The following is a 144,179-nucleotide window of genomic DNA, read 5'->3' as shown; positions in this document are numbered from 1 at the left end:
AATATTGATTTTTGTGTCTCTCAAGGGAAACTAGTCCCTCTTACAGTATACCATAAATACAATAGTCGTAAAGGCTGAAAAATAGAGAAGGAACATAGTGAAACAGTTCAGTTGTTCCTTCACTCCATACATCTCACTACAAGAATTAACAGATAGAGTTATATACATACCAACAAGTAAAGTAGTATTTTCCGATATAAATACATATTTTCACTGGGTGAGCTGTAAGTATTCCATTTCACACAAGTTAAATATAGCATTTGAAAATGCTACTCTATGATAACATGTATTAGTTCTTCACACTAAACCAAGTGGTGAAGCAGAGTGACAGAATACTTCTCTTGCAGGACTGAGTAGATTTGTCATATCCCTATTAGCAAAAAAGGAAAATATTTATACTTATTGAGAAACTAAGGTGACGAGCTATGGCCCATTGTAAAGTATCATTTGCGCTACACAAGTGCTAGACAATGACCATCTTCAACATGAGAGAATCAAAACGTCTCCTCTTGCCATGTAAATCCCCACCTTCAATATACGGGAAATCACCATTGGCCAGAAACTAACTGGATCAGGCACAGAAATACTGAGGCTACACTAGCAGGCTGAAGAGTAGGACAGAATGCCATGTCATGTCCGGAGAGCCGACCAGGGCAAGGAAGTGGACGGTGTAGTAGAAGGGTCTAGTATGTACAGGGTTAATGTGGGGCTGAGTACAGTACCACCCACACAATGATGGAAGAATGCACACAACCTAGACCAAGGGTCAGTGTGGTGTTGTCCAGAGATGCATTAAGACCTAGGATGGAGGTGGTTCCATGCCTGTACTCTATTGTATATTTGTATATAATTGCAAGTAGTTAACAAAGACTTGCTGTTAACATACAGAAGACTATAAAGACTTCTCTAACAGGCTCTGTAACCAATACCTTCCCAACAAAGGATGTACAGCAGCAGCTTCTCGGGCCTCCCTCTGCTTCAGAGGAGTGGTGCCTCCTCCTTTTCCTTGAGGGATGCGGAGGAAAGGAGACCTCTATTTTGGATGAGGCCTCCAGCTCTGCACCCTCCCTCACATCCTTGCTCCCATACCTGAGCCTGGTCACTGGATGTAAGGCTCCCACCAGTGCGGGAATGGCCTCAAGCTCGGGCGCAAGGAAGATACATGGGCTAATTTGCAGGCAAAGGATCACTCCTGGGCTCAGGGCCATGCGTGGTCTTGGTCGCAGGCATGGGGACACTCGCAGGCTCCCCCGCGGGCATGGAGTCATGTGCGGTTTTGCCCACAGGCTGGTTTTCCAGGGGGTTCATCTCGATGCTTTTGGACTTAAGGCACGCCTTCCTTCCGCACGAACATTTTCCCCCCACCTTTTCGGTAGCCATGGTGACTTTGGCCGTTGACATAGGCTTCCTTCACATGGTTTATGATTGGATGGTGGTGGGAGCTGCAGTGGTGCCAGCCTCGGCCGTTGCGGTGGTTCTAGTGGCCTGGGAGGCAGGGCAATTTTCCTCACATGCCTCACCTCCCCACAGGCATGACACCGAGTGGTGTCCAACATCCAGAAGACATGGTAGACAGCTAACCTGTGCTCTGTAGTGAATACCTGCCCCACTCCTCCCGTAACACGCGACAAACACCTGGCTACAGAAGGAGTACACACGTCTGAGGCTAGTCTCCCGGACGCCAAGTGATATTGGCAAAATCCCCAACATCATCTTCCCCCAACTGACAAAGGTGGTGGAGGAGGAGCTCACAGGGAACAAAGAGCAGGACATCAGATATTATAATTTGCTGCGCTGTGGCCTCAAGTGGATCCATCAGCAGAAATGTCCCCACCCATTGTGAGCCCCTTCAAGGGCCAGGTGCACTACCCATTCAGTCCTCAGGAGGAAAACTGCCCTCCCATACACTTTGGAGGCGGCAACAATGGCTGAAGTCCGACAACACCAGCCATGGTCTTAACACATGCCTCGATGGTCATGCTGGGGTTGGTGTAGCTCTTCACTCCATGTTTCCTAGCTATTAATTTGAATGGTGATGGGTCCACAGGAGCAAGAGGCAAGGCCACTCACGCATAGGTTTTTGGAGACCCCGTCCCTGGCTGACATGAAGTCACCATTAGGTTACTTAAGCTACAGCCACACCTGAGAGAGAGAGAAGGAGAGAGAGATGTCATTGAGACTCTTCCTCTCTTTCTCCCCTCGTCTAAGCAGTTGGAAATATTTGCTATCTCCTCCTCTGCGTCCTCTCCCCACTTCAGAGTAAGGGGAGCCAGCAGCTTAGGAAAGCAGTCCTTTGGGCAGGTAGACCCACGCTCTCTTTCCCACTATCTCCCTCCTCCAAGGCCCCTAGGCCCCAAGCAACTGCAGGCTCCAGGCATAATCCCAGCAGAGAGAAGGCCTCTTGGTGTTAGGCTCTCTCTCCCTCTCTCCACCAGGCCTCAGGCTCCAGGCACAGAGCAGCAGTCAGAAAGGTCTGTTTTTGTCCCGTTGGGTCCTGGTACCCAACAAAAGTCATTTTCTTCTTCTCCTCCAAAAACAGCAGTTTCTGAAAAGTCAACTTTTCACGATAGGCTGTTGAGTGGAGATATGTAGAGCAACCCTACAGCCTCCACCTCACCTCACTCAAACCAAGTGAAACAGTGCACACACAAGTGGAGAGCTCCTAATTATAGCCTGCCACCATTGTCAAAAAGGTGTCTTTTTATAGCTTTTTTCTGAGCCAGTCAACTCTCTCTTCAGATACAATGTCCTGAAAGGGCGTTGGCGACCATGGACTTCTATGTTGGTCCATGGTTATGTTTGGCAAGATACCACAGTGGTTTGCCTTCTGCAGATGGCTAACCAGGAAACTCTCTCACTCTTACAACCTGCATTACGATCCCACCTTCCATGGCCATCAAGTCTTGGGGTGGGACTCGAACCCGGAGCTCCTGGTTCAAGGGTAGGAATGCTATCCACAGCATCACAAGACCTACTAAGTATCTCTTTATTCGTGCTCAAGTAATTGTACAATGAATGCCCCATGTGTATTCACTTAATTTATACAATTTTGTGACAAGTAACTCAGCTCCTAACTCCCCAAAGCCTTTCCACCATTTACAAGGCACAAGTCAGAAGTGTGATGGAATACTTTCCACTTGTCTGATAAGCACAGTTCCAATAGCACTCAAGAAACTAAACAGTATGCAGGACAAAGCAGCCCATTTGATCGGCACCCCATCCATTCACTCCCTCTACCACCAGCACAACATGGCTGCAGAATGTGCCATCTACAAGATGCACTGCAGCAACTCAGCAAGGCTTCTTCGACAGCGCCTTCCAAAGCCATGACCTTCAACACCTAGAAGATGCATGGGAACATCAGCACCTAAAGTTACCTTTCAAGTCACGCACCTGGGAAATATACAGGAAGCCCTCGCTTACCGGCGTTAATTGGTTCCTGGAAAAAGCAATGCCGTGCGAGATGACATTATACAAAACAGTCTGTCTGAGGTTCATAACCCCTCCCAAGGTTGTCTGCTGCCCACCTTACCTGAGACCAAAGACCCAGCTCTCACAGGCTCAACATGGGAGTTATCCAGGAATTTCCAGGCATATGGCATATTAACACAAAACAGCAGCAGTGCAGTACGAATACAGAGTTTTAATTGGAGAGCAAGATTAATGCAAAACAACATTGTGCAAGACGATGATAAGCAAGACTTCCTGTATCGCCATTCCTCTATTGTCACTGGTCAAAATCCTGAAACTCCCTTCCTAACAGCACTATTAGTGGAAGTACACCATAAGGACTGCAGCAGTTCTAGAAGGTGGCTTTCCACCACTTTCACATTTAGTGATTGGCTGTAAGTCCTGGCCTTCCCAGCAATACTTACATCCCATGAATAAATAAAAAAATGGACATTGCCAAGAACAAAAGAGTGATAGAGTCATAGAGTCATGGAGTCATTTTCAGCAGGGAAGTATGCCATACGAACATACAAACATATGAATTGGGAGCAGGAGTAGGCCATGTGACCACTCAAACCTGCTCCACCATTCAATAAGATCATGGCTGATCTGATTACGGCCTTAACTCCACATTCCACCTACCCCTGCTAACCTTTGACTCTCTTGTTAGTCAAGAATCTATCTACCTCTATCTTAAAAATATTCAATGACCCTTCCTCCACTGCTGTCTGGGAAAGAGAGTTCCAAAGATTCATGACCCTCTGAGAGAAAAAAAAATCCTTTTCATCTCCATCTTAAGTGGGAGACCTCTTATTTTTAAATTGTATCCCCTAGTTTTAATCTCTCCCACGAGACGAAACAGCCTTTCACAATCCACCCTGTCAAGTCCCCTCAGGATCTTAAATGTTTCAATGAGATCACCTCTGATTCTTCTAAACTCCAATGGATACAGGCCCAGCCTGTCCAACAGAAGCCTTTCCTCATAAGAAAACCCCCCCATCCCAGGTATCAGTTGAGTGAACCTTCTCTGAACTGCATCTAAGAAGTTTATATATTTTCTTAAATAAGGAGGCCAATACTGTACATAGTACTCCAGGTGTGGTCTTACCAATGCCCTGTACAACTGCAGTAAAACATCCCTACTTTTGTATTTCATTCCCCTTGCAATAAACAATAATATTCCATTTGCATTCCTAATCATTTGCTGTACCTGCATGATAACTTTTTGTGATTCATGTACCAGGACACCCGGGTCCCTCTGTACCTCAGAGATCTGCAATCTCTCTCCATTTAAATGATATGCTGCTTGTCTGTTCTTCCTGCCAAACCTCATGCACAGGTGGTATTAGGTTTCCAACAGCAAATAAAAATAAAATAAAAATTTTAACATTTCATTAATAACATGTCCCTGCTCATGTGACAGAGTCACATGAGGGGACATATTTCATTTCATTTTTAAAATCTTTATTTTTAATGTTTTAAACTCTTAATCTCCCTGAGGCAGCTCTTGTACTCTTGCCCTCCTCCCCCACCCCCCACACAGACAGCGCTAAGCGCCGCTGCATGTGTTTCACGCTGGGCAGGCCTTAATTGGTCCGCCAGCATGAAATCGCGGTCCGGCCCCAATCGCAGGCGGCAGTCGGCTTCCCAACTGCCCCCGCTGAGCCTGCCCATTAAGGAAAAAATCCTCCCCCATGAACTCTTATTTTGCATAGTAAACTTTGAACTGGCACCTTGTCAAATGCTTCCTGAAAATCTAAGTACATCACAACCACAGTTTCCCCTTTATCCACGTTGCTTGTTACTTCCTCAAAGAATTCCAATAAATTAATCAAATATGATTTCCCTTTCACGAAACCATGTTGACTCAGCCTGATTGCATTGAAATTTTCTAAGTGCCCTGTTTTAGCCTCCTTAATAAAAGATTCCAGCAATTTCCCTATGACAGATGTTAAGCTAACGGACCTGTATTTTCCTCCTTTCTGTCTCCCTCCTTTCTTGATTAGAGGAGTCACATTTGCTATTTTCCAATTTGATAAGGCCTTTCCAGAATCTAGGGAATTTTGGAAAATTAAAACCAATGCATTTCCTTTCTCAGCCCAAAGCCTGTCCACCATCTACAAGGCACAAGTCAGGAGTGACATGGATACTCTCCACTTGCCTGGATGAGCGCAGCTCCAACAGCACTCAAGAAGCTTGACACCATCCAGGACAAAGCAGCCTGCTTGATTGCCACCCCATTCAAAAACATTGATTCCACCTACCACCAACGCGCAGTGGCAGCAGTGTGTACCATCCACAAGATGCACTGCAGGAACTCACCAAGGCTCCTTTGGCAGCACCTTCCAAACATATGGCTGCCACCACCTAGAAGGACAAGGGCAGCAGATGTAAGGGAACACCACCACCTGGAAGTTCTCCTCCAAGCTACAGACTATCCTGACTTGGAAATATATTGCTGTTCCTTCACTGTCGCTGGGTCAAAATCCTGGAACTCTCTCCCTAACAGCACTGTGGGTGTACCTACACAACATGGGCTACAGCGGTTCAAGAAGGCAGCTCACCACCACCTTCTCAAGGGCAATTAGGGATGAGCAATAAAATGCTGGCCTAGCCAGCAACACCCACATCCCATGAATGAATGAAAAAAAGTAGCCACTTCTTTTAAGACTCTAGGATGAAGTCCATCAGGATCTGGGGATTTATCAGCTTTTAGTTCTAATAATTTTCATTGTAACCTTTCCTTGGTGATTCCACCATCCCTTTCACCTCCTGATTCATAATTATTTCTGGGATGTTATTTGTATCCTCAACAGTGAAGACAGACCAAAAATATCTGTTCAATTCATCCATCATTTACTTATTTTCCATTATTAATTCCCTATTCTCAACATCTAGAGCACCAACGTTCACTTTACTTATTTTTTTCCTTTTTAAATACATGTAGAAACTCTTCCTATCTGTTTTTATATTTCTAGCTAGCTTTCTCTCAACCACTAATTTCTGCCTCCTTATTAATCTTTTAGTCAATCTTTGCTGTTCTTTATATTCTGTCCAATCTTCTGACCTGCCACCTCATCTTTGCAGAATCATATATTTTTTCTTTCAATTTAATACTATCTTTAACTTGCTTAGATAGCCAGGGATGGTACGTCCTTCCCTTAGAATCTTTCTTTTTCACTGGAATGTATCGATTCTGAGTATGCTGAAATATCTCCTTAAATGTCTGCCACATCTCTATTGGCCTATCCCTTAACCTAATTTCCCAGTTCACTTTAGCTACCTGTCTTCATACCCTCATAATTGCCCTTGTTTAAGTTTAAAACACTATTCTTAGATCCATTCCTCTCTCCCTCAAACTGAATATGAAATTCAGTCATATTATGATCACTGCAACCAAAAGGCGCCTTCACAAAGAGGCCATTAATTAATCTGTCTCGTTGCACATTACCAAATCTAGTATAGCATGCTCTCTGGTTGGAGCTAGAACATGCTGCTCTAAGAAACTGTCCCAAAAACACTCTATGAATTTATCATCCAGGTTACTTTTGCAATCTGATTTATCCAATCTATATGTGGATTAAAATCACCCACAACTATCACTGTACCTTTCTCACAAGCCCCCAATATTTCTTCCTGTATACCTCATTCCACAGTGTGGTCACTGTTAGAGGGCCTATAAACCACCCCCACAAGTGGCTTCTTACTTTTATTATTTCCTAACCAAACTGATTCTACATCATGATCTCCAGAACTAAGGTCATTTCTCTCTACTGTACCAATGTTATTCTTAATTAACAGAGCTACCCCTCCACCTTTTCCTAGCTTCCTGTTCTTCCTAAATGTTATGTACCCTTGAATATTCAGGACCCAGTCTTTGTCATCCTATGGCCGTGCCTTCGTAATGGCTATTAGATCATATATATTTACTTATATTTGTGCTGTCAATTCACCTGTTTTGTTATGAATGTTTCATGCATTCAGATACAGAGCCTTCAGTCCTGTCTTTTTACTATTTTTGTAACCTCCAGCCTTATCTGCTGTTGCACTCTCAGGTTTGTATACTTTGTCTCTTCCTGCCATGCTCTGAGCATCATTACCCTTATTTCTGCCTTGCTCTCTTGCCTTGTCTTCTCTATTTAATTATCACATCTTCCCAAGCTTGATCCCTCGCCCCCACTCTTTAGCTTAAAAGCTCTCTCTAACACTTTAGTTATACAATTTGCCAGAACACTCATCCCAGTGGCATTCAGGTGAAGACTGTCCCAACAGTACAGTTCCCATTTTCCCCAGTGCTGGTGCCAGTGCCCCATGAATCAAAACCCATTTCTCCGACACATAAGCCATGCATCTATATCTCCAATCTGATTTACCTTACACCAATTTACTTGGGGCTCAGGAAGCAATCCAGAGATTATTATCCATGAGGTTCTGCTTTTTAATTTAGCCCCTAGCTGCTCATACTCCCTCAGCAGAATCTCTTTCCTGTTTATATCTATGCCATTGGTACCTACATGGACCATGATCATTTGATCCTCATCCCACTATAAGTTCCTCTCCAGCCCACAGCAGGTGTCCCAAACTCTGGTACCAGATAGGCAACACAGCCATCTGGACTCCCCCTCTCGGCTGCAAAGAACAGTGTCTACCCCCCTGATTATACTGTCCCCAACTATTGTTACATTCCTATTAACTCCCCCACTTGAATGGCTCCCTGTTCCAAGGTTCAGCATAACTTCCCTGCTTTTGTACTCAATACATCTATTTATGAAGCCCAAAATCCCATATGCCTTGCTAACCATTCTCTCAATATACTTACAATTATGAGATTAAGATAAATTATGTTTTGGGTCTATGTCCTTAAAGTGAAATGAAGGGCTTCATGTGACCTGTTCTGAAGACAGCAAATCTGGGTGGTTTGATCGGTAGAGATTAAAGGGAGCCCAGATTATTTTACTGGGAAGAAAGTGCAGGGTGTTTATACTTGAAGATAATGGCAGCAGCCTGCATGCTAACAGTGGATAGACTGTGAGTCTCCAAAGTCCCAGAAAAGTATTCAGAATGTCTGGTTGTAAACATTTCTGTTTTAAACTGTCCATTTATTTACAAGATAAGAGAGAGCTGGGGGTCTCAGGGATAGCTAATTTGCATTTCTACCTGGAACAAGGCCCATGTGATTCACATTGCCATGAAGATGGGCTTTGAAAGGGTTTCTAAGATATCCCTGAAAACATACAGGCTAAATAGTCTACCAGGATCTGGGAGAAGCAGAGCAACTACAGGCAGCTAGATGCTATGGTTCACCATGCAGGAATGTGAGTGAGAACTCACATTTGAATTGAAAATACCGAGTTCATGAGGAGTTAAAATGGGGCTGGAAGATATGTCTCATTTGTGCTAGAGAAAGAATCTCTCGGGGGGGAAAAACCTCACTGTGAAAGTCAGTTCTAAGATTAAAAGTTCCCAGACTGAGAAAAGAGAAGGACAGAAGTAAACCATGGGGGGGTTAGGAACCACTTTGGAGTGGTTCTGGGAGAACTGAATGTCATAAAGGGCAGTGTAAAGCATATCTATAAAGTGTGTTTTGGCTGCGCAAAAAGAAAAATGGTAATGTTCTGTTTTGTGGTTTAAAGCATAAATTGCCTAAGTTGTTAAGGATAGGAGGGGGTCAGATCAAGCAGTTGTTTCCCTCTTACCACCAGTCCGTAAACAGAAGGTGTTTTGAATTATTTTGTTTTAAAGAATAAGTGGTGGGACATTTTTTAAACCCCTTAGTTTTTGTGTGATCCAATTTGACTAATAATCCACAGCAAACTCGAGTTAGGATTAATTTAGAAGGTTAATTGATTTCACAAATTCAAACTCCGCGAAAGGAATGTCTACAACGTCCCGTTCTGCATTCACACAGTAAATGGTGGGGGGAAATAGGGAAAAGGAGGTTTACAGTACAAGGACCACAGGAAAACTGAATATTGGTTCAGTTCTAGAGTGAGTTCTAGAGCCTAAAAGTCAGGGTGCAATGAGTATTTCTTTCATGCAGGCATTTCGAGTTCGATTGGTTGGAGACCAGAGTTGTCAGATTCGCTTTTCAGATGGTGTTGATGTTGCAAGATGAAGTAGGCACGCAGAGATTGAGTCAGTTCTGTAGGTGATGGTACAAAATCTTCCAGCAGAGTCAGGTTAGATGGACCAGTTGTCCTGTCTGGGCAGAGCCTGCTTCTTTGTGGCTTGCCGGTCGGATGGTAAAACAGCAAAACTGGGAGTGCAGCTCAGAAAGGTAATATCAAACTGTGCAAAAGGCCAGAGTGTTGGGTCATGTGACCTTCCTTCTCCAGAATGACTTCAAAAAGGGATGTTTATCCAATGTCTAGAATTGTCTTTGCTTCCAGGACTGATTATGTCTCAGCCATTATGAGTTGAAAGGGGTGCCATTTACGTTGAGGGTCTGGTGTTTGGGAAGCCATTGTCTCAGTAGACCCACTGACTCTGCTAGCAAGGTTGGCTTATCAAATGTAAATGGCATCCCTGTAGCGCTCTTTGAAATTGGTCGGAACAGTTCCAGCTTCTCTGTTAGTAGCTCCCTAGGCATAACAAGGTGTGTAATTCCAGAAACTAAGAGAATTCTTTTGTTCTGGAGAAAAAGTCATTTAAAAATAAAAAATAGCAAAAAGGATAAAGATTGTAAAATTTACAGTTTCTTTTCCATGTTGGAGGAACCAAACAAAAGATAGTGGATGGAATCATCTCAGATTTGCACTAAGTGCAGTAGCGGGTGGGTAAAATGACGTTTTACCCGCTGGCCACAATGGCGGCTTCTCACGCCATATTGTCCCAAGCCCACCATATTAATTGTGCATTCCCGGGAAACATGCCACTTTGATGGTGGGCAGGTTCTCAATTGCCCACTGTGCCATCATCTCATCGCTTCATCATGCCAGGCACCTTATTTAAAGTGCGGCTGCACACACACCTCTCAGTGCTCCCAGCCCAGGACTGCTGCATGGAAGACATGGCCATGAAAGGTAAAAGGACTGCAGCCCCCAGGTTCAATGATGCATCCCTCGAGCACCACTTGTATGTAGTGGAGGCTCGCCGTGATGTCCTCCACCCCATCTCTGGCTGTAGGATGGGCAACAACATCATTAATCCAGCTTAGGAGGCGGTAGCAGTGATGGTCAGCGCCAACCCCCTGCAAAAGAGTAAAGCCACCCAGTGCCACAAGAGAATGAATATTTTGTTCCGCCAGGATAAGTCACTCTTCTCATCCCTCTCAACTCACACAATCACAAACCCACCACACATCCACAGGGCCCTCACTCACTGCCAGTTCAAGGGACATCACCATTCACTCTCTCACACACACCTTCATTATCCTCATCCTGTCCATGGGAACGCTCACCACCCACACATGCCAGTCATACATATCATCTAGCCTGGCAGGCATCCTGCTTACACTCTCGCCATCTCTCTTCATGCAGGACAAGCTGGCACACAACAAGAGAGAGAGGCCACAGACTGGTGGAGGAATGCCTGAAAGCAAGGTCCTCACAGACTTTGAAAACAAAGCCATCCAGCTGGCCGGCGAGGATCTGGACAGTTCTTGTGCAGCCAGTGAGGTCAGCGGTGCTCTACCAAATGAGGATCCAGCAGTGCAACTTCCATCAGGCAACCATGCTGTGAGTGATGTGTCCTTTTTCACAGGCTACTGCCATGCACTGATTATTTCTCCTTGCTTTCGCAAGCACACTTTGGAAACAGCCATCTGAGTCCACAACCTAGGGCCAATCAAGCCATGGAGAAGCCTCTGAAGAGGAATCTGAAGGCACTTTCCTCGAAGTTCATCACAGCACTCGCCCACATCCTCCCCCAGTGCAGAGACACACACCTCCGTCACTCTCTTCTCCGTCGCCTTCGCTCTCTGTATTCCACGAGGCATACAGCTAATAACCAGAGTCCATGCTCCTGATGTACTCCTTCAGGATGAAATAGAGAGACGCGTAGGTTAGCTTGGGTGTTCTAAGAACCTCTAAGTCTGAAGGCCCCTTAACGCATCCCAGAGAGTGCTGACCACCACTTGGATGGCCAGTATTTAGTGTGCTGCATGGTTGCCCAAAATACCACCCACCTCCGCCCCACTCCACCTGACCGATTGACAGCAGCTTTATCCATTGGACTGCATGCTGTGCTTTCAGTTCAGGTGCAGGCATTCTCCTAACCCACACTGCAAGGCTGCACTGTTAGCTATGAGGAGACTGGTCCAAATCGAGATGATGACATTACAAGGGGCTGTGAACGCCTCCACCAGTGACTGCTCCACGGCCAGCTTTAGCAAGGAGAGTGTACAAAGTGCCCAGTCGTTCAACTGTTCTGCAATCCACTAAAACGCTCATTAGTTTACAGTCTTTTTCTGAGGGGTTGAAAGGCTCTGGAGCACTTGATGGCACTTTCATGCCTCTGCATTGCTTGAGTGGGCAGATAAACTAGAGGCCCAACTCCACGCATATCAATGTGGCTGCAACTGAACTGTCTCAGCTGCAGAGGAATGGTCACTTTATACAAGGTTTCCCTAATGTGTGGTCGCTTACCTCCCCACCACCCCGCACATGCTTATTCACTACCTTCAGCCGCAGGGCAGCCCTTGTCCCACCACCAGCCCCCCTTCCTCCAATGCACCTCAACTGCAGGGCAGCCCTTTTCCCTCCCCAAGTTGCCTCAACCGTAGGGCAGTCCTTGCCCCTGCCTCCTGCCTCCCCCCCAAATTGCCTCAACATTGCAGTCCAACAGGCGACCCTCATGAGCGCTGCACAATGTTACTGTGCACTCACCTCTGAATCCCCCTCAAAGTGCAGCCCACCAAGTACACGCTTTATATATGTTGCGAAACACATTAGCATGCAACCACGCCGACATGCTCGCATGATCCAGCATGGGGATTGATTCCGGTAGGCTGGCTTTATAATGATATGTAGATGTATTACAATTAGGTTCCCGACATCCGATGACGGGAAACGCGGTCCGCCATCAACGGGCTGAGCAGACGATCGCAAACTGGTTTCACGATGTCGTGAAACCGATTTTTAGCCTTCTCACCATATTGTCTGCTCACATCACCGAACATGCCCGACAGCAGCGGGCACAGAAAATTCTGCCCAGTGTTTAGTCAATGGTGCTTTTAGTCTTTTATCACAGTAAAAATCTTTAAATGTGAAATCTTGTTGTGTCATTGTTTCAGCTTTAACCGGAATTTTGAATTTCTCTACAGAGATTGTAACAATATTTCCTGCCACCTTCAAAGATCTATGCACATGCATCCCAGATCCCTCCTTCTGGCACACTCTTTAGAACTGTCTACATTGCTTTTCCTTATCCCTTCTGCCAAAATGCATCACCTCACATTTCTCTGTGTTAAATCCCATCTGTCTCTTGCCTGACCATTCTGCTAACCTATCTATGTCCTATTCCAGTCGATCGCCATCCTTCCAGGTTTGGTATCACTAGCAAATTTTGAAATCTTACTCTGTATTCCAATATCCAGGTCATTTACATATATCAAAAAAGCACTGGCCCCGAGAGAGCACCAGTCTACCATCCTCGCGTCTGAAAAGCAACCACCTACCACAACTCGGTGTTTTCTGTCATTAAGCCAATTTTTCATCCAAGCTGTTATGGCCCAGCGGATGGTAAATGCCAAGCTATTCAAATCCCAGAGGGAACCTTGAAACAGCTGGCACACTGTTTTGCAATTGTATTTTATTTTGAGATGTGTGCCTTGAATTCAGTGGTAATAAGTCCACTGACACTTAAAGGTATTTTAACAAAACTAAATTAAACATTTATTAATAGAAGAAAAGATTTTAAGCACATACATAGGTCTACAAATTGCTACTATAATAACCCCTAACTACCCTAATTAATCTGGCTCCCAGTTACACCTCCGTTAAGGCAACAGTAAAACAAAATAGATTTCAACAGACCCAGGCAAAGCACACAATACCCTGGATAGTGTATTAACCTTAACTTCAGTTCCTATGGACAGCAACTTGATGCATACAGGCTGGAGGCTTTTCACACTTGTGTTAGATCTTAGAATGTCTTCCTCCTTACACATAACCTCATTTCCTTTATACATGTTTCTCCCTTTTTAATGTAAATTTCATTGTTCCAATATGTCTTTGCAACTTTACTTCTCTCATAATATATATCTTTCATAGTACTAATTTTATCAGTAACCTTTGGGAAAAAATAAACACACTGTTTTGCTTAGCTTCTTATGGCTAAGCATAACATCCTACCATCTCTTCGAAATTCAAACTACTCTAGTTTATCTAAAAATGTAAATTTTCCTCACACCTCACATTCTAAAACTTCAGTCATGTTTACATATTTAGCATTTCAAACCTAGCTTCCCTTTTGATAACTCAAAAGCTTCAGACCTGTTTCTCAATTCAATTAAATCACACACACACACACACACACACCCACACAGAGAAACTAATCCAAACCCCACTATTAACCTACCTTTACAACAAATCACAATAATATTATGAAAATTATTATATTTTCATGACACAATCTGACACCGACCCTCCTATATTCCATGAGCTTCAATTTTGTTAACCAGCCTTTTATGTGGTACTTTGTCAAATGCTTTCTTAACATCCATATAGACAACATCCATTGCATTCCCCTCATCAACCTTCTTTGTTACTTCATCAAAAAATTCAATTAATCAAGCATAATCCGCCTTTTACAAATCCATGCCAGCCATTCTTCATTAAATCAAAGTTCTCCGAGTATCATTTGTTGTTTTTTCCTGATTATCGTTTCAAAAACCTTACCCACCACTGATGTTAAACTAACTGGCTGGTAGTTACTTGGACTGTTCTTATTCCCTTTCTTGAATAAGGGGGTCACGTTTACCACTCTCCAATCCTCTGCCATTTCCCTGTTTCTAGGGAAGTTCGGAAGCCCTTCTGCTGTTTCCATTCTCACGTTCTTTAGCAAACTGGGATGTGAGCCATCTGGACCATGCGACTTATCCACTCTAAGCACAAGCAGCCTTTTCAGTGCCTCTGCCTATCAATTTTCATCTCATGCATTACTTCTGCCATGTTGACTTCTATTAATATTTTGCCAGCTTTTCTCTTCCTTGGTAAATACCGATACAAAGTACTCATTAAGTATTCTAGCCTTGCCTATGCTCCTAAACATATATCATTCTCTTTATCCCTAATAGGACCCCCTTCAATCTTACTACACATTTACTATTTACATGCTGATAGAATACTTTTTGAATTCTCTTTTATATCAACTATTATTTTCTATTCTTATATTCTCTCTTTGGTAATCTTATTTTCCCTTTCAATTCCCCTCTCAACATATTGTATTTGACCTGGTTCTCGCTTGAAAAATTCACCTGACATTCACCATACACCCTCTTTTTTTTTGATTCATCATGTTCTCTAGCTCCCTTGCCATCCAAGGAGCCCTGGCTTTATTCCCCTACTTTTCAGCCTTGTTGGAATGCAGCTAGCCTGTCCCTGAAGCATCTCCTCTTTAAAGATCATCCATTGTTCATAGTTTTTCCTGTCAGTTTTTGGTTCTAAAAGTGAAATGAATGTTGAAATAATAGAGGTGCAGTGGAAATCTTGGGTTTAAAACTTATTTGCTGTAAGAAAAAAAGATAGACTGCAAGAAGTAAGGAGTTTTGATGGGTTTGAGGGAAGGATTAAACTGTAGTGGGATACAATAGGTAGATTCTCTTCCACAATCTGCCAACACCCCACCCGCTCAAAAGTCACAGCCAAGAATTTTGGAAAATGCAAGAAGTAAGGCAAACCGAAGACATTGGTCTTCTCCCAGGCCTTTAAGTGAGTCTTATTTTCAGAGCATTCAGGTGTTTTTGCACTTTTAAGTAGCACCCCACAGTGGCACCACTAGCTTTTCTGCCTTTACACTGCTGGGCTCACTTTTGATAGCGGCAATCATGCCAGGAGCCTGCTCTATGTATATAATGAGCCCTGACCCAGGACCTGGATGGGGAAGTCCCACATACATTTCCAATAGAACAAACTTATGTCTGTAGGAGAAAGGGGACGAGGCTTGATTCACACAGGATGAAAACCCGAACTGAACAGGGCCATTTGAACTTAGTGCTGAGTTCAAACCCATTTTGGTTGTTGCAAGGGCCTTTACCCACAGTCTGGAAGTCACAAATTTATGGGGAAGGATTTTTCCCTTATCGGACGCACTCAGCAACTCAGCATGGACAGGCGGGGCAGTCAGGAAGCCGACCACCGCCCGCAAAGGGCCCGGACCGTGATTTCACACTGGTGGGCCAATTAAGGCACGCCCAGCGTAAAACGGAAGTGGCAGCGCTTTGCGCTGCCTGTGTGTGGTTGGGGGGGGGGGGGGGGGGAGAAGGAGGGGGGGGGGGAGGAGGGCGAGCACAAACTTCGTGCATGCGCGGAGGTGTGCTCTTGAAAATCTCCCTGAGGCACAGAGCTGCCTCAGGGAGATGAATATTTTTCAAAATAAAAAATAAAGCTTTCTAAAATGTTATGAAACATGTCCCCTCATGTGACTCTGTTAGTAATTACATTTTAAAATTTTAAAAGGTGGATGGGCAGCGAAAAATTTCTTCCAAATACCTTTTTAATGGCCTTAATAAGCCTTTTAATTGTCGGCGGGAGTGCTGCTGTCTCCGGGGTTCTCCTAGTTTATGCTGCTTATGCCATCGTTCTAGGGGAGATTGAAAGAACATGCATGGAATTTTAGGCTAGCGTAACTATTCACTAATATAAAAAAATAAGCAGCAGCTAAAACAATGCCACATGCAGCCATATCCACAAGGTGGCACTGTATATATAATTAAATACTGACAAGCTTTCAGGGTGCTTTTTCATGCCCATAATTTTATGTATTTATTCTTCTGTTTATTATCTTTAGTTAAGTATCGTGTTACACAAATTTCACTCAAAAATGCACATTTGTACCATATCCTTTGGCCCCAACCTCCTTCTTATCCCCCATCCCTTCTATTTCAGCATTGTCAGCCATTTCTTCAGCGATTATGTCCCCAAGCTCTCCCTTTCAGCATTTCTATCCTATTACTATTTCCTGTTTCTAAAGTCTTCCATTCACAGCTCTCTTCAATTGTGTTTTCAGATCCTAACCTCTCTTCCCTTTCATCTTCCTGCCTCGCAAGCATTTGCTGCATTGTCTTATAAAGTGGTCTGAGATATCTCTCTGTAAGTCAATGGTATGATATAAGTATATATTATTATTGATACCTAAGAGTTAAATATTCTTTCTACAATAACAAGAAGGGAATAGGTTCACAGGGATAGTTACTTCTGTCACAGGACTACCAGCAGTAAGGTTACTGTTCATGCATTGGGTGGCATACTGGACTATATAGGGCTGGATTTAGCCATCCCAATGCAGGGCAAGCTAGCATTGGGCAGACACAAATGGAGGCGGTGGGAACATGAAATCTGAAATTGCAAACTCATTCCCACTGGCCACCATATTAACCGGTGAGGGAAATGTGGCAGGTTACAACCCGACGCACACACAAACTGACATCAGGACATCCTGCCTATTGCTGCCTACCTCAATTTTGTATTTCATTAAGCTTGAGATTTTCAGTGAGGTGCGTGGGATTCTGAAGTTTGGGTGAACCACAGCAGGTCAGAGGAGTCATGAGCGATGGGGAAACCTGTTCTGGAGTCGGGAACCTTTTGATGGGCAAGCTTAAAAGTTGTTGCCTCCTGCACAAGTCATAATTAGATGCTGTATGATAATTCAAGTATGCTTTTAATACAATGGTCAATGATGTTCTTTGTTCTTAAAGGGTAAATGAGCATTAAATTGACCAGCATCATGCAAATGTTCAGTTGCAATAGAGTACTTTAAACAGTTGACAAAGTGCTCTTCCATATTCAACAGTATTTAGATTTCAGATTTTAACATGTCAGTTGAACCTGTGCTTTGATCTTCACATTTATTGACAGCCCAGACATCTGTTCAGCCTTTGAAATAGCTGACCAGATAGCTAACCTCTTTGATTAACAGCACAGCAATATGTTCAGCCTTTGAAGCATCTTTTCCACCACTTCAAGGGTTTTAATGTATTCAGCTCTGGAGGCTTTGGTGACAATTCTATGTGCAATAGAATCTCATTATGAGTGCTTGGCTGAACTCCAAAACCCATTAATGGTTCACCTCAGCAGGGGTTGTAGATACAGCTTTCTAGGGGACCTTGAGCTTTTTTACAACTGGCAGTTTTATGACCACTTAAAAGGATAAAGGTTTTTTTGAAGAGGGTTTTTAATGGTTTTTGTTTATTCTGAGAGTTTTATGTTTATCTCAAAGACTTCCCAATATTATAATAGGACTCATGAGTTCTGTCCACACTGGATACTGGGTGAGTGGGAATGGTGGGATATTGAGGGGCATGGAAGAGGCATGAGGGCATGGAGGAGCATTGGGGTTATGTAGAAGGCATGGGGTGTGGCAGGCATGGGGTATGGAGAAGCATGAGGAGGCATAGAGGTATGGATGAGGCGTGGTGGATATGGAGGGGGAATGGGTATATGGGGACCTGGGGATATGGAGGGTGAATGGGATATGGAGGGAGAATGTGGGGATATAGGGGCATGGGGGCATGGAGGAGGTGTGAGGGGTGGGGGTTAGTGTGCCCAACACCAATGAAATGAACTGGGTCAATGTACCAGGGAGCCGAGGTGGGTCTTTTAACCTGCCTGCCTTGGCATCTGCCTGCCTCTGTTTCTACCTCAGGCTTGCTGCAGGAGGAGGCGGCCGTGACTGCAGCCCGTCCATGCCACTCACCATAAAAATAACATGGGTGGGCACTGCCAGGCAGAAGGTGAGATTACGACATTGGGAAATCTTTCGACTCGCGATTCCCACCTCAAAGGGGAAAGTTGGGCCAATAACGTTCTTTTGCCATTTGATACTGGGTTTAAATCCAATTCAGACTGATGAGAATAAAGGCTAAGAAACTGGTTTTGTGATAGAAACTGGCACAAAGTTGACAGCATGCCTGGAACATCCAGAAACATCGGCTTGAGGCTCACCACAAATTGGGTCTTTGCCTTAATTTCCACAAAACGGGCAGAATTTTCCCAAATTTACACTAAGTGTGGAAGCGGGCAGATAAAACAACATTTTACCTGCTGGCCGGGATGGTGGGTTTTCACGCCATATTGTCCCGAACCCCCCATTTTATTTATGCACTCCCGGAAAACATGCCGTTTCCATGGAGGGCGGGCTCTCATTCACCCACCCACCATCACCCTGCCACGCCATCATGGCAGGCGCCATGTTTAAAGTGCAGCCGCAAGCACACATTTCAGTGCTCCCAGCTCACCACTGTTGCACCGAAGACATGGTCCTGAAAGTGAAGAAGGCTGCAGTCCCCAGGTTCAGTGACACGTCTGTCAAGCAACCTTTGAATGCCGTGGAGGCCCATGGGGATGTCCTCTACCCCCGCTCTGGCATCAGGATGGGCGGCAACACCACTAGCATGGCTTGGGAGGCAGTGGCAGTGGTGGTCAGCGCCAACGCCCTGCAACAGAGGGCAGCCACCCAGTGTCGCAAGAGGGTGAATGATCTCTTCCATTCCGCCACGGTAAGTCACTCATCTCATCACTCGACTCACACACTCACAAACCCATCACACATCCACAGGGCCTGCACTCATTGCTGGTTCAAGGGACATCACCATTCACTCTCTCACACTCACTGTCATTGTCCTCATCCCGTCACCCAGGATCACTCAAAACCCACACAGGGCAGGCAAAATTATCATCTGGCCTGTCAGGTGTCCTGCTTACACTTTCTCCATCTCTAACCATGCAGGACAAGCTGGCACACAACAAGAGAGAGAGGTTGCAGACCAGTAGCAGAATGCCTGGAATCAAGGTCCTCATCAACTTTGAAAACAGAGCCATCCAGCTGGCCGTTGAGGATCTGGACTGTACCTGTGCTGACGGTGAGGTCGGCATTGCTCTATCAAGTGAGGATCCAGCAATGCAACATCCATCAGACAACCATGCCGTGAGTGATATGTCCTCTTTCACGGACCACTGCCATGCACTAATTATCTCTCCTTGCTTTCACAAACACATCTGGCAAACAGCCGACAGAGTCCATGACCCAGGGCCTCCAATCAAGCCCTGAAGAAACCACTGAAGAGGAATCTGGAGGCACCCTCCCTGAAGTCCCATCACAGCGCTCACCCACACCCTCAAAGGTTGCCTCAGAGGCAGGGCTGCACTTGCCCCTGATTCCCCTTCCTCACCACCAGTCGGGCAGGGCAGCACTTAATCCCGATTCCACCTGTGGCCTGAAGCCTGCAAAGCAACAGGCGACCCTGGCGATCTCTGCAGGATGTTGGTGTGCACTCACCTCCAGTTCACCCAAAGTGCAGGCTGCCGAGTGCACGCCGCCTCTGTGGCGTTGTGAAACACGTCGGCATGCTTCCCCACCAACGTGGATGGACCATTCAGCAATGGTCCAAGAGCCTGGCGGGATGGCCTGATAATGATATGCTGATGTATTACAACAAGGTTCCTGATGGCAGGAAACTCGGCCTGCCATCGGCGGGCTGAGCGGACAATCGCGGCCTGCCTTCCCACCGCCGTGAAACTGATCACGCCATATTGTCTGCTCACGCCACCTATCATGCCCACTGCCAGCAGGCACAGAAAATTCCGCCCAACCTCTGAGTGTGGAAACCAATCAGGTTCTTGTTGCAGCTCACCGATCAGAGCTATCTCTAAATCAGCTGGCTCACTGGGAATGGGAAGGGCAGAAGCAGCCTTTTGAAGCTCCTTCCTGGCTCCTCATTAAGGAAAGGTTTGCTTATCTTTTCATCAGCAACTTCCACATGGGCTGCAGTAAACATGAAAAACCTGGGCGGAGTGTGCATGGTGTATGATCTCCTCATTTTTTTTGACAAATTTGAGAATGTTGTCCTAAAACAGGTGCTAGGTCATTGACTTGCATAGTCAAGAGGCCAAATGTCTGTCTCAGGCAAGAGCCCAGTCAATGGCTTTCAATTTGGCAGCTGGGAGGGGGTAGGGGGTAGTGGTGGGGAGGGATTGATTAAGGGATACTGTTGCTCAAGGTTCACCCCTAAATATCTGTTTAGGGCTGAGAAATCAGATACAATGCAAATCAATTTCTCCAATATAAGCTTGCCTTCATTTTCAATATCAACATAAGTGGAGAAAAGAAGGACAACACAAATGGACTATTGTCTTTGCACAGCAATATAATACTTATTTCAAATTCCTCTCTCCATTAGTGATAAAGTTTGGGCAGTCTCAGTCCAATTCCTAATACGTATCTTTGCACATTCTATGTGCAGATGTCTTCCTGAGCAACCCCGCAGAGCTAATGATCAACATGTATGTGAATGCAATTGAGAACTGACAGATCGAAGGAGAGTAAATGCAGAATAAAACATGAAACATAATGAATAAAACAGGGTTGTTGACATTTTCTTTCCTGTACCAAACTCTGCCATGTTTTTCTTATAAGTGCAGAAACCCCAGTAGACGTTGAAGTATTTTTGAAACAATGTTGAGCACTAATCTGGGCTGACTCATTTGTCATAAATAGTTTACCCTCCAAATTGGATTAATGCCATTTTACATATTGAAGTGTTTATTAATTTTTAGGTACTAAAATAAAAAGAAGTGTGGATGAATGAAACTATTTAAGCATCAAGTCTCATTTTAAAATTTGTATAAATTGGATTCAAATGGGGGCCATCAACTAAAAAAAAATGAATGTATCACATATTAGAACGCTCCATTAAATCCCTGTTGCTGAGTAGGAAATGCAATTTATTTTTACTCAAAGTTGTTTTTCTCTGCCCCAAAGGTATTATTATAAGCATTCTAGTTTAGAATGTGCAAGCTTGTCAGAACTAAATAAACACTATTTTGCTTTTGCTAGAGAATTGTTGATGTGTATGATGCTCAAAATGATCATTCTGCCTTTGATTGCTTCAAGTGTCATTATAGGTAATTGCAAACCATGCTTGTTTTTTAGCACATCAGAAGCAATGAGATTTTCTTTGCGGGGGCTGGCGGGTAGCAACCCATAAAATTCTGCTTTTATAAGGTTTTAATTTAGATGTTGATCAGTCTCTCCAAGCTGACATAGAACTAGAATGCATTTTTTACCTCCACTACTGCCATTATATCTATACACACATATGTTTGCGTGCCAATATGCATTGATACAAGAATTGATAGGAAAAACAGACAGGTACTCCATTGATAGGCCATCAGAGATCAGCTACTGCTCATTCATCTAACCAGAGAAAATAGATTCCCTGGGGTAGGCTGCTCAAAGTGGGGTGGTTGCACCTGATTGGTTTCTGAGCCCTGACATTCTGGCTTCAAAGCTCAGGCAACATGGTCCTATTTCCATTTATACCTCTGACTTACTAGTTTGTTCTATTTGAATTTTATGGGCATGGAGGTTTGGAAAGAACTTCTCTTACCGGTGAACCTGCATTTATTGGAATCAAAGCATACTGTATGCAAATTAACAAAAAAGTCGTTTTGAACTAAACAAGTGGCCCCTGGCCTTCCATGGCAACAGCGCACAAAGTCAAAAAGCTTGGACTTCCCTTTTCTAGGAAAAATGAAGTCTGAGTGCAGTTTACAGCAATTTCCATGCTATGGCTTCTTAGGCATACTAGTAGTAGTGCTATTGGCCCAGAACTTCCATTTCCCAGGGAATCGTAGCCCAGAATTACCCCAGAAGATGCACCCCCCCCCCCGCCCGCCCCCTCCCACCGAGAAATCCCGATGCAAGGACTGCACAGGAATTACCCGGGCAGTTTAAACTTCCACTGGGCAATTACCCTACATCTGGAACCATCCAATACGCCAATTTAAATCGGAGGCTTCGGATGGTCTCTACTGACTTAGCAGAATAGTTACCCAGGAAAGTTTAGAAGGATTAAAAGCACATCTAACTCCTGGGTAACTATGGTACTACACCCCCAACCAGCACCCACCCCACCCTCCGACCAGACGACACACCCCCAACCAGCCCCACCCCAACTACCCTCCCAACCCCCGACTACCCACTGACCCCAGTCGAATACCTTCCCAAACCCCCAATGACCCACCAACCCCCGACTACTCCCCACCCCAACAAACCCCCGATCATGACCACCTGACCAGCTGACCCCGCTGACCACCCCCCGGATTATCTGAACACCCCCGAACAACTCCCGACCACCCCCCACCTCTCAACCACCCCCGACTACCCCCCACCCCGACCACCTGACCAAGCCCCCACCACCCAATTCTCCCTGATTACCTAAACCCCCGACTACCCCCATGATAGCCCAGCCTCCTGACCCACCTGACCCTTGACCACCCATCACTCCCTCAGCCATCCGACCTACCCCGACCACTCGACACCCCCGACCACTTGACCCCACCCCCCCCAACCACCCAACCCCATGTCCACTCGACTCCCCCTCACCAGTCGACTCCCTCCCCCACCCCCACCACCAACCACCCTAACCCCCACCCACTTACCTTACACAATTACCTGCTCCCTAAAGTGTCAGGGCCCTTTAAACTTACCCGCTTTACGGCAGCTAGTGCTGTAAAAAGAGGATGTGGTTTCACTTCCCCTGATGCTGCTGCCCTGCACTGGAGGGGTCCGGAATTCATGCACTGCACATTTCTCACCGGGCCAGTGTCAGCAGATCAGGCGAGAAACGTGCAGCTCCCAACCTGAGTAAGTAAAGAGGAACAGAGTGGTAATCTGACTGTGATTGCCACCACATGGACACTTGGGCAATTATGTCATATAATTTGACCACTGATATGAGGTGGTCTTTCATAGTCAGGGATAAGATTCAATATCCTGTGGATCATTTTAGTTACATCTTCTTTGAGAGATACAATGCAAACCAGCCCAAATATCCTGAGGGATATGAGGATTGCAGGAGGGACGTCTCAATCACACTGCTTGGAAAGCACCTTCATTTTGAAAGATCTTCCTTTTAATCTGAAAATAAATTTCCTTTGTAGATTGCTAAACTTCTGTAGAAGTTGGTAAGGTGCATACTGCAGCTATTTTCACCAAGTTATTGAAAATTATGCAAACTAGATTTTGAAACTGTAACTGCCTAAACAGAAGGGCCTACTTGAGACAATTATAAGGTATGACTAATGTACAAGAACAAGCCATTAAAATATGAGTATCAGCCTCCCTTTTTCAGACCCATGACTCTCAATATACTGGAACTCGCTGCTGTAAATGTTAATGGGCCTTAACTTCTGAGCTCCCCAGCGTCGGATTGGAGGGGTACCCCAAAAGATGAGCTGGGGAAACCTCTCCAGAAGTTCACAGGTAATTTGCACAGCAATTACCCTACACTGGGAACCATCCAAAATGCGAGTTAAATCGCAAACTTTGGATGGTTCTGTCTGGGTTACATCAACAGTAACCCAGAAAAAGTTAGAAGGATTAAAACCATTTCTAACTTCTGGACAACTATTGTACAGACCCAGGCCGATCACCCATGGGAGTCCCCTGACACCAGTGTCCACTGGCCCCTCAGGGAACTCCCCCCACAGCACTCCCCCTCCAGTCTATTGCTTCCACAGTTTCTCCCAAAGCCCAACCCCCAAGGGGTCTCCCCTCACATCCCCTGCCCACCGCCCCCTATGAGAATTCCCCTCCCCCTCCCCACCCAGGGTCTCCCATTACCCACCCACTCGCGGGATTCCCCCCACCCGCACAGGGCACCTCATCCCCCATCCCTGGCATGCCTGACTCTCGCCTCCACCACTCCCTTCAGGCCGGGACTGGACCTGGCCCGAGAACCAACCCCCGATCCCCACTCACACAAGGCCCAACACCTCCCCCCACTCCCCACCACACCCCCTTCAAGCCCAACCCAATGCCCGGCCCCCACCCCCGAGGCCCGACACTGCCCCCCAAGAGGTCCAACCACCCCCTCCAAGGCCTGACCCCACCCCCCCCTCCCCCAAGGCCCAATCCGACCCGAGGCCTGGCCCCCTCCCCTTACGCCACCCTCACCCTGAAGCCCGAGTCCTGCTCCCCTACTGGCATGACACGACACGAGGCCTGACCCTCGACCTCCAACCCCCCGCCCACCTCCGACTCCCCTAACCTCTGACTCCCCTGATCTCCAACTCCCCGACCTCCAACTCCTCTGACATCTGATCCCTGACCTCTAACCCCCTAACCTCTAAAACCCCCTGACATCCGACCCCTCCCTACCCGACCTCTGATTCCCATACCGCCCAAATACTTACTTATATCAACTTACTTTAGACACTTAGTTTCTCCCTGGCCTGTCAAGGACCTTAATTTCACTGGTCCTTTAAACTTACCTCGTTTACGGCAGTTAGTGCCATGAAAAAGGGGGCACAGCTTCCTTCATTTCGATGCTGGGCCCGGGGAACATGCTCCACTGCCTGGATCCCGCCTGGCCTGAGTCGGAAGGTTGGGCAAGATAGGATCAATGAAAAACTGAGGTAAGTAATTGGGCACAGAGTGGCAATCTGCCACTGATAGCCACTCTGAAAAAGTTCAGGCCCATTGTTTTACAAGTTACAAGCCATTAAAACATGGCCTCCCATTTTCAATACCCATGAGATCCAATGGAGTTGCTGTGTTGTGAATCCCTGCCAATTTCTCAGCTTCAAACACCTCAACACCAAACATCTCACCAAGTTCATTCCAAATATGAAAAGGATCTACAACAATACCTTACAAGGGGCTGATTTATTATCCATAATCAAGGGCATTTCCAACCTTTACCCAACAGGGGGCAGGCACCTCAGCCACTCTACTCATGCCTAAGGCCTGCCTGACGAAATTTTCAAACAGGTTTGTAAATGGGCAAGCAGCCACCCACCTAAAACAACAAGAGGGAATAGCCTACCAGACCTTGTGCTCACCAACAATATGAGTTTGTTCACAAGGGTGTCTGTAATACCAGGGATCAGTGATCACTCAGTCATCGTATCTGACCTGCATCACTATGTTAATATAACAAAAAGGCCAAAAGGAAAATCATCATTCAGACAAGAGCCAACAAGGAAAACATCTTCAGAATGTTAGTAACTGTTACTTTATTAATTTAACTTAAATCTCAGCGCAAGAAAAATGGGGCAAACAGTAAAATGCCTTGACAGAAGCAATGGATAAATATGTACCATCCAAGTTTTCATCCAACAAGAGAAACCTCCCATGGTTCTGTAGATAACATTATGGACTGTGCAGAAAGAAACAGCATCTTTACAAGGCTAAGAAGTCCAGGGATGAGGAGAACTGGAAGTAATTCAAAAGCTGGCGGAGCAAAGTAAAGAAAGCTCTCAACAAAGCGAGAAAAGATATGTTTTGGCGTACCTTACAACCTCTATTGAAGAGAATCCTAAGAGCTTCTGGCCATTCATTAAGAAAATCAAAAAGGAAGAAGTGGGCATTTCAGATATCAAAACAGACAATAGAGTTAATATGTAATCCTAAGGGTAAAGCAGAAGCACTAAGTGATCAATTTTCCAGTGTATTTACGAGAGAAGATTTAACTCGCTTACCCAGCTTAGACAATGACCACTTACCAGATATATTAAAACTCATCATAAGTAAAGAGGGTGTTTTGTAATTATTGCAAGAAATAAATCCAAATAAAGCTCTGAGTCCAGATGAAATACCTCCCTGGATTTTAAAGTTAGCAGCTGATAAACTGGCTCCAAAAATTGACCAATCCCTTTCAAGAGTCACTCAACACCGGCTACTTCCCAAACCAGTGGAGACATCTAACATCAGTGACATTTTCTAAAAAAACGGGATAAAAATCATCCAGAAAACTACAGACCGGTATCTCTCACTAGCATTGTTTGCAAATTGCTTGAACACATTGTTCTTTCTCATGTCATGAAGCACCTTGAAGCTCACAATATCCTGGTAGATAGTCAGCATGGTTTTCAGTCGAAAATATCTATCAAAACACAGTTTTTCCAGACTGTCAATGACCTAGCTTCAAGTTTCAAAAGAGATGAAACCACTCACATGGCGATACTAGAATTTTCAAAAGCTTTTGACAAAGTTCCTCATGAAAAGCTCTTGTCCAAACGTCACGAATATGGAATCAGGGGGATATTAGTAAATTGGATCCAGCACTTCCTAACCAATAGAAGACAAAGAGTGATGTGTGATGAGGAATCATCCTTTCCGAGAGATGTCCTCTCCAGAGTGCCCCAAGGAACTGTGTTGGGACCTTTTCTTGACACAAAGGACCTTCCCAACAAATTAAAAAGCAGGGTGCTACTATTTGCAGATGACTGCGTGGTTTACACATCAGGGGAAATTCAAGATCATATCAATGCACTGCAAGGTGATCTTCTGGAATTGCAAAAATGGCAGGACCAATGGGAAATGGCATTCAATGCCAACAAATGGTATGCAATGTATAATATCAACAAAAAGAATATGGATATTAGTCTGTGATGCCAGCACAACTAAAACAGAAGCAGAAGGATGTTATTTAAATATACAAATATGAGTCCTACTGTAGTTCTAGGACCCCAATTGCAATTTTCAAGTGCAAAACAGCCTAGGAAACTTCATTTATTTTTGATGGGCCCAGAAAGAGCAGAACTGGCACCCCGGGTCCACAAAAAAGTCTGACCAGCTGCTAGATCAATTGAGGCTCGCCCAAGATCACCTCCCCTCATAGATGTGACCAGTTGGCCATCTCTGCAAGGGAACAGGCTGATTTCCTGCTTTGCCACTACTGGTGATCTGCAGCCCACATGGCGCCAAAGCATAGATTGCCATGTCATCTAAATGCGGTCTTGACCTCAAAATGGTTTAGGCTTCCCATCCGCAATTAAAGGCAAGTGGCATGGTTGCTTCAAGCCCATTATCCTCAGTGTCATGGCTAATATTTATTGTTCAATCAACATCACTTAAAAAAATACTATCTGATCATTGTCACATTGCTGTTTGTAGGAACTTGCTGTTTGTGCAGACTGGCCGTTGAGTTTTCTACATTACAATAGTGACTATACCTCAAAATTATTTAATCGGCTGTAAAGTTTTGAGTGCATGAAAAGTGCTATTTAAATGCAAGATATTTTTTTGTTTCTTTTCAGATGGAAATCATAGAACACACTAAATCAACTTTTTTGGTTCTTAAAAAATCTTGTTATTATGATTTTCTTATGTCAAGTCTGGTAGAAGTTCTGGTAGTTATGATTCGTCAGCAGTGCTTATGAAGTTAAAAATAACAGTTGAAAGAAATGAAAAATAGAATACTGCAGATGCCAGACATCTGAAATAAAAACAGACAATGCTGGAAAAAAAAACTCAGCAGTTAGGTAGCATCCGTGTAAAGAGAGGAAGAGTTAACATTTCAGGTCTGTGACCTCTCAACAGAACTGGGAAAAGTTAAGAAATGTAGTAGGTTTTGAGTAGGTGGGTGGGACAAGGACCAAAGGAATGTCTGTGATAAGTATAAGCATTCTTCTCCATAGAAAAGGACAATGAGGCAGAAATATGGAGACCAACTTTCCACATTCCTCAATATAAGTTGAGCCAATCTACCCCCACTCATTCTTTGATATAATTATTTTTTTCCTTTTTGGCTTAGTGTAAGACTTGAAACTGATCTTTGATCTTGACTGAGAATATGTAAGGATATGCAATTCTAGATATGTAATTAGGCCACGTATAAATTGGTGTGATATAGGTATTATTTGCAGTGTAACACATTTTATATATTTTGGGAAAAAGCACATTTCAACAACAATTACTTATATTTATATAACATCTTTAATATAATGAAATGTCTCAATGCACTTCACAGGAGCATTTAAAACAAAGTATGACACTGAGTCACATAAGGAGATGTTAGATAAGATGACTAAAAGCTTGATCAAAGTGGTAGGTCTTAAGGAGTATCTTCAAGGAGGAAAGTGAGGTAGAAAGACAGAGAGGTCTAAGGAGGCTATTGCAGAGCTTAGGGCTGTCATGAGAGTATAATAATTTTCATAATTTTTTTATGGTTTATTGTAAAGTAGGTTTATGGGGGTAACCATTTAGGTCTGTCTGTGTGTGTGTTATCTAATTACATTTGAAGTCAGGTAGACTGCAGGCTTTGACTCACCAAAAGAAGCTAGGTGCTTGGTGTGCTAATGAATAAGCATGGACGCTGGCTTAGCATGTAAGGTGTGAAAGGAATTTGCATTTTTAGAAAAGATGAAGGGAGGTTTGAATTTCAAGGAAGTTAATGAGAATATTGGCAACATGAAAAGATTTATATTATGAGAAAGGTAAAGTCCCAAAGACATATGGAAACAATGGAATTTACATATTAAAAAGAGAGAAACCTATATAAAGGAGAATGAGGCTATGTGTCAGGAGAAGGCATTGTGGGAGCTAACAGAAGTGTGTGAAATAGCCTTAATGAAGCCTCCAGCATTTGTGCATAAGTCTGCTGTCCAGAAACCGAAGCTAGAAAAAGCCATTTTGAATTCCACTGTCTAGGGTATTATATTAATTTGCTGGATCTGTTTAAAATCTAAAATCTATTTTTGGACTGTTGCCTTAAAGGGAGTATAACTAGGAGTCGGTTAATTAAGGACTTTAGGAATTATTATAGTTGTAATTTCTAGTCCTATGTATGTGCTTGAAATCTTTTCTTTTGTTAATAAATATTTTAATTTAAGTTTTTTAGAACATCTCTAAAAGTCTTGGTGGATGTATTACTCCTGAATTCAGTGCACGAATCTCAAAATAAAAACAAATTGCAAAACCATTGTGATAGTGCGATCAAGTTTCTCTCGTGGGTTTGATCCACCTGGCACACATCATCTGCCACGTCATAACAGGGGCCTATAGGCAACTGAAGGCAAGGCCACCAATGGTGGAGCGATTAAAATCAGGATGCACTAAAGGCCAGAATTAGAGGAGCACTGATATAAGGGGCTGGAGGAGATTACAGAAAAAGTGGGGAGGGGGGGTGCGGTGAGGTCATCAAAGAGTTTGAAAACAAGGATGAGAATTTTAAAATTGAGGCCTTGCTAGACCAAGAGTCAATGTAGGTCAATGAGCACAGGGGTGATGGATAAACAGGACTTGATGTGGTTTCAGATAAAGACAGCAGCGATTTGGATGAGCTTAAGTTTACGGAATATGGAAGATGAGGGACTGGCCAGGAGAGTATTGGAATAGTCAAGTCTAGAGGTAACAAAGGTGTGGATGAGGATTTCAGCAGCAAGGGTCAAATGTGACACTAAGGTTGCGAACAGACTGGTTTAATCTCACACTGTTGCCAGGGAGGCGGGTTGGAGTCAGTAGCTAGGGAACAGAATTTAGAGCAGAGACCAAAATTAATGGCTTCAGTCTTTCCAATATTTAATTGAAGGAAAAATTCCTCCTCCTCATGTCTGTATTTGGATCATCTGTTTATGTTCCGATCACAGACTGGTTTTGCACCAACTAAACCTGAGAGAATGTCTACGTCAAGCTCAAAACCAAAGTGCAAGGCACATACGCACTTTTCCAGTTGCATAAGGGCCAGCAGTAGCAGGACTGTACCAGAATATATAAAGGTCATCAAGTTAAAGCAGAAACTATAAGAAACTATAACTATAAGCAGAACATAGAGAACAAAACTCATCAGCGTGTGTGAATTCCAGCTGTTAACTTAATGTGAAAGAGCTTCAGAACTTGTTCAGATCTGCAGAGCTGATGAATTATGAGTCTTTCACTCTTATGAACAACAGTAGTTACATGGCATACTTGGGGTGATAATTAGTAATGACCTCCACCATCTGTTTTGCTTTGTTGTTATCTTGTTGATAGTTTGGCCAAAATCATATACGATAGAGTGTTGGATAATTTGGAAAACTGAATTTGTTCCTGGAATTATCTGGAGCTCTGTGCTGACAAAATAAAGATATACATGGTCAATACTAAACAAATTATCTATCAGCAGAGTATACTGATGTATTTCAAGTCTAATTTGACCTGTTCTCTGAAGAACGATTTTTTTAAGGAATATATGATTAAAACATTGAAAATACATATGTTAGAGACATTTGTATATAAAATTTTTCAGATAATACCCATAAGGAAAGAATTTCCACCACAAAGCACATACATGTTTCCACTCAATCCAGATATTTTTGCAGAAGTCTTCAGTAAATTACCGTACAAGCTATCTGAGGATGGGGAAATTAAACAAGAAATATTATGCTTAGCTAGTTCTCTCCCTAGCAGCTGTCTGAACTAGATCATTTACAACCTTGATGTCATATTTAACCCCAAGAAGAGTTTCTGACTACATATCTGCTCCATCACCAAGACCGCCAACTTCCATCAATGTCACCAGGCTCTGCCCCTGTCTCGGCCCATCTGCTGTTGAAATCCTCATCCATGTCTTTGTTATCTCTACACTTGACTATTCCAATACTCTCCTAGCCAGTCTCTCATCTTCCACCCTCCATAAACTTAAGCTCTGCTGTCTGTGTTCGAACCCACATCAAATTCTCTTCATCCATCATGCCTATGCTCATTGACCTACATTGGCTTTCGGTCTGGCAAGGCTTCAGTTTTAAAATCCCCATCCTTGTTTTCACATCCTTCCATACCTTCATCCCTCCTTATTTCTGTACCTTTCTCCAGCCTCACAACTATCTGAGATATCTGCCTCTTCCAATTCTGAATCATTGCACATCTCCCATTTTAATTTCTCCATCTTTGGTGACTGTGCCTTCAGCTGCCTAAGCCTGAAGTTCTGGAATTCTCTTCCTAAACCTTCTTTACCTCTACCATCTCTACCTCTCTTTGCCGCTTAAAACCTACCTCTTTGACCAAGATTTTGGTCAAATCTCCTAATATCATCTTATGTGGCTCAGTGTCAAATCTTGTTTGATAATGCTCCTGTGAAGCTCTTTGGACTATTTTAATACTTTAAAGGCACTATTTAAATGTAAATTGTTATTTTCAAATGTAATTTTTATATTTTTTAAATATGTGCTGTTGTGTAATAAAAGCTTTTTTTTCATTTATTTTAATTGATGTCTATGTGTGCAATTCATGAAACTTGCAACCCAGGCCAGGATTTTCCATGCCTGCTGGTGTCGGGCATGATCAGTGGTGTGAGTGGACAATATGGCAATCGGTTTCACGGCAGTGTGAATTTTGCGATAGTCTGCTCAGCCCACCAATGGCAGGCCGTGTTTTCCGCCATCAGACATCGGAAACCTCATTGTAATACAGCAGCATCTCATTATAAGGCCAGCCCGCTGGAATCATCCCCCGCCCATGCTGGATCATCCATCCACGTCGGCAGGAAAACACGCCGACATGTTTCACAACAGCACATAAGCGACCTGCACTTGGCAGACTGCACTTCACTCGGGGCTTCAAGGTTTGTTTGTCTGCCTTGCTTCGGTCAGCACTCACAGTCACCAGCTCCAGGCTTCACAGACAGCACCACATCACTTTTAGGGTGGTTTTCGGGTAGGTCTTTACCTACCAGATATTTGGGCGGCTTTTCAATGGCTGCAGGGCTAGGGCTTGCTTCGCGAAGGGGGAGAAGTGGCCTCAGGCAAGAGAAGAGGCTGCAGGGCGAGGGCTATACTGGGGAAGGAAGGTATCCTAGGGTGTGTGTGGGGGGCACATGTTGATCTGTGCAAGTGGTCTCAAGATGGTGATGCCTGAGTTGGTAATCTCCAGAGAAGATAAGGCCAGATGGACATGGGAGGGTATGTGTGAGAGAGAATGGGTGTTGATGTCCCTTGAGCTGGCAGTGAGTGAAATGGCAGTGAATGTGTGATGGTTGTGAGTGTGTGAGATGATTGCCATACCCTGGCTGCATGGATGAGATCATTCATCCTTTTTCTGAACTGGATGGCCAGCCTCTTCTGTGTAGTATTGGCACTGATCGCCACTGCCATTGCCTACCAAGCCATAGTGGTAATGTTGCTGCCCTTCCTGCAGCCAGAGTGGGGGTAGAGGACATCACAGCGGGCCTCCACGGCATCCAAAGGGCTCTCAAGGGCTGCAGGCTTCTTGCCTTTCAGGACCATGTCTTCTTTGCTGCAGTCCTGGGCTGGAAGTACTGAGCGCAGCTGTACTTTAACTGTGGCGCCTAGTGTGATGAAGCGGCGAGGTGACAGCATGGCAAGCAAATCGGAGCCTGCCCGCCATGGAAATGGCATGTTTGGCTTGGGACGATACATTGTGAAAACCCGCCATCCCGGCCGGCAGGCCACACTTAGAGCAAATCTAGGACAATTCCGTCCCCAGTATTAATCTGTAACAACTAAAACCATATATTCATCAGTTAAAGGAATAGGCTACGAAAACAAAAATAGCTGGAAAAACTCAACAGGTCTGACAGCATCTGCGGAGAGGAATGTCATTTCTACTTTTCCTTATTTCTGATGAAGAGTCATACGGACTCGAAACGTAAACTGTATTCCTCTCCGCAGATGCTGTCAGACCTGCTGAGTTTTTCCAGCTATTTCTGTTTTTGTTTCAGATTTCCAGCATCCGCAGTATTTTGCTTTTTTCTTAAAGGAATAGGCTAGGCTCTTGAAATCTGTATTGTGCTGTGGCACATCTAAGCTGTATTTCAAAAACATTGCCACTCAGCTTTTTGTGGAAAATACCTTATTATATATGCAAGCTTTGTTGAAGGACAAGATGGTTTAACATTTTGGATGTGAATTCTTGGCAGAACTGAAGGGTCAGTAATACCTAAAATGTTAACCTCTCCCTCTCTCAGAAACGAACATTGTGCATTTCCTATGTCTATTTGAGATTACAAATGTTTGGATTTTTTTTCTTTTTCTCATTATCAAATGGTTCTATTAGTGAGGCACCTGTCTACATGAATTCTGTCAGTAATACATATGAATATCTACATTAATACATTTAGATCCTCAGTGAACCTAATTTACTTGAAAGAAGAGTGAGCAAAGGTATTGTTGAGAAAAGGTGCTATTGACCTTTCTACAGCAAAGCAGGTTAAGTTTTGACATATGAGGTTGCAACTAAGTCATTCACTTTAATGGTTGGGAAGTACTAAGCATGCACTACAATGGCTTCCTTTGGCACATGTGTGAAGATTCAGGACCAATCTGAGTTTGGCTGAAGCAAAAACGAAAGGCTCCAAGAGTCTTTTTGCCAAAGCCTCTAACAAAAAAGCTGAACCCACCCATCGCTGAACAGGTTAGGTAAGAATGGAGGCCTAAATACCTGTTGCATAGATGTTGAGAAAATTTGAGGCTTGGATTGTGAGCAGCTGAAAAATAGAGGGCAAGTATGAGAACATGGCTCACCATGATTGGGTCGCAGAGAAGCAAGGTCTTCACTTACAACTGGTGGAAAAAACATTCAATGATGTGCAAATTTTCACACTGGTGAGAAAAAAAATGGTTGAAGTTCACTCATTTTTGGTGAATTCCTAGTATTGTGGTCCACCAAATAAAGGCTCAACCTCACGCTTGTCCATTAACTAACTAATGCTTTATGCTTCTTGTGGGGGGCTATGAAGGGATTCTTGACTGCCTCAAAAAAATATACTTAATGATGGAAGGTTGGAAATTAACCTTTTATGACAAGTTTGTTAATCAGATCCTCAAACCAGATGGTTCCACAGTGCTCTAGGGCACGCTTGATAATTAGAACCTAGAGGGGTATATCTGTCATTGGCAGCTGGGATTTTTTTCCTGCTCTACTAATGTTCCCATCAATATGATGTCCTTGGTGAGCAACAATCTGAGGGTTACAATGTGAATCTATATATATAACCCTTTTATATGAATTCTTGTGATCCTTCTATGTGTCCTAAGTATACTTCTCCAATCTTCCAAAGGATAGATTGATTGTAGCCTTAGGAGTACAAGAGTGCAGTGATTATGTCTTTTTTTAATTGATTCATGATGTGGGCGACGCTGTCAAGACCAGCAATTACTGTCCATCACTAATCTGAAAAGTTACTAGACCAGTAACCCAGAGGTTTGGGTTAATGATCCTGAGACATGAGTTAAAATCCCACCATGGCAGCTAGGGAATTTAAATTCAATCAATTAAATAATTCGGGAATAAAGAGCTAGTATCAGTAATGGTGACCAGGAAATTTCTGGTTTATATTAAAACCCCACCCATCAGGTTTATTGATCCCCATTATGGACAGAAATCTACAGTCCTTATCAGTCTGGCCTATACAAGACTCCAGACCCACAACAATGTGGTTGACTATTAACTGCCCTCTGGAATGGCCATGCAGTTGTATTCAAGAATCAAGCTCACCACCATATTCTCAAGGGCAATTATGAATGGGCAATAAATATTGGCCTTGCCAACGACACCCACATGCCATGAATAAATAAAGAGATGCAGCCCAGCCAGCAAAGCCCACATCCCGTAAATGAATTTTTAAAAAGCCAGATACAAATCATTAATTTCATTTATTTTATTTACTTTATTCAGTAAGTGAGCTATAGCAGCTATAGAAAATCTCACCTTATAACTCAGCTTCAACCCCTCTTTATGTAAATAAGAAAAAAACTGCACCATTAGCTGTCTAAGTAACACTTTCTTTCAATCGTTCATATCACTAAATTAAGCTTGTTGTCAATTCCCTTAAGGCAGACTGGCCTAGGCTTACCTGCCCCTCTCAGTAAACCTTACCAACTGACCTGGAACATGTACATCTTGCCTTTTTTTGTGGCCTTCTTGGTGAAGAAAATGTTGATGATTTGAAGTACAGTGTTTTCCCTGTCCAGGGGTCGCTCAGCAGAGCTGTCAATTAAATCAACTACCACCACCCTCTGAATTTCCTGAAACTTAGCTCCTCCAGAGCTGAAATGGACATGACATTCAACATGCGACTGTTTCTTAGGTTGTCCACATCCCCCCTCCGTATTGTGCAAGACCACCTGGATAGTCACTAGATTTCTGATTCATATCCCCAGCATGTGGCTGTCCTGTGATCTGAACCTTTGCATGGCAAACTTCAATTTGGAAACAAATTTTCATATAAGTTACACCAAGCCCCTCTTTCTGTGGTAACATAGTTAAAAATCCCAAAACACAACAGTAACCTTGGATCAAATTAGTTCTTTCTAACACTCATTCCCATAGAGTGTATTTCCAACTAAAAACATTTCAATACTTGAAGAATCATGAGAAGAAAAAACTGAATAAATTGATGTGTTGAGGTGATCAGATTTCAGCATTTCTTATTTACTTTCACCTCAGGGTTTAGAGTAACATCATGAGGAAATGAAAAATCGCCTCAAGCCTCTGGAGCAGGGACAGTCAAAAATTCTAAATATTTTTGGTCCGTGCACCCTGATTTTTTTTTTGTTCATGGGATGGGGGCATCGCTGGCTAGGCCAGCATTTATTGTCCATCCCTAATTGCCCTTGAGAACCGAGTGGCTTGCTGAGCCATTTCAGAGTCAACCACATTGCTATAGATCTGAAGTCACATGTAGGCTACACCTGGCAAGGAAAGCAGATTTCCTTCCCTGAAGCGCATTCATGAACCAGATGGGTTTTTACGACGATCGTTTCATGGTCATCGTTAGACTTTTAATTTCAGATTTTTTATTGAATTCAAGTTTCACCATCTGTCGTGGTGGAATTCCTATCCTGGGTCCTTGTTCACAAGTCACTGAAAGCTAGCATGCAGGTGCAACAAACAACTAGAAATGCAAATGGTGTGTTGCCCTTTATTGCAAGAGGATTTGAGTACAGGAGTAGTGTTGCTGCAGTTGCATTGGTGAGACAGTACCTGGAGTATTGTGTGTGGTTTTTGTCTCTTTACCCAAGGAAGGAAAACTTGCCACAGAGGGAGTGCAACAAAGGCTCACCAGGCTGATTCCTGGGGTGGCAGGACTGTTTTATGAAGTGAGGTTGAGGATACTGGGCCTATATTCAATAGAGTTTAGAAGAATGAGAGGTGACCTCATTGAGACATCTAAAATTCTGACAGTGCTCAACATGGTAGATGCAGGAAGGACGTTTCCCCTGGCTGGGTCATCTAGAACCAGGGAAAACACTCTCAGAATAAGAGGGAGGCCTTTCAGGACCTAGATGAGGAGGAATTTCCTCAGAGAGTGGTGAATCTTTGCATTTCTGTACCCAAAGGGCTGTGGGAGCTCAGTCATTGAGTATGTTCAAGATAGAGATGGATCGATCTAGTTATTAATAGATATCAAGGGACATAGGGATAGTGCAGGAAAATGGCGTTGAGGTAGAAGATCAGCCATGATTTGGTTGAATGGTGGAGCAGGCTCGAGGGGCCGAATGACCTACTCGTGCTCCTATTTTCTATGTACATGCATGTTAAACAATGGAAGCAGCTTGCAATTGAAAGAGCTAAGCAACCCAAAAGCAACAGATCAGATCAAAGCTCTGCAGTCCTGCCACATCCATTTGTGAATGGTGGTGGACAATTAAACAACTGAGCAGAGGAGGAGGCACCTCAATAAAGTTGGAGCCTAGTGCTTAAGGGAAATATGAAGCATCTGCATCCATCTTCATCCAGAAGTTCAGAGTTGATCATCAATCCTCTTGAGGTCCCCAGCATCACTGATGCCAGTCTTCAAACAATGTGGAAAATTGCCCAGGAGATCCTGTCCAAAAAAAGGCTGGATAAAGCTAATCCAGGCATGCAGTTACCACCCCATCGGTCTAGTCTCAATCATCAGAAAAGTGATGAAAGATGTCACTAACAATGCTATCAAACAGTAATTACTCAACAATAGCCTGATCACTGATGCTTAGATTGTGTTCCGCAGGGGCCACTTGGCTGCAGACCTCATTACAGCCTTGGTCCAAACATGGACAAAAGAGCTGAAGTTCAGTGGTGAGGTGAGAGTGACTGACCTTAACATCAAGGCAGCATTTGACAAAGTGAGGAATCAAGGAACGCTTGTAAAATTGAAGTCAATGGGAATTAGGGGAAAACTTCAATAGTTGGAGTCATACCTTGCACAAAGGAAGATGGTGCTTGTTGTTGCAAGCCAATCATCTCAGCTCCAGGACATCACTGCAGGAATTCCTTAGGGTAGTGACCCAGGCCTAGCCATCTTCAACTGCTTCATCAAAGATCTTCCTTCCATCATAAGGTCAGAATTGAGGATGTTCACTAATGATTGAACAATGTTCAGTACCATTTACAATTCCTCAGGTACTAAAGCTGTGCTCACATGCAGCAGGACCTAGACAACATTCAGGCTTGGGTTGATAAATTGGGTTTGCAAGTTAACATTCACGCCACACAAGTGCCAGGCAATGATTATCTCCAACAAAAGAGAGTCTAACCACCTCAACTTGACATTCAACGGCATTACCTTCACTGAATCCCCAACCATCAACATGGGATCACCACTTAACAGAAACTTAACTAGACCAGCCACATAAACATTTTGACTACAAGAGGAGGTGAGGCTCAGAATTCTGTGGTAACTCACCTCCTAACTCATCAAAGCCTTTCCACCATCTACAAGGCACAAACCAGGAGTGTGATGAAATATGCCCCACGTGCCTGGATGAATACACTCGATAACATACCACATAAAGGCTATGACACATATGAAGATAAGAGCTTATGCTGTTGCAGGTAATATATATTAGCAGGGAAGAGGATTTGCTAACTAACAGTAAACAGACAGTCAGGATAAATGGGTCATTTTCAGTGTCACGGACAGAATGTATTTGTTCTTACTTCCTGTAATCAGTATGTCTGTATGGAAAGACATGTGTCTTTTCTTACCCTTAGAGTCTGTGTTCCAATTACATAATTCAGCAGCAAGCTTTCATAAGTTTGAAATAAAGACGGTTATTTATTTTCACACACTCAGTCTCACACACGTATACACCAACACACAAAAAGATTGGATGCAGATACAGATGATTTGCTTTTACAGATTAGTTACTTCAGTCGCTGATTTACAATTTATAGTCTCCCATGTGGCAGACCTATGGTTTCTTGAATGGATTTGATGATTTAAAGTTGAAGTGAGGGTCTTGCAAAATGAAGGGTTCACAGCAGGTTGTGAGGTTTCTTCTAGTAAAATATCTAGGAGGTTGGTTCTCGGGTGAATTTTTAACTGGAGCAGGTTAAGTACTTTGGCTGCTTGATGACTTGAAGCTAGTTTCAGAGTCTGGTTCCCAGTCTGGCCGACAGCTGATAGTTCTGGTGGATCTGCTTGGTCCTGGGGTATTAAAGGTGGAGTCTCTGAAACCAGTTTCAATTACATGACCACTGGGTTAACACTTCTGAGGCCCACCCAGTCTAGTTTGGATAGGGGAGGCCATTGTGATACAATGGGAAGTTGATAGTGGCCATTGAGTTTCAATCTTCCCTTGTGTCCAGTATGAAACATGGAGACAGGCAGTTTGGAAACTCCATAGTCTTTAGGTATTGGTCTATGCTTAAACAACAAGGTGTGAATTCCACAAATGGCTGTAAGGTACCCTCCCCTATGTCCAAATTCAATTAGGTATTCACTTCCTAGTTTCTGTAGTCCAAGGTCCAAAAGTCATTTGATTTCCAGCAGCCACCTTGACAGCTTGTGTGTGTCCAATTTTTAAAAGTATGACTGAAAGTTTATACTGGGCTTGACATCAGGTTTGCAAACTGTAACTAGTGGAGTACCACAGGGATCATTTCTGGAGGTGAAGGTGTTGGGTCCAACACAGGCCTGAGGGGGCGGGGGTTGGGGAGAGCGGATTCTGAATAGGTCTGTCCACAGAGGGGAGTTGGGTAGAGGTGGAGTATGTGTGTGTCTTTGTGTGTTCATCAGCAGTGAGAAACGTCTGGGACCAGCTTGGCTCTTTGTGGCCCCAGAATTGTCTCTCCAATTGACAGGTCCTTCCAAACCCCCAGAAGAGTAAAGGCAGCATGGGAAAACCACCACCTGGAAGTTCCCCTCTAAACTGCACACCATCCTGACTTGGAAATATATCGCCATTCATTCACTCTTGTTGGATCAAAATCTTGGAACTTCCTCCAGCACTGAGGTTGTATCAGTTGAGAAGATGGCTCATCAATGGGCAAGTAGGGTGGGCAATACATGGCCTTAACCAACAGTGCCCACATCTCATGAAAAGTATATTTTTAAAAAAGCTGTTGGTGCAAAATCACTAGCAAAGATTTTCAATTAAGGACCTGGCCTTTATAAAATCAATGTAAGAACATTTATTGACATCATACGGGTAGATTTTGTAGCCAGAACGTTACATGGTGAATCCTCCAGGAATACCTTCAGCCTGAGTTGGCAACGAATGAAAGCTGAAATGCAATCCGATTTTCGTGACAGATATTTCACATATATAATACATTTCAAATATGAAAATAAGTAATAAATTGATGACATCTATTATTAAAATAAGCCTGAGTTGATTAGATTGTTTCCTCACATTATCTCTGGGAAAGACACCCATTTGTAGAACTATATAATTCACTCACTGCGTGTTTAGAAAATTTCAGATCGGTAGACATGAGCAAGATTCAAGGCTACACAGCAGCAGCAGCGGTCAGCGAGGGCGCTCACCAACAGGGAGCGGGCCCGGGTCGGGCCGGGCCGAGCCGGCTGGGCCAATAGGGCGGAACCACTCTTCGGTGCCGCTGTTGCGCTGCGAACTCGGTTGGTGCGCCGAACACTTCCGGGTCCCTGGAAATGGCGTTAGGCTGGAGCGCGCGGCTCTGGCGGTTTGTGCCGTGAGTATGGGCGCGAGATTGATTGGAACCGTTAAATATCGGAGACATCTCAGTTCGAGATGATCTGTCGGAGGCCAGGGAAAGCTTTCTGTATCCAAGCTGAGATCTGTCTGCTAGTCAGGGCGCTGGCCAAATTATTCATGTCACTGAATTGGGAGGGCAGTCCGAGGAAAACTTTATAAAAGTGCTTTACAGCTGATGCCGAATTCGATGCACTATTAACTCAGTCAGAGGGCGTCAGTGTCTCTGACCCTCTATACCCCTATTGTATTTGCTTTGATTTGATTTAACCTACGAAATGACGTATGAGAAATAAAGCTGTCCAATTAAGAATGATCAACGTATCTAAAGTTGAAGTTCTGATTTCTGACATAGATTTTCCAACTTGGAGCAATTGAAATCATGCAAGCTACTTGATGTGGGACAATAGTATTTGTGCACAAATATCTGCTACAATCCAACAATACTTTTGTTTGCACTCTTATTTCACTTGAAAAATGTGGTCTGACAATGGCTATGCCATTAGGAAAATAAGTGGATTCATATCTTTTAAAGTGGCTTTCAATAACTTGGGATTCAGAATTGATATGACATTTTTTTTGCTCACCATTTTCCAAAGTTTGTGAACTATTATTGTATCCTTGTACAGCTATCTAAGGCTGAACTAGACTATTCACACCCTTGGTGCCATGTTTGAACCCAGGATGAGCTTCTGACCACATATCCAAAACTGCCTGTTCCCACCTCGAATGTTTCCTAACCAGCACCCTTGACTCAGCTCGTCTGCTGCTGAAATCCTCATCCATGTCTTCGTTACCTCTAGACTTGACTATTCCAATGCACTCCTGGCTGGCCTTCCATATTCTACTGTCAGTAAACTTGAGGTGATCCAAAACGCTGCTGTCTATGTGCATGCTTGCGGGAGGCATTGGTATAGTGGTATTGTTGCTGGACTAGTAACCTAGAGACCCAGGGTAATGCTTTGGGTTCGAATCTCACCACAGCAGATGGTGGAATTTGAATTCAATAAAGTCCAATGATGACCATGAAACAATTGTCGATTGTTGTAAAAACCCAAACTGATGTCCTTACCTGGTTTGGCCTACATGTGACTCCAGATCCACAATAATGTGGTTGACTCTTAAATGCCCTCTGAAATGGCATAGCAAGCCACTCAGTTGTAACAAACCGCTACAAAGACACAAAAAAGGAATGAAACAGGACGGACCACCTGGCATTGACCTTGGCACCAGAAACGGCAATTGCCACATATCCACGTACTGCCCTCAGTTCTCCTCCATGTTGAACATCACTTGGAGGAAGCACTGAGAGTAGCAAGGGCGCAGAATGTTCTCTGGGTGGGAACTTCAATGTCCATCACCAAGAGTGGCTCGTTAGCACCACTACTGACCAAGCTGGCCAAGTCCTAAATGACATAGCTGCAAGACTGGGTCCGCGGCAGGCAGTGAGAGAACCAACGAGGGAAAAACATACTTGACCTCATCCTCACCAACCTGCCTGCCATAGATGCATCTGTCCATGACGGTATCAGTAGGAATGACCATTGCACAGTCATTGTGGAGACGAAGTCCTGCCTTCACATTGAGGATACCCTCCATCGTATTGTGTGGTACCACCACTGCTAAATGGGATAGATTTCGAACAGATCTAGTAACTCAAGACTGGGCATCCATGAGGCGCTGTGGGCCATCAGCAGCAGCAGAATTGTACTCGGACACAATCTGTAACCTCATGGTTGATATGCCTGGCATAACCCCCATTCTATCATTACCATCAAGCCAGGGGATCAACCCTGGTTCAATGAAGAGTGCAGAAGGGCATGCCAGGAGCAGTACCAGGCATACTTAAAAATGAGGTGTCAACCTAGTGAAGCTATAACACAGGACTACTTGCGTGCAAAACAGCATAAGCAGCAAATGATAGACAGACCTAAGCAATCCCACATTCAACGGATCAAATCTAAGCTTGACAGTCCTGCCACATCCAGTCATGAATGGTGGTGGACAATTAAACAACTCATTGGAGGAGGAGACTCCACAAATATCCCCATCCTCAATGATGGAAGAGCCCAGCACAGCAGTGGAAAAAATAAGGCTGAAGCATTTGCAACAATCTTCAGCCAGAAGTACCGAATAGGTGATCCACCTCGGCCTCCTCCAGAGGTCCCCAGCATCATGGATGCCAGTCTTCAGCCAATTCGATCCATGTGATATCAAGAAACGGCTGAAGGCACTGGATATTGCAAAGGCTGTGGCCTCTGACAACATTCCGGCAACAGTACTGAAGACTTGTGCTCCGGAACTTGCTGCGCCCCTATCCAAGCTGTTCCAGTACAGCTGCAACATTGGCATCTACTCAGCTATGTGGAAAATTGCCCAGGTGTGTCCTGTGCACAAAAAGCAGGACGAATCCAACCCGGCCAGTTACCGCCCCATCAGTCTACTCTCGATCATCAGTAAAGTTATGGAAGGGGTCATCAATAGTGCTATCAAGGGGCACTTGCTTAGCAATAACCTGCTCACTGATGCCCAGTTTGGGTTCTGCCAGGGCTGCTCAGCTCCTGACCTCATTACAGCCTTTAACAAGGACAAAAGAGCTGAACTCCTGAGGTGAGGTGAGAATGACTGCCCTTGACATCAAGGCAGCATTTGACCGAGTGTGGCATCAAGGAGCCCTAGCAAAACTGGAGTCAATGGGAATCAGGGGAAAACTCTCTGTTGGTTGGAGTCATACCAAGCACAAAGGAAGATTGTTGTGGTTGTTGGAGGTCAGTCGTCTCAGCTCCAGGACGTCACTGCAGGAGTTCCTCAGGGTAGTGTCCTAGGCCCAGCCATCTTCAGCTGCTTCATCAATGATCTTCCTTCCATCATAAGGCCAGAAATGGGGATGTTCGCTGATTACGCATGATTGCACAATGTTCAGCACATTTGTGACTCCTCAGAAATTGAAGCAGCCCATGTCCAAATGCAGCAAGACCTGGACAATATCCAGGCTTGGGCTGACTAGTGGCAAGTAACACTCACGCCACACAAGTGTCAGGCAATGACCATCTGCAACAAGAGAGAATCCAACCATTGCCCGTTGATGTTCAATGGCATTACCATCGTTGAATCCTCCACTATCAACATCCTGGGGGTTACCATTGACCAGAAACTGAACTGGACTAGCCATATAAATACTGTGGCTACAAGAGCAGGTCAGAGGCTAGGAATCGTGCGACGCGTAACTCGCCTCCTGACTCCCCAAAGCCTGTCTGCCATCTATAAGGCACAAGTCAGGAATGCAATGGAATACTCCCCACTTGCCTGGATGAATACAGCTTCTCCAACACTGAAGAAGCTTGACACCGTCCAGGACAAAGCAGTCCGCTTGATTGGCACATCCACAAACATTCACTCCCTCCACCACCAGCGCACAGTAGCAGCAGTGTGTATCATCTACAAGATGCACTGCAGGAATTCACCAAGGCTGCTTAGGCAGCACCTTCCAAACCCATGACCACTACCACCTAGAAGGACAAGGGCAACAGATAGATGGGAACACCATCACCTGGAAGTTCCCCTCCAAGTCACTCACCATCCTGACTTGGAAATGTATCGCCGTTCCTTCACTGTCGCTGGGTCAAAACCCTGGAACTCCCTTCCTAACAGCACTGTGGGTGTACCTACACCACATGGACTGCAGCAGTTCAAGAAAGCAGCTCACCACCACCTTCTCAAGGGCAACTAGGGATGGGCAATAGATGCTGGCCCAGCCAGCGAAGCCCACACCCTGTGAATGAATAAAAAAAAATGCTTGCATCAGATCCCTTTCATCCATCACCCCTTTGCTCACTGGCATAGATTAGCTCCCCATTAAGCAGCACCTTGATTTTAAAACGCTCATCCATGTTTTCAAATCACTGCATGGCCTCATTCCTCTCTACCTTTGTAATCTCCTCCAGCTTCTCAATCCACAGATATCTGTGCTGCTTTAATTCTGGCCTCTTGAACATCCCCAATTTTAATTGTTTTGCTGTTGGTTGCCATGCCTTCAGCTGCCAAGGCCCTAAGCTCTGGAATTTCCACCCTAAATCTCTCCTCTGTTAAGGCACTCCTTAAAACTTATCTCTTTAACCAAGCTGCCTGAATATCATCTTGGAGCTCAATTTCAAATGCTGCTTTATAATTCTCTTGTGAAGAGCCATAGGGTATTTTATTACATTAAAGGTGCTATATAAATATAACCTTACAACATCTTTCAAACTGAGATCCCCAGACTTTGTGGAGATATGCAAGATTACCAGATTTTTGCATTTCAGGTTTCTGATTCTGTATTAGTTAATTTTTTAGCTCTTTATTTGTGTTGCTGGGTTAAAGAAAAATAGTGTTTTTAAAATAGCATTTCTGCTTTTAGTGACTTACACTGATTTTTGGACCTCCAGAATAAGATGCCTCACACAAAAAGTTTAAAAAAACCACCATATTATACTAATCTGAAATAATAGCATTTTTATGCCCTAAGGTATGTAGCTCTTTGATAATTGTAGAAACAAAGGTTTGAGGTGATGAAGCAAAAGCTGCATATTGATATAAGAATTTTTAGTAAAACGTAAAGAGCCACTAGGTATAACAATCCCTTTGTTACCTAAGCAGCTTCCTGCTATATCCTTTAAATCATTCTCCCTCCAAAAAGGCATCAAACAACCTTTTGAACTTATGCTGTCTCTTTCAGTGTTGTTTTCTGGTAACTTATTCTATAACTTCATTATCCTTTGGATGAAAAATGTTCTCCTTGATTTCCCTTTTTATTCTTAAGTCAACTCACTTAAGACAGTTTATGAAAATATAAGGTGTGCATATTTATGTTTCATTTCTACTGTCAGCCATCAGCATTGCGTGTATGTCTTCACTGAGCTTAGTGTTAATTGGATCAGTGGTTGACTGTCAAAGAAATGCCCATATGCGGAATAAGAAAAATAGGAAGATTCTAAAAGAAGTATTAAATGGGAATTTATCTACCCTGGATCACGTTTTCCCTATAGTGAGCCATAGATCAGTTATTAGTACTCTCTCCTCTGAGTAAGAAGATTGTGGGTTCAAATCCCACTCTAGAAACTTGAGCACAAAGCCTAGGCTGTCATTTCACTGAAGTGTTGGAGGAGTGCTGCACTGTCAGAGGTGTCATCTTTCTGATGAGGTATTAAATCAAGGCCATGTCTCAGGTGGACACAAAAGATCCCATGACTGTATTTTGAAGAACAGCCAAGTTACCCCTGATAACCTGACCAATATTTGACCTTAAGCCAACTTTTTTTTAAAAACTGATTATCTGGTCATTAACACATTGTGGTGGGGGATTGTTGTACACAAACCGGCTGCCACGTCTCCACATTACAAGTGCTAGTGCACTTCAAATGTGCTTTAGTTTGGTGGTAAAGCCCTTTAGGACATCTTTTGGTTGTGAAAGGCACTATATAGATGCAAGACTTTGTTTTCCCAGAAAGGTAAAATATATCTAGAAAAACATGATTATTTGACCTCCCTATATTCTGTAGCATATTAACCTAACTCAAGGGAACCAAAAGTCTGAACTTTAGTAAATTAAATATTCTTGGAGGTAATTTTGCCAATTTAATTATACATTCAAATCTAGCTTCTCCCATCATGACTGAAGTTCACACACAAGATTAATATGTTGTTATTGATTATGCATGTGCTTTAACTGTTTGAATAATCATTGCTTTAAATTTATTAGCAAATATTTTTACTTTTAATAGTTCTTTGCAGCTAAATGTTTCTGAAAGATTGCTTCCTGGTGTGTATCCTGTGTCCAGCATGCCCAGGCGGAACAATTCTAATAGAACATCAATAGTTCGCTGTGGAAGGCAGGTCTATGCAAGGCTGTATCCTGTTTTGCTGGTTCGACCTGATGGATCCACGATCAATATCCGATACAAGGAGCCTAAAAAAATGATTACTGTAAGGATTAAACAATTATTGTTTGGACGGGGAAGAGAGCAATTTTGTTGAAAAAATTACATTGTTTAAATGCTTTAATGTTTCCAAGAGACATAATAAGCTATCATATAAATGCAATTTTGTTTCTTCATAATCTTCCATTACATTTTAACTCAACATTTTACAAGTTTTTTAAATGAATATTTTCATAGGAAAATAATTTAACCCACATTCATGGGTTTCCCACAGCAAACATTATCTTGAAAAGACTGAATAGCTGGCTTACAATATAATACTGAAACTTGTACCTCTCTTTATCTATCTACCTACCTATGTATAGCTCTTTATTGAGATAGTCTCTAGGATTATAGGAAACATAAATATTTGAACTAGTAACTCAGCCTTTGATCACTTAACCCAGGACACAGCACAGATTATTTAAGAAATACCTTTTGCAATTTGTTCAATGCAATGCTTGTTTCAGCAGGAGTGAACTTTTATCATCGCAACTGTTAGCTTTAACAAAAAACATTTTACTTGCTAACTTTGTGTAAACTGCTGTTTCAGTTATGAATGAAGATGTACAAAGAACACAATGTTCATACTGCATAAGATGCAAACATAGAATACAGTTATATTTTCTGCTTTGTGGTTGAGGTGTTAAAAGTCTCTGCAGCAGAAGTTGTATTCATGGAATACAAAAACCCAGATATACTTGTTACAGAAGATTTATTCAAGGAAAGGAATATATAAGAGGAAATAGACTCCTACTCATATTTGCACAGAATACAAACTAAATGGAATATACGGTATATTCCTATTTTCCTATTAATTTTGACAAAGAAGTCAGCATGATTATAAAGATGGGGCTTCTCTATTTTTTTACTATATTGGTCAGCAGGGGAATATGTAATCTAGTGTAGAGTCAGGAGAACACTTCAGCCTGGAGTTTGTTTCTGTTGATCTGAGGTTTCTCTTAACTCCACATGCACCCTTGCAGATACTTTGTATGAGTGAAAGGGCTTACATTAACTAAAACGTAGGTTTCACTCTAGATCAGACTTCCACTTCTCTTTTTCTGATACGTGGGATAGCAGGGCACTTAACATATGCTGTGGATAAAGGGGAACCAGTTCTGTTCTTAGATTTCCAGAAGGCATTTGATAAGGTGCCACATCAAAGGTTATAGCAGAAAATAAAAGCTCATGGTGTAGCGGGTAACGTATTGGCATGGATAGAAAATTAGCTAGCTGAAACAGAGAGTAGGCATAAATGGGTCATTTTCTGGTTGGCAAGAGGTAACGAGAGGTGTGCTACAGGGCCTCAACTTTTTAGAATTTATATAAATGACTTGGGTGAAGGTTCCAAAGGCATAGTTGCTAAATTTGCTGATGACACAAAATTAGGTAGGAAAGTAAGTTGTGAAGAGGACACAAGGAGGCTACAAAGGAACATAGATTGCCAAATGGAGTATAATGTGGGAAAATGTGAAATTATCCATTTGACTGGAAGAACAAAAGAGAAACATATTATCTAAATGGTAGGAGATTGCAGAGCTTTGAGATGCAGAAGGAATTGAGTGTCCTAGTGCATGAATTGCAAGAGGTTAGTATGCAGGTACAGCAAGTAATTAGGAAAACTAATAGAATATTATTGTTTATGGTGAGGGGAGTTGAATATAAAAGTAGGGAGGTTAAGCTTCACTAATACAGGGCATTGGTGAGACCACATCTGGAGTATTGTGTACAGTATTGGTCTCCTTATTTAAGGAAGGTTCTAAATGTGTTGGAAACAGTTCAGGGAAGATTTACTAGACTAATACCTGGAATGGGCGGGTTGTCTTATGAGGAAAGCCTGGACAGACTAGGCTTGTATCAGCTGGAGTTCAGAAGAGTAAGAAGCAACTTGATTGAAATATATAACATCCTGAGGGATTTTGACAGGGTGGATGTGGAAAGGATGTTTCCTCTCGAGGGAGAGTCTAGAACCGGGGTCACTTTAAAAATATGAGTTGCCCATTTAAGACAGAGATGAGGAGAAATTATTTCTGAGGGTCATGAGTCTTTGGAACTCTCTTCCTTTTCTTTGAAAATTTTTAAGGGCAGAAGTAGATAGATTTTTGATAAGCAAGGGGATGAAATGGTATCAGGGATAGACGGGAATGTGGAGTTGAGCTTATAATCTGATCAGCCATGGTGGAGCAGGCTCAAGGGGCCGAGCGGCCTACTCCTCTTAATTTGTATGTTCATATGTACTTAGTCGAAGTGCAATCTAAAAAATCATTTTCTTTTTTTTAGTTGATTTATTAATTATGCTTCACATCCCAGACTCGATTCATTTTAAATACTCCACTGCATTAACGAGAGCACGAGGGAACATGGGAACAAAAGTAGGCCATTCAACTTCTCAAGCCATTCCATTAGATCGTAATGGATCTGTATCTCAGTATCCTTGTCAAATAAAAATCTTAGTTTTGAAATTTTCAGCTGACTTAGCCTAAAGGTTTTTGAGGAGAGGGTTCCAGATATCCACTACCTTTTGCATGAAGATGCTTATTGACTCACCCCTGAATGGCCCAGCTTTAATTTTAAGGTTATGTCCCCGTGTTCTGGATTTCACCACCTGAAGAAATAGTTTCCATTACCCTTTTAAAATTATCTTAAAGCACACTTAATCTTCTATAATCAGATTTTGTTTCAAGGTAAAAGTGAAGCCTATTGTAAATAACTTTCAGCAACAAAGGAGCTACTTGGCATTCTTGAACTAATTTTACATAGTAGTCATTTCACCCACTTGTGAATGATTCTTCATATTGTGCCTATACTTTAAAAACCAAAGCATCTTTGTTGTATGTTTTTGTGTTGTAACTTGTGTGTATTTCAGTGCATTTACACAGGATAATCGGAACAACCAGGTTGCTGGAAAATAATTTATTGAATACTGATTAAATGATTTGTTACAGATGCCAGTCGATGTTTCCCTTCTGCCGGAAGCTGAACGGAAAGCAAGAATGCGCAAACGTGACCCCAAGAGAACTAGAATGAAAGAGGAGCAATTCAAAGATGAATTTAAAGTTGACAGTTATAGCAAATTCTGGAAAAAAAAGTAGTCTTCAGAATTTTGGAATTTAGAAACACAACCATCACTGGACTGCTTGGCTAGTGTTGACATCAGTGGAACTTTGACCAGTGAGGTCACAATAGTAATACGTACACTGAGGTGGTTTTTATTTATTTGATCTAATCCATCTATATTATTAAAATCAAGTTTGCGTTTCTACAGGAAAGTCACAGGGAATAAAGCAACCAATTACTGTATTTATTTTTAGTATTGGCTTAAATGCTAGGTGAAAATGCTTTGAATGTTAACTGGACTTCCCCCATTATAACCATTCACATGCATTCTGTATCTCCTATTCCTGACTATATTTGTGTGGGTTTGACTTGCATATATTTTGTTATATTGTGCAAATTATCATGAAACTTGGCCACAGTAAACTGGATTTGAGTATTATGTTAGCTATTTATTATTATTCATGGAATGTTTATTTGGAGGATTAAAAGTGCTTTCACTTAATTATAACTATCCTAGAAATACAGTGATATTTACAACAATCTGAAATGATTGAGTAGTGGGGATGGTATTAAAAGTAAAATACTTACATTTTGAAATTGGGTCAGTAATATTTGAACATAAAACCTTTGGATACAACATTCCTATCAGAGCAAAGTTTCACCATACTAATCTTAAGTCATGCTACACTTAAGATACTGAGGTGTGATTTTAATCCTATCTACATGACAGTAAGCAGGTTGGTGAGCACTTTAAATTGCATACATTAGTTACCCATCCAAGAACTAACCCGTTACGAATTAAGCACAAGCAAGGATGCTTTCCGAAAATCTGCCAGGGTCCATTTTCAGATAAGCATGTCTGGTCTGGGTGATGTAATTAGGATCCAACTGAGCAGAATGCTATGATTTGTCAATCAGGCCAACATGGAGAGCATGGCTTGGGTCGAGAAGAGGAATGTTTTAGAATATTTTGCTTTCCTTGAGCCAATTCAGCCACTTACCTACTCACAGCAAATGGTTTTGCAATTTTCCACTCCTTCACCTCTAGCAGGGAATGGAAGTCAGTTATTGGGATGTCTATAAGGCCCAGGAGCTAAAATTTCCCAGGGCTTCACTTCTGCTGTAGTGGGTGAATTTCTAACCTACCCAAAACGGGTTTTGAGTTGAAATCTGATGTTAGTATGAATACCCACACTTATTATCACATTGCTTTTCTGGTCATTTGAAAGGGTCATCATCTCTTGTGCAACGTTGCAGCCTCCAAACCTACAGAAGAAAATACACTGCTGTCTCCAACTTTATCTTGGCACACCAGCCCATCTCATCTTTTTCGACCTATCTACAGCTTTTGTCACAGTTGACCACACCATCCTTTTCCAGCGCCTTCTCTGTTGCCCAGCTGAGTAAAAGTGCCCTGTTCTATTCTTATCTAATCGTAGCCAGAGAATTAACTGCAATGATTTCTCTTCCCGTACTTGGTCTTTTATTTCTGGAGTTCCCCGAGGGTCTGTCCTTGGTCCCCTTCTATTTTTCATCTACATGCAACCCTGTGACATCATTTGAAACATGAGGTTCCATAAGTATGTCAATGACACTTTGCTGTATCTCTCCACCACCTCCTTGGATGCCTTAACATTCTCTGATTTGTCACACTCTTGTCGTGGCATCCAATATTGAATGAACAGAAATTTCCTCCAACTAACTATTGGGAAGATTGAAGCCATTGTCTTTGGAATGTGCCACAAGCTCCGATCCTGGTAACTGACTGAAGTGTCTTTTCACAATCTTGGTTCCGTGTTTGATCCTGAGCTTAGATTCTACCACACATCCGCACCACCTCCAAAACATTGCTTAATTTTGACCCTGATGCAGCTCACGTACTGCTGAAACGCCCAACCATGCTTTTTTAACCTCTGGACTTCACTGTTCCAATGTTCTCGTGGCTAATCACACTATATAAACCTGTGCTCATTTCAAAACCCTGCTGCTCATATGTTAACTCATTCCAAAACTCAAATTCACCTATCACCCTGTACATGTTGATCTTCACTAGTTCCCCACCCAACAATGACTCTCTTCAAATCCCTCCATGGACTCATCCCTCCGTATATGCATAGCCTCCTTCAAGCCTTCGAGATTTCTGTACTTCCCTAATTTTAATCACTCCAATATTGGTGGCTGTGTCTTCATCTGCCGGGGCCCTAAGTTCTTGAATTACCTCCCTACCCTCTCCATATTGCTTTGCTCTTTTAAGGTGCTTGTTAAAACCTACTTCTTAGCCCTGGATCAGTTTTTAGCACTCTCGCCTCTGACTCTCAAGATTCTGGGTTAGAGAGAACAAGGCCCAGGAGCAGAGGCAGTGAGGTCTGGGAGCATAGCTGCCAGAGGCAGCGATGCCTAGGAATGGAGCCAACAGAGATAATGAAGCCCAACAGCAGATCCGCCAGAGGCAGTGATGAGCAGAGGCAACGAGGCCTAGGAGCACAGTTACCAGACATCGAGGCCTGGAAGCAGAGTTGCCAGAGGCAGTGAGGCTTGGGAGTGGAGCTGCCAGAGGGATCCATGCCCAGGAGCAGAGCTGCTAGAGAATAAGGCCCGGGAGCCGAGCCATCAGTGAGCACGAGGCCTGGGTTTTGAAGCTTCAGTAGCAGCTATGTCACTGTGGTGCATCTACGAGGTTTAGAGTTTTGTGGATAGCATGTTTCCAGATGTTACCCCCACCATATGCTTATGCAGGCATATAGGCAATCGGTGACCACCAGGCAGTCACTGCAGGGGTCCTCTTGAGTGCATTTCGCTTTCCTATCAGTGTTCAATTCTGAATACTGGTGAGAGTGATGGTCCTGGGGAGTGCAGGTAAAGCCAAGACCATGGCACCACAGCTGGCTCAGCTGTACAGTTGGGGTGGCGGGGGAGTGGGGGTAGTAGGAAGATTGGGAAAGCAATAATGATAGGGGATTCTTTAGTAAGGGGGACAGGCATTTCTGCAGCCGCAGACATGAATCTAAGATAGTATGTTGTCTCCCTTGTGACAGAGTCACGGATGTGTCTGAGCGGCAGCAGAGCACCCATGGGAGAGTGAACAGCCAGAGGTTGTGGTCCACATCGGTTTCAACAACATGGGTTGAAAATTGATGAGGTCCTGCAACCAGCTTCCAGGGAGTTAGGAAAGAAGCTAGTAAGCAGGATTTCAAAGGAATCTCTGGATTACTCCCAGTGCCACACAGTGATGAGTATAGAAGTAGGAGGATAGAGAGCTGAATGAATGGCTGGAGGGTTTTGGTGCATGAGGGAGAGCTTTAGATTTCTGAGACCCATTCTGGGGAAGATGTGACCTGTACAGGCTGGATAGGTTGCACCTGAACAGAACCAGGACATGTGGGATAGTTTGCATGTGCTGTTGGGGAGGGTTTAAACTAACATGGCAGGGAGATGGGCACCAGGTGATAACATTAGAGAGCAAAAGAATTAGGAGAGATAGATAGCACTAGAATTAGATATAGTAAGGCATCAAGTGGAGTCAGGGTAAGAGGGAATGCAATAAAATCAAAAATAGGTTTTCTGTACACATATGTGAATGCATGGAGGGTGGTAAATAAAGTTGTTGATTTGAAGGCACAGATAAGACAAATGGGAATATGTCATGGCGGTAATGGGGACCTGGCTCAAAAAAGCACAGTATTGAGTACCAAATATTCCTGGATATATGGTAGGAAGGAAAGGAGGAGCTATGACAGTACAAAACAAAGCAATATAAAGGGGTAACCACTCTGAAAAGAACAACATGAACAAGTGACATATGGCCCTTGTGAGGGGAGGGGGTCGTGGTGGGGAAAAAAAGGTCGAAAATGGGATTAAAAGGGGGATAAAAAAGAGATAAAACCATGAATAAAAATAAGTGGATTAAAAAAATAATTTTGAAAAAAGGGATGAAGATGGAGGAAAGAGTTCATGGTCTGAAGTTATTAAACACAATGTTAAGTCCGGAAGGCTGAAAAATGCCTAATCGGAAGGTAAGGTACTGTTCCTCCAGTTTGCGTTGGGCTTCACTGGAACATTGCAGCAGGCCAAGGACGGACATGTGGGCATGAGAATAGGATAGGCTGTTGAAATGGCAAGCGACAGCAAGATCTGGGTCATGCTTGCAGACAGACCGAAGGTGTTCATCACATTTCTACTTCTCTGTCTCTCTGAAGAAGGGTCATACTGACTCGAAACATCAACTCTGTTTCTCTCCACAGGTGCTGTCAGACCTGCTGAGATTTTCCAGCGTTTTCTGTTTGTCTTTTAGGTTTCTAGCATCTACAGTATTTTGTTTTCATAAAATAAAGGGTACAGGGGACAATTCTAATGGAGTTGTAGCAGCAGAGGGACCCAGGGGTATACACTCACAAATCACTGAAAGTGGCAGGGCAGGTTAAAAAACTGGTTAATAAGGCATAGGGGTTTCTGGGATTTATAAATAGAGGCATAATGTACGAAAGTGCTGAGGGTTTCGTGAACCTTTGTTAAAAAAAATTGTTCAACCTGAACTGGAGTAATGTGTCCAATTTGGCACGACACCTTAGGAAGAATGTGAAGGCATGAGAGAGGATGCAGGAAAGATTTACAACAATGCTTCCAGGGATGAGGAACTTCAATATCGTGGAAAGATTAGAGAAGCTGGGGCTGTTCTCCTTAGAGAAGAGAAAGTTGAGAGGAAATTTGATCAAAATCATGAGGAATCTAGTCAGAGTAGATAAAGAGAAACTGTTCCCATTGACAGAAAGATCGAGAATCAAAGGACACTGATTTAAGGTGATTGGAAAAAAAATACCAAAGGAAACATGAGGAAAATCCTTTTCACACAATGAGTGGTTAGGATCTGAATGCAATGCCTGAGAGTGTGGTGGATGCAAGTTTAATCATCGCTTTCAAAAGGATACTGGATAATTGAAGAGAAAAGAATTGCAGGGTAATGGGGAAAAAGGTGGGGGAATGGGACTAGCTGAGTTACTCTTGCAGAAGAGCTGGCACAGCCACAACAGGTTAAACGGCCTCCTTCCGAGCTTTAACCATTCTATGATTCTAAGTTCCACATCCCACTTGAGCACAAAAATCTAGACTAACACTCCAATTCTGAGGGACTGTTGCATTGTTGGCCGTGCTACCTTTTGGATAAAACAATTAAATAAAGGCCCCATTCTGCCCCCTCAAGTGGACGTTAAGGATTCCATGGCACAATTTGAAGAAGAGCAGAGGAGTTATTCCTGGTGTCCAGGTCAATATTTGTCCCTCAATCCACACCACAAAAAAAGATTATTGGTCATTATCACGTTGTTGATTGTGAAAGTTTGCTGTGCGCAAATTGACTGCTGTATCTCCTACATTATAACAGTGATTACGCTACAAAAGAATTAATTCACTGACTGTAAAGTACTTTGAGACATTTGTTGGTTGCGAAAAACACTATATAAATGAAAGTCTTTCTTTTCTCTTTGGTTAAGTTTTTGGTCATCTGTCCTGATGTGTCCTTTTGTGGCTCATTGTCAAAAATGTCCATTGATTTTCTTGGGATGCTTATTGATTTACCATGTTAAATGTGCCATATAAATGCAAGTTTTTAAAACATTAATAAGTTTTTTAGCACTGTTTTAAAACTACAAATTTGGAATGGTCCACATTATAAATCATTAAGGCATTTGAATTGTCTTAAATCATGAGCTAGACAAACTAAACTGCCTACATAAATAAAAACAAAAAACTACTGCGGATGCTGGAAATCCAAAACAAAAACAGAATTACCTGGAAAAACTCAGCAGGTCTGGCAGCATCGGCAGAGAAGAAAAGAGTCGACGTTTCGAGTCCTCATGACCCTTCAGCAGAACTGACGGGTCATGAGGACTCGAAACGTCGACTCTTTTCTTCTCCGCCGATGCTGCCAGACCTGCTGAGTTTTTCCAGGTAATTCTGTTTTTGTTTTAAACTGCCTACATATCCTTTCCTGTGTAAATCTCAATCCACTACACAATAAAAGATCCTACATCTACCATAAATAAACAATGCCATATAATTTGTAGATTCTGCATGTATTCAACATTACTGGAAACTTTAAATATGGGGATTGTAGTAATTATAAGTTAAACCTTTCATATTGTTATGGGGTTCATATTACTATATAGACGAATCAGCCCTAAGTATGGGTAATCTTAGGGGAGGGGTTTTCTAGCCTTGGTCTTGGTACAAGCATGTATCTTCATCAGGAGTTCAGCAAAAAGAAAGTTTACTGTTTCTTACAAGAAACCTGCCCTGCACTCCAAGTTTATTACAATTGGCGACGAGGATAAATAGCTCCAACATTGCACCTCACCTCTTGAATGTGAGTATTTCAATTTTAAGGGAAGGAAAAAAGAAGTATATGCACTAGCAATGCCTCTCTTTGGCAGAATTGACCTGTACAACTAATCCATTGAGGACTGCAGTCAGTACATAAAGTGCCTAAGTTTCTACTTTGTGGGTGAATGAAATAACGGCAAAGGAGAAACAGAAGTTAATTCTCCTAAGTGTCTGCGGGAGCAAAATGTATAACCTAATCCGTGGTCTAACAGCTCGGAATGTGCCAAATTCCAGACCCTTCACCAAGCTAGTAGACCTCGTGAAGGTATATTTTCAGCATAAACCATTGGTGATCATATAAAGATTCAAGTTCAATTCTAGAGTAAGGGCCCTTAGTGCGTCAATCACAATGTACATCGCAAAGTTATAACAGTTAATAGAGCACTGTGACTTTGGTGATACTCTAAATGACAAGTTGCAATGCTGTTAGGTTTGCGGCATGCATGTTGACACCATTCTGCACTGTTTACTTGCAGAAGTTGATATGGACCTGAAGTGTGCCATGGAGATAGCGCAAGCAATGGAGAGGGACTTGCAGGCTTTGCAGAGTGTGCAACGTGGCCATGTTCTGCAGTTAGGGCAGGAACCTGCCACCAGGTGTAGTGTGAAGACCAGGGAGGCAACCACGGAGTGGGACACAGTCCCTACCTCTAGAAAAATGAAAAGAAATATTGGAAGCAGCTCACTAGTAATTCAGAAATTAAAGTGTTACCGATGTGGGGGTAATCATGTACCTGAAACCTGCAGGTTTAAAGATGCAGAATGCCATTACTGTCACAAAAAAGGGCATGTTGTAAAATAGTGCAGGGCAAGATCAAGACAGCCATTATGGCAGCAGGTCAAGTGAATGAAGTGCACAATATAAATGAACCAGAAGCTGCTGATACTGACATCTATTCCCTACACAATATGAAGGCCAGGAAAACTGAACCAATCACTATTACCCTTCAAGTAAATGGAAAACTTCCAGTCATGGATGTTGACACAGGACCATCGACCACAGTGGTGGGAGAACACATCTTTAAATGCCTCAGAGAAGGTACCCAGCCATTGGGTTTGGAGCAAACCACAGTTCAGCTAAAAACGCATACTGGAGAGGCAATACAGGTGAAAGGCATTGCCTCTGTACCTGTATCCTACATACAACAGACAGCCCAGCTTTCAGTAATTGTTGTAACAGGAGGAGGGCCTAGCTTTGTGGGCCATGACTGGTTGAAAGAAATTAAACTCAACTGGTCAGAAATTTTTCAAGTCAGAGCAGGAGGAATTCCTGAGTTGGTAAAGAAGTATGACAGGTATGGTCTGCAAGCTAAAATATATGTGGACTCTGAAGCCACACCCCAGTTTTTTTAAGGCAAGACCTGTGCCTTACGCCCTACAGGAGAAAATGGATGTGGAATTGTGCTGTTTGGAGAGCTAGGAATAATCTAGCCAGTCCAATCTTCAGAATGGGCAGCACCCATAGTCCCTGTGGTGAAACCAGATCAAACCATTTGCATCTGCGGAGATTATAAATTAACTGTGAACAAGGCTGCGAAATTAGACAAATACCCAATACCAAGGAGTGAAGATCTGTGCACTAAACTTGCAGCAGAAAGATTCTACACTAAACTGGACAAGAGCCATGCACACCAACACTTAGAGCTGGAAACAGGTCAAGAGGCTATGTCACCATAAACACGCACGCCTACCCTTTGGTGAGTCATCTGCCTGTGTGCTTTTCCAAAGAACCATGGAAAGCCTACTACAAGGACTTCCCCAAGTTATAGTGTATCTGCTTGATGTCCTGACCACAGGATCAATAGAAGCATGTAAGGAACATATCTTTTTTCAGGACATAATCAACAGTTTGGGTATCAGACAACTAAAGTCTACCACCTTTCACCCACAGACACAGGGAACTTTAGAGAGATACCATCAGACTCTCAAAACCATGATTAAGACCTATTGCCATGAATACCCAATGGATTGGGACAAAAGAGATTCTATCTAAGAGAATGAACCTATAGGATTTAATCTATTCAAATTGATCAATTGCCATGAAATAAAAGGTAAGTGATTAAGGAAAAGTTCCTAAAGCAGAAAGACAAATCCTCCATGTTGGATTACGTGTCCAAGTTTCTAGAAAAACTCACAGGGGCATGTAAAGTAGCATGAAAGCACTTAAAAATTTCCCAAGCCAAAATGAAAGAATGGGCAGACAAACATGCTATAACTAGAACGTTCCAAGCAGGAGATGAGGTATTGGTATTATTACCTTTGCGGGGTGAACCCTTGAAAGCAAAATTCAGTGGCCCCTACAAGGTTGTTAGGAGAGTTAGTAAAGTGACTTACCTGATAGATACTCCTGAGTATAGGAAGAAAAAATGGTTATGTCACATAAACATGCTGGAGCAAGATCATCACAGAGAAGATGATAAGACAGAGCAAGGATGCCAGGCAGCAGGAGTAGTGGAGGATGACAGGGACAGTAAGGGCAAGGTAGAAGGAGTAGACAGTGCCCAAAGCGAACCTCCTACAATTTGACTAGCCAATATGACAAGACTGGGACAGTTAGACACTGTTCTCATATTTAGAGAAAGGACCAAGGAAAGATCTAATAAGGTTACTTAGGAAGTATAAGGGGAATTTGTCGGGATACACCTGGATGTACTACGTTAGTTAAACATGACGTGGATGTAGGAGACCCAGTGCCGATAAAACAACATCATTATCGGTTGAGCCCAGAAAAACAAGCTCAGTTAGAACAGAGATCCAAGATATGCTGGACAATCAATTAAATGAGCCTAGCCAAAGTGGCTGGAGTTCACCGGTAGTATTGGTTCATAAGCCAGATGGATCCACTAGATTTGTATAGGCTGCAGGAAAGTGAATGTAGTAATGAGGACAGATTCATACCCAATTCCTCAGTTAGAAGATTGCATCAATAGGGTTGGCATTGTCTCATTTCTTTTTAAAATTGATCTATTGAAGGGGTACTGGCAAGTGTCATTAACATCACGGGCTAAATAAATATCCACCTTTGTTACACCAAGTGGGTTGTATGTATCTAGTCATGCCGTTTGGGTTTAAAAACACCCCAGCTACATTTCAGAGACTTATGAATCAAGTCGTAGCTGAAGTACCTAACTGTGTGGTTTATGTATATGATGTTGTAATATATAGTAACACATGGGAAGAACATGTAAAACAATTAGACGACGTATTTAAGCAATTGAGTTGGCTGGCTTAGTCAAATCTGGTCAAAAGTGAACTTGCAAAAGCAAGGGTAACTTACCTAGGTCACATTGTAGGACAAGGGCAAGTGTTGCCAAGAACAGCTGAAGTGAACACTCTAATAGAATTCCCCATTCCTAAAACTAAACAAGAAATCATGAGGCTTTGGGGAATGCATGGGTTTTATAGGAAGTTTGTGCTTAACTTCAGCACAATAGCTGCACCTCTGACCAATTTGTTAAGAAAACAGGCAAATGCGTTATGATCAGCAGAATGCAAAGCAGCCTTTGAAAAGCTGAAGGCAATCTTAATAAATGAACCAGTTTACCAGTATTGGCTGCCCCTGTCTTTACCAAACACTTTGAAATGGCTATTGATGTTAGTGACTTGGGTGTAGGTGCAATCCTATTACAAGGTGATCAATTAGGGATAGAGAAGCCGGTGGGGCACTTTTCCAAGAAACTAAATCAATATCAGAGGAAGTACTCAACAATAGAAAAAGAAACTCTAGCATTGTTGTTGTCGCTTCAACACTTTGAAGTTTATGTCCGACACAATAGCAAAGAAACACTAATCTACACTGAGCATTATCCGCTGGCATTCATTGAAAAGTTTAAAACTTGAAATGCAAAACTGTTTAGATGGAGTCTATTGTTTCACCCATTCAATGTAAAGATTGTTCATATTGCTGGCAAAGATAATGTGATCACGAATGCGTTATCCCGGGTGTAAAATACTAAAATAAGTTAAATGGGTAAGAAATGCTAAAGATTGTATAAGGGGGAGGAAGGATGAATGGAAGTAAGTGTCGGTGTGTTGTCCATGTGTCACATATCTTGAGATGAAATGCATTTTTGAAATGGTGTTTCATCTCTTTTAAGGGTAGAAGCATGTAAGGAACATATCTTTTTACTATCTGCTGGATTGTGGATTAAAATTACAATGGCTGCAGTTTGAAAGACATGTCCACTGGAACAGGATGAGAGATATATGCAATGTTGCAGTCCTGGAACAGAGTGTGCCATGAAAGACAGGATTGTGCTGGAAAGGAGTCCTGGACCAAGGGACCTGCCTGACACCAGCATTTAATTGGCTCCTGACCAAGTGACCAGGGTTTGTGTGAAGAGCAGGGCAGCAGAATAACTCCTAGTCTGAAAGGAACAAGACCTAAAACCGTTCTCTCCTGTGTGTGGAAGATTCCAGTAATTTCATAATAATAGCTAGCTGGCTTTTCCTTCTCATATCTCTATAATCTGCTCTCTCCCTGGAAACCCTTGTCAAGAGGTAAAGGAAAAATCACCGTTAGAGGCATTGAAAGGCAAGTGCTCAACCAGTAAACTAAATACTGAAAGTGCTGGAAGACCACCTCGTGTCATCAAAAAGAACTGAAAGGAATTTGGAAGCCATCGATCAAAATCAACCCATCAAATCCTGTACTCCAGAATTGGTGCTAATGAACTGTTTTATCCCACCCTTAAAATCCATGTTTTTGTGTGTCTTATGTGTCTTGTATGTGTGTGTATAGGGATTTAAGAAGGGGTAGAGTTTATGTTAGAGTTAGAAATTAGCAGTTCATATTTCTTTCTTTTGCCACTGGTTAACGACAGTTTGTTCAATAAACAGTTATTTACTTATTAAGTTTACAAACCTGGTGCTTGTATTCTGTTAACCTAAATCAACAGATAGAATTGGGGAAACATGGCAGTTTGATCAAACTTCTTCACATTTGTCACAGCTCAGAGAACAGTGGGGTTTAATATTACAGTGCACGATCCCCAGTGAGTTGTAACAAGCAGAACATCTGGCCAATCTAGAAGAGATTCTGAAGAGATTTTTGGAGGCTGGCATACATTTGAAAAAAGAGAAGTGCACTTTCCAAGCAACTGAAGTCACGGATTTGGGTCATCAAGTGGAAGCCCAAGGGTTGCACCCTTAGAGGAAAAAGTCAGGGCAATCAAGGAAGTGCCCTCTCCTACCAATGTCACTGAGCTCAAGGGGAGAATTTTTCCTATGGCAGGCAGGCTGCGCGGGCTGGGCAGGAGTAGGTGGGGGTGGGCACAGGGCCGATCACTGCCCGCGATCGACTGCGGGCCGCCATTTTACGTGGTCAAACCAATTAAGGCCCGCCCAGCGTAACATAGAAACATAGAAACTAGGAGCAGGAGTAGGCCATTCGGCCCTTCGAGCCTGCTCCGCCATGGCTGATCATCCAACTCAATAGCCTGCTCCCGCTTTCTCCCCATACCCTTTGATCCCTTTTGCCCCAAGAGCTATGTCTAACTCTTTCTTGAAAGCATACAATGTTTTGGTCTCAACTACTTTCTGTGGTAATGAATTCCACAAGCTCACCACTCTCTGGGTAAAGAAATTTCTCCTCATCTCAGTCCTAAATGGTCTACCCCATATCCTCAGACTGTGACCCCTGGTTCTGGACTCCCCCATCATCGGGAACATCCTTCCTGCATCTACCTGTCTAGTCCTGTTAGAATTTTATAGGTTTCTATGAGATCCCCGCTCAAACACCAGCGAATATAATCCTAATCGACTCAATCTCTCCTCATATGTCAGTCCCACCATCCCAGGAATCAGTCTGGTAAACCTTCGCTGCACTACCTCTACAGCAAGTACATCCTTCCTCAGATAAGCAGACCAAAACTGCACACAATATTCCAGGTGTGGTCTCACCAAAGCCCTGTACAATTGCAGCAAGACATCCCTGTTCCTGTACTCGAATCCTCTGGCTATGAAGGCCAACATACCATTTGCCTTCTTTATCGCCTGCTGCACCTGCATGCTTACCTTCAGCGACTGGTGTACAAGGACACCCAGGTCTCATTGCACATTCCCCTCTCTCAATTTTTAGCCATTCAGATAATAATCTGCCTTCCTGTTTTTGTTACCAAAATGGATAACCTCACATTTATCCACATTATACTGCATCTGCCATGCATTTGCCCACCCACTCAGCTTGTCCAAATCACACTGAAGCATCTCTGCATCCTCCTCACAGCTCACCCTCCCACCCAGCTTTGTGTCATCTGCAAATTTGGAGATATTACATTTAATTCCCTCATCTAAATCATTAATATATATTGTAATAACTGAGGTCCCAGCACCGATCCCTGCGGTACCCCACTAGTCACTGCCTGCCATTCGGAAAAAGACCCATTTATTCCTACTCTTTGTTTCCTGTCTGCCAACCAGTTATCTATCCATTTCAATACACTACCCACCATGCGCTTTAATTTTACACGCCAATCTCTTATGTGGGACTTTGTCGAAAGCCTCCTGAAAGTCCAAATAAACCACATCCACTGGCTCCCCCTCATCTACCCTACTAGTTACATCCTCAAAAAATTCCAGTAGATTTGTCAAGCATGATTTCCCTTTCATAAATCCATGCTGACTCTGTCCGTTTCTGCCACTGTTTTCCAAGTGCTCAGCTATTAAATCTTTTATAATGGACTCTAGAATTTTCCCCACTACCGATGTCAGGCTGACTGGTCTATAATTCCCTGTTTTCTCTCTGCCTCCCTTTTTAAATAGCTTTTAAATTAGCTACCCTCCAATCTGTAGGAACTGTTCCAGAGCCTATGGAATCTCAGAAGATGACCACCAATGCATCCACTATTTCTAGGGCCACTTCCTTAAGTATTCTGGGATGTAGATTATCAAGCCCCAGGGATTTATTGGCCTTCAATCCCATCAATTTCCTCAACACCATTTCCCTACTAATACTGATTTCTTTCAGTTCCTCCCTCTCACTAAACCCTGTGTTCCCCAACATTTCTGGTATGTTATTAGAGTCCTCCTTTGTGAAGACAGAACCAAAGTATGTATTTAGTTGGTCAGCCATTTCTTTGTTCCCCATTATAAATTCCCCTGTCTCTGACTGAAAGGGACCTACATTTGTCTTCACCAATCTTTTTCTCTTCACATACCTATAGAAACTTCTACAGTCAGTTTTTATGTTCCCTGCAAGCTTACTCTCGTACTCTATTTTCCCCTTCTTAATCAATCCCTTGGTCCTCCGCATGAGTGCTACCTGTTTGGGCGGGGGGAGGAGGGAGAGTCGGGACCTGCGCTCTTTCACGCATGCGCATGAAAGAGCGCAGCAATCTCCCTGAGGCAAGGAGCTGCCTTAGGGAGATTAAATGGATTATAAAAGTTTTTAATAAAGTAAAAATTTATTTTAACATGTCCCCTCATGTGACAGTGTCACATGAGCTGGAACATGTTTATGAAGTTTGGAAAATTTATTTAAGTATTTTATAAAGCCTTCAGGAAACCTCATCCAAGGCCACTTGGGCTCTTCGCCTGCCTGCCAACCTTAAGGTTGGACGGGCAGCATTCTTGACTAGGTTAATTACTTTTTTAATGGCCTTAATAGGCCGTTAATATCTCAGCTGGTGCGCAGCCGCCTCCGGCGTGCGCCCGCTGAACGAAATATCGAAATGATGCGCGATGACGTTGCGACGCACACCCTACATCATCGTCCATCATTTTATGTGTTGGCGTGTTGGGCTCGCCCTCCGCACACCGGCAGGAAGATTCAGCCCCAAGTCTTTTTTGGGCAAGGTAAGTTATTATGGTCGTTTCTTGTCTAATCTATCTACATTGTTAGCCCCTTTACCCTTATCATTAAAGAAGAACCACAGATGTTCCTGGAAGGCACAGCAAGAGGAAGGCTTCATATAAGTCAAGAAGCTTTTACACTCATTGTGTCTGCTAGTGCACTATGACATGCCTAAGGAATTAATACTCACTTGCGATGCATCTCCCTATGGGGTGGGAGCAGTATTGTCACACAAGATGGAAGATGGATCTGAAAGACCAAAAGGATCCAGAACCCCTTCTGCAGCTGAGAAAGTTTAATCTCAAATTGAAAAAGAAGGCATATCTATCGTAGTTGAAGTAAAGAAGTTCCATTAATATTTGCATGGTCGACACTTCACTATAGTGTCAAATCACAAGCCACTGTTGGGTTTGCTTAGTGAAGATAAAGCAGTCTCACTGATAGCATCTGCTAGAATTCAAAGATGAGCTTTGATTTTGTCGGCACACGAGTACACTTTTATGGTCTGTCTGAGTGTGCATATAGCAAATGCAGACACCCTCAGTCATCACCCTTTGCCAGATAGCATTACACATGCTCCAGTACCTCAAGAGGTAATGCTTGTGTTGAATTTCCTGGACTCCTCACCAGTTGGCGTGAAACAGATAAAGAATTGGACAAACTGGGATAGTCCGTGAACAGGTATGGAAATGCACAAGTCAAATGCACAAGTCTCTGAAGAATTAAAACAATCCTATGCCCTTAAATCTGAACTGAGTTGTCAAGATGGTATCTTATTATGGGGAGCAAGAGTCGTCATCCCTTTGCAAGGAAGAAAACCACTATTGACAGACTTTCATAGTGCGCATCCTGGTATTTCGAAAATGAAGCTGCTCACACAAAGTTATATCTGGTGACCAGGTATAGATAGTGATATAGAAAAAATGGTTAAACACTGTCCCCAGTGTCAGCAACAGCAGAAGTTGCCCGTTTCCGCTCCGCTGCATCCGCGGGAGTGACCTGGTCAACCCTGGGTTAGACTACATATAAACCATGTAGGTTCATTTTTTGGTACCATGTTTCTCGAGACCATCAATGCACATTCAACCTGGATGGATGTGTATGAAGTGAGATCACCTACATTGTGTGCAACTACTGAAAAGCTGCGCCAGTGTTTTAGTGTATGTGGCCCTACCAGAAGTTATTGTGTCGGATAATGATACTGCTTTCACCAGTACTGAATTCCAAAGATTCGTGAACCTAAATGGGATTAAACATGTCAAAACAGCACTATATCATCCCTCTTCCAATGGGTTAGTAGAAAAAGCAGTACAAACCTTTAAAACAGGCATGAAGAAACTATCTGAGGGAACATTAGAAACACAAATTTCAAGATTTCTTTTCAACCATTGCATGACTCCTCATGCAACTACGGGTTCGACACCATCGGAATTGCTAATAAAATGCCGACTTCATGCAAGATTGAGTCTAGTATTCCCTAACTTATAGGGGAAGGTGGAGAAAAACCAGAATAATCAGAAAGTGAATTATAGTATTCACAATAAAGTTTGAGAATTTACTGTGGGAGAGACAGTTTTTGTATGAAATTTTGCAACTGAGCCGAGATGGATCCTGGTACAATCGTCTCTGGAACAGGACCTTTATCATATCAAGTGGAAGTGTAAAACAGGATTGTTTGGAAACACGTCGATCATCTCAGAAGTCGAGACACACTGCCAACAACCAGTTACTCCACCTGAAATTGAAGTCGAACCTTTGATCCCTGTGGTGCCAGATTTTCAAAGAATAGACATACCTGATGTCTCTGTTGAAGTAAATAATTCTGAACTGCCATTGCCGAAAGATGTCCCTGATGCTGCAGCTTCTGGTTAAGTCGATCCAATGGAAGAATCTCAAGTTGTAGAGTTGCGTCACTCTACCCGAATCAGAAAGCTACCTCAAAGACTAAATCCATAATTGCATGAACTGTATATATTTGTATACGATGTGGGTTAAGATATTTTTGTAAGTAAGAGTGGTAAAACAAAATTAAAAATGGAGGAATGTAGTAATTGTAAATTAAATCTTTCATACTGTTATGGGAAATTACGTGACTGTATAGAAGAACCAGCCCAAGTGCACGTAATCTTAGGGGTGGAGCTTTCCAGCCTTGGTCTTGGTAAACGCATGTAGCTTCATCAGGAGCCCTGTAAATAAAGTTTGCTATTTCTTACCAGAAACCTGCCCTGCACGCCAAGTTTATTAAAGGGCGTTTTTTAATCTTTATATTGGGTTCTAGCAAGAAAGTAATCAAGAACACTATTTAACTACACTTGAAATCTTAAATAGTTCTGGAACCTGACATTATTTTACAATTCATCAAGCTTTGTGAGTTCAAAGGTAAAGGTTTTACCTAGTCTTCTCCAATACCCAGTTTCCTGCAAGAGAAAAAAGTGGCTATTGTACATTGTTGTTCATACTGCCAGTTATGTATAACCCTACTGTTTTTGTGCTCAGGGAAGGACTTACATGTAATTCCAATTTTGAACTTTGAATTGGCATTTACCTGAGTGGAGCTATTTGCTACAATAAGAGGAGCTATTTTCCACAATAATTTAGTTAAACATTGTTGGCAGTTCTCAAAATAATGAAAGTTAGTTGACTTCACTTCCCAAGATTTATTAGAGGAAATTATCTTTCAGAATGAAACCAATTTGTTTACCCATGATATGGATGCACAATGTATTAAGAAGCCATTTATTTGACGTGAGGCCAGTTTTTGTCGTCCTGCCTTTCATATATATTCAAATATTAAACCCAAGAAACAAATATACTAACTGTCCATAGCCATTGTAGTAATTATAGCTTTGGTAAACATAGGACTGTAGCTTTAAGAATAATCCTGTGTTGTAAGATCACATGATCTGTGTAAACCAATGAGTTAGCAGCATGGGGAACCTCCAGGAGAGAGTTCTTCTTTAGTTACAGAGTTAGATGCACGCATGTAGTTGCTGCTGCCTTGTAAATAAAGTTAAATGTGCCCACCAAGAAAAGTTGTCTGGAAAATCAACTCTATAACAAACTGGCAACGAGAATAAATCAGATCTGGTACTGTCCCTTGCCCAGCGATTGTGAGTATCTAAGATAATCAAAAAGAAAGGAAGTTATACTCATCTGAGATACCACAGTTTGGTAGAATTGAACCCTTTGAACCAGCCACAGATGACTGGTCTCAATATATAGAATGTCTTGCACTCTTCTTTCAAGCCAATAAAATCATGGGGGAGGAAAAGAGGAGAGTGATTCTCCTGAGTATTTGTGGGAGCGAAACCTACAGTTTACTTCGAAGCTTGATGGCCCCCAGTGCCCAGATTCAAAGACTTTCAGTGAATTAGTAGATCTCGTTAAGGGACATTTTCAACCCAACCCCTCAGTTACAATGCAGAGGGTCAGCTTCAATTCATGGATTGGTGCCCCGGGGGAGACGATTGCTACCTACGTGGCAAAATTAAAACAACTAATGGAGTATTGTGATTTCAGTGAAACCCTGAATGACATGCTCAGGGATTGTTTGGTATGTGGTGTGCAGGAGGAGGCTTTTCGGCGAAGATTACTGGCTGAAGTAGATCTTGATCTTAAGAAAGTGTTAGAAATAGCACTTGTGATGGAAGGCGCTCTGAGGGATTCACAAGTGATTCAAAAGGCACAAAATGGCACCGTTATCCTGGTTGGGTGGGAACAGTCGGCCAAAAGTGGGGCGAAATGCCGTGACTCCACCGTGAAAAAGGAAACATCCCCCGCTAACCGAAAATTGAGAGGAAACAGCTTAGCAGCAAAGTCGAAAACTAATTTTTATCGATGGGGAAACAATAATTCTCTTACCGATTACCAATTTAAAAAAGTAGAGTGCGATTTTTGTCACAGAAGTGGATACATATTGAAACATTGCAAAGTGAGATTTAAACAAGCTTCCAGGTAGCAATCAAAGCCCAATGAAGTCTATAGTGTAGAAGAGCTGGAAACAACCAATTCTGACACTTATTCATTATTCAACATGAAAATCGGGAAGACAGAGCCAATTATAGTCATAGTGCAAATGAACAGTAAACCATCAAAAATGGAAGTAGACACGGGTGCTTTTATCACTGCAATGGGAGAACACACTTTCAGATATTTAAGTAAAAGTGCTCAACAATTAAGATAAAGGCAAAATACTGCTGATGCTGGAAATCTAAAACAAAAGCAAAAAAATGCTGGAAAAACTCAGCAGGTCTGACAGCATCTGTGGAGAGAAAGACAGAGTTAACATTTCAAGTCCGTATGACTCTTCTTCAGAGCTAATGGGGAGTAGAAATGTGGTGAAATATATGCTGTTTAAGGAGGGTGGAACAGGTGTCGCTAGATAGAACGCCAGCGATAGGTGGAGGCAAAGGGGAGATTGCAAAAGATGTCATTAACACAAGGTCAAAGGGTTGTTAATAGTGGTACTGGCTAAAGAGGTGCGAATGGTGATGTTAAGAGTAGAAAGCAGAATGTGATAATAGCTGGACCAGGGTAAGCACTCTGGAAAGAACAACATGAGCAAGTGACAGATGGTCCTAGTGGGGGTGGGGTGGGGGGGACGGGACGGTGGTGGGAAAAAGATCGAAAATAGGGTAAAAGCAGGGGATAAAACAATGAATAAAAATGGAAATAAATTTTAAAAATAGTAATAATAAGGAAAACCAGTGGGAAAAAAATTTAAAAATAGAAATGAATATTGAAAAAAGAGGATCAAAAAGGAGTGAGGATGGAGGAGAGAGTTCATGGTCTGAAGTTGTTGAACTCAATGTTGTTGAACTCAATGTTAAGTCCAGAAAGTGCCTCATCGGAAGATGAGGTGCTGTTCCTCCAGTTTGCATTGAGCTTCACTGGAACATTGCAGCAGGCCAAGGACGGACATGTGGGCATGAGAGCAGGATGGTGTGTTGAAATAGCAAGTGACAGGAAGGTCTGGGTCATGCTTGCGGACAGACCGAAGGTGTTCCACAAAGTGGTCACCCAGTCTGTGTTTGGTCTCTCCAATGTAGAGGAGACCGCATTGGGAACAGCGAATGCAGTAGGCCAAATTGAGGGGAGTGCAAGTGAAGCGCTGCTTCACCTGAAAGGAGTGTTTGGGCCCTTGCATGGTGGGGATGGGGGAAGTAAAGGAGCAAATGTTGCGCTTCTGTGATTGCATGGGAAGGTGCCATGGGAGGGGGTTGAGGTGTTGAGGGTGATGGAGGAGTGGATCAGGGTGTCACGGAGGGAACGGTCCCTACAGAATGCCGACAGGGTGGGTTGAAGGGAAGACGTGTTTGGTGGTGGCATCATGCTGGAGTTGGCGGAAATTGCAGAGGCTGATCCCTTGAATGTGGAGGATTGTGGGGAGAAAAGTGAGGACACGGGGGACCCTATCATGACTCTGGGAGGGAGAGGAAGATGTGAGGGCAGAGGCGCGTGAGATGGCTCGGACACAGTTGATGGCCCTGTCAACCACCGTGGGTGGGAAACCTCGGTTAAGGAAGAAGGAAGACATGTCAGAAGCACTGTTTTGGAAAGTGGCATCATTGGAACAGATGCGACAGAGGCGAAGGAACTGAGAAAATTGGATGGAGTCCTTACAGGAAGCAGGGTGTGAGGAGCTGTAGTTGAGGTAGCTATGGGAATCAGTGGGCTTGTAATGAATATTGGTGGACAGTCTATCACCAGAAATTGAGACAGAGAGGTCAAGGAATGGAAGGGAAGTGTTGGAGATGGTCCATGTGAAAGTGATGGAGGGGTAGAAATTAGAAATAAAATTGATAAAATTTTTCCAGGTCTCGACAAGAGCATGAAGCGGCACCGAAACAGCCATCGATGTACCGAAGAAAGAGTTGTGGGAGGGGCCTGAGTAGGATTGGAACAAGGAATGTTCCACATACCCCATAAAGAGACAGGCATAACTGGGGCCCATTTGGGTACCCTAGTCACTCCTTTTATTTGGAGGAAGTGAGACAAGTTTAAGGAGAAATTGTTCAGTGAGAGAACAAGTTCAGCCAGACAGAGGAGAGTGGTGGTGGCTGGTGATTGTTGGGGCCTCTGTTCAAGGAAGAAGCGGAGAGCCCTCAGACCACCCTGGTGGAGGATGGAGGTGTACAGGGATTGGACATCCATGGTGAAGAGGAGGCGGTTAGGGCCAGAGAACTGTAAATTGTTGATATGATGTAGGGCATCAGAGAAATCACGGATGTAGGTGGGAAGAGACTGGACAAGTGGAGGGAGAACGGAGTCAAGATTGGAAGAAATGAATTCTGTGCGGCAGGAACAGGCTGACATGATCGGTCTACCGGGACAGTCCTGTTTGTGGATTTTGGGGAGGAGGTAGAAATGGGCTGTCTGAGGTTGGGAGACTATGAGGTTGGAAGCTTTGGAGGGAAGATCTCCAGAGGAGATGAGGTCAGGGACAGTCCTGGAAACAATGGTTTGATGTTTGGTGGTGGGGCCATGGTCCAGGGGGAGGTAGGACGAAGTGTCTGAGAGGTGGCGCTCAGCCTCTGTGAGGTAGAGGTCAGTCCGCTAGGCAACAACAGTACCACCCTTGTCAGCGGGTTAGATAACAAAGTCAGGGTTGGACCAGAGAGAACGGAGTGCGGCAAGTTCAGAAGGAGACAGGCTGGAGTGGGTGAGAGGAGCAGAGAAATTGAGATGGCCGATGTCACGTCGACAGTTCTTAATGAAAAGATCAAGGGCAGGTAAGCGGCCAGAGGGAGGGGTCCAGGTGGAGGGAGAATACTGGAGGTGGGTGAAAGAATCCTTTGAATGGGGGGAGGATTCCTGCCCAAAGAAGTGAGTACATAGACAAAGATGGCGGAAAAAGACTTCAGCATTGTACTGAGCCCGGAATTCATTGAGATGAGGGCATGAGGGTACGAAACTGAACCCTTTGCTGAGTACTGAACGTTCAGCGTCGGAGAGGGGAAGGTCAGGGGGTATGGTGAATACACGGCCGGGGCTGCGATTAGAAGACGGGATGGGGTCAGAGGGACAGGAAGGGGTACAGGGTCCTGAATGGGCGTTGGTATCAATGAGTTGTTGGAGCTTTCGTTCCTTAGCTACTGAAAGAAAGACAAAGTTTCTTGTTAAGGCATCGGATGAGATGAAGAATAAAATGAAACTGGGGGCAATGACAGCTTTGAGATAAGACGAGTCAGTGCTGCTCTAGGGAGAGGTCGAGTATGTTCATGAGGCGGCACGTGGCACTGAGTGTGGATCTCAGGATGTGGCGAGAACAGCAGTCCAAGGAGCGTTGTATGTCCCGGAGATACCTGTAATCCTGGGTGGATTCAAAACATGAGGGATGGAATTTCAGTTGGAATCCACGTGGGGTAAGTCAGTGATGGAGACAGTCACTGAGGAAGGAAATATGGCTGTGAAAGTGAGTTTTAGTAAACACTTTGTCAAACACCAGGAGGGAAATGGAAAGCAATGAAGGTGAACCGGGCAAAAGAGACAAATGGAAATCCTGTCGGAGAGAAGGGCAGTACTTCTTCAAGGTAGGCAATCCTGGGAGAGAAGTGGCAGTGAATTAAACACTAAGGTAAAGGCAAAATACTGTGGATGCTGGAAATCTGAAACAAAAACAAAAGCCATTCTTCCCAGAGCTGTCACTGACCTCATCTCCTCTGGAGATCTTCCCTCCACATTTTCCAACCTCATAGTCTCCCAACATCGGACAGCCCGCTTCTACCTCCTCCCCAAAATCCACAAACTGGACTGTCCCGGTAGACCGATCATGTCAGCCTGATCCTGCCGCACAGAACTCATTTCTTCCTATCTTGACTCTATTCTCTCTCCCCTACATCCGTGCTCCACACCATATAAACAATTTCCAGTTCCCTGGCCCTAACCACCTCCTCTTCACCACGGACGTCCAATTCCTCTACAGCTCCATCCTCCACCAGGATGGTCTGAGGGCTCCCTGCTTCTTCCTTGAACAGAGGCCCAAATAATCCCCATCCACCGCCACTCTCCTCCGTCTGGCTGAACTTGTTCTCTCACTGAACAATTTCTCCTTAAACTTGTCTCACTTCCTCCAAATAAAAGATGTGGCTATGGGTACCCGCATGGGCCCCAGTTATACCTGTCTCTTTATGGGGTATGTGGAACATTCCTTGTTCCAGTCCTACTCAGGCCCCTTCCCACAACTTTTTTTGCGGTACATCGATGGCTGTTTCAGTGCCGCTTCATGCTCTCACCTGGACCTGGAAAATTTTATCAATTTTGCATCTAATTTCCACACCTCCATCATTTCACATGGTCCATCTCCGACACTTCCCTTTCCTTCCTTGCCCTCTCTGTCTCAATTTCTGGTGATAGACTGTCGACCGATATTCATTACAAGCCCACTGACTCCCACAACTACCTCGACTACAGCTCCTCACACCCCGCATCTTGTAAGGACTCCATCCCATTCTCTTAGTTCCATCGCCTACGTCACATCTGTCCCGATGATGCCACTTTCCAAAACAGTGCTTCTGCCATGTCTCCCTTCTTCCTTAACCGAGGTTTCCCACCCACGGTGGTTGTCAGGGCCCTCAACTCTGTCTGAGCCATCTCACACGCCTCTGCCCTCGCACCTTCCTCTCCCTCCCAGAACGATGATAGGGTCCCCCGTGTCCATACTTTTCACCCCACCAGCCTCCGCATTCAAAGGATCATCCTCCGCTATTTCTGCCAACTCCAGCATGATGCCACCACCAAACACATCTTCCCTTCACCTCCCCTGTCAGCATTCTGTTCCCTCAGGGACACCCTGGTCCACTCCTCCATTACCCCCAACACCTCAACCCCACACCTTCCCATGCAATCGTAGTAGGTGCAACATTTGCCCCTTTACTTCCCTCCTTCTCACCAACCAAGGGCCCAAACACTCCTTTCTAGCAAAGCAGCGCTTCACTTGCACTCCCCTTAATTTGGCCTACTGCATTCGCTGTTCCCAATGCGGTCTCCTCTACATTGGAGAGACCAAACACAGACTGGGTGACTGCTTTGCGGAACACCTTTGGTCTATCCGCAAGCATGACCCAGGCCTTCCTGTCGCTTGCCATTTCAACACACCACCCTGCTCTCATGCACACATGTCCATCCTTGGCCTGCTGCAATGTTCCAGTGAAGCTCAACGCAAACTGGAGGAACAGCACCTCATCTTCCGATTAGGCATTTTACAGCCTTCTGGACTCAACCATGAGTTCAACAAATTTACACCATGAACTCTCTCCTCCATCCTCCCCCCTTTTTGATCCCCTTTTTTCAATATTCATTTCTATTTTTTAATTTTTATTTATTTTTCCCACTCGGACTTATTTTTATTATTATTATTTTTTAAATTTATTTCCATTTTTATTCATTGTTTTATCCCCTGCTTTTAGCCTACTTTTGATCTTTTTTCCCACCACTGTACCCTCCTCCACCCCACCCCCACTAGGGCCATCTGTCTCTTGCTCATGTTGTTCTTTCCAGAGTGCTTACCCTGGTCCTGCCATTATCACATTCTGTTTTCTACTCTTAATGTCAGCATTAGCACTTCCTTTAGCCAGTACCACCATTAACAACCCTTTGACAATTTGGTTATGACATCTTTTGCAATCTCTCCATTGCCTCCACCTATTGCTGGCCTTCTATCCAGCATCAACTGTTCCACCCCCCCCCCCCACTTAAACAGCATATATTTCACCATATTTTTACTTTCATTTAGCCCTGAAGAAGTCATATGGACTCGAAACATTAACTGTGTCTTTCTCTCCACAGATGCTGTCAGACCTGCTGAGTTTTTCCAGCATTTTTTGTTTTTGCTCAACAATTAAATTTGGAACAAACATCTGCCAAGTTGAAAACGTACACAGGCGAAGAAATCCACCTAAAAGGTATCATCAGAGCAACTGTTCACTATAGACACCAATCGGCACAACTACCAGTGATGGTATTAGAAGGCATAGGACCAAGCCTTCCAGGTCGAAATTGGTTGAGGGAAATTAACCTTGATTGACCAATGAGATTTCAAAAGGAAGCAGGAAGAGTTCATGAATTGGAAAAGGAACAAGGCAAGGTACTTCAGAAAGAGCCTGGAGAGTCCGAGGGCTGCAGCTGGATGAAAAAGGAGTATGTAGCCATTCAGCAGCCTGAAGAAGTGAAGACTGTCTTAAATAACGACATGGAAGAACAACAGAAGAAACCCAGGGAGACTTTGCTGAATTACAGAATTCAAGATGAAGCGAGTGAGCTTCACAAAGAAAAGGAAAACCTGTTGAAAGACCTTCACACACTACAAGGATCAAAGGTCAAAGTTTGTGCCTCTGAAAAATTACGAAGAGAAACAGGAAGAATTTAACGTCACTCTGAACAAACTGAAGACCCAGCTGGCAGAGAAGATGCAGCAATGTTCAAAGTTCCAGGAGGAAGCCAACAGATACAAGGAGACAGAAGAGATGAAGAATCAGCTGAATGAAGCTAAACAGGCTTTGAAAGCGAAAAGTCGTAGAACTTTCCAAGATGCGAGAAGATAATGAAGCCATGGGTATCTCAGCTACTAAACCAAGACAAGTTGAAATTGCATCTGAGAGAAGTCTGGCTGACAGTGAAGTCAAAAAGAAGACAGGACTAAACTCTGTGACAGAAAGAAGAAGACATGTAGAAAAAGGATGCAGAATTACTGATGAGGAACCGTCTTCGAACAAGCCTAAGCCTGATACTTCCCAATTTGGAGGGGAAGGAGGAGAAAAGTCAAGGGAACCAAAAAGCAACTCATGATTTGCAGAGTCGTGAGCGACAATTTGCTGTCGGAGAAGCAGTATATGTAAGGAATTTCAGTGGAGGACCAAAGTGGTTACCTGGTAAAGTAAGCTCCTAGGCCAGACCATTATTGTACCACATGGAAGTGGAAGGCCAGATCACCTGTAAGCATGTGGATCATTTAAGAAGAAGGGAGATATCCCAACAAAATGATGTTCCACCTGTAACCATTGCTGAACCTGTGGTTCCTGCTAAAGTTGCTCAACCAAGGACAGACATGCCTGATGTCTCTGTCGGAGTGGAAGACACCGAACTGCCTGTGCCTAATGAGGTACCTGATGTTAATGCGGTTCCAGAGAATGTGGTTCCTGCAAAAGAATCAGAAGTCGTGGAGCTGCGACGTTCCACACAGATCAGGAAACCACCTGAAAGTTTGAACTTGTAATTTCAAGACCTGTGTAAATATTGTGATATCATGAGATAAATATCCTTGTAAGTACAAAATGTACAGAAAAATTAAAGGGAGAGGAATGTAGTAATTATAGTTTTGTTAAACATAGGACTGTAGCTTTAAGAATGATCCTATGTTGTTAGATCACATGGTCTTTGTAAACCGATGAGTTAGCAGCATGGGGAACCTCTAGGAGGGAGTTCTTTAGTTATAGAGTTGGATGCATGCATGTAGTAGCTGCTGCCTTGTAAATAAACTTAAATGTGTCCACCAAGAAAAGGTGCCTAGAAAATCAATTCTATAACAGCCATAAAAAGATATAACTTCATGGAGCTGCAAAACTATCACATCCCATCCCCAACGAGTGGTGAGACTGGTGGTGAACTCCCATAGATTGATGGTGGCTTCGGAAAGGCAATAGTTTCTGAATGATTCAGACTTTTATTCTCAGCTCCCCTTTTCAGTTATGGAATTGCCCTGTAATAATCTTTCTTTTGTCCACTTATGCTCTGAACTTCTATTAATTAATCAATAATTATTCAAAAGGAATAACTTAAATCGTCATTGACTGAAGCTGCGATGCAGCAAATCCACTCCATGCACAGTGAAAATTAACATTTATCATACTTAGCAGGGAATTGCCTTGCTTGACTGCCACAAATAATTAAAATAGGGCAGCCTTAAACAATAGGCTTTTGAGAAAAAAGCAAAATGCTGCAGATGCTGGAAATCTGAAACAAAAACAAAAATAGCTGGAAAAACTCAGCAGGTCTGACAGCATCTGCGGAGAGGAACACAGTTAACATTCTGATGAAGAGTCATACGGACTCGAAACATTAACTGTGTTCCTCTCCGCAGATGCTGTCAGACCTGCTGAGTTTTTCCAGGCCTTTGAGAAAGCCTGAATTTTGGTGTGGCTGTGCTGCATGAAGTTTATTACTGGGAAAAAAGATCAATTATCACATCTTATCAGCTAATTGCATTACTTTACTTCAATATGTTAATAATTAACAATGTCCAAAGTTCAGTTTAAAAGAGTTGCAACTTACAAAATTTATGGAACCAACAATCAAAGTTTCGAGAATGTTTAGAATCAAAACAGAAAATGCTGGAAATATTCAGCAGGTTATGGCAGCATCTGTGAAGGGAAGCAGAGCTAACCTTTTAGGCTGATGATCTTTCATCAGAACTGGGAAAAGTTAGAGATGTCATAGGTTTTGAGCAAGGAGAGGGCAGGACAAGGACAAAAGGAAGGCCTGTGATAGGGTGAAAACCAGGAGAGGTTGAATGACAGAAGAGTTAGTTTCCCAGGGCCAAAGGGAATGGTGATGGGGCAAGAACAGAAACAAAGAAACAAAAGATGTTCTGACTGAAAGAGAAAAAAACAAGAAAAGAAAACAAAATGGAGCAGAGTTTATGGTCTGCAATTATTAAACTCAATGTTCAGTCTGGAAGGCTGCAAAGTGACTAATCGAAACATGAGATGCTGTTCCTCAAGTTCACATTGAACTTCACTGGAACGGCTGGCCGAGGACAGGAATGTCAGCATGAGGACAAGGTATAGAATTGAAACGACAGACCATCGGAAGCTCGGGATTATGCTTATGAACAGAATGGAGGTGTCCTGCAAAGCGGTCACCCAATCTGTGTTTGGTGCTCTCAGTGTAGAGGAGACCACATTGTGAACAGCGGATAGAGTAGACTAGATTGAAAGAAGCACACGTAAATCATTGTTTCATCTGGAAAGAGTGTTTGGGACCTTGGATGGTGGGGAGAGAGGAGGTAAAATGGCAGGCGTTTCTCACTCGTTTACATGGAAAGATGCCGTGGGAAGGGGATGGGGTGTTGGGGGTGACTGAGGAGTGGACCAGGGTATCATAATCTCTGCTCCATTTTGTTTCCTTTTTTTTCACTTGTTTCATTTTTTTTCAACAGCAGCACACCTGCTTCAGGCACATATTTTGTTTCTTTGTTTCTGTTCTTGCTACATCATCATTCCCTTTGGCTCTGGAAATAACTCTTCTGTTATTCAATCTCTTCTGACTTCCACCCTATCACAGACCTTTCTTTTGTCCTTGTCCCGCCCACTCCTTGCACACTACCTATTACATCTCTAACTACTCTCAGTTCTGATGAAAGGTCACAGACCTGAAACTATCTTTCTCTCCACAGATGCTGCTGTAACCTGCTGAGTATTTCCAGCATTTTCTGTTTGTTTTCAGACTTCCACCATCCACAGTATTCTTCTTTTTGAGAATGTTTACCTTGGAGACCCCAGACTTCATTGTGATTGTCATTTACTTTATATTTGTTATGGGTATTGGAATATGGGTGAGTTAAGAATCCCCTGGATTAAACAGTCTGTTTATTTTTCAGTTTACAATTAGTGAAGGTTGCAGACTTGAACTCTGATGTTTACGAATGCAGATTTGTACTATTGGATTAAAACTAATGATTGTCTATCTTCTGCTTTTTGTTGTTTCATTTGTCGATGGGAACCCTCCTCATAGTTAAAACCTTCTTTGGCTTATATTGGAAGCCGATGTAGCACAATAAACTAGCTGTCAACAGAGGTATCACTCTTTCTGACCCAATGCATTTAGAAAATTAAATCAACTTTCTAATATAAGAAGATTTTTAGACAAAAAATAGTGCAGTTCAGACATGTTTAGCATTCTTTCACTATCGGTGGCTTGTATCTACATAATTGTTTGAGACTTGCATATGCATAAAACATCAGTTACTGATAATTAATTTTTAAATTATGCTCTTAACACTTTTTATACTTCTAGTGGTTATATACAGATTGCATTTCAAAACCAAAAATAAACACATATTACATGTTTATAATCCAATGAAATTTAAGCTGTTAAGAATTTCATTTAACGATCCACTTTATGTTGGAAACACTGCAAAATATGAGCAACTGTTTGATTATGGTATATTTACAATATGTTTTTTATGTGAAAATTACTCTCGGGGCTTATTTGCTTAAACAGAAGTTTATAGAAATGTAATTGTTTTAACAAAGAGCTTCACAAGCTAAAGAAATACCATGGTAACTATTTGTTTTTCAAACAGTTCCTGGTTCCTCTGTGCCAAGTCCTAACTGGGTCCCAATGACCTTGCTAATACTGTATACAGTTTATTTTTTAACCTTGCTCGCTATTCCATTTCATTTGGACTTTGATTAAGAAAACTGATGTCTAAATCTTTCTGCGTTACAGTCATCTGTGAAAGCCAACCAAAGTACAGTGGGAGGATATTTTCTTGCTGGAAAAGTCATGACCTGGTGGCCTGTAAGTCTATTATTGTAGTTATTTTTTGAAGTGTGTTAATAATTGATATGGATTAGTGCAGCGTTCAAAAAATAACTAATAATCTCTTTTTGTTAATAATTATTATTGCTTGATATTGTAAGGGTTTGTTCAGTGTCTCATGAAGAGGTTCAGAGGCTTGTAAAGTTGAACAGTGGTGCTTATTGGTAACACATGTGTACAAAGTACAGCCCGAAGTAGGAGCTAACTTCATATTGACTTCTGCTCGAGTCTCTCCATGCTACTCTGTCTCCTGTCTACTACCATGTGTCTCCCTATATCATACTGTGGGCGGTATTGTTCTGCAGTCCAATATTAACCCTTGCTATGCCAAACACCCTTATACTACACCACCCCCAAGCCTTTTTCCAATATATTTACAGTACAATCTTTCTTTACATGCTACCCTTACTCCCCATCACCACCCCTCAAGTCTCTGACTTTATAAATTCAGATGGTCTGGAGGCTTGACAATTCTTCCAGATCTCATTCTGGTCACACTTGGAGGAGTGGTAGTCTCAGTTGCTCTGGACAAGCTTTGTTGGCTTGGTGTTGAAGTTATAGTATTCTGTGTTTCCGGCACTTGGTTGTCTGTCATCCATCTGGTTCACTTTTTTTACTCTGTGGAGTTGAACTTTCCCTTATCAACAATTCATCTGTTTTGTTTGCACACCCTTTCCTTCTGGAGGGAGCGTCCACTCCATTCCTTCATAGTATGAACACGGGTTTTCTTCTTCCGTGGGGTCCGCCGAGATCTTTCTGGGAGTTGAAGGTGTATCTGCATTCCATTTGAATGTCCCTCATCCACGAGCTCAACCTGAACTTTGGATTTCATCGCCACACTGTATACTTTCCCGTACCCTTGTACCTCACTGAGGTGTGCTCTGGTGAGTTGATAGTTGCTACTCTCCTGCTCCAGCATCTCCTTGCTGCTGTGCGCTTCTTCTGGAAATGGCAGTTTTGTTTCCACAGTGCTCCCAGGTTGTGTGACAGCAGCCGTTGGAGCCTGAGGTTGGGGCCTAATGTTCTGTTGCTGGTCATTCTCATGTGTGTCTCCCACTTGAAGTATGATGGTACATATCTGAAGGTTTGGCTGGTCTGACCAAAGAGAAGCTTCTTCCACCTGCAAGGAATTTGGACAAACCGGTTCTGCAAAGAGTGAAGACAATTCAGAGCTGAAGTCCCAGTTGAGAGTCTGTTCACTGGTGGACCTCTTGGGAAATTGCAGTTCCATGTAGTTGACAACAGAGGTTGTTTTGACGTCTTCTGCAATTTTGAGGAGGTTAAGGCAAAACAGGATTGGTTTCGGATGACGTACAAAATTTTGAATATTTGCTTATTGCCATACCAGATTGGATCTAGGATCACGCCCATGACTACGAGTCAGATTCCTCCAGGGTCATGGAGTGGTGTGTCTGTCATTTGTAGCCAAAGCTCTTTCAACCACGGTTCTGCGAGGACCATAACACTGGCTCCTGTGTTTAATTTGAAATTGGCGGGGTGACCATTGAGCATTCCAAAGGAGAATCTAAGATCCTTGATCTCACCCAAGAAGCATGGTTGAACTTCTTCTTGGTGTGGTACCTCAATCTTGGGGACAGCTTTGGGATCCTTCGCACATCTCCATGCCTTAGACTTGCACAGCTTTCCAAAGTGTCCCAGCCAGTCACAGTTGAAACACCGCGCATAGATTGCTGGACATTGCTCTCACCTGTGAGGTCTTTTGGCTTCACAGTGCTGACATAGTCTCCTACCATCGTGTGGTCTGTTTGGGTATTGTCTTCCTTGACCTGAAGTCTTCCTGGCCTTTTGTTGCTTTATGAGCTGCATAGTTGGGTTTGATCTATACCATGGCTTAACCTCACCTTGTAAAATGGACTGGTGTTGTTGGTGAATTTCAGATAGTGTGACTATTTGGATTGCCTTTTCTGGAGTCAGATCTTCTTTTGCTTGTAGTATGTCCAAAAGGGCATCATTTTTCTTATCCATTGTTGTTTTTCAGCTCAGGGGACTACAGCTTTAATTGTTGTTTCACTTTTAAAGATGACACTGCAGTAACTATTATTTCAATGCTTCTTCCCACACTTAGTGGGTTTCAGTGGCTCCCACGGCAATCGCGGACCCAACCTCAAAGGTATCGATTTCTCGCAGCAATTTTTTTAGTCAAAGATTTGGGCCCTTTAGAACATTTTAGGGTGATTAAAAGGCAATTTCTGACTTTGGCTGAGTTTTTAAAACTTTGTTTTTTTTCAACGGAACTCAGCCACCGTGTGGTATGGCGCCAACTCTGAACCCGGGCTAGCTGCAGTGATTAACTAAATAGACTGCTCTGGCTAATTAATGGCCTGAAGACTTTTTAAGCCGAGTTCAGCCTTAGAACTGAATTTTTTCTCACCCTTGCTAGGTTCTTTGACTATGCAATCAATGGGGATTCACAATGGCTCTCCACATGCTCTGGTGGAGTCACAGTGGATTTTTCTTCTGCCCTTCAGCCATTATGCCTGCAGTGGAGACTCTTTTTATGTGATTTCCAGCTGTGTCTTCAGTTGAGGTGCACTTCAGTCAGGTCAGGGTGCTGTTTCTTTAGTTTTTCAGACCTTGGGGTCCTTCATCAGCTGTCACCATGTTTTAAGGGTTTGTTTAGTAGGTCTCATGAAGAGGTTCAGAGGCTGTAAGGCTGAACAGTAGCATTTATTGGTAACACATAACTATTTACACATATACAAAATATAACCCAAAGTAGGAGCGAACTTCATATTGACTTCTGCTCAAGTCATTCAAGACATGTCTACTGTCATGTGTCTCTCTATATCATACTGTGAGTGGTACTGTTCTACAGTCTTACATTAACCCGTGCTATACCAACCACCCTTATACTACACTTGACCTCTCTTAAATACCTCTCTTTATCCATTTTTAACTCATCCAATATGGCTATTACCTCCTCCTTACTGCTGCATTGACAGCTTCCTCTTCTGTAGTGAAGCAAGATGTAAAGTATCATTTAGTACCTCAGCCATGTCCTCTGCCTCTACAATATCATCTCCTTTTTGTCCCTAATCAGCCTGATACTTCCTTTATGTTCACTGCTAATCTATTCTCTTACTCTCTCTTTGCGCCTCTTATTCATTTTTTAGATCTCCTCTGTTCTCTATATTCAGTTTGGTTCTCTATTGTATTATGAATGTGACATGAGCCTTTTTCTCTGTTTCAGTTTAGTCTCCTTTTCTTTAGTCATTCAGGGAATTCTCAATTTGAACGCCATTCCTTTCGCCCATGTGTGAAAATGTATCCACTATGTACCCAACCATTTCCTCCTTGAAGGCTTCCCATTGTTCTACTTGTGTGTATCAATTTTTGACTCCAGACTAACTGGGACAGATACATGTTCAGCTCACTGAAGCTAACATTCCTCCTGTTAAATACTTTTACACTTGATTGTGCTCTTCCATAACAGTTCTAAACTTGATGACATCCTGATCACCGTTCCCCAAATGCTCACTGACTGAAACATGCTCCACATTCCCATTTCCTTACCCAGAACCAGCTTCAGCAGTGCTTCCTTCCTCGTTGGGCTGGAAAGTTTTCTTGTACACATTGGAGGAATTCCTCCCTTTGTTTTTTGCATGGTTACTATGCAAGTATACCGTAGGATCATTGAAGCACCTCTCCCGCAACCCTCCACCGCCTCCCCACCTCACCTCATTATCACACTCTATAGCTCTTGCATCTTTCTGTAATTTGCATGTAAGTTTTCTCCTCTATCTCTTTCTCACAACTTGGTGGCCTATAGCATAGACTCAACAACATAATAGCTTCTTTGTTGTTCCTTAATTCTAATGAAGTAGGCTCTGTTTGTGACCACTTAATTACATCATCCCCTTTCAGTGCTATAATAGTTTGCATGATCAATATGGCCAGTCATCACGTTTTTCTTCCTTATCTTTCCTGAATACCTTGTCATCAGGAATATTAAGTTCCCAACCTTCTCCTTGTTTGAGCCAGGTCTTTTTATTGCCACAATAACATAGTCCCATATGGTGACTTGTGCTTGCAACTCATCAACCTTATTTACCATGCTATCTTATGTGTATTTGTGCATTTTCACTCCAAACACATTTTAGACTGCTTCACTTTTGCTCCCTGTCAGATCCCTCCTTATTCTGAACTATTCTTTATTTTATTATATTCCTTAAACTCAATACACCTTGTTTTTCCTCTCTAATGTTTCATCCTAGTGCCTATCCTCCTGGAATATTAGTTAAAACACTCCCCAAAGCACTAGTTAACCTCCTGGAAAGGACATTACTTCCAACTCTGCTGAAGTGCAACATATTCATCTTCCTGTCCAGAATCTGTCCCAGTGCCTCAGGAATTGGAAGTCCTCCCTCCTGTCCATCTCTGCAGATACAAATGAACCTCTCTTATCCTAGTGCACATGGTGTCGGGAGTAATTCAAAGATTGCTATCTTTGAGGTCCTGCTTTTTAACTATCTCCCCAACTCCTGAAACTCTGTCTGCAGGTCAACCAACCACCCCCATCTACCCCCACTCCAGCCCTCTCCAAGCAACAAGAACAACTTGTATTGATATCATGCCTTCAACATAATAAAAATACCAAGGCATTTCATAGGAGCAGTGGAAAGCAAAATTGGACACATTATTTTATCATTTATTTAAGTTTAAATACGCTTGAACATAGAATTAGAGAAGCACAGAATGGTTATGGTACAGAAGGAGACCATTTAGCCCGTGACCATGTCTCCTCTCTGTAAGAGCTAATCAACCAGTCCCACTCCCCAACCTTTTCTCCACAGCACTGCAGTTTTTTTTTCTCCTCAAATAATTATCCAATTCCCTTTTGAAAGCCACAGTTGAATCTGCCTCCACCACACTCTCAAACAGTGAATTCCAGTTCCTAACCACTCACTGGGTAAATAAAGTTTTGACTCATGTATGTCTACAGGCTCCCCTTTATCCACAGCAAATGTTAATCCTTCAAAGGACTCCAATAAATTGGTTAAACACTATTTCCCTTTCACAAAACCATGCTGACTCTTCCCAATTATCTTGAGCTCTTCTAAGTGCCCAGCTATAACCTCCTTAATGATCAATTCTAACACCTTTCCCACAACAGACGTCAAGCTAACTGGCCTATAGTTTCCTGTTTTCTTCCTCCCTCCCTTCTTGAATAGAGGAGCTACACTTGCTACTTTCTGGCCTGATGGAACCTTTCCAGAATCTAGCGAATTTTGGAAAATTAACACTACTGCATCTACTACCTTAAAGGAGGTGGCTAAAGACCCTAGGATGAAGTCTGTCAGGACCTGGTGACTTGTCAGCCTGCAGCTCCATCAGTTTGCTCAGTACCTCTTCCCTCAGTACGGCTTCCCTGGTTGCCACCCACTGTGACAAAGACTGGAGACCAAAAGGAGCACCATCGGAAACCCTGTGCTTAAACTGGGTTAGATGACCTAGCTCTGCAATGCCTACATGTGATTCCAGATCCACAGAAATATGGTTGACCCTTTACTGCCCTCTGAAATGTCAAGCCACTCAGTTCAAGGGAAATTATGGATGGGCAACAAATGCTGAGTAGTCAGTGAAGCCCACATCCCATGAAAGAGTAATAAAAAGAGCATTAGCCAACAGGCTGAATGGCACAAATTGAACCAAATAGGTATACCCATTCCAAAGATGGGGAGATGAAAGATGCCCATGACCAGGATGTGGGTAACAAATTACCCAACCTGAACATTGGACAGAAAGATCGAGTACAACACCCAACTGATGACAAAGGGAATCCAGCAGAAATCATCAGCATATGCCCAGACCCAAGATCATATCAAGTACGAATGCCAAATGGTATGACAGTGCAATGAAACAGATGCCAAATCAAAACAATACCACAACCAGAAACATCAAGTAACACTATTGCGACTAGAACACGGTCTAAGACACAACCTAAGCAAAATAACCCTAACCAGCATTCTGAAAATGTAGAGCAGCCTCCAGCAAAGATCATATAACTAAAGCTGGATGGATAAGCAACTGATAAATTTAAGAAATTTGTAAATTTGTTGCTCTGTATTAAAGTACGTTCAGACAGCACATTATTTTCTTTTGCTGTCATGCAAATAGTTTGATTCTTTAAGGGTAAACCTTTAGTTAGAAAAAAGTGGGATATTTTGATATGAGGTGCATGCACCTTTAATGGAGAGTATCTTAAACTACGGCCGGAATTTACCGGCCCCACCATGGTGGCACCTGCTGTGTGGGATTTTGGCTGGACCAGAAGATCCCAGCAGTGGTGGGGCCAGGAAATCCCACTCTACGTCAATCAATACTAGCTCAACAGAATATGATGTATTGGTCCCTTGACTTGGATTCAGTTTGCAAGCAGCAGGGTAGAGATCAGGCAGACTACATTCAGCCTCCCAGTAAATCTATTTATATATAGTCTTATCTCCAAATAAAGAAAACACATTATTGTTTCACCAATCCTTGTGTATAATTGTATAATCAAAGAAAAAGAAGAATGTAACAGTTCAAATACCGAGCCCTGGGAACCCCCATTATGTATCTTCCTACAGTCCGATAAACAACTGTTCACCACTACCCTCTATTTCTTGTCACTCAACAATTTCTTATCCATGCTGCCACTTTCCTTTTAATCCCATTGGCTTCAACTTTGCTGACTAGCCTGTTATGTCGCAATTCATTAAACACCTTTTGGAAGTCTATGTAAACAAAATCAACCACATATCAACCTTTTCTGTTACCTCATCAACAAATGCAATCAAATTAGTCACTTGGTATTTGAGTATTGCTGAAAAAGGAGACATGCTGTCAAAGCTTTTTGTCTTTCATTCATCAAGACAGACGCAAGAATACCAGATTTCAAAGGGAACAACAATTTATACTGCATGCGAAAAATGATGCTAGTTGGTTGGCAAGTAGGCTCTTGATTGGTCGAGGCATTGCCATGGAGAAGGCACCAGGGGACAGTTATCGCTAATGCTTTTGTTTAATTGAAAGAGGTGCAATGCCTGCACATGTTCTTTCTGTTTGCAGAGGACAGGGCCCTGCATATGAATATATGTAGCTTCTAATAGGTATAAATGAGCCACATTGTGAGCCAGAACAAAAGCTTGGGGGAACAGTTGTTCCCTGGTGGACTACTAATGTGATTGTAGCATGTTGTGGCTAAAAACAGGGGTCGTTTTATATGCCGAATATATACAGAAACGTGATTTTTGGGGCTGAAAAAATTGAGTTGTCTTATATGCCGGATCGACTTGTAATCCACGATATACGGTATAACATTTGCAATTCTCCAGTCCTCTGGCACCATCCCTGTATCTAAGGAGGATTGGAAGATTATGGCCAGTGCTGCCACAATGTCCACCCTTATATCCCTCAGTATCCTTGGATGCATCTCAGCTGGTCCTGGTGACTTGTTAACTTTAAATGCAACCAATCTTTCTAATGCCTCCTATTTCTCAATTTTTATCCCATCCAGTGCCTCAACTGCCTTCTATTTGTTTATACTAGGACATTGTCACCATTTTCTTCCTTGGCAAAGGACCTCTTCAGAACCTCTTGCTGTTCTTGCAGTGCTCTCTCTCTCTGCAGCTGCTTTATCCCTGCTGTGCTCTCAAACTTCCTGTTGTTCTCGCAATGCTCTGCATAAGCAGTTTTAGGAAGGATGAGCAAAAGCTTGGTCAAAGAAGTAGCTATTAAGGAGCATTTTAAAGAAAACAACAGTGGCGGAGAGGCAGAGGGTTTTAGGGAGGCAATTCCAGAGCTTAAGGCCAACATAGCTGAAGGGACAGCTACTAACGGTGGAGCAATTAAGATCAGGAATGCTCATGAGGTCTGAATTAGAGGAGCACAGATATCTCAGAGGAATGGGAGGTTGGTGGAGATTATAGAGATAAGGAGGGGTGAGGCCATGGATAGACTGCAAACAAGGAGGAGAATTTTTAAATTGTGTCCTTGATCAGGAGCCAGTGTAGGGCACCAAGCACAATGGTGGTGGGTGAACGGGAATTGGGACAGAATCTTTTGCCCTCATTCTGTTGCAAGTTTGGTGGCAGGAGGAGCATTTAATCAGGCAGGAGGGTGATGGATGGAGCCCCCACCTCCCTCCCACCCCCCCCACCCGCCTTTCGTGTCTCCACCCCAATTAATTCCATGTCGGGAAGCCTGTGGATGTTCTTCCCACCCACTGCCAATTGCAGCTATTAAGTGGGAAATTAAATAAACTTTAACTGTGGATAAGCAAAACTTGGAAAGTAGTCAAGCTGAAGGAAAAAATTAGATAAACTGACAATTACTTAAGGTGAAGTAAACAGGTATAGAGGGCCAGATTTTTGTGTCCCAAAAAAATCAGGAATGGGTGCACGTCCACACACTGAGTGAAAAACCCTGCCCTTGAAGATTAATAGACATCAGAATTGATTTCCTTTTATCTGAATATTACTCAGAATAAAAGGCTGTATTTACAACAGTATGTATTGCAAGGACATTACAACATCATGAGGATTACAACATCACGGGGATTACAAAAACATTGTTCAATCCAGGAGTTGGGAGTAAATTCAATCTGCAAGAGTTTAGATTGCTCTGCAAAGAAGGAATGGGATTTCATTTTCCTTCCTATGTCACTGTTTCCACCATGAGCTAAGACTTGTGGCTGTTCCCCTTCCCCCCTCAAAATGTTCCACACCCTCTTAGTAATGTTCTGATTCAAATGTATTACCCCATCTACTAGGAAAAAAAGATATGCAAGATTAAAAAAAAAACTAATAAAAGCAAGCTGGAAGAGACAGATCGAGAGACATACACTCTGTAATCCCAAAGTCCTTCATAAAATCAGTTTTCCCATTTCCTCTTTGCCCCTTGCAACAACTATCTGGCTGTTCACAAAGGGACCTTGTTTCCTAGACTACAATATTTAGGCATTTAGGAATGAGTAGTGCTCAATCAAACCTATGAGGGGAAAAAATTGCATTTGGAATCCATTTCTTGGCTTCACATTCGAGAGAAAAGATCTGAACTTATAATAAAAGATAAGATTTTATTTTCTGAATAGGTATGCTTAAAGTTGTAACTTAATGGCAGAATTAACACTGATGCATTTCATAGATGTTGAATTTCTCAGGAAAATGAAATGTATGTACGTTATAAAAGGCACGTAACAGTGAAACCAGTATAACCTCTTTGTTTTATCTCTTATTCACAATATATTAACAGATTGGGGCATCACTTATGTCAAGTAATGTGGGCAGTGGCCTGTTTATCGGTATGGCAGGAACAGGAGCTGCAGGAGGCATTGCTGTTGGAGGTTTCGAATGGAATGTAGGTTCAGCTGTTATAGTTTCTAACTTATGCCATATCTTAATCTAATAAACTGCTTGTTTTTTTTAAAATCTAGTCAGGATACATGGCCTGTTCTTCCACCCACAGTTTTGATTCTTGCTCAAAAGCTGCCTATTACATACATTTCTCAGCTATTGCACGGTTCAGTCTGTATTGAGCTGCAGTCAAGCACTGTTTCTAAATATTAGAAGCCACGGAACAAAATTAACTAATTATAATCAATTTTTAAAATTTTTTTTTCTTGCATTTGTCTTAATTTCATGATGTGCATTGGGATTCTGAAGTAATTATGTTGGAGGTAACATCATTTTACAACAGTACTGAGTTACCTGGGAGGCAAATTGAAGACTGTAGACTCAGATCAAATTGGGATTTGAGGCTTTTTATTATGATTATGAAGGTCAAAGTGTAAAGCAGTGAAATCCCATCAAATGAGCAATAAAACAAAAAAGATGTTAATTATTTCAATACACCATTCAGTGGTCCAATCTTATAAAGCCATTGCAGGGGTGTCCAAGCTTCTGTGAAAAAAGAGGTATGTATGATTGAGCCTTGGATTCCACAAATAAAGTTTAAACACATGTTCCTACTGATATTCTGATAACAAATAGACCTTAGTGTTCTGTTTAGAATTACCCCATTACTGAGACAACAGGGCTTAAAACCACCTTTTTTAAACATGCTTAAATCATGAACGAATTCTATGGGATAGATATGGAGAGCCTATTTTCATTTGTATTTTACCCCATACTCATGAAGACTTGTCCTATATTCTGTGTTACACTTGGAAAGCATTCTAATTCAAAACAATTACCAGGCTCAAATTTGAGATTTGCACCATGGGCTTACCAACAGATATCCCACTTTATAGGGTCTTTATAGGCAGGAGGAGGGGGTGCAATAGGGGAGAATAAGGGAAGCCAGATTAATCAGGCAAGATCAAGCCAACCCAGCACAGTTCATATAGCACAATTGACAGACCCCGGTGCCTTTTCCAAAACCTTTCCCAGGAGCTATATCTCAGGAGGCTGCACTTCACTTATAAAGCTGTGGTGGAGCTCTGTTCATTGCTGCAGCAAATGTGAAATCAAGGTCCACAGCACGGACAGCATCTTACTGTGGCATGGAGGTGACCACAGTTCTCTACTTGATGACAGGAGCTCAGGTAGCCAGAGAGACTTTGTCAGACCAGCCAATTTGTTCTGCACTCCTCTCTCCCTCTGTAAGGCAAGTCAGCTCTTTGTTGAATCACTTACCATCAGTCCTTTCCTTATTGCAAAGTTGTAAAGCACACAACAGGGTACCACAATATATAAAAAAACATTGTCAGCACAAACTGCAAGGTACATCTGGATGTATACCAAGGAATCTTCCTTTCAACATCCCAATGGTTTACTCAATTCTTAGGCTTGTCTTCAAGTGTGCTTCATTGTAGCACTCCAGTGAAGCACAGGTGGTCCTGTGAAGATATGTCAAGAGCCCGGAGTAGCAGGCCATCGCCCAGCAACCATACTGCCTCTTGCTTCAGCTGCTGACTGACCTGCTGTGCATTTTCAGCATTTTTAGTTTTTATTTTAGATTTCCAGGATCTGCAATATTTTGCTTTTGTGTTAAAGGTTGATAATGACACTGCTGATGCTAAACGTTTAGAAGAGGCAGCAAGTGCAGTGACATTGGCTGCAAGACAACTGGGGAATAGACTCATCCAGCACACCTTATGAGATGAATTTCACACTATTCTATAGTAGCCTCAGTAAATTAAAAAAATCTTTATCCTCTCATCAAACTCTCTAGGGGCTATTTAAAATTGTTACTCCCCTTGGCTAGCCATCACTTCCTAATGCTGAACCCAATGTCCATTGTCATAAAATAGAAACAAACAAGCTTTCCTTTCTTTACATGTTCCAGGGATTTACTCCACTGGATTTTAATACAATTATTTACAAAAAAAAGTGTAATTGGGTTCTGTCACTGTGCCCATGTGAGTTTTTTTTTTGCACCATACCCTAACACATTTTCTATAGACATGGAATACACCACACCGACTATCTTGGACCCAAGCCTCCTCGTCCTGTAAATCTGAAGGCTTCTGCAGAGGGTTGATGGAGTAATCCTCTTTGCTGCACCTGAAATGTCAGCTTGTTTATCCCCTCCACAAATGCTGCCTGACCCTGCTTGGTGTTTTCAGCATTCTTTCATTTGTCAACATCAGCAATATTTGGTTTTGCTTTAGATTGAAAGAGGCTTAGCTGATCTATCAGCTTTACTAACAACTGAACTAAACTTGATACATAGGTAACAAAGTTGGGCCAAGTTTCTCTCTGCAGCTAGTTTTTTTTTTGCAATAACAAATTAATTTAGAGGGACAGCCCCAAGGCTAAAATGAGACAAACAAAAGTATCTCATTTTTGTCACAATTGTTTGAATTGTCTCCATGCCTCACATTGACACAAGATGAAACTAAGAGTTGAAATGACAGAAACATTGTTTAAAATATAACATAGAACCAATACAGATATGTCTTTGTGTTCCTTGTGGGCTGAATGCATATTTTTAATAATCATTAGTGAGGGGTTAATACAATTTATCAAAATAATGTTACTCTGAACACAAGGAGAGACTTGACTTCTAATCTCTGTTCTTGTTTTAGGCTACTTGGCTTCTGGTGGTACTTGGCTGGATTTTTGTTCCAGTGTACATTGCTGCTGGTGTGGTCACTATGCCCGAGTATTTGAAGAAGAGGTTTGGAGGACAGAGAATCAGAATCTACATGTCCATACTATCTCTGATCCTGTACATGTTCACTAAGATATCAGTAAGTAGGAGAGATGTTGCTTTACTCAATCATACCCGGAGCAGCACGTGTACCCAAGTTAGATTTCTACATTTCATGTCACAAACACAAGAACTGCTTCAGCTACGTCATGGCATTCAACATCATATCGAGTACCAGCAGTGAAGCCTTCTGCATTACTCCTGTCTACACAACATTCCCCTAACGCAAATTTGCCTTTTGCTGTTTTGCAATCTTACTGCATGTAATCAAAAATCCAAAACATTGCAGCAAATCTGGGACAAAACAGAAAATGCTGCAAACTGCCCGGATTTCAGGCACCATCTCTGGGGAGAGGAGAGGAGAATTCCAAAGACTCCTGACCCTCTGAGTGAAAAAAATTTCACCTCATCTCTGTTTTATATGGGCAACCCCTTATTTTTAAACAGTGACCCCCTAGTTCTAGTTAGTGATTTTGTATCGCAGATGAAGAATTTAAAATTAAAACACATGCATACACTTGCACAAATATGTGGGCAAACCCACTCAAAAGCCCATGAAAGAATAAATAGAAATGGAAAAAGATGGTCAAATGACAAAAATGAAATTAGTATGAGATAATGTAACGTATAATGAGCAAAACTAAAGACTGCAGAGAACATGTTAGAATATCAAGAGGTGGTGGGTGAGGCAGATAGAAAAATAGAAAAAGAAACAGGAAAATCTGGTAAAACAAGAAGGGTCCAGTGATCCAGGAGCCTGGGGGAAAAAATAGCAGGTTGACATCAAGGGGAGAAGTTTTAGCTTGTCGGGTGGGCGTGCGCCTGACCTGACTGAGTGTCAAATAATGCACGATGACATCAGGCGAGTGTCCCGATGTCATCGTGCACTTGCGCAATATTTCAGCTGGCGGGCGCACGCCAGAGTCGGCAACGCGCCTACCGACACGTTAAAGGCCTATTAAGGCCATTCAAAAGGTAATTGAAACAAATTTTTCGCTGGCCGTCCAACCTCATGATTGGCGGGCAGGCGAAAAGGCCAAGCAGCCTTTGCAATTTTTAGGAAACCCCATCCATGTGCAGGATGAGGTTTCCAACAGCAAATAAAAATAAAATAAACATTTTTAAATTTAATTAATAACATGTCCCTGCTCATGTGACAGAGTCACATGAAGGGACATGTTTTATAACATTTTAGAAATCTTTACTTTTAATTTTCAAAAGTGTTCGCCTCCCTGAGGTAGCTCCGTGCCTCAGGGAGCTTTTCCAGCGCACACCCACGCGCATTCGTGAAGTTTGCGCTCACCCTCCCCCCCCCTACACAGGCAGCGCTGAGCACTGTAGTGCGCGTTTCACGCTGGGCGGGCCTTAATTGGCGTGAAATCTCTGTCCGGCTCCAATCGCGGCCGATGCTCAGCTTCCCAACCGCCCCCACCGAGCCCACCTGACGAGAGAAAAATCTTCCCCTAAGAGTGCAGACGATCCCACCAGCACAGTTTTCTGATGGAGGGTCTCTATCTAAAGCAACAATGTATTCCCTTCTGCCCAACCTTGGGGATGATTTGTTTAATCCAATCCCCCTCCTGATCTGATTTTTATTCTTATCTTTAATGCTTTCTACAGTTTTCTTTTTACTTGCCTTTCTAGTTCTCTTTTCATCCATGTTCCTGCTATATAAATTAAAACCCACAGTCCTAGCTATGTGGCCCCAGCTCTGTTTACTTTTGGGACACAAATGACTGATTGTAAGCAACTCTTGTACAAACAGCTCAAATAAAAGTAATCTATCAATTGCTGAGAGTTACTGAGTGTGCATTAAGCTATGGAAAAATTCTGTTCCACTGACAACCTAGTATACATCCAGCAGGTCTTTCTGTATTTTTACCAACAACCAGGGTCAGTTTGCCCTTCTCCACATCTCTTGGTGTGATTGATTTTTTTGAAACCTGAAGAGGTGCTATTAGTTACAGTAAAAGTGAGCTGCATGTCATTTGTTCATGAGCATGACTCACATTTATGGAAAGAAATGTCAAATCCATAAATCTTATAAATGGACATTATGGCGCAGAAAGCACTAAACTAGAACACCCAGCAGGCCAAGTTACTTCAAACTTAGCCATTTATTCATGGCTAATGGAACTATATGCTTTATCTATATATTCTTACATATAAGTCACCCCACTATTTTCTTTCCAGGTATTTTTACTCACTGTAGGGGAATAGGCAGGTGACCTCGTCCTAACCTTCTCCTTTCGACAATTTGTAACCAGCAGTTAGAAGGTGCCCCAGACTGGTTTAGGTAACGACTGATCAGCTGCTGATTCTGCCAGTCTCTTTCTCTCAGAGAAGTGTGAAATTGACAAAACCCACTACCCCACCAACAGGGAAAGTCACCCTGGACAAAGCTTTAGTATCTTCAAAAAGACATGAAGGGCTCGATTTTCATGTCGGAGGCGGATAGCGGGAGTCAGGAAATTTCTTCCCAACTCAGTGCACCTGCCTCAGGGGAAAGCGACTTGAGAGACGCAATTTTCATTTCAGTGGGGGTCGGGGTGGGGGGGGGGGGGGGGGGGGGGGAGGGGGGGTGGCTGTGGTTTGAGTGGGTAGCAAGTGCATGCTGGAGTTGGTCCTACCACCCCTAGAAACAGTCTGGAGATAGCCACAGGGCTGCCGAGTGCCAAGGCAGGCAGGTTATAGTGCCTGCCTTGGTTCTCTGGGGCTTTGTCCCAGTTGTTTTGATCAGTAATAGGCCCTCCAACCTTCACCCCTCCCATTCCCTCAGCCCCATCAACTCCCCATGCCTCATCCATGCCGACCCATGCTAACTCAGTCCAGCCACTCACCCTCAATCGTCTCTCATACCCTCCTTGCCAGCCCATGCCCCTCCATCCACCTCAATGTTTCTTCATATTCTCCATGCCCCTCTGCCTCTCACATCCTCCATGCCAACTCATATCGCTTTCATTCCTATTCAACAAGCATACACTCCATACAGGAACAATGAACCTTACAGTAACAATGACATGCATAGAAAAGCTTAAAAAATGCTGTTCATAACTTTCTTAAAACAACTTCTGTTACTACAATCCTATAAAAGTGTTAATCAGCTAGCCTTTAAAGTATCAAAAGCAGAAAATATAAGCACTTAGCACCAATTTATCTCATGTAAATAAACATTGAGTCATTGACAAAATAGGTCTAAAAAAAAAAGTTATCAATCAAGAAATGTTTTCCAAAAAGAATTAACCACCCTTTGGGCAACATTTTCCCCCCCATCGGGGGGGGGATGTGCGGGAGCGGGTGCGGGCGGGCGAGTTCCCAATCGGCGCCCCTGGCCATTTTATGTGGGCGGCCAATTAAGACCCGCCTAGCGTGACATGCGCCAAGAAGCGCTATGCGCTCCCTGTGCTGGTGGGGTGGGTGGGGGGGATTCCCTCAGCTGGGAGTGCGCTCTTTCCCGCATGCGCGCAGAAGAGCGCACAGATCTCCCTGAGGCAAAGTGCTGCCTCAGGGAGATCGGCTCGGACTTGAAACTTTAAATAAAGATGAAGAAAAAATTTCGCTGCCACGTCCCCTCATGTGACACTGTCACATGAGTTGGGACATATCCATAACTTTTATTTTAACACACTCTGAAATTTTAAAGTCCCTCATGAAACCTCATCCCGCCCGTGCATGAGGTTTCATGCTTCTTCAGAAGCCTGCCAGGACTCCCGGCCTGCCCGCCAACCTTAAAGTTTCAATTAGTTTTTTAATGGCCTTAATAGGCCGACCTGAGAATGTAAATGATGCGGGGGATGTGGGGACACACGCCCAACATCACCCTGCGTCACTTTACGTGTCGGCGAGTGGATCCTGTCCCCACTTGCTGAACAGAAGATTCTGCCCTCACATCACCCGGCATCATTTACAATCTCTGGTCAGCGGGTGCGCAGCCAAGTTGGCTGCACGCCTGCTGACCTGTCAACGGCCTATTAAGGCCATTAAATAACTAATTGAAATCATTAATGGACCTGCCCGTCCAACCTTAAGGTTGGCGGGCAGGTTGGGAGCCTTGGCGGGCTTCTGAAGAAGCATGAAACCTCATCCACGGGCGGGATGAGGTTTCTTGAGGGATTTTAAAATTTCAGAGTGTTAAAATAAAAGTTATGGACGTCCCAACTCATGTGACAGTGTCACATGAGGGAACATGGCAGCAAAATTTTTTCTTCATCTTTATTTAAAGTTTCAAGTCTGAGCCGATCTCCCTGAGGCAGCACTTAGCCTCAGGGAGATCTGTGCGCTCTTTTGTGCGCATGCGGGAAAGAGCGCACTCCCAGCTCAGGGAATCCCCCCCCCCGCCCGCACAGGGAGCGCTTAGCGCTTCCTGGCGGACGTCATGCTGGGCAGGCATTAATTGGCCAGCCCATGTAAAATGGCGGCGCATCCCTGACTGGGGGCGCCGATTAGGAACCTGCCCACTCCCGCACATCTCCCCGGACGGGGGGAAAATGTTGACCATTGTGAACAGTAACAAATCATTTGTTGGGTTTAATGAACAATTACAAATTATTTAAATTTTTTATGACATTGTTTAAAACTCTGGCCAGAATTTTCCCGTCGTCGATTTGGGGGCGGGGCCCGCTCGCCGACGGGAAAATGACACGGGATGATGTCGGGAGGAACCCCCGACGCCATCCCAGTCCATTCAAATATTGAGGAAGGCGGGCGGACAGCGAAATCAGCTGTCCGCCCACCGACCTGTCAATGGCCAATTGAGGCCATTGACAGGATAATTAAGATCATTAAAGACCCTGCCCGTCCAACCTTAAGGCTGGCGGGCAGGCCTAGCGGGCTCCCGATAATACATGAAACCTCATCCACTGGCGGGATGAGGTTTCATGTCCATTTTTAAAAAGTTTAATAAAGTTTATGTCCTTTTTATTAACATGTCCCATCTCGTGTGACATTGTCACATGATGGGGACATGTTAATAATTTTTATATTTTTAATGTTTTTACACTGTCAGTGATCTCCCTGAGATGCCACTTAGTCTCAGGGAGCAGTGCGCACTTTGACAGATGAGGAATCCCTCCACCCCCCACACAGGAAGAGCATAGCGCTTCCTGTCGGGCAGGCCCCTGGGCGGGACTTAATTGGCCCGCCCACTCAAAATGGCGGCGGGCACCATTTCGGCGGCGGAGTTCGGCTTCTGGCCCGTTAATTAGATTTTCTCCTGTAATCTGTGCTCAGCAGTTTAAAAACTTTGGTGCAGGTGGAAATGATCACCAGTATTTTTTTTAAGAGGATTCTTAACAAGTCCCAAAGCTTTTGTTGTTCTACTTTTACCTTTAATATAGGTTACAGGTTGTCATTTAAAAGTAACAGCTGCATTCCTGTTTCAGACTGATATTTTCTCTGGGGCGCTTTTTATCCAAGTTGCACTGGGTTGGAACCTCTATGTTTCTACTGTAATCCTGCTGGTGGTGACTGCCGTTTACACAATAGCTGGTAATTATTTTTATAAGAAAAATTCTGCTGTCTGTATGAGAAATCCTCCACGTGTCACTTTTCGTAACAGTTTTTGCCCATTTGATAGGAATTGTTCCAAAGCCAAGAAAGCATACAGATGACCTTCTCTCCCATCTTATACCAGTATTGGTCTGTAACCACATTGATAGTTTATGGGGAATTGTTTTGTATGTGTTTTACTGGTTCCCTGAGTGACCAGGGTAACATCAGGAACTCTCCATGGGGGAAAGTGCTCTTTCCTGATGGATAGAATACAATAACAGCTTGTATTTACATAGAGCCTTTACCGTCAAAATCCCAAGGTGCTTCACCAGAGCATAATCAAACAAAAATTAACACATCAAAGAAGGAAACATTAGGTCAGGTGACCAAAAGCTTGGTCAAAGAAGTAGGTTTTAAGGAGCATCTTAAAGGAGGCAAGGCACAGAAGTTTAGGGAGGAAATTATAGAACTTATGGCCGAGGCAGTTAAAGGCAAAGCTCCAACTGTGGGGGATAAACAAAAGGCCAGATTTGGACACTGTACTGGCTTCTGCAATAGCACTTTAAGGTCTGAATGATATGTCTCTGATATCATTGATTTGCTCCTCAATGGCAATAATAATATTATCTCAAAAAAATCATTAAAGCTGAGAAGTCTGTTGAGAAATAACAAAAATGAGTGTTCCAGACAGTTATTGCCTATGAACTCAAACCACTGATCCAGATAATAGATGGCTACCTGAAGAATGGTAAACAAATCCTTCTTTAGATGGAAACAGTCAATTGTTGCAAGAGGTCTTCCAAGTGTCACTTCGTCAAACTAGTATTCACATCAAATTTCTATTTACATTTCTTTAAACAAGTTAATCGTGGAGGATTGGTAGTTTATTTCAACTTTTACAATGTGTTCCTAGAAAAATAGCAACAACTGGGGATAATAGAGATAGATGTTCAGCAACGTGGCTTCTGTTCTCTCTCCATTGTAATGTTCTTTAAATTGCTACTATATACTTGTAGTGCTTACTCTTCATCAGTTGACAGAAAGCACACTCATGCACTTGGAAGGTTTCTAAGGATCCTGTTAGCTGCTGAAAGCCAAACCAGTCAATTTGTAGAACTAGTTCAAAAGGATTCTTCTTGATAAAAGAAAACACATCTTAACAGTGTGTAAGTTTCCATGTGATAGATGTCTTCCATGTGTCTTCTTCTTGCTGTCCTGAAATATATCATGCACTCAAAAGACTAATGCAGGAAAAGTGACTAATGCATTACTATATGGTTAAGTTCTCTTTTTTGATTTTAGTGTGATTAAAGGGAAGCTGGTGCTTGAACTTTATTTGAACCTAGTTGTGCAAAGTAATACAATTCAATACAAAGAGGGCATTTCTTCTCATCTCATAGTTAGCAATAGTGTGGTTTCAGATAATATATCAATAAAAACCTGCATTTATGTAATTCTTTTAACACTGTAAAATGTACCTTGCTAACTTTTAATTAAGCACAGATGCTAAGCACCTGCAGAGATAAAGCAGTTGGACAACAGATGGTGTGCTATTTTAATTGGAAATTTATCATTAATCTGTTACTCTAAAGAGATACCACTAGCAAATGATAAAGCCAGGCACAGGGTCTTTTGTTGTCTATTGTTAGTGATGACTGGTAGTTCCCAATTGAATGACTTTAAGCATAATAGATATTTCATTAACTTTAAATACTGATACATTTGTACAGTTTTAATTGGATTACTAATCTTGATGAGTGATTAATTAATTAATCTTCTGATACACTTTAATTTTGACAACAAAATATTTAAATGGAAAGCTTTTACTTGAGAATTTAAAGAAGATGAGCAGAAAGAAAACTCTAGATAAGTTTGGAGATGATTTTAGAACATTTTTAGAATGTTTGGGAAGAATGAAGAATCTTAAGAAGTATAAATTATTTGAATCATAAGAAATAAACAGCAGAAATTTCCTTGAGATTGTTAGTGCAGTAGAGAATGAAAACGGATGAAATGTAAAACATGCTGCAATTGTCTGTTTTGATTTATTGCCAAAGACCAATTTCACCCCGATAAGGATGTGATAATATAACAACACTCAGTTTGGAATTGTAGTAAGTTGAACTCACCTAATTTTGACATCAAATTATTGTACTATTTATGATATTCACTTAGACAAATGGATTATCATTGCCTATGTAGAAGTCAGAAAATAAATAAATCTGGTTGCAACATGTCAAGTTGTGTTCTATTCAATTCTTGAAATCCCTCAAATAGCCATGAGTTAGACGGTACTTCAACTAATATTATTTCCGTTTCTTCCCCCTCCCTTTTGTTTTTTCCAATAATTTATATAGATTTTTCTTTTCCCACCTATTTCCATTATTTTTAAATTTATACCTTTTATGCCCTGTTAGTCTTATTTCACCCCACCCCCACTAGATCTGTACCTTGTGTGTCCAGCCATCCATTCTTAATTAGCACATTCTCTTAGATAATATCACCACCTTCAACACCTCTTTGTTCTTTTGTCTGTGACATCTTTTGATTATCTGCTCCTATCACTGCTTGCTTGTCCCTACAACCACACCCCCCCCCACTTCTCTCCGCCCCCCCCCCCCCGACCTTAAACCAGCTTATATTTCACCCCTCTCCTAATTTTACTCAGTTCTGTTGAAGGGTCATGAGGACTCGAAACGTCAACTTTATTCTTCTCCGCCGATGTTGCCAGACCTGCTGAGTTTTTCCAGGTAATTCTGTTTTTGTTTTGGATTTCCAGCATCCGCAGTTTTTTGTTTTTATATTGTTGTCTAAACTATGTCTGGATATTTTCAATTTTGAGTCAGTTTACATATGGGAATTCAAGAGCTGGATTAGGTTTCATAATAAGATTTTAGAAGCAAGTACAATCTTATTCCTATATTGTCAACTTTACAGCAGTTACATTCTACATTGAATTTTGTAATCTGTATTTTGTAATTCCACAGATTCTGTAATTCTGCCTTTTATCAATAGGTTGATCAATGCGTTCTAGTGGGTTGATACACAGAGCACGATAGGTGTTGGAAGTGAATTTATACCTTAGCTTTTCCCGCATGATGGTTTCCAGATTAAATAGATGAGTCACCCTGAGGCAATTATCTAGCAGCCAATTCTGGAAATGGATAAATAAAGGACCTCCACTCCACTTGGAAAGAGACAGAACCAAAGAGGGGATCAGAAACAGATTTCTTTTAGGCTATTTATTTTCAAAAAATCTCTCTGTCATTGTTATATTTAGGCAAAAGGGTGAGTGTGAAACCTGCTCACAAAACCTTACCTATGCTGCCCTGCAACTGCCTCTTTTGTTTGACAATAGTTCAGCACGGCTTACCCTCCAGTCTTTCTTCCTGCTCCATAAAGAGGTGCCTTGCTTCCACTCAGTGCTTTTCCCAATATTGCAGCAGAGGTTAGAATACCATCACATGAAGACTTTTAGAATCAAACCAGTGTTGAGGCACTCAGTATCACAGTACATTAGAGCTCCAACATATGCCACTCAAAAAAAAAAGCAGAAAATAAATTAAAGAAAGGAAAATGCTCAATAACCATAAGGTTATTTTCCCCCTTCCCCCATAATTTAGACTTTCATTATCAGCTCACACTCAACAGAAATCTGATTAGCCATGCCACCTGAACAAGCATCAGAGCTGAATAGAGATCTAGTCATGTTTGGTAGTAGTATTAGCAAAGGTCAGCAGTAATTTACCTGGTGCATTGCACAGGAAAATATTAAGAGGATGAGAATATAAAACAAAAAACTGTAGGTTATCTTGAATCGACATAGGTACTTATAAAATCTGAAGTCCGATATTTCCAATTCTCTGCTGGTAAGGAATAAAACAGTTGAGGAATTGTTAAAAAATCATGAGCTTAAACTCCTTTTTTTAACTCATTCATGGGATGTGGGTGTCACTGGCTAAGAGTGATCCACTTTGCTACAGGTCTGGAGTCACATGTAGGCCAGACCAGGACAGCAGATTTCCTTCTCTAAAGGGCATTAGTGAACCAGGTGGGTTTTTACAGCAGTCGGCAATGGTTTCATGGTGATCATCAGACTTTTAATTCCAGATTTTTTACCTGCTATGGTGGGATTTAAACCCAGGACCCCAGAGCATTACACTGAGTCTCTGGAATACTAGTCCAATGATAATACCACTATGCCACCACCTCCCATAAAGTCTATGTCTGGAATTGGCTCCAGCTTGCTGCCAAACATTTCCCATTTAACCACTATTGAATCAGAAATCTGTCTTGATATATCTCCTGCATTGGAATCTTGGTAGGCCCTTGTATAATTTCCAATCATAAATGTATTAAAACAAGTTGAAACCTAAACTATGATGAGTATGATTTCTGGCACACAGCTCTACAGGCTCAAGTGTTCAAGAAAGATTTATCTTAATTTAAATTAATCTAAAAGCTTCAGGGAGTAGCATGACTATATTTATATCAGATTTATTATGTACAGTCTGGGATTATTTGCTTGAAAAATCAGTAAATGGTTATTTTTGCCTTCCCACTGGCAGGTGGTTTGACCGCTGTGATTTATACAGATGCCCTTCAGACTGTGATTATGGTGGTAGGAGCTATTACCCTTATGTTTATTGGTGAGTCTTTCAGTATGAACAAACATAGAAATTGCACACATAAGTTAAGTATTTTGGAGAGGAATGAATACATACTGGAGAGTAAATTCAGTTTACTGACTTTGAAGCCCACACATCTACCACTTATCTGTTGGTTGGAATATGATAGCTTCAGGCTGAACAGTAATAAGCTTTTAATATAAACAGACTTTCTGCAACTTCCGACTGCATTTTCTGAAATGGATAAATCACAGAAATGCTTTGTATCAGTAGATTTTCGTTTTTATATTGAAAATCTAATCTAGTATTCATGAGTCTCAGTCATATGATGTAATTTATCTTCAACCTCTATGTCCCTATCATTGTTATTACACTTCCAAATACATTGTGTCTCTCCTGCACAATTCCAGGGTTACCTTCAATACCTCATTCAACATTCTGCAATGGGATCATCATGGCACTGACCACTGCCTCCTGCACAACAGCAAAATCAATTGCCCTGTTTTGTTATCTCACTAAACTTCCCAGTATATCCATTGAGAATTAATCTCACCAACCTCCTTCCCATTCCACTCACACGATCCACCATCATACCCCCATCTCTGCTGGCAGATAAACAATCACTACTTTCTATTTCCATTTAGAATCTCCACTTACTCCTGAACATGCCTTTTGCCCTTGAACAAATCCCTTGCAATCCATGAAATCATTGGAGATAATTGGTATCCTGGCTTTGATTGAAACTTGGTTTACTGGTGGTGGCCCCTTGCCCATGCAAAAGCATCTTCACTTTACTATGTTTTCCACCATCTGCCTCACTCAATGGCAAACAACAATGTGGCCCTTATCACATAACTGTACCTTGACCTCCAATGCCCTCCACTGGCACCTTTAACCTCTTCTACTCAGCAGTGAACCTGTGGCTCCAACTTGTTAAACAGAAATAAAAGGTTGTCCAAAAATTGTTTAAAATACTGACCAAAAGTTATTCAATTACTGACCCAAAGACCTATACCTATCCACAATGCTCCATCTTACTGCCTCCTACCCCTAGTACCCTTTCCCTCTCCATCCTATCACAGGATGTTCCAGGCACCCATTCCTTCATTCTCTAAACTTTTCTCTGCCTCACCTCATACTTCTGACCCAAACCCTCTTATCATTTGTACCAATAAATGCACTCTGTCACCTCGATCCCTCCTCCACCCATGACCTGTGACCTAAAAGCACCCATAACTGCCAACATGCAGTAATGGCTAGATCACTTGCCATCCAGCACCATGGAGCTACGACCATCAAGAAATGCTACCTTTCCCATTACCATTCATTCATCTTTCACCTGAAAGGGTAGAAGAAAGGATGGGAAGTGAAAGAAAGTAGAAAGAATAGTGTAAGGAAGGGGAGAAAAACAGAGAAGCCAAAGAGGAGAAAGAGAAAAGCAGAAATAACGAAGATGGTAGTGACAGATAAGAGAGAGAATGTGTTCTGATGTACTGGGAGCAATGCTAAGGGAAAAAAAATCACCAGTAAATATTTAAATAAAGATGATGTCCTAATATACTTTATTAATTATTATTGTAATAGTTAATACACAGGCCTAGATTTTCACAGTCAGAAGGATTCCAGGGCCATTTAAAAATGGTGGATGGGACCTGATTCTGGGATTCCTGCCCCTATTCCCAATGCCCCCAATTTTCGCTAGCATGTGATAACGATGCAGGTAGAGGCTTGCTCCTGCGCTCCCTACCTGGACAGTTCCGTTGCGGAGGTAGACATCTCCCAACCACCTCCCTGCCAGCTATTTTCGTGTAGTTGGGCCAGGTTCTCCATGATTCATGGTTCATGGCCCCACGGAGAAGCCATGAACTATAGTCTGGATTCAAGAACATTTTAGGTCTTACCCAGGCTCACCATGCCCTCTCCACGCCAACCCATTGCCAACTCATGCCCCACCCTACCCCATGGCCTCTTATAACCTCCTGCCAGCTTAGTGCCAACTCATGCCTTCCAAGACCACCAATGGCCCCTCATACCCTCCATGTCAACTCAAGGCCATCCATGCCCATTCACCCAGCATACACTACGTACAGAACCAATGAAGCCCATAGTAACAATGGTATGTGTGAAATTGTTTAGAAAAAAATGCCCATTCATAATTGTTTGAAAAAAATGGTTTTCCTACAACCCTATAAAAATGTCAATCAAACAGGCCATTGGAGTATCAATTACAGGAACTTTAAGCAGTTCAAACCTCTTAATCTTCAGCAAATAAACATTTAGATATTGACAAAAGAGATCACAGAGAAAATAACTTATAACTGCATAAAGATGTCAATCAATCAAAATCACCAGTTCTGTCTAGCTGTGTAAACAACTTCCCACTCACATAATCATTTTGTGGGTCTGGCCTCTTAGCCAAATAGCATGTTCCTTCCGTTGTTTGTAATTGGCAGAGTGCACACCATACTCAACCAGGCTGCACTTGCAAATCCTAAAACAAAATGTCTACTGTTACATGTGGCACTTGCTGAACATTCCTGAGTGATCTAAAAGTTACACTAAAAACCATTTTAAGATAATCAGTTGAGCTCGTAACATGGCTCATTTACACTTGCTAGAGATGACATACATTCATATGCAGGGACCCATTCTCTGCAAACAAAAGGAATATGTTTAAGTCTTGTGCTTTATTTGAATTATCCAGGAGCTATATTTCCTTGTTGCTTTCTCTATAGCCATGTCTCAACCAGTCACAGTTGACTTGCCAACCAATCAGCACCCTTTTCTCCTGTAGTATAAATTGTTGTGATATAAACTTGTCGAAATTTGGCATTCTTTCATTTGTCCTGATGAGTGCAAGATGCAAGATGAAAAGCTTTGGCAACATGTCTCTCTTTTCAGCAATATTCAAGATGTTAACTGCTAAACATAAGCTAAGTATAGTGACTTCTGGAAAGCCAATTATCTAAACTGCACAACATTTGTAAGGACAATGCTTTTCTATAATTACTTCAAGTACCACACAAGTGCTGATACCACACATTGTAACAGTTTGTTTGAAAATAGGTCAAGGTCAACAATGCCCTGTTGGAAGTTTCCTTACAGAGTACTGATGTTCATTTTCTCAAAAACAATATAAGGATTACAAACCAGGCAATTGGTTTCTGAGTATATCATATTGAAGCATGCAGCTGATTCCACTGGAGGGCAGAAACACAGCACCTGTGATATCGGAGGATGATGAAAATGAACAGAAGAGCATCCTTAAAATTTCTTACATCTCTAATTCCTGTCCCTCTTCTTCTCAAGCTTTTTCCACTTGTTGAGGTTTGATTCCACTTGCAACAATCACTTTCCAATGAATTCAGTTGCCCCCGGCAAAATGGCTTTTCCTTATATTTGAGACCGGAGTGAGGTCTGGATTCTCCTCTTGCTGACTGGGAAGTTGGGGGAGGCGAGGTGGGGGTAGGATTTCTACCTGTCACAGTGACCTCAATGTAACCCATTTGTCATGCAGAGTTGGCTCCTGGCAGAATCCCCATTATCAAGAAGGAGCCTGCCACCACCAACATGGAAAACTCTGATGATGTTGCAGCGATACTGTCGCAGGAGTGACCTGAAGAGGTTGCCATTGAGGGAAAAAGAAGAAAGTTTATTTTAGGCTTTGGCTTTGGCTGAGACCGAGATCTAAAGAGGGTGAATTGATCGACACCAGCAGTGCAACATGGGATCATGGTGAATCAGCAGCTGTTTTTTCACCATTTCCACAGAGTTCACAGAACAATGGCTGAAATTCTTTTTGGAGACTTGTTTCCTAGTCTCCCTGTTGCTTTTACTTGGTTTAAAATTAAATATTGTGGCATTATTTTCCAAGTCAATGGAAAATAAAAACTGGCTTGGTGAAAAATCGGCCACTGATTCACTACAAATCCGTTCCACGCTGCTGGTGTAGATCAATCTCATCCCAAATGACTCTTAAAATTTGCTGGGCTATAGGGAAAGAGCCACTGGTTGGACTAATTGGGTAGCTCTTTCAAATAGTTAGGACAGGCATGATGGGCTGAATGGCCTCTTTCTTTGCTGTAAGATTCAAATACGGAGGGAGAAGAGGCCACTACAAGGTGTGACCACCACCCTAGGGACCACTGACACCCTTTACCTAAACGTCGAAGATCAGCAGCAAATAGGCAGAAAATTAGGGAGCTTACTGGCTGCGGCCTCGTCACCGACGGCAGTTGGAGAAGGTGTGGGCAACTATCATTTCAATAGAGACGGAAAAAGTTAACTTGAGCTTGGAGTGTGTTGAATTCAGTGCTAGGACTCATCTCCAGACTTTTATGCAATTCTCCTGCTTAATTTTGTGTGGGATAGCGAATGAAATTGCAGTCAGTGCGTCCTTTAATGATTGGGTAGGAATTGGGAATCCACAGCTAAGTCTACACAGATATAGGCTGGAATTTTACGGCCCTATTATGGCAGGGACAGGGCTGGAAAATGCAGAAAACCGTTCAAAACACCATTGACTTCGGCGGGTCTGGAAGATCCTGCCGACGGGTGCGACAGTAAAATTCCGCTCATAGACTGTGCAGCAGAAGTCGCTGCCAAACACAGTGCAAACTGGCAGTTGAACCAGGGATCTTGTATTTCATATAGTTTGATGCAACTCTGGATTAGGTTACTGGAGAAGCTTCTCATCTTGAATTTTAAAAGCAGAAAGCAATTTATACCTATACTAATTTCAATTATTATTTGAAGCAGCAAATTTTTGAAGCTATCTTCTTTGTTCAGGATGGAATGGTTCGTAAATCTGTTAAATTTTTATTTCCCCATCATGGCAAAAATCTGGGGCAAAGCTTTTGGTCAGCCTCCTAACCCCACCTTCAATTAAGATCATTCATTGCCTGAAACATTCCTCAATGACTAGAATGGTGCATGATGCTCAGAATGCTTCCTTCTTTTCAAAACAGATCCCAGTAGCTTTTAAAAAGAAAATCGAACTCCCAGTTATTAACTGAAAGAATTACGCCATAAGGATTCATGTTTTAAGCAAAAGCTCTTACTGTACAAGTGTTAAACAAAGCACATACTACCAACTTAACATTATGACCTGAATCCTCTGACCAGCAGCAATGTCCATTGGAATTGCCGCTGCACTCACAAATACCCCCAACTCAATGCTGCTGCACAATTCTACTAGATCTTCTAAGCCTGCCTTTCACAGAAATGGGTAGCACAGCATCCTTGGGGGAACTCTGTCAGAGCGGAGTAGAGTTGAGAAAGACAGGACACACACCCTTTTATGGCACTAGCATAATCAAGGCTTTTATTCAATCATAAAGTTACATATAAAATATAATTTTCTAGATACTTAAAAGTTTACACAAATGAGAATACCTCTTATGGAGTCTCAAGGCTTAAGTGCAAGTGATCAGGCTTGAAATTGTTGAGAACGATGCTTATTTTTTACTGATTTACATTGAGTTCAAGCAGGCATGTAAGGAGGTGGTGGCTCCTTCTCTGGCATCTCCACAGACACTTCATAAGTTGGCAGCAGTTGGGTGAGATGGTAAATGGGTAGGCGGGTAAGTGGGTAGGAGGGTGGGGTGTTGGTGTGTGAGTGGATGAGGTGGGTAGGTGGGTATGTGGTTAGGGGGTAAGTAGGTCAGTGTGCAGTTGGACCGGGTTGTTAGTCAGGTGGACAGTGGATAATCGGGTCAGATGGGGTAGTCAGGTCAGGTTGGGAGCGTAGTTGGGTGGGTGAGCTGGTCAGGTCAGGTGGTCAGGGTGTAATTGGGGGGTCGGGGTGTAGTCAGGTGGTTGGGAGTAGTTGGACAGGGATTGTGGTCAGGGGGTAGTTGGGTGGTAGAGGGGGTCAGAGGTGTCAGTTGTATGGTTACCCAGATGTTGGAGTAGGTTTTAATCTGTCTAACATTTCCTGGGTAACAACCTAGATAAGGACTATGGAACTGCCCTAAGTCTCCGACATTGGCTCAGAGTTGGAGACATTTGCGGAGGGTCCCATCGAGCAGAGTAATTACCCAACACAAGTTGGACATTCCCGGGCAATTCCCTCATAGGTCCGCGTATCAGGCCTTCCACAGGAAGCTGAGGTGCATCTTTAGTCATACATCCAGTACTGTTACTCCTGTAGCTCATGATGCAAAATTTACCATATTTATTCATGTAAAATTCGAACTTTTGAGGCCAGTTGTTTAGGCCAAAAGTCAGGAGGTCAACTTTTACACAGGTAATGATTTTAAAGGATAGACAACAGTGTTTGATTTGGGCCCAAAAAAGGACATCGCAATGGAATAAAGTAAAAATAAACAACGCTAAAGAATTCATATTAATTTTCTAACATTTATTTATTTTATAACATTACAAACTATATACATTTCATCCAACACAATATAAATATATACCGTAACAAATTAACTACAACGCTTGAAATCCTTCAAAATCACTCTGATCACAATCTGAATCACCAAACAATTTGTCCCAATAGCCTTGTTGTTCAGTATCATCCTACGGATCTCTGTCATCTTCATCATCATTATCATTGGTAATACCAGTAACTTCAGTATCATTATTTTACAAGTAATTGTACTCAATAGCGTTGAGCACATTTGATATCCATATTTTAGAATGATTTTTTGATAATATTGGGATCAAATTCATTCCACGCGCATGTGACCCATTGACAAAATGTTGCTAGTGAGGATACTCGCATATTTCCGCCTTTAGTGAAAGCTTTTCGTCTTCCAACATCCAATTGTTCCACATCTTTCAGATATTTTCCCTGAGAGATTTATTTATACACACATTCAAGGGTTGAACAACACTCGTAAGACCACCTGGAATAACTACCATGTCAGTGTTGGTTGATCTCATGTCACGGACGACATATTGGACAAGGTGGGATTTGAACATGTCCCAAACGAGTAAATTTTTTTCTTTGTGCGGTCCAACTGGTCTCAAATTCTACAATTCTTGGATTAATTTTTTGCAACTGCCTTCATCCATCCAGCCTTTCTTGTGAACATGGATGACACCGCCTTCCTGAAATTTCTCTTTGGGGAGAGCTTTCTTCTTGAATATCACCTTCATCTTTCATTTTGTGTCACCTGCCATACAAAGTAAAACCACTGTGAACTGCGTCTTCTCACAGCTGGTCGTCTTTACAAGAATGGGTTTTTCGCCAATCTTGTTAACAGTATAGTTTGCTGGTATGCCGAAGTTCATCAGTGATTCATCCATATTTCCAATGCAGGCCAATCCATATGCATTCTTCTCTCGATATCGGATAACACGACAGTGAAATTTGATGATTAAATCATGGTGGTGGCTGACGCAGTAATTTTTTCATTTTCTGATGGAATACTTAACTGCACCTTTTCATGAAACTTGTGCACCAACTGGCACTGGTCTTGAATTCTGAACTACCAGCTTTCTTCGCTTCTCTGAGGGCAGAGAGTCGGATGGCTTTGCATGTGATAATATGACCATTTTGCTAATGCTTGTTAACCCATTCTGGCACTTTTTTCTCCAGTTTAAATTGAGCTGCATACTTACTATTCTCTCATGAAGGCACCTTGATTGATCATGTGGTACACATTAGTCTTGTTGATTGGCTGGGAGATTGCTGCTAGATTTGGCAGAGAGAAAATCTAAAGGTTCCCGCATTTGCCTTTAAATTAATGAACCATAGTAATTACTGATAAGTAATTAATAATCACAACACAGTTTAATCCCTGAGAAACTATGGCCCACTTTTACATGAGGTATATGGAAAATTCAATTTTTTAGGCCATGCAGTTGACTTTTACACGAGAACGACTTTTACACGAGTGTACACAATATTACAGATATTAAGTATCATTCGCTTTTAATATAATTTTAATGCTATGTTTCAGGTGAAATTCATTAATGAACTGTAAGAGTCCCCATGCATGTAGAACTAAAAAGAGTCTTTTTTGAATTCAGGTTTTGACAAAGTTGGTTGGTACTCAGGGCTGGTGGAGAAGTATTTCCAAGCAATTCCCAACATCACTGTGGCAAACTCTTCATGTCACATTCCACGTGCTGATGCTTTCCACATGTTTCGACATCCAGTCACTGGTGACATTCCTTGGCCTGGGCTCATATTTGGTCTTACAGTGCTTGCCACATGGTGCTGGTGCACTGATCAGGTAAACCATATCAGCCTGAAGACACTAACATGGAAAATTTGATCAAAATTGTACACTTGACATCCATATGATTGGATCTGACATTTTCCTCTTTTTATCTTAGTGGAAATACTAACCCATTTGAAATAAATAGATTAATGCCTCTAACAACAACAACAAAAAAGGAATTTCAAACAAATCCATTAAGAGCTTGTATGTTAGTATTCCACAGTGTAAGTTTAGGGCCCCATTATGTCATAGTTTACTATGTCTAACTTCGGAACTATCATAGAAATAAATCTTTATAAATTCTGTTAGATTTCATAAGGTATTTGACTTTCTCAATTCAATTGCTTGTGCCTCCATGAATTGCTTTAGGACATGTTAAATATGCCAGCAGCAAAGTTGGTGGGGTGCCTGCTTGGCCTGCCCATTCTAGCTGGCATGTGACTGCCTACTGACTGCCCATTTTCAGGAATTGGGTGGCTAGCAATTGAACATCACACCTAATATAATAAATATTGCTTGCTACTGTTGTTAGTTGACTCTAATGAGATGATAATTTTAAGATATCTTTTGAAATGATTTCATTTATTTGCAGTTGTCTCTTTTAAATAGGTGATTGTACAAAGATCCCTCTCAGCAAAAAATCTTTCTCATGCTAAAGGAGGATCAATTATGGGAGGTTACCTGAAGATGTTACCTATGTTTTTTATTGTTTGGCCAGGCATGATTAGTAGAGCACTGTACCCAGGTGTGTATAAAATTGATGTGAACGTGTGTAAAAGGAACAGGAGGCTTCGGTTTTAACCCATCATTCAAATAATTTCAGCTTTTAATACTTGCTTTGCATAGAATGATCAATTAAATGTTTATATGTTCTTGTGATATCTATATAATTAATCTATTTAAGAAAAGTGATAGAGGGATGAATAACAATGCTTTCATTTGACCCATTTTAGAGAGAAAATCCTATTCAGTAAGTTCTGTGAAAATAGCGCACCAGGTTCACAACACAAATAAGGTTGAGAGTCGTACCTATGGTGTGAATTGGTTTTAAGAGTTAAAGAATAGACTTACATGAATTGTACAATTGTACATTTTCAGATCAGGTGGCCTGTGTAGATCCTGATGTCTGTGAGTCAGTCTGTGGAGCGAGAGTCGGATGTTCAAACATTGCATACCCCAAACTGGTAATGGAACTTATGCCTGTAGGTGAGACTGTACGTTTGTTATCTTTTAGTTCTAGAAATTTATATTTATGAACATTAAGACTATTCTTTGTTCCTTGTCTACTGCCTGGTGTAAATTGTCCACTGGGCCTATCCAGAAGCAAGATTGTTGAAACTGTCAACTATTGATATTAACTCATAGTTAATTTATTTCATGTCATGTTTGTAAGTTATTTTCTTCCACCTTCTGGTTATGCACTGTGTGAGCAAGATGCCAATTTTCTAGCAGCAATCAGGCAGGCAAACCACTCAGTCCAATATAGCCCTGTAGCTTACTGTTAATCAATTGGCTCCACGTGATCTATCCTTTTTTCTCCATGGAGGTAACTGCCTCATGTCCTTCAAGCCCTTTCCATGAGCCTAGAACTTATAAAATCATTCCAAATAGGAAGATTTTCTTTTATTTGGAAAATTTCAACGGGGTTCATTAATTTTCTGAAAACTTCAAAATCAAAGACACTGGCTCTAAATGACCTAACTCAAAGGGTGAGCTTAATCCCCCCAACCCCCGCGCCGCCCTGTAGAAATGCACTGGGCCAAGTAGTAAAATGGAGCTGGACAATTTCCCTCTCTAATCCACCCTGCAGCTATTTCAATGCTGTTTTTTTGGATGGCTGAGGTGCTCATTTGTGTCAGCTTATTTAGATATGAGCCTTATACACTACTGCCCATGGGTAGTGCCACTTCAAATTTGAAAACCATCAACTTCCTTGGGATTTGTATTGACCCAAAATTTAACTGGACTAGCCATATAAACACTGTGGCTACAAGAGCAGGTCAGAATTCTGCAGGGAATAGCTCACCTCCTGACTCCCCAAAGCCTGTCCACAATCTACTAGGCACAAATCAGGATTGTGATGGAATACTCACTAATTGCCTGGATGAGTGCAGCTTCAAAGACACTCAAGAAGCCTGACATAATCCAGGACTAAGCAGCCCACTTGATCGGCACCCCACCCACCACTTTAAACATTCAGTCCCTCTGCCACTGATGGCAGTGGTACCCATGTGTACCATCTACAAGATGCACTGTAGCAATTTGCCAAGTTTCCTTGGCTAGCACCTTCCAAACCCACAACCTCTACCGCCTAGAAGGATAAGAGCTGCAGACACATGAGGCAGGATTTTTACCTCATTGGGCAGGGGAGCGGCCGCGAAACCGATCGCCGCCCACAATCGGGCCCCGACCGCAATTTCACGTTGGTTGGCCAATTAATGACCAGTCAGCGTGAATCGCGCGCTGCAACGCTCAGCGCTGCCTAGGGTGGGAGGGGGAGGAGCGCGAGCGCGGAAGTCAGCGCGCGGGTACGCTCAGTGAAAGCTCCCTGAAGGCACAGAGCTGCCTCAGGGAGCTGAACATTTTTAACATTAAAAATAAACAATTGAGAAATAAGGAAAACATGTCCCCATCGTGTGGCTTTGTCACATGATCAGGGACATGTTAAAAATGAATTTTAAGTTTTTTTGAAATCACTGGTCGAAACCTCGTCCTGCCTGCGGATGAGGTTTCGCAAAAAATGCAAAGGCAGCTTGTCAATTCGCCCGCCCGTCAACCGAACGGTTGGACGGGCAGCGAAAAATTCCATTCATTTAATTGATTAAAGGCCTTAATAGGCCCCTTGATTGTCAGTGCGTGCGCTGCCATCACGCGCACCCACCGAGCAAAATATCGTGAGAGTGCGTGATGACGTCAGGACGCTTGCCCGACGTCATCGCGTACTATTTTTCTCCCGTTTGGGTCGGGCACACGCCCGCCCGGTGGAGGAAAAGTTCTGCCCATGGGAATGCCACCGGCTGCAAATTCTCCTCCAAGCCACACACCATCCTGACATGGAACTATTTTGTTGTTTCTTCACTGTTGCTGGATCAAAATCCTGGAACTTCTTTCCTAACAGCATTGTAAGGTGTACCTACACCAGATAGACTGCAGCAGTTTAAGAAGGCAGCTCATTACCACCTTCTCAAGGGCAATTTGTAGTGAGCAACAAATGCTGGCCTTGCCTGCGATGCTCACGCCCTATGAAACAATTCAAAAAATTGAGCAAGAACTGAAATTCACTTTCAAAATACGATCCAGTTACTGATCTTAGCACTGCCTATTGATGTACCTCAATCTCACACAGAACAACAGGAAAGAAATAGAAAAATATGGACTTAGGCTGGATTTTCAGCCTACGTCCATGTCGGAATGGAAGCGGAAGGACTTTAAAAACTGTGGGCAGGGCCCAATTCTGGTGTCCCACCCCAATTCCCGTTTTCAGCAATTTTTCCCAGTCCAGGATAAGAGTGGGGGTATTGAGCCTGCACATTGCACATAGCACTCCTGCCATTGTTGGGCATTTCAGGCCCCCCACTACTTACATATAGTGGGGCCCATTTTGTTATGAGACGTTGTTCATGGCACCTCAGAGGAGTCGTGAACCATGGGGGAATGCTAGTCTTGAGTCAGGAACCAAAAAAAAATAGGCATTCAACATTGCCTTTGAAAAACATTGCCCATCTTACCTTCTCATAAAGCTCTCATTCAAACACAGGCATTTAAAGTGCCACTCGGGAAACTTTCAATGCAATTCACACTTGTTAATCTTGTCTAAATAAACACACAGGCACTGAGAAATCTCTTCAAAGAAAGATCAGGTTATTACAAGGTAATAAAGATGTCAGTGACACAAAACTAGCACTCCCCTTTGCAACTGAGTAAACAGACCCTTGCTGGGATGAATCCACTATTCATCTTGGAGCTCAGCCAAGTATACATAATGAGGCCATTTGGCAACAGTATCAACATAGGCTGGCTGAGCAGATAGCCAAACATATGTTTTTCCAGATGAACTCATTATGAATGCTTGGCTGCGCTATAATCCATAATTATTCATTAATGTCTTCAATCTATCACTTCAGAGAGAAGAACAAAACAATTATGGATCCAGGGCTCAATGCTGTCTTCTAATAGAATGGAGGAGAAGAAGGGACAGGCAGTGCTGAGCACAGCTTTAGGAGGAGGCCCCGTCTGAGGTCCAGGGTGCAGGGGAGTCACGGCAAGAGCATGAGGATCAGCAGGATAGACCCAGACCACGGAGGTTACTTGCTAGACCAGGGGTCTACCAAAGAAGTCTCTCCTATTTTCAGATGAGTGAGAGACATTGCTGCACACATCTGCGCTTGTCCTGAGCTCTGGTGGATCACATTTGCCACATTCTTAGGTAGGAATTAGAGGGAGGCTATCCCCTGCCAGTGGCCTTGAAGGTCACGGCCATGCTCAATTTCTTTGCCTGCGGATCATTCCAGGGATTTACATGGGACCTGTGCAGCATCTCACAGTCCACCGCACATAGATGCATCAAGGACATCACAGATGCCCTCTACAGCAAGGTACATTACTATGTGAGGTTTACACTTGATGAAGATAGCCAGGCTGGGAGATTCAATGGGTTCGCAGCTATCTTGGGCTTCCTAGACTGCAGGGTATAATTGACTGCACCCACGTCGCTTTGAGGGCTCCACAGCAGCAGCCCCTAATATTTATCAGTCGTAAAGGGTTTCGTTCCATCATTGATCAACTGGTGTGCAATCATCAAAAGTACACAATGCACGGCTGTGCCAAGTACCCTGGGAGTTCCCATGACTGGCACATCCTGAGTCATTCCCAGGTGCCTCAGATATTCGAAGGGTCTGAGCATCTACAGGGATGGCTGCTTGGGGATAAGGGGTACCCACTGAAACGCTGGCTCATGACACCCGTGCATCAGCCTCAGAGTGCTTCAGAGGAGAGGTACAACACAGCTCGCAGCTCCATATGGTTCCTAATCAAGCAGACCATTGGCATTCTGAAGATGCACTTCTGATGTTTGGACTACTGAGGTGGGGCACAGCAGTACTCTCCAGATAGGGTCTCCTGCATCATCGTGATCTGTTGCTCACTTCACAACCTGGCGCTGCAAAGGGGTGATCCCTTTCCAGAGGGAGAAATGGAATAAGGATGAGAGCTCCTCAGAGGATGAAGAGCAGGAGGGCCAGGAACCTGAAGAATGTGATGAGTGTCAGCTTCCACAGGCCGATGCCATCAAGGAAGCACAGTGTGGAAGACGTGCCCGGGTGGAGTGAAGCGAAGGCAATGGAAGATGGCCACATTTCTCCTGTCCCTTAATGCTATTCCATTGCATTGGAAGGGATGTCCAGCCAGTCACATTGAGAGCAAGTTCAGCATTTGGACTTGCACCCACTAGCCTCGTGATTCACCAGGCTTGATCTCTAAAAAGGTCAGCGGTGCACCCTGTATGCACTCGCTCGGGAAATGAAAAATCAACGTAACTGCGAGAAAGCTGCGTCAACTTCCTCGATGCAGTCCTCGCCACATTAATGAGAAAATACGGTGGCCAATGAGATGAGGACATGCTTGGGGATATCATACTTCCATCACATCTTGTCCTTTGGCACTACCACTGAGGAGACACAACTGCCACTAACCCTTCGAGACTGCGGAGGTGCCCTCACACAATGATATGTCGTGAGGACAAAGTGTTAGAAATGCATTAAGCACACATTTCCAATAAAGATTCTAACATATCTCCAAGATATCACACAGGATGCGGAAACTATCTTCAGTGAGGTTGACATCACATAAACGTGAAGCTTACAAAGAGAGACTATCACTGAGCGGGAGGATGGCTAAAGCTTAAAATAAGAGGATACATATGTAAATACTCACAACACCTTCAGTTGACAAAGCCATTCACATAAACATCGACTGTCTTAACAAAAGTGCGATATTTATATAGTGGCTGCACACCCATGACCCAAAAGTGATTTCAATATTTCTTAATTTTCCTAACCCTATCGCTATGCCTGGGTGCAGCCCCAACATCAGCAGCAGAGGTGGAGGCAGCTTGCTGACTACTATGTGCTGTTGTCTGTGATGACCTTAGCGGACCTCCTTTGATGGCTCGAGACCTGAAGGGCCCCGGCCTGATAAGGTTCGGCTGCTCAAGGGCAGATGCACCCTCCTCGGCCTCAGCAGCTGGAGTGGATGGGGTCACAGGCAGAGGGGATTCTGAACAGCTGGATTGGCCTGGGTGTAGGCCCCCAGGGTGTCTGGCTGATCCTCATCCTCCCTATGGATGCCTAAAGGCCCCTCCCTGACTCCTTGAGGAGAAGAGGCACCTGGAGGGAAGTCAAGGTGCCCTGCCCCTCTCTTGCCTAGACACTGATGGATGCCCATTAATGTGCATGGCCATGGAGCCCAGGGCTGAGTGCAAATCAAGCAAAGTCTGCTGGACAAAGGTCTCCATCGTGGTCGCCAACCTTCCCACCGTGACCTCGAGGCGCTCAAATGTCAAAGAGACAACATCAGACAGAACATGGACAGACTCCTCCATTGATCGCTATAGTCTGCTGAGTGACTGCCACATCTCTGCCTGATATTCCACCACTTTGGCGGCCACTCACAGAGGCTCATCATCTGACTCAGACTCAGTGGGCAGCTGGTTGGCAGCAGCCCTCCGAGCACCGGAGACCTGGGCTGTCCCTGCCTCCGACTGCCGTGGAGACATGTCAGTGAGGGGTTCTCCAGTAGGTGACCCCGAGCCTAACCTAGCGCTATCACCCACCGAGGTGTGTCTCTGTGCTGGTGGAGGGTGCAGGTGAGAGCCTTGGTGGTTTCTTTAGGTACCTCCTGCAAGGTTGTCTGAGGGCTGGAACTTATATTGGCCCCCCTCATGGGAGGGAGGGTATCTTTACAGAGTGGAATTGCTGCAAGTTTGGTGAGAAGGGAGTGAAATTTTAAATTTTAAGGGTTATTCTATTATACAATCTGGTACTGTTTGCTTGCAAATCAGCATTTTACTTAAATTTGTTGTCTTTTAAGTTTCTTAGAGGTTTGGGCAGAGCTAATCAAGCAAATCAAGCTTTCTACTGGAGAGCAGGTGAGATCAGTAAATTAAGGAACTTGCCGAATCTGGTTCTGTAACTGCCATATAGGAGATTCATTTGAATCTCAGAAGTATAAATAAGAGAAACAGAGTACACTGTTACAGAATGGGATTGTTGTGAATTTGGTGAGAAGGGATGTGGTCTTTCCTTTCTGTCTTTCTCAGCCTGCAGGAGACCAGCAGTTGAAAAGCTGCACGAGAGGGCTAATATTTGAAAATGTCTAAGAGTGACATGACAGGGAGAACATAAGTTCATGATCATATGATGATGTTTAACTAACTTGCTTGAGTTTTTTGAAGAGGTAACAGAAAAGGTTGATGAGGGTAATGCTGTTGATGTGGTGTACATGGACTTTCAAAAGGCATTTGATACAGTGCCACATAACAGACTTGTGAGAAAAATTATTGCTCATGGAATAACAGGGAAAGTAGCAATGTAGATACAAAATTGGCTGAGAAATAGAATCAGGGAGTAATGGTCAATGGATATTTTTTGGCCTGGAGAAGGTTTGTAGCAGAGTTCCCCAGGGGTTGGTATTGGGACCTTTGCTTTTCCTGGTATATATTAATCATTTAGATCTTGCTGTGCAGGGGACAATTTCAAAGTTTGCGGATGATACAAAGCTTGGAAGTGTTGTAAACTGCAACAGTGCAGAGCTTCAAAAGGACATAGACAAGTTGGTGGAGTGGGCAGATAGGTGGCTAGATAGATGAAATTCAATGTGGAGAAGTGTGAGGTGATGCATTTTGTAGGAAGAACATGGATAGACAATATAAAATAAAGCGTGAAATTTTGAAGGGCATGCAGGAACAGAAAGACCTGGGTGTATACATGAATGGATCACTGAAGGTGGCAGGACAGGTGGAGAGAGCAGTTAATAAAGCGTATAGTATCCTGGGCTTTATTAATATGGGCATAAAGTACAAGAGCAAGGAGGTTATGCTGAATTTATATAAGACATTCATTAGACCTCAGCTGGAATATTGTGTACCATTCTGGGTGCTACATTATAGGAAGGGTGTGAACACATTGGAGAGAGTGCAGAAGAAGTTGACAAGCATGGTTCCAGGGATGAGAAACTTCAGTTACAAAGATAGATTGGAGAGGTTGGGACTGTTCTCCTTGGAGAGAATAAGGCTAAGAGGAGATTTGACGGGGATGCTCAAAATCATGAGGGGGCTGGGCAGAGTAGATGGGGAGAAGCTGTTCCCACTCCTAAAAGGATCAAGAATGAGAGGGCACAGATCTAAAGTGATTTGCAAAAGAAGCAAATGTGATGTGAGAAAAACTTTTTCACATGAGTGGTTCGGGTCTGGAATGCACTGCCTGGAAAGTGTGGTGGAGGCCGGTTCAATTGAAACATTCAAGAGGGCATTAGATGATTATTTGATTAGAAACAATGTGTAGGGGTACGGGAAAAAGGCAGGGTAATGGCACTAAGTCATGATGCTCATTTGGAGAGCTGGTGCAGACATGATGGGCTGAATGGCCTCCTTCTGTGATGTTAAAATTCTGTGATTCTGAGTTGATGAGAAACTGCTGTTGGGGGGTGGGGGGGGCGACTTCATATAGCTGAAGTTAGAACAATACATCTTCCTAAAAGAAGGAGCTACTCAGATTTCAGTAAGAAACACAAGCAATAGGAAAGTAAAGCCAAGGCTAGGTAAAATAAAGTAATATAAAATACAGTTAACATAAGGGAAGTAAATTGAAGCAATGGCAGAACAGCTTGGTTGTGTGGAATGTGCCCTGTATTATGTGGAAAGTCGTGGACACTATCAATGTCCTAGATGACCACATGTGCATGAAGTGTCACCAACTGCAGAACCTTGAGATCTCGGTTTCAGAGCTTGAGCAGCAGCTAGAGTCACTGGTGTATCTGTGAGGCTGAGTTATGTGATAGCATATTCAGAGAGGTGGTCACACTGCAGCTTAGGAACCTGGAGAAAGGGAATGGGTGACTGCCAGGCAGTCCAAGAGAACTAGGCAGGTAGTGCAGGAGTCCCCTGGGGTCCCCTCACCAATTGGTTTTCTGTTTTGGATACTGGTGAGGGTGTTGGCTCCTTGGTGAAGTGCAGTCAGAGCCAGGTTTGTGGCACCATGGTGGCTCTGCTGTACAGGGCAGGAGGAAGAAGAGAGGAAAAGCAGTAGTGATGGGGGATTCATTAGTTAGGGGAACAGACAGGTGTTTCTGTGACTCCAGGGCGGTATGTTGCCTCCCTGGTACCAGGTTCAGAGATGTCACTGAGTGGCTGCAGGACATCTTCTGGGGGAGGGTGATCAGCCAGAGGTTGTAGTCCATGTTGGTACCGATGATTTGGGTAGGAAGGGCGATGAGGTCCTGAAAGCAGATTTCAGGGAGCTAGGCAGGAGATTGAAAAGCAGGACCTCTAAATCAGTAATCTCAGAATTACTCCCAGTCCCACGTGCAAGTGAATATAGAAATAGGAGAGAGGGCATCCAATTTGAGGCATTGGGACCGGTTCTGGGGAAGGTGGGACCTGCACAAGCTGATTGTCTACACCTGAACTGGACTGGGACAAACATCCTTGCAGGGAGGTTTGCTAGTGCTGTTAGGGGGGGCGTTTAAACTAGATTGACAGGGCGCTAAGAACCTGAGTGCAAATTCAGAGCGGGGAATGGGAGGCGGAGAATTAGTGAGTGACTGAAAGATGGAAGAAGCACAGGTTAAAAAGTGTACAGCACACAGTTAAAAGATGTATACGTAAATGCAAAGAGTAAAGCAAATAAAGCTGAGGGCACAACTGAGCTGAGGGCACAGATACATGACAGCATGATATCATCACTATAATGGAAACTTGGCTTAAGGAGGGGTAAAATGGCAGCTCAACATCCCTGGATATAGAGTTTTCAGGCAGGATAGGGAGAGGGATAAAGGTGGGGGTGTAGCATTATTGCTTAAAGGAACAATTACAGCTGTGAGAAGGGATCATGTACTAAATGAAGCACCAAATGAGGCCATATGGGCTGAGCACAGAAATAAGAGGGGCAGCCACATTGCTAGGAATGTACTATAGACCCCCAAATAGTGGAAAGGAGCAAAGAGCAAATATGTGGGCAAATTTGAGTACAAAAACAGGGTAGTAAGATCAACAGGGATATGAACAGTGTGAAGGGCAAAGAGGGCACAAAATTCTTGAAATGCATTCAAGAGAACCTTTTCAGCCAGCATGTAACAAGCCCAATGAGAGGGGGCACAATTCTAGATTTAGCCTTAGAAACTGAAGCTGGGTAAGTGGATGAAGTAGCAGTGGAGGACCATTTTGGAGATAGTGACCATAATATAGTTAAGATTTAGCATCATTATTGAAAAGGACAAAGATAGAACAGGAGATAAAGCTCTAAATTGGGAAGACAAAATTTACAAAGCTGAGGTAAACCGGTGAAAGTGGACTAGATACAGCTACTAGAAGGGAAAATAGTGTCAAATCAGTGGGAGTTATTCAAAAGCGAGATTCTATGGGCACAGTGTAAATATGTCCCCACAAAGAAAAAGGATGGTACTGCCAAATCAAGAACCGCCTGGTTACCCAGAATAATACAGGCTAAGATAAAGCAGAAAAAGAAAGCTGTGACAGTCACAAAAGATTTAATACTGTCGAGGAGTATACAAAGTACAGGGATGAAGTAAAAAAGGAAATTAGGAAAACAAAGGGAGGATATGAAAAGATATTGGCAGGTAAAATCAAAGAAAACCCAAAGATGTTTTGCTAGTACATTAAGGGCAAGAGGATAACTAAGGAAAGGGTAGGGCCGATCAGATGTACATGGTAACTTGTGCATTGATGCTGAAGATGTGGGAAGAGTTCTCAATGAATACTTTGTCTCCCTCTTCATTAAGGAGAGGGATGATGCAGACATTCTAGTTCGAGGAAGAGTGCAAAATATTAGATACAGTAAGCATAATGAGAGAATTACTGGCGGGACTGGCATTCTTGAAGGTGGATAAATCACCACGGCAGGATGGATTGTATCCCAAGTTGTTACAGGAAGCCTGGGAGGAAATAGCAGATGCTCTGAGGATCATTTTGCAATCCTCACTAGATATAGGCAAGGCACTGATTGAAGGCCTGCAAATGTTGTACCAATATTTAAAGAGGGTGAAAGGGATGGACCAGAAAATTAGTGGCCAGTCAGTCTGACTTTGGTGGGCAACTTATTGGAATCCATTCTGAGACAGGGTAAACTGTCACTTAGAATGGCATGGATTGATCAGGGATAGCATGGTTTTGTTTGGGGAAGATCGTGTCTTACTAAATAGAATTTTTTTGAGGAAGTGACAAGGAGGATTGATGAGCATGGTGCAGTGGATGTTGTTAAATGCCTTATTAATATCCATGTACTAATATCCACATAGACAAGGTCCCACATTGCAGACTGGTCAGGAAAGTGAGGTCCCATAGGATACAGAGGAAGGTGGTGAGTTGGATCCAAAATTGGCTTAATGACAGGAAACAAAGGGTAATGGTTGATGGATGTTTTTGTGGGTGGAAAGCAGTTTCCAGTGGTGTTCCACAGTGTTCAGTGGGGCCCTTGCTGTTTGTTGTACATGTTAAAGAATTGGCCTTAAATGTGGGAGGCATGATTGGGAAATTTGCAGATGACGCAAATATTGGCCGCATGGTTGACAGTGAAGAGGATAGTTGTTGTCTCCAGAATGATATCAATGATTTGGTTGAGTGGGTAGAAAAGTGGCAAATTAAATTCAGTCCAGAGAAGTAAGGTCATGCATTGGAGAGGAAAAACAAAGCTAGGGATTATTCAATAAATGGGAGTCCATGTCTACAGGTCCCTGAAAGTAGCAGGATTGGTGGATAAGGTGGTAAAGAAAGCATAAGGCCTGAATTTTTCAGTTGGTGGGCAGTCTTGGTGGGAGTGGGTGGGGGCAGTCGCGGAGCCGATTGCCACCCGAGATCGGCTCCGCGCCGTCATTTTACACGGGCGGGCCAATTAAGTTTAAGATATGAGCTGCACCAGTGCTACCTGTGTGGGCAGGGGGAGGAGAGAGAGTGGGGGGGCCAGCGCTCTTTCATGAAAGAGCGCTTCAATCTCCCTGAGGTAGCTCTGTGCCTTGGAGATTGAAGCGCTTTTCAAATAAATAAGTAGATCAGAAATTTATTTAGACACGTCCCCTCATGCGACTGTGTCACATGAGATGGGACATATTTTTATATTTCATGAAATGTTTTAATTTAATTAATGAAAGCTTTAGGAAACCTCATCCTGCTCATGGATGAGGTTTCCTAAAAAAAAGTGAAGGCCGATTGGCCTTTTCGCCTGCCCGCCAACCTTAAGGTTGGATGGGCAGCATCAACCTTAATTACTTCCTTAATGGTTTTAATAGGCCGTTTTGATATCGGCGGGCACGCAGCTGACTCTGGCACACACCCGCCGAACAAAACATCGCGAGACAGCATGATGACCTCGGGGCGCACGCCCAATGTCATTGCGCATCATTTTACCGCCAGCATGTCATGCCCCTCCCCCACCCCCTACACGCCAACTGAAAAATCCTGCCCAATGGAATGCTTTCCTTTATTGGATGAGGCATTGAATACAAAAGCAGGGATGTAATGCTGGAACTGTATAAAATGCTGGTTAGGCCACAGCTGGAATTTTGTGTACTGTTCTTGTTACCACATTACAGAGATCACATAATTGGTCTGGAGAGAATACAGAGGAGATTTACAAGGATGTTGCTAGAGCTTGAAAATTGCAGCTATGAAGAAACTTTGGACAGGCTAGGACTATTTTGCATAGAATAGAGGAGGCTGAGGGGTGACCTAATTGAGGCGTAAAAAATTAAAGGGTCTAGATAGGGTGGACAGGAAAGACCTGTTTCCCCTAGCTGAGGGGTCAATTACTAGGGGCATAGATTTAAGGTGATTGATAGAAGGATTAGAGGGGACATGAGGGAAAACTTTTTCACATAGAGTGAGGTGGGTGCCTGGAATTCACTTGCCAAATTGGTGGTTGAGGCTGAAATACTGAACTCATTTAAAAGGTACTTGGATATGCACCTGAAGTGCTGTAACCTGCAAGGCTATGGACCAGGTGCTGGAAAGTGGGATTACCAATGAGCGGCTAGCTTCTTTTTTCTCTTTTTATGACCGGCGCAGACACGATGGGCTGAATGACCTCTTTCTGTACCGTAACTTTTTTCTATGGTTCATGTGTCTAAATCTGCTGGTGCCTCTAAAGAGAAGATAGTTTTGGATCATGACAGGCAGATTATAAGATCTCATGTCACTCACTCTGAATGTCAAGATATGATGAACTCATAGAGATGTCATCCATACTAGCTTGTTGGGATAAGTCGATCTTGCTTCCCCCAGAGGAGCAATCCCTGTCCTCCTCAGCCAGCTCAGTAGCATCCTCAAATTTGGGGAGAGGTATGATGTTGGCCATCCCTCCTCTAGTCTGTGTTCTTTCACTTCTGTTGTTTTTTCTATTCGTTCATGGGATGTCAGCATCACTGACTAGGCCAGCATGTACTGCCTGTCCCTAATTGCCCTCATTCAGAGGGCATTTAAGAGTCAACCACATTGCTGTGGGCCTGGAGTCACATGTAGGCCAGACCAGATAAGAACAGCAGATTCCTTTTCCTAAGGGACATTAATGAACCAGATGGATTTTTACGACAATCAACAATAGTTTCATCATCATCATCAGACTTTTAATTCCAGATTTTTATTGAATTCTAATTTCACCATCTGCCGTGGTGGGATTTGAACCTGGGTCCCCAGAGCATTACCCTAGGTCTCTGGAATATGGGCCAGCTTGGCCTGGATGAAGACAATAGAAAGAAATGTGATGAGAAGGGATGGAACAGAGATTGGGAAACATGCATGCCCCTGTATATAGTGAGCCCTCCCCAGAAGGGACTGAGGATGGAATGTGAGCAGCATGATAGGTGAGATGGTGGTGATGTGGAAGAGACAATCAATGGTGATATGTGTTCCCCACTAATGGTTGTGTGATCCCTGAAGACAGCAGCCCTTTGAGTACATGGTGCCATGATGAGAGTTTGATATTGGAAGGAGTTGAAGGTTGACTTACCTTGATGGAGCAGATGAGATCATTCATGCATTCATGATCTCTTCCTGCACTGGATCACATTGTAGGTGTGGTGTCTAGCCATGCTGACCTGCTCTACGTCTTTCTAGGTGGAGAGCTGAAGCTAGTGTGCTTCTTGAAGCTCTCCCTGGGATAAAGTACATCCCTATTCCTCTGATCAAGCCCTGCAGGGTGTTGTGGCAGAAGCAGGTGCAACCTCCTTCTAGCTTACAGCCGCCTTCTTCTGCTAGACATTTCTAAAGGTTTCCTGGAGACAGCTGGGCTGGAGAGAGTGAAATCTGTGTGCTCAGGTGGCGTTTAAATATGGTGGCTGGACATTCACCCCGTTAGTTAATGGTGGGTCAGACGAATCAGTTCCCAACTCACCATGTGATTCAGAGATACTTGTCTGCGCATAATTAATGAGCTTCCAAGCGTGAAATCAGGTACGATTTCCCACCACTCTGCCCAGGGTAAATGCACCGTGGAACCTGCTTACCACTGCACTTAGTTTCAAAAATGGAAAACTCTACCCATTGTTATTGGCATTAATTTACATTTTAGGGATTTCTGGTTTTCAGAAAAAATTCTGGATGTTGGCTGCCATTTCTGTCCCCACACATCAAAAATAATTTATTTTAAATATGATTGCTTTTATTTTCTTTGTTTATTTTGAACCAGGCTTGAGGGGGCTGATGATAGCAGTTATGATGGCTGCTCTAATGAGTTCACTTACCTCAATCTTTAACAGCAGCAGCACACTCTTCACCATCGATATCTGGCAGCGAATCCGCAGAAACGCCACTGAACTGGAGCTGATGATTATTGGCAGGTAACTTCGCATTTCAACAAGACTGATAAGAAAAAAAATACAGGGGAATATTAGTAAGAATCACTAACTGGAGATTCATCTGTTATTTGTTTCAGGTGGGCCTTGATTGAGACAGCTATTTAGGCAGCCATGCTTTTGCTAAGACCAAGAGGGAGCTTCATACCATGTTCAAAAGGGCACACCAGGGGTATTCCAGACACTTAAGGATAGATTTTCACCTTCCTACCCAGGAATAAAATTGACATTGTAGATAGGCCACACATTCTTGAAACCATCAGAACTTCATTTCCAGCGGAGGTATGCCAGGTTGCCTTGCTGCAAGAGGGGTGTCATGTTCTCTTCCATCCCCATTTATTCCCAAACATCTGCAGAGAGAAGTTAGCAAACTTCACGGTGGCAAACCTTTATCGGTAAAGGCTCCTCTTTCCACTGACAGTTGTGCCACCACTTGTCTTGGCTGCATCGTAATGAGATCTATATAGCTGTCTAACCTTTGTGCTAGAGGGTCTTTAGAAGCATCCCAATTACAACAAAGCCATGCTCTACATGTTGTTACATGAGAGAGATCATGCCAGAATGATGAGAGCTAACTTTACTCATTTAGGTACTCCTGCCAAGATGTGGGCATGGGATGTATTAACCCACCTTGCTAAGCAGAGGGGAAGATGTTGAGCTCAACAATCTGGTGCAAAGACACAAGTGTGACTATGCAGCATAGAATTTGCATGTGTGCAGGGATAATAATGGACAGCAGTGCCCTGAAACTTGGCTTCAATTTCATGTGGACATGTTGCAGTATTGACCTAAGGGATGTGCTCTCAAGAGACGAAGGTGGAAACCCACCTTACAAGCACTTGATGCAAGAGCCATTAAAGAGCAAGTGAAGTGATGGGCTGCATTGTTATTTTGCCCTTCAAATTTTTGTTCCCTTGTGACAATTCCTTTTAGTTACCCCACTCTTCTTGAAAACTCTGAAATTTTCATGGGTATAATTCCTAGAATTAATTAAGTTTACACTTGGAATTATGGAATCATTCACTGGAACTTTCACCAATGCTGGGGATGTAAAACAGGGGATATTGAATAGCCTACCCATTATAACCACTGCCCAATTTTCTTTATCATGAAAGTCAATGGATATGGCCCACATGACACTCCTGCGGAAGTTGAAAAATTCCAGCCTTTTTTAAAGTAAATTAGACAAAAAAATTCAATGTGATTAGAACTGGAATTCTGGCAGTTATTAATGCTGTGCAACCAGGGATTGGACCTTTAGCTTGGTTGCTACATTGACTGGGTGCCTATGGTGCCCATCCATGCAGCAGGCAGAAGACCCAAAGATCATTCAGGTTCAGCCTTCATTAACAAATGGGCACCTTGCTGTTGCTCACCGATCTGAGGAGGAAAATCTGGCCTGATACTGCATGCTGTTGGCCACAACTTAAGGGATGTTCTGGGGAGTGCTGAGTTGGTTGGGGCGGGGGTGGGGAGTGTGTGGATTGCAGGGTGGGCAGGAGGAGACAGGAACAGGCTCAAGGTGGTCTCGAAAGTGGAAACAGCATGCACTATGTCATTGGGCGGAAACTCAACATTCCATCCCAGTCTGAAACACTTTATGGGCATCCAGTTTAAATCTATTAATGAGGCTCACCTCTTTCATGAAGGAAAGCTGGCCACCCAGTTCAAAACTCCTCCAAAATTGGAGCAGGTGTGGGGGAAAGAAATGGTGTGAAGTACACAGGAAGCTCTGTCTTTTCTGATTTGCATCTCACTGCCGACCTGTTTTTAGTGTGAACAAATCGATAGATGAAAATCAGCCCAATAGTTATATTAGAACTTTCAAACTGAAGTGATTCAATAGCACATTGTAAGCAGAATGCAAACTTCAGCATAACTTGGTTATAAAATGAAATTTTCTGTGCTTGAATCTAGTTATGGGAGTGCCTATGGTAAGGAGAGGGACAGGGAGAAAAGTGAATGCATTTAGGGAGGATCTTCCAGCTAACACACCAAAGAAAAATATATTTCCCATGGTTTACACATGCAGCCTATGATGTTTTCTCTTCTTTTCAAACTTATTTTACACCCATTGACCATTTTCTACATTAAACTATATTTTTAGATTAATGTTCTTTTGGCTTATACACATGCAGTTCACATGAGTAGTTTCTGCTAATGTAGGATACTCAGCACACTCACATCCGAAACATAACTTGTGTTGCTCTAACTTATAGCAGCTAATAGGCATGTGCTTGTACTGTTAACTCAGCCTTTTGCACATTGCTTCTGCAGTTTATGTATGTAGTCCTACTGTAGCTGTATCAGGTTGGCACCACATTTTCAGGTATGCCTGGTGCTACTCCAGAGGCAGGATTTTGCATCCTTGGGTGCATGTCCGACCCAATCGGGTGTAAAACAGTGCATGATGACGTCAGGCGAGTGTCCCGATGTCATTGCATACTCGCGTGATATTTCGGTCGGCAGGCACGCACGAGAGTCAGCAGCGCGCCTGCCGACAAATTAGAGGCCTAATTAAAAGCTATTTTTCACCGCTCGTCCAACCTTACAGTTGGCGGGCAGGCGAATTGGCCAGGTGGCCTTTGGATTTTTTAGGAAACCTCATCCATGGGCGGGATGAGGTTTCCAACATTAATTTTTTTAAAAAGCGTTTTGACAGCATTTTTACTACGTCCTTGTTCACGTGAGTGAGTCCTATGAGGGGACATGTTTTTCACATTCTCAAAATCTTTATTTTTGTTTTTACAATTCTTCAGCTCCCTGAGGCAGCTTCCTGCTTTCAGGGAGCTTTTAGTGTGCGCTCCCCCGTGCATGCGCAGACCTTTGTGCTCGCATTCCTCCCACCCCCACCCCATGCTTCTCAGCGAGCCTTTCACACTGGATGGCCATGAATCCTGCCCCTGATGACAGGATTTGTTCCCCAATTGCATTAGTGACCCTATTGGATTTTTACGACTATCTGGTCACTTCCTGATACCAGCTTTATATTCCAAATTTATTTGTTTTAATTGATTTCAAATTCTCCATATCTCTTCTAACAAACATTTGGTCAGTCCTTTTTATATTTCCTTTATTTCCTTTATTGGCTTGGTATCCATTTTCCATATGTTTATTCTGTGAAGTGCCTTGTAATATTTTTCTTAAACCATATATAAATGAAGGTTGTGAAACATCTTTCACCATCTTAATATATGATTGTTTAGGGATTCATGGAAAATTATTTGTCCAACTGTTATTCAAAAGGAAAGACATGCATCCTTTAGTTTTCAAACTCCATAACTGCAAGCAAGAGCATCAACTGGTTTACTCCACTGTCCTGTTTTCTTGTAGTAATAAAAAGATCTCTTCCGTGTTTTTGACATTATTAGCAGTGTCTATAAATAAAGATAGTTGATGGACAGAAATGAATCAGCACAGAGACCTTGCTGTAGTCATATGGAACCTGTGCAGAAGAAGTTCCTGAATGTTATTCCCTATTATTTATCATGGTTATCCTCTCCAGCAGGGGAAATAAGGCATTTTAATTACTTTTCTTGTGCTTCTGCATTAATTTCTTTCTTTTCGCAGGATCTTTATTATTTTCCTAGTTGCCATCAGTATAGTGTGGATCCCTATTATCCAGACAGCTAACAGTGGCAAGCTCTTTGACTACATTCAGTCTATTACTAGTTACCTAGCACCGCCAATCACCTCACTGTTCATTATGGCAGTATTCTGGAAGAGAGTCAATGAGCAGGTAAGAATTAGCACCACATTTTCAGGTATGCCTGGTGCTACTCCCGATGGCCAGATTTATTCCCCAATCACATTAGCGACCCAATTGGAGTTTTACTGCAATCTGACCAGTTAATAATCACTTACTGATACCAGTTTTATGCTCCAGATTTATTTATTTTAACTGAATTTAAATTCTCAGTCAACCAAACTTTTGGTCGGTCTTCCTAATCTTTCCTTTATTGGCTTGGGATCACCAGATGGGAGATGCTACAGTTACTGATATTTAATACCCCATTTTAATGCTCCATCTGCTGAAGCTAACCATAAATCTTTATGGATGATGTCTTCCAAAATATATAAATGAAAGTTCTTTCACAAATGATGACTCAAAAATAATCCATGCTGCCGAAGGGAACTTTTCTTTCAGTAAAAGAGTACTGTGTTTAGAATGGTTCTAAATCAGCAGTGATCCCACCCAACTGGCTGGGGTATAATCTCATGCGATCAGCCAAGTGGCTATTCTCCAGATACAAGTATAGATATTATTGGAATGACATTTGATGTGTGGTTATTACTGTCAAGCCCCAATTCTGTTTTAATCTAATTCTACCTGTACATATTTTCCAACATTGAAAAGTTGATCATGACCCTTGTTGTGTTTTTGTCCATTCTGGCCTGACCACTGAGCCTTACTGTGGTAGCTCCTCCATCACACCAGTTGAGATCATGGATCCTTCATCTAATTTCTCTTATGTTCGTGCTGGTAGTTTTTGAGTGGGCAGAACAGTATTCAAAAAACATATGGGGCAGAATTTTACAGTCCCCACCAGTGGATTTGCAAGTAGAGAGGGCCTGCAAAATTCCCTAGATGGCCTTCCCCACCACCAGCCTCCCTCAGCCCTGGCCTGTCAGCAATTTTATGGTGGGACAGGCAAGGGCTAGGCCAGCCCACCAACTCTTGCCCCAAGTTAGCCCAATTGAGGCCCTTAACTGAGCAATTAATGACTTTTCAAGGGCAGTTTCCTACCCAGCCTCAATTTTGAGAGGGCTGGAGGAGTTCAGAGGCAAGGGGGAAACTTAGCAAGTCACCTTGCTTGGGCTCCAAATGATGACTCAAAAATAACCCATGCTGCTGAAGGGAACTTTTCTTTTAGTAAAAGAGTATTGTGTTTAGAATGGTTCTAAATCAGCAGTGATCCCACCCAACTGGCTGGGAGAAAACCTCATGCGTTCAGCCAAGTGGCTATTCTAGCCTCCCTCAACAGCCTCCTTTCCACATTGGGCACCCTCCCTCTAGGTACTCCCTTACCTCATGGCCTCATCGTCAAGAATCCCACCCCTCTCTCCCCACCTTCCCAGATCTCCCCTCCCCACCCCGCTGAGTGACCATCTGCACTTTCCTGGTCTGGTACTCCGGGACTTAGAATCCAGGAACTGCTTGTATTAGCATTAGGTTTTCTCCCACAGAATTATGCAAAGGATTCAATATCTGGTATATCATGACATCCACTGTGACACAGTGGATTGACAATTTTAGTGCAAATAGCATCAAAAAGGATAAACATAACTATAACAAAGTTCAGAAACATTGGTTGGGAGGTGATGGAGGTCTACCTTGCTGGCTGGAGAGTTTGAGAGCCTCTCATTGCCTCTTTTAGAGAAGGCCTGCCATATTAAATACCATTCAGGCACTTAACTGGATAGCGGCAGGCCTTTCCCAGGATCAAAGACCCCACGGCTGGAACTCTGGCCAACACTTCTAAGCTCTATGAATGGCAGCCCCACTGGGGAGATGGTAGCTGCTCCCTGTACTACACCCATGCCAAGATATCATTGCTGGATCCCAGGCCACAGGTGAGTGATGATGGGAGGGGGGAGGTTGTGGGGAGGGGATTGCGGGGAGTGGGGTAGGGGATTTCAGAGCCCCGCCCTTCCCGATGCCAGATCCCTCGATCAAGGAACCCCCGCCCCCCTGGGAGCCCTCAAGCAACCCCGCATAGGTTTGCTTCTCATGCTCTCTGAATGATGAGCCCCCCACTCACTGCAGGGTTAATACCAGCAGTGACATGATGGAGCCCTTAAGTGGGCATTTATTGCCCACTTAAGGGCTTCAGATGGTGATGGAGCAAGGTGGCCATCAGCCTTCCTTCCTTAATCAGGTTGGAGATGGGAAGCCAGTCGGGACCCCACCTGCCTTCCTCCCACCTAATTAAATACATCTCTGCCCCCAAACTTACCATGGGTGGGCATTAAATTCTGCTTATTGACTTAATGTCCTTTTCAGGCTTGCAAAACAGGAAAAATTCCATTTGGAACTAAAATAGCAGATGAGTAACACTATGACAAATTGTAAAGAGTCACATTCCTAGCATAAAAGATTATGACATAGTTATCCAATATAAATATGTAAAGAATTTCATTTTTACAATGTAGGTTGTTCAAAGTTACTCCACTGGAGCAACTCTTTATCTGGCAGCTGACAACATAAGAGCTGTAAATGCTATACCTGGATTATGAATTGTCTTTGCTGGAAACTATGTAGTAAAAGCAGTGGAACTTTTTTTTGTCACAGGGTGCTTTCTGGGGCCTTATGGTAGGACTGACTGTGGGCCTTATTCGCATGATCATGGAATTTGTTTATGGAGCGCCATCATGTGGTGAACTGGACAACAGGCCTGGTATCCTCAAGGACGTGCATTACCTTTACTTTGCTATGATACTATCTGGAATAACTGCAATCGTTATCACTATCGTCAGTCTGTTAACTCCAGCAATTAAGGAAGAAAATGTAAGTAAAAGGTATTGAGCATCTAATTGACCCTTTAACAAAACTGCATCTTTTTTGATTTTAGTATTTGTGTATAAAATTGGCTTTTCGATTACTGAAGAGTATTCCAAACTCTTACCTGGGAATCTTTGGTTTTTTGAAAAGGACTCTGAATTTATAATCCATAAAATCTATTTATGTAATATATAAGGTTAATAAAGATTAACCTTATTTCATCTTAAATTGTAGTCTTCCCATCTCCCATTATACTGGTTTTGAAAACCCAACCCAGGCACCAGCTAACCACTTTCTCGATTGGTCTCCTCTACTACAATTTCTAACCTGGGTTTGCATCATTTTGAGCCTTCACTTAGATTTCTGTATTAGAGGAAAACAAATCTGTTCTAAATATGAGAGAACACATTGATCAGGACTACATATGAACCTTTGGAATTCTTTATCCCCAAGGGCTGTGTTTGCTTAGTCATTGAATATATTCAAGACTGATAGATTTTCCAGCACTAGGTGAATGAAAGGATATGGGGATAGGGTGAGAAGGCGGAGATGAAGTAGAGGATCAGATGTAATCTTACTGAATAATGAAGCGGGCTCATGAGGGCCAATATGGCTCTACTCCAGCTCCCATTTCTTATGTTCTCAAAAGTGCTAGCACTGATATATTGCATAATTACCTCAGCAGCCATGAAGAAAGGATTCATGGAGCCAGCTTGAATCAATCTATTCCATTGTGAAATGGAGCTAGGATTTGATTTGATATCTAGACCAAAAAGATATGATGTTTTATAATCAAACTTCAGCTGCTATTCAGCACTGAAGCAGTATTGAATCGTTTGTCTCCTACCCATGAAACTAATATGGTGCATTAACTCCAAGACCTTAGTGCTTCACTTTTCTTTGTGCCTTATGTGGAGAACTTTCTGTATTCCACAGCATTCTTGTGTGCAGTGCTAATGCCACAGATCTGGTAGAGGCCCAGGCTAACACACTGGGGACATAGGTTCAAATCCCACCAGGGCAGCTGGTGGAATTTAAATTCAATTAATACAAACTGGAATTGAAAACTAATTCAGGAATGGGGACCATAAAACTATTATCAATAGTTGTAAAAACCCATCTGGTTCACCTAATGTCCTTTAAGGAAGCAAATCTGCCATCCTTACCTGCTCTGGCCTACATGTGAATCCAGATCCACAACAATGTGGTTGACTCTAAATTGCTCTCTGAAATGGCCTAGCAGACCACTCAGTTCAAGGGCAATTAGGGATGGGCAACAAATCCTGACTTTGCCAGCGATGCCCACATCCCATGAAAGAATAAATTTAAAAAATATAAAACTAAACAACCAATCCAGAGGACTACAGACTAGTCAGCATAAGGTAAGTGGAAGGATGAATACTAGGTTCTTTGCTAAAAGATGAGATAATAAAACATTTCAAGTAAGAAAATATAATTAAGAACTAATCAACATTGTGTAAAATGACCATTCTTTTAGAAATCCATCTTAGTGATTTTTTTAAAACAACAGGAAGGGCAGATAAGGGCAATGGAGTGGGTCTAATATACATGGACTTTTAGAAGGCCTTCAGTAAGGTGCCATGACAAAAATCAGAGCACATGGAGTAAGGGGACAGATAGCAGAATTGATTGAATTATGCTTACAAATTAGCAAACAGGGTAACAGGTTAAGGGGAGTTTCTTGAAGTGACAAAGTGGAAAATAGTGTCCCTCAAGGATCTGTGCTGGAACTACTTTTGTTCAACTGTATATATAAATGATTTGGACTCAGGTTTTGGAGATATGGGGGAAAGTGCAAGGGGAGGATGTTTTGGGTGCATGCGTGGTTAAATCCTATAAAAGTCTTTGGGTTTGGAACCAACATCACCCTGTCCACAAATTTTGAAATTATAGTTGTGATTCTCAAGTCCATGGAAATAGTCAGTAACAATGGCTCCAGCACCAATACCTGTGAAACACCACTTTGCAACTTTTACCAGTCTGAGTAACAACCTTTAACCCCCTACTCTGTTTCCTGTTTTATAGTTGGCTGTTATCCTTTCTACTACTTGTTCCCTGACTTCCACGGCTAAGGTCAGATCATGTGCTCTCCTATGTGGCACTTTGTCCAAGGCTTTTTGCAGATCCAATGGATTATGTCTACTGCATTGCCCTTATCTACTCTTTCTGTTGGTTTTTCAAAGAATTCAATAAGGTTGGTCAAGTATGACCTACCTTTTTGAAATCCATGTAACTATTCTAAATTTCTAGGTATTTTTTCTATTGTAACTTTGAGTAACCGTCTATTATTTTTCATATAATCTTTTTAATAAATATGCATTAAACATCATTACATGTCAGCAGACTGTGTTGAATTTAATTGTTTTGCTGCAAGAGCTCTCTTTTATTACACATTTGCAGGATACACATGTTCTAGCTCCAGCCAGTAGGCAATTTGAATGGAACTGTCATACATCCAGTCACAATTCCATCTCTAACATGTAGAGGGGCAGAGCAGCAAAGTATTTACATTTTTAAGACCTTTTAAGACTCTGCTGCAGCAAACAGTAGTCCCCTGTTATTTTTTTCTATATATCTAACTCGAGGACAAAGCAGAGTGTGGTCAGCATTTTGCCAAGTGAATTAGTTTTTTTTACTATTATACAATAGTGACACAAAAAAAACTGCATGTATAGTTTACTGAAGTCTGTCATTCACAGAGTAAAATATTGCATTTTTTTTATATTTCCAAAGCTGGTCCGATTAACATGGTGGACTAGACACAACCAAACATCTGAGAATGACATGGATGATTCCTGGAGCCGCCCAAAGACAGTTGCTGAATCCGTTGAGAGCAATGAAGTGCAATTTATTACAGAGAATGAAGGACTACATGAAACAGGTAGATGAGGGATGAGTTTCTGAAAAGGGCCAATATTGATGGTATTGTCACATGCTACACATTAGCTATGGTATTCGTGGTTCATCCAGTGATTCCAGTCCAGAGAAGGCATGCATTCTATGCTGAATGATCTACAAATGTCAGTGACCTTTGGTTAAAATCACCTGCTTTCCAGACAGGAAATTCACTATAGCCAAAGGAAGACACAGAAGGGGGAAGGAGGCCTGAATCAAAACATAAAGGTAGAAAAAAGGAAAACAGTAAGAAATATTGTTGATTTTTACAGAAAGCACGGAATAAAAGACTGTGCTGTAAAATATTGCAGCATAACTTGCAGGAAGTATAAGCTACAATGGCATGATCAGGCTAATGGAGCATCTGGGATCTTGGTGAACAGCAGGACCTTAAGTGTTGCTCCTTAGCCATTGAGATTTAAGGAGTGAGAAAGAATCAGAGCAATGACAGAAAAGCAGGATGAAGCCATATCAAATCATTCACAATGAAAAATATAGGGGTAGATGGGGTTAAGAGAGAGAAATAAGGCAGAAAGGAAAAGTAGGAAAAGAACTAAAATTTAAAATCTGAGACCTCTTAAGATCTCAAACAAACAGTTATGCACAGAAATGAGATTGAACAGTTTGAATTGGTCCCATTCTGGGCCAGAGATTGACCGGCATTGCAATTACAATTATCACATCGTTAAACTCCAGCCCTAACTTTCTGTGACAAGATTAGTGTGCAACCCAAGCAAGTTCTTTAAAAATAATGGAGATTATATGGGCATGATGTTGTTTGTGCAAAGCAAACTGAGTGGTGTTAATCAGCAATTCTGGAGATTTGCAAGTTGCATTGTAGCTCCTTAATCCCTTGAATTTGCTGGCAATTAGTGCATTAATAATGTACATCATTAAAACACTGTTACATTTCCAGCAAGGTTATTGTTGTCCCCCAAAATTTGGTCATTCTTCAATGCAGTTTTTTGAGAAACATAATTTCAGCACTGCTTGTTTATTACAGCTGTTTATTTAATTTAACTTTGCTGTTTACTTTGTTGAAACAGTGGAAGTTTCCTGGTGGAAGAAAATATTTTTTTGTTTATGTAGCCTACAGCAGAAACCTGAACTCTCAAAAGAAGAAAATGATGCCATTCAGAAAAGGTTAACCAGCATTGAAGAGGAACCTTTTTGGCGAAAAGTGTGTGACATAAATGTTATTATCTTGTTGGCAATTAATGTCTTCTTCTGGGGATACTTTGGATAAGAGGAGTTTTTGGGACTTATTTAGTGCAGGATCTGTTTTGTAGCTCACTGGTGAAATCATTCTTTCTAACAATACGTTTATGGCATCTGTTCTATAAGTATTCATTTTTGTATTACTGATTGATGCATCTAATAATTGTTTCCACTGTGCCAGTAGTTTTGCAAAGTTTAAAGGGACATTTTGTTGAAATAAACACTAACATTGCAATAATAAAGCTACAAGGAGGAGCTCACTTAAAGTAATGCATTTTTCTGGAGATGAATTTTTTTAAAGAAATCAGAATTTTATATAAAAATGGAAAAGAAACACTAATTTTGCTCAATTTTCTCTTTCACATTCCTTCATTTTGATGTTTTAAATTTTAATTTCACCCTTTGTCTTTTTTAATCTAAACTATTATTTTGTCACCGCTCACTTCTTCCTCATAAAATATTTTGCATATTTCCCAGTAAATCAATAAAAGACCATTGCTTTGCTTTTGTAAAAATTAATCTCATTTAAAATTCTATCTCAGCGAAACATGATTCTAAAGTGGGTGTAGGAATGGAGAGATCTAGGGGAATATGTGTTCAAAACATCAAAGATGGCAAGATAGATTGAGAAAGTGTTTTTTAACAAAAAACATACAGGATACTGGTCTATATAAATAGAGGCATAGGGTACAATCCTCAACAGGAGTATTTTATCCAATGCTGGGTGCTGCACTTTGGGAAAGATGTGGAATCATTGGAGAGGGTGCAGAAAAGATTTACAAGAATGGTTCCTAGGATGAGAAACTTCAGTTACATGGATGGATTGGAGAAGGTGGGACTAGTCTCCTTAAAGAAGAGAAGGTTGAGATTAGATTTTATACAAGTGTTCAAATTCATGAGGGCTCTAGACAAACTAGATAGAGAGAAACAGTCCCCATTGGTGGAAGGTTGAGAACCAGAGGATATCAAATAAGGTGATAAGGAACTAGGCAGGGATTTTAGCAACACGTTGTGGGTCCTAACATTGTGGCCCACGCTGGTGGATGACAGGGCTGTGGCAGCAATTTTACCCGCAGTGACAATTAAGGGCAGGATTTTTACCTCGTCGGGTGGGCAGGCCCAAGGGCGATTGCCAAACCGACTGCTGCCCGTAATCAGGCCCTGACTGCGATTTCACACTGGCTGTCCAATTAACAGCCAGCCAGCAAGAATCACGCGCTGGGTGTCTCAGTGCTGCCTGGGTTTGGATGGGGGGGTATGTGGTGGAGGACACTGAAAGCTCCCTCAAGGCACAGAGCTGCCTCAGGGAGCTGAAGATTTTTAAAAACATAAATAAAGACTTTAAAAATGTTAAAAACATGTCCCTGCAAGTGACTCTGTCACATGAGCAGAGTCACATGATCAAGGACATGTTATAAATGAGATTTCAACATTTTTATTTTATTTTTAACTCCCGTTGGAAACCTCAACCCACCCGTGGCTGAGGCTTCATAAAAAATCGAAAGGCCACTTGGCCTTCTCGCATGCCGCCAACTGAACAGTTGGACGGGCAGCGAAAAATCAGACTTCATTAATTGATTAAAGGCCTTAATAGGCCTCTTACTTGTCAGTGGGCACGCTGCCATTGCGCACGCTCACTGAGCGAAATATTGCAAGAATGTGCGATGACATCAGGACACTCACCCAATGTCATTGTGTACTATTTTTCTCTCGTTCAGGTCGGGCGCATGCCAGCCCGATGAGCAGAAAATTCTGCCCTAAGAAGCCGCCGCCGGGACTGTCATCCAATTATAGATGACAGTCTGGCTTTCTGAACTGCTGTCCCAATCAGAGACTCTGCAGCCTCAGCAGCACCACAGATAGAGGTAGCTCTTGAGGTGCCCTCGAAGGAATGGTAGGAAATATTTTGATGTCCCAGAGCCAGGCAGGCAGGTCCTGATAATCATGGGGAGTGGTGAACCCTCCAGCAGCAGCTTTAGAGCTATGGGGGCAGACAATGCCACCAGGGGACCCCCCCCATGGACCAGGAAGCCTTAGGAAAGGAAGCACCCCACCCCCACTCCCAAGAAGCTGCTTTAATGTATCTGGTAAACTCCCTGCACGGCAGGGTCCATTCTTGCACCAATAAAATGCTGGGAGAGTCATAAAATGGCCATTGATAAACCAATTAATTACCTTAATTGTTCGCCCACCTCTGGTTGGAAACACCACATGGCAGCAGGTGGATGTCAGGTATCCCTCCCATTGCCTGCCACTGCCATTTTACCATCCCTTCCACCTTCCAGCCTGCCTTCAATAGGCTGGTAAAATCCCGGCTGCATTTTTAAGCAGCAAGTGGGTAGGATCTGGAATACACAGCCTGAGAGCATGGTGGGAGCAGATACAATTGGGACTTTCAAAAAAATTGAATGAGCCCCTAAAGCGGAAAAAAATGCAGGGCCACTGGGAAAGGGCAGGGGTGGGAGAGTGGGAATAACCGAATTGCCCTTACAGAGAATCACCATGGATGTGACAAGTTGAATGGTCTCTGAAAATGTTTTTTTAAATAGATAAAGTTTTCCTATTTACATGTGTATACATGCATACATGTTTATACATACATATACACTGCATAAAGTATCCAAAGTTCAGATTTAACAAAGCGAGCCAGATCGTCAGTTTTTATTTTTCATCACCTTGAACTCTGTTAATTAGCACTTCATAGCTAACTAGTCAAGGATGGGTCCTTTGATCAACTGGCACTGCCACTGCAGATTCTATTACATTAACATTAAATTGCAGTTGACAAGATTCTCATTTTGCTAAATTGGCAATATAGACTAATTCATTTCATTCACAAAAATGTTTGAGTTGTGAAATGGGATTTAATAGAGAAGGAAAACACAAGAACCAACAGAATATATGTTCTTGCACGTGGAAGAGATGTCAAATAACTCCAGGAGTCCCTGATTTTGCAAGATGTTCTTCAAGTGTTACAGAACACCTTGGAGAGTGTGGCAGTCCATGCCATACCTGCAGCAGTAAGACATCAAAGGGTTCTGAGGGTTAACATGATCCCCAGATTGGCAAATACAACTGTTTTGATAGGTTCCTCACAAGAGATGCTTAACAGTTTAGAGATTTCAGGAGTTAATTGGGCCTTTTTAGTTTGTTCTCTTGCCAACTGTCCTTCATCGACAAAGCACAAGTCAGGAATACGATGGAATACTCTCCAATTGCCTGGGTGAATGCAGCTTCAACAACACTCAGGAAGCTCAACACCATTCAAGACAAAGCTTGAAGCACAACTCATCCACCATCTTAACCAATCACTCTCTCCATTGCTCATACTAACTGCAGTGGGCTCTGCACCATTTACAAGATGCATTGCATTAACTTGCCAAGATTTCTTTGACAGCATCTTCCAATGACTCTCCTACCTAGCAGAACAAGGGCAGCATATGGGAACACCACCACCTTTATGTGCTCCTCCGAGGCACACACCATTCTGATTTGGAAACACATTGCTGTTCCTTCACTGTAGCTGGGTCAAAATATTGGCACTCTCTCCATAACAGTACTGTGGATATGTCCACACCACAAGGAATGCAAAGGTTCAAGAAGGGGGTTCATCATCACCTTCTCAAAGGCAATTAACGATGGTCAATAAATGCTGGTCTTGCCAGCGATGCCTGCATCCTGTGAATGAATAATAAAAAGTAGGTGATTTTAACTATCTTAATTATAGGATGCTTACAATGAGTAAAATAATATTTGTTAGCAGTGTGTTCAGAACTGTTCTCTTAACATGGAAGAATGGAATCATTGGTTTTTCATAATTAGTGAAGGATGCAGCAGAAAGATAGGGTAATATTTAAAAAAATAATGGAAACAATATAATTTCTCAAATGTTAAAGGAATGAAAATACAAGGTTAACAGTATTTGACTGAAAAAATAGTATTTTCAGAGACTAAATAAAAGGAAACATTGGCGAAAAGAACAATAGATCAGCAATGAGAGTTACGTAAGCTGTAGTTCAAGAGGGTATAAATCCATTATATTCCAATGTGAGATTTTGAAATTTTCGCATTTGTAGCCTGGAAGGGATTTTGTTCTAATTCATGAGTCTCATGGGTTAAATAGTATGGACAGCTGCAGTGAGGGAAATATTGAGAAAGCAGACAAATAGATTGAAGCCGACCTTCAGGCCTCAGACTTCTCTGTGTGAAACAGACAGCTTGAGGAAGATAAAGTGTAATAGCAGAATCAAATGCAGCTGGGGTAGATGTATTCCTGTAGATCTGAATTTACGCAATAGACTATTGATGCGGAATTTCACAGCGAGCTTCAGGACCTCAGAATCGGGACCAATTGGGGGTCCTCAGTCCATCCTATTAAGGATTGTGGGGCTCTTGATGTGCAGGCCCAATCAGAAGGACAGCAGTCCTGAAGCCTTGACAATCCCCACCAGGACAGGTGGCGCTGCTGAAGTAGGTCAGAGATCAAGAGGGGGCCTCAACATGGAGGCACCCTTGCTGGGCTGCACAGCAGTGCAGAAACAAAAAAAAGCCTAGGATGGCAGGTTCATAGGGATGGAGGGGAAACTCCTCCTCTGGATTGGGTGCAGCTGTGATTGCCGCCTTAAACACTTGAAACCTCATCAATGAGGCAATGAGTCTCCAGTTCCGGTAAAATTCTCCCCTCAAGACTGCCGCAGGGAGGTCCCCTGCATTGAGCTGGCAGTCTCTGCATGCAGCGGCTGGCTGCTCCGCTAGCAGCAAAATGCCAGTGAGGCCACAAAATTAACCTTAATTGGGCCTTAACAAACGTATGGGCAGCCCATCTGGTCCCCAGCCTGCCCCTGAGAAAGTGCACCGGTGGTGGCAATATGTCAAGGATGTGTCCCAACGTGGATTCCCCCTAATTTCCAGCTCCCCCGCTTCAAACTTCATCACAGGGCTGGGAAAATTCAACCTTATATTTTGGGAAAAGCAAGGGTAGGATATAATGGTGCAGTACGAGAACCCTCATCCTTGACCAGAAATCTTTTTAAACATCTAAGGGTCATAAAACATGAATTAATATTAAATCCAGCAGATTTATATAATAAAAGAAAATGGTATAAAAAATGATATAACCTTCACTCATTAGGAAGTTGACTACTTTCAAGAAGGTAGCACAAATAGTCTTGGATTAACTATTCTCACAATTTCCAGCCAAAGGTCCTTCACACAAATTTTAAATGTAGGGCTGATCTGTACTGCTCTGTGTGAGATTTTAAGATGAATGTTTTGAAACAATAATAAATGAAGTATATACCAGACAATTTTCTGTCTTTAGCTTTTTAAATCCATTAAGAGAATAAGGAAGGAATTATCCAACAGTTCAAATCTGATTTGAGTTAGCTTTTAGACAATGGGATAACACATCGGTTACAAGATATCGTTTTATCAAAGACAGGTAGGTATATGGTAAAAACATAAATATAAAATGCAGTGTGTTTTCTGGGAGTACTTCTGATCAGGAACTGGCCTGCATAATGCTTGTTCCTGACAGGTGTTCCACATGAAAGTAGAATGGATGTATTTGTTTGCTTGAAATCAATGTACATGTTCAATAATTCTTGAACACTAACTTATCTCTTGAATTCAAAGTTTTCCTAGGACTCTGCTTAACAAAAATGACCACTAACACCAAACACAAAGAAAGCAAATGTAGCCAAAGTAATTTGTACCATCCGACAAAAGCTTATATTTACATAACGCCTTTCACAATCTCAAAATGTTCTACAGCTAATAAATTGCTTTTGAAGTCACTGTTGTAATGTAGGGAAACCTCACAAGTAAACTGTGTTAGTGGTGTTATTTGAGGAACACCGTTGCTATTCTTTAAAGAGTGCTGTGAATCTTTAACATCCAACTAAAAGGACAGGCAGAACCTTACTTTAATGCCTCATCCAAAAGTTGGAAACTCCAACAATGTTATTCTTTAGCTAAGTGTGAAGTCCTGGAGTAAGTCTTGAGATGAAAGTTCTATTACTAAGTCAAGGCAGACACCTAATAGCTGAAATAGTTTTCAGCTTTCAGAAAAAATGTTTAATTAATAATTTAGATGCAACAAATATAATTAAGCATGAATTACATTTTAAAGATATTTTATTTTTAAAGTTAATTTAGTGTCATATCTAAACCTTAGTTACCTGTTATGATTACAAATTACAAAACTGCAATTTTTCCATCCATTGTTTTATCTCTACCTTTTAACCTATTTCGATTCCTTCACCCCACCCCCACTAGGGCTATCTGTACCTTGCTTGTCCTGCTTTCTACACTTAATTAGCACATTCCTTAGATAATATCACCACCTTCAACACCTCTTTGGCCTTTCGTCTATGACATCTTTTGGTTATCTCCACTCTATCCAGCTCTACCTGTCCCACTCCACCTTAAACCAGCTTATATTTCACCTCTCTTCTGTTTTTACTTACTTCTGTTGAAGAATCATGCGGACTCGAAACGTTAACTGTGTTCCTCTCCGCAGATGCTGCCAGACCTGCTGAGTTTTTCCAGGTATTTTTGTTTTTGTTTTGGATTTCCAGCATCCGCAGTTTTTTGCTTTTACAAGACTGCAGAATGGTTGTGGGAATATAGTACAACTTTCAAATCCAGAACAGTTTAATGCAATTACTTGGCAAACATCAGCCCACAGGCTGACATATGGATATTTTATATCCATAGCCTCTTATTGTATTGGGTTCAGCACTTTTCTAACATTGCTGCAGCCTTGGGGTTTACAAGACCAATAGTTGAATGTTGACAGCTGTTTCAAAAACTTAAGGGAAAACTGACATAGCCTACCTTCCTTAATATAGAATGGTCTTCCAGATAGTGTAAGCAGAAGTCTGGAATAATTTAAGAATCAATGAGAAAAGAGAAAAAGAAAGACTTGCATTTATGTAGCACTTTTGCCTTACAGCCAATTAAGTACCTTTTGAAGTGTAGGCACTGTTGTAATATAGGAATAAAAAAATGGGAGAGATGGTGGCATAGTGGAAATATCACTGGATTAGCCCTCCTGAGACCCCGTGGAATGTACTGGGGACATGGGTTCATATCTCACTGTGGCAACTGGAGGAATTTAAACCCAATTAATAAATTTAGAATATAATGCTGACCATAACAACTATTGTAATTTGTTGTCTAACAAATTTGATGGAATTTTTCAAGGAGGTGGCTAGTTGTGTAGATGAGGGTAGTGCAGTTGATGTAGTCTACATGGACCTCAGTAAGGCTTTTGACAAGGCCCCACATGGGAGAATGGTCAAGAAGGTAAGAGCTCATGGGATCCAAGGCAATTTGGCAAATCGACTCCAAAATTGACTTAGTGGCAGGAGGCAGAGGGTGATGGTAGAAGATTGTTTTTGCGATTGGAAGCCTGTGACGAGTGGTGTACCACAGCGATCGGTGCTGGGACCCTTGCTGTTTGTAGTGTACATTAATGATTTAGACGTGAATATAGGAGGTATAATCAGTAAGTTCGCAGATGACACAAAAATTGGTGGTGTTGTAAATAGTGAAGAGGAAAGTCTTAGATTACAGGACAATATAGATGGACTGGTAAGATGGACAGAGCAGTGGCAAATGGAATTTAATCCTGAAAAGTGTGAGGTGATGCATTTTTGGAGGACTAACACAGCAAGGGAATACACAATGAATGGTAGGACCCTAGGAAGTACAGAGGATCAGGGGGACCTTGATCTACATGTCCACAGATCCCTGAAGACAGCAGGACAGGTAGATAAGGTGGTTGAGAAGGCATATGGGATACTTGCCTTTATTCGCCAAGGCACAGAATATAAGAGCAGGAAGGTTATATTGGAGCTGTATAAAACGCTAGTTAGGCCACATCTAGAGTACTGTGTGCAGTTCTGGTCGCCACACTATAGGGAGGATGTGATTGCACTGGAGAGGGTGCAGAGGAGATTCATAAGGATGTTGCCTGGGCTGGAGAGTTCCAGCTATGAAGATTGGCTAGGGTTGTTTTCCTTAGAGCAGAGAAGGATCAGGGGGACCTGATAGAGGTATACAAAATTATGAGGGGCATAGATAGGGTAGATAGGAAGAAATTTTTCTCCTTGGCGGAGGTGTCAATAACCAGGAGGCATAGATTTAAGGTAAGGGGCAGCAGGTTTAGAAGGGATTTGAGGAAAACGTTTTTCACCCAGAGGGTGGTTGGAATCTGGAACACACTGCCTGAGGGGGTGGTAGAGGCAGGAACCCACACAACATTTAAAAAGTATTTAGATGAGCACTTGAAATGCCATAGCATACAGGGCTACGAACCAGGTGCTGGAAAATGGGATTAAAATAGATAGGTGCTTGATGGCCAGCACAGAAACGATGAGCCGAAAAGTCTGTTTCTGTGCTGTATAATTCTGACTATGACTGAAACATGGCAGCCAATTTGCACACAGCAAGCTCCCACAAACAACAATGTGACAATGACTAGCTATCATTTTATAATGTTGATTGATGGTTAAATAATGTCTGCAGGACACCAGGGATAACACCCCTGCTCTTATTCAAAATAGAGTCATGGAGGTCTACAGCACAGAAAAAGGCCCTTCGGCCCATCGAGTCTGCGCCAGTCAAACAAGTACCTAACTATTCTAATCCCATTTTCCAGCACTAGGCCCATAGCCTTGTAAGCCATGGCATTGCAAGTGCACATCCAAATACTTCTTAAATGTTACCACCCTTTCAGGCACTGAGTTCAAGATTCCCACCACCCTCTGGGTGAAAAAATTCTTCCTCACATCCCCTCTAAACCTCCTGCCCTTTACCTAAAATCTATGCACCCTGGTTATTGACCCCTCCACCAAGGGGAAAAGTTCCTCCCTGTCTACCCTATCGATGCCCCTCATAATTTTATACACCTCAATCATGTCCCCCTCAATCTCCTCTGCTCTGGGGAAAATAAACCCATAGTACCATGGGATCTTTGAAATGCATCTGAGAAGGCAGACTGGGTCTTAGTTTAACATCTACCCAAACGACACCACCTCTGAAACTGTAGCACTCCCTCAGTACTGCACTGAATTATCAGCCTAGATTTTAATGCTCAATTCTCTTAAATTAGACTTAAGCCAACAACCTTATAATTCAGAAGTGAGAGTACTACCAACTAAGTCACAATTATGTTGTGGGGTGCTACAGACTTTAAGGTCATTCTAGATGGATGGATAAATGAACAGAGACAAATGGGGGAGATGATTGCATAGTGGTAATATCACTGGATTAGCCCTCCTGAGACCCAGAGGAATGTACTGGGGACATGGGTTCATGTCTCACTGTGGCAGTTGGTGGAATTTAAATCCAATTAATAAATTTGGAATGTAATGCTGACCATGACAACAATCGCCATTTGTTGTAAAAAAAACACAGTTGGTTCATTAATATTCTTTAGGGAACAAATCTGTCATCTTTACCCATTCTGGCCTACATGTGACTTCAGACCCACAGTGATGTCATTGACTCTTAACTGACTTTTAAAATGGTTTAGCAAGCCACTTAGTTGAAGGGCAACACACCGATATCCCATGAAGGAACAAAAAGACCAAATGGCCTTTGAAGGAAATTACATGGTTTTGACTAATGAAACTAATTGACTAACGAAGACAGTCAAATGCCTTTTGATAAATTATAAAGTATAAATCAAGCATGTATTTTTGTTTGCATTTAATGCTTTAAACTATTATCATTATTGCAGATCAAAGACAAACTGAACAAAATAGTACACAAAGTTATTTGATGCCTTCTTAAAGTTTGTTTATGTGCAGAACAAAAAGAAAGCCCTAAAGGTGTAAATTGAGCTTTCAGGCTGCACCACAAAGCTAATTGGAAACAGTTTTGTCAGCACACAAACATCTGCTGTGTAGTTATCTAGAGCTTTCCATTTTCCATTCCCTGGGCTCTGGCAAGCATCATTCTTAATTGTTTTTTAAGCAATTTATAGAAGGCGATACCCTTCATCGCCCAAAACATGCTGCAC

General features: G+C 42.6%; 2 protein-coding genes across 4 annotated transcripts; both read left to right on the top strand.

Moving 5' to 3' along the window:
- Positions 1–40,145: 40,145 nt before the first annotated feature.
- On the top strand, positions 40,146–49,718 carry mrpl55 (mitochondrial ribosomal protein L55). Its single transcript, XM_078561163.1, has 3 exons — positions 40,146–40,248; positions 46,028–46,229; positions 49,171–49,718. Exons 1-3 carry the CDS (start codon positions 40,208–40,210, stop codon positions 49,315–49,317), a joined length of 390 nt encoding a protein of 129 aa, XP_078417289.1. The 5' UTR covers positions 40,146–40,207; the 3' UTR covers positions 49,318–49,718.
- Positions 49,719–76,814: 27,096 nt separating this feature from the next.
- Positions 76,815–134,659, top strand: slc5a9 (solute carrier family 5 member 9). Of its 3 annotated transcripts, none has more exons than XM_078561161.1 (14): positions 76,815–76,998; positions 77,895–77,966; positions 87,243–87,347; positions 90,019–90,183; positions 95,525–95,630; positions 100,202–100,282; positions 108,245–108,450; positions 109,048–109,183; positions 109,537–109,644; positions 123,348–123,498; positions 127,084–127,252; positions 129,806–130,021; positions 132,770–132,917; positions 134,021–134,659. In XM_078561161.1, the coding sequence occupies exons 1-14, from the start codon at positions 76,924–76,926 to the stop codon at positions 134,077–134,079; spliced, it is 1,797 nt and encodes a 598-aa protein (XP_078417287.1). In that variant the 5' UTR covers positions 76,815–76,923; the 3' UTR covers positions 134,080–134,659. The 3 variants fall into 3 exon arrangements, with proteins under 3 accessions (XP_078417287.1, XP_078417286.1, XP_078417288.1); XM_078561160.1 differs by having other exon boundaries at positions 133,978–134,659; XM_078561162.1 differs by lacking the exons at positions 76,815–76,998; positions 77,895–77,966 and adding an exon at positions 78,754–78,871 and having other exon boundaries at positions 133,978–134,659.
- The last annotated feature ends 9,520 nt before the right edge of the window (positions 134,660–144,179 follow it).

Source organism: Cetorhinus maximus, chromosome 17 (genome assembly GCF_964194155.1).
Source record: "Cetorhinus maximus chromosome 17, sCetMax3.hap1.1, whole genome shotgun sequence".
Lineage (NCBI taxonomy): Eukaryota > Metazoa > Chordata > Chondrichthyes > Lamniformes > Cetorhinidae > Cetorhinus > Cetorhinus maximus.
This window is presented reverse-complemented; position numbering and strand designations above follow the sequence as displayed.

Bases quoted from the DNA above. Each gene is read 5' to 3' on its own strand.
- slc5a9 (XM_078561160.1), top strand. From the start codon at position 76,924: ATGTTTACCTTGGAGACCCCAGACTTCATTGTGATTGTCATTTACTTT. The intron at 87,348-90,018 runs GTAGGTTCAGCT...TTCTTGTTTTAG, and splicing joins TTGGAGGTTTCGAATGGAAT to GCTACTTGGCTTCTGGTGGT. The intron at 95,631-100,201 runs GTAATTATTTTT...TCCCACTGGCAG, and splicing joins TGCCGTTTACACAATAGCTG to GTGGTTTGACCGCTGTGATT.
- mrpl55 (XM_078561163.1), top strand. From the start codon at position 40,208: ATGGCGTTAGGCTGGAGCGCGCGGCTCTGGCGGTTTGTGCC. The intron at 40,249-46,027 runs GTGAGTATGGGC...TACTTTTAATAG, and splicing joins CGGCTCTGGCGGTTTGTGCC to TTCTTTGCAGCTAAATGTTT. The intron at 46,230-49,170 runs GTAAGGATTAAA...GATTTGTTACAG, and splicing joins AGCCTAAAAAAATGATTACT to ATGCCAGTCGATGTTTCCCT.